We start from the raw sequence: 144,179 nt of genomic DNA on the forward strand, positions 1-144,179 counted from the left end.
CTAAGTGTCTAATAATATAGCAAAATGCATTATTAATTAGAAGCAGCAAGATGAGCTGTAATCCTGTCAAGCAGTCAAATTGCCAAGTAGATTTTCCCACCTCTTTCTTTACACGATTCCTTTTAAAGTATAAATTTCAAACTAAGTATGTTTCTAGATCTGGCATATTCCTTTCTTGTATTGAAAAGTTTCCTTTCCTCATTAAGAATGAAAGTTCTCTAATGAAGGATGTTTATCATTAAAAACGTTGCTTATTTACCATCACAACACTCTGCATTGTGCTTATTTGTTCATTTATCTCCTCTCTTTTCTAATGTCTAAGCACATTGAGGGTTTGGACCATATTTTATTTGCCTACTGCATATTGCCTGCAACTAGCCCAATACATCATACCTATTAAGTATTTAATGAAATGCTAAGGAAGCAATGAATAAATTTGAGCTTAATAAATTGAGACACACTGGATCCGTGAATACTGTTTGACATCTAAGGCTGATACTCCTTTCTGCCTACTTTACTGCATATTTCAATACGTCTCTTGTATCCTAACGATTGTTTTCATCCATTTTGGTTCTTACAAGCCATTACTTTCTAAAATGTGCTCTTTTTTAATAACCATCTTTTTAGGATGACAATTATCTACCAGGTAATGTGGTCTGGGGATGCATGTCCATCAGCTTCCTGGATTGAGGCAGCACTCCTGCAGGGCAGGTTCTGTTTTCACCCTGTTAACAGATTTTTGTTTGTGTGCTTGAATCTTGCCACTCAGCCACTGGTCCATATAAATCAAAGGTCCTACTCATTAGGTTTCATTACTCTCCTCCTCTATACATCAGGGATAAAAATGCCTTCCTACTAGGACTGTTTTGAGGCTCAAGTTAAATAATGTATACCAATATTCTTCATGAACTATGAAGACTTCATTGATTTGGGGAGGCACTTTGTCCTTAAACCGTTAAAATTTGAAAATGACCCTGGGCCAGTCTTTTTATAAACATATTTGTTTATACTTAGATAAATTATGTAAGCCCGAAGTGGCTAGTTCTTCATTTTAAGCAAGATCATAGGACAAGGCAACAGTGATAGGTGCCAGATACTGGGTAGTGTCTTCAGAAATTGGCAAATGCTGCTGCCTCTGTGGCTGGCAGATAAAAATGACATCAGATGAGTAAGATGCTGCTTGTTAAAATTAAATAAAATGAGCTCATGATTTTCTACTTTATTTTCTCTAAATTCTTTGGCCATACATCCCAGATCCTTTCAGTATTTTTTTTCTTTCACTTTTGGTGTTTCTAATGGCATTTCTTGCTATTTGCTCACATCCGTTCATCCTCAAACTGAAGGTGAAGAAGCCAGTTGGTACTGACTGTTCACAGCCCTGACCCTGGATCGCCTCTGCTTACTTATTATCCAAGACAAAAGTGACATGCTGGGATGCTGCATGGTTTGGACCATGGCCTCCAACCTCTTGACAGCGGGTAGTTTGGCTCCTTTACCTTTGCCTCTTCTCCCTTTAATAAATATATAACTCACTACCCAATATGTGCTTTTCACTTCCTGGCTTAAGCAACCTATTTGCTAATTAAAGAGAAAGTGTTCCATTTTAGTACTGGAACTTGGGCATCATCACATCAGTTCCCAGGTAAATCTTCTGAGACCTAAGGATCAATGATGTTTTGAACTAATTTGTATAAGTTTATTAGCAGCAGTAACTAGAGAGAGGTGTAATAACAAACATCCATATTAAATTAGTTTGTATAGGTAATGGCATTTTAAATTTGAACACAGTTATTTATATTAGATCATTATACATTTATTTTCCATTTAGTGTGTTTGTGGAAGGCAGTACTTAATATAAGGGATTGGAATTATGAAAACTGTAGTTCTAGCTGAGAGTCATTAAAGAAGCTATTTATTCAAGTCCTTAGTTCATTTCCAAATCAGGCTATTAGTTTTTTTTTGCTGTTGAGTTGTAGTATATATATCTATATATATCTATATATGATATTGAGTTGTAGGATATATATATATATATATATTCAATCCCTTATGAGATATATGGTTTGTAAATATTTTCTCTCATTCTCTTGGTTATCTTTTCACTCTGTTGATTATTTTCTTTGCTTTGCAGAGATTTGTAGTTTTTTTAGTTGAATTATAAATATTATTAGGAGCTTACAATGGGAATTTAAGAGTCATTAATATGTTATGTTCTCTCCTAAGAGAACATAATTGGATCCTTTGAGTTTCCACTTTCTATTGTGCACAGTTTCCTGATAAGATCTTATCTATTTTGGCTTTTGCTGCCTGTGCTTTTGGTGTCATATCCATAAAATAATTGTCAGGACCAATGTCAAGAAGCTTTTCCCTTATGTTTTCTTCTTAGGTTTTTATAGTTTTAAGTCTTCTGTTTAAGTCTTTAATCCATTTTGAGTTGATTTTTGTGTATGGTATAATATTAGAATCCAATTTCATTATTTTGCATGTGGATATTCACCATTTGTTGAAGGGATCATTCTTTCTCCATTGTGTGTCCTTGACACCTTTGTCAAAGATCAGTTGACCATATATACATTGATTTCTTTCTAGGCTCTGTATTCTGTTCCATTGTTCTAGATGTCTGTCTTTATTCCAGTATGATACTCTGAAGAAAACATGCAAATGAACAACACGTATATGGAAAGATGCTCAGTGTTACTAATCATCAAGGAAATACAAATCAAGGCCGCAATAAAATCACCTCACACATGTTAGGATGGCTAATATATACATGAACAAGACAAGTGTTGTTGGGGATGTGAATAAATTGGAACCCTTGTGTGTGTATACTGTTGGTGGGAATGCTTATACATGTTTACTGTTGGTGGGAACGCTTGTACGTGTATACTGTTGGTCCTACTGCTATGGAAAAGAGTATGGAAGTTCCTTAAAAATTAAAAACAGAACTATCATATGATCCAGCAATCCTACTTCTGGACATTTATCCAAAAGAATTGAAATCAGGATCTCAAAGAGATATTAGCATTCCCACATTTTTGCAGCACTATTTACAAGAGCTAAGATGTAGAAACAACCTAAATGTCTATGTGGATAAATGGATAAAGGAAATGTGGTGTACACATACCATGGAATATTATTCATCCTTAATAAAAAAGAAAGTGGCTGGGCATGGTGGCTCATGCCTGTAATCCCAGCACTTTGGGAGGCCGAGGTGGGTGGTTCACTTGAGCTCAGGCATTTGAGACCAGCCTGGGCAAAATGGTGAAACCCCATCTCTACAAAGAGTACAAAAATTAGCTGGGCACGGTGGTGCCTGCCTGTAGTCCCAGCAACCTGGGAGGCTGATGTGGGTGGGAGGATCGCTTGAGCCAGTGAGGTTGAGGCTGCAGTGAGCAGAGACTTCACCACTTCACTCCAGCCTGGGTGACAGAGTGAGTCTCTGTCTCAAAAACAAGAAGAATAAGTCCTATAATATTTGACAACAAGGGTGAATCTTGAGGACATTATGCTAAGTGAAATAAACCAGTTACAGAAGAAGAAGAAATACTGCATGATTCTACTTATATGCTGTATCTAAAATAGTCAAACTTGTAGAAGCAAAGAATAGCAGAGTGGCTTCCAAAGGCTGTGGGGAGAAGGAAATGGGGAGTAGCTAATCAATAGGTATAAAATTTCAATTATGCAAAAAGAATAATTTCCAAAGAACTACCATACAACATCGTACCTATAGTTAACAATACTGTATTGTACACATAAAAAATCTGTTAAGAGAGTAGTGCTCATGTTAAGTACACACACACACACACACACACACACACACACACACACACACACATTATTTAACTTCTCAAAGCATCAGATTCCTCATTCTTGATCAGGGCTGTCAAGAGGAGAGGAGGATATGAACTACATAGAGAGGGCCCCCTAACTTCTTTCTCTGGTGAGTTCTCACACCTGCCACTCTCTACTGTTTTATTTTATTTTCATTCTTTACAGCACTTATCATAATTGATGTGATTTTCTTTAGTTGACTACCCTTTTTGTTACATAAAGGCAATTTAAGCTCCAAGAGGGCAAACATGTGTTTTGCTTGGCTTGTTGGTGAATCCCCATCTCTGATAACCATGTTGTTGTACAGCAGATGCTCAATAACTACTTGTTGAATGAATGAATGCTGTATCAACACTTAGCTCAATACCTTTTACAGGGTAAAATGTCATAAATGATCTTTATAACTATAAATATCATGAAGAGTTTATGGTGAGAATTGAGGAGTCATTAATCTATTATATTCTTTCATAAGCTTTGATTGAGTCCTTTGGATTTTCACTTTCTGTTCTGCAGTTTCCTTGTAAGATCTCATCTGGCCAGTGCCTTGATCATGCCAACAGTTCCCAGTTCTGCATTTCTGGTCTTTACCTCTCTCTGGAATCCCACTTATGGCATGGCAGCACCTCACATGCAACATGCCCTCTGAATCCTGCTCATCCCTCTGATCTCCTTCGCTCAGTTAATAGCACCAGTTCTTACCCTGCTGCTTAAACTAGAAACTTTGGATCAACCTTGATCTCTCCCTTCTTGCTGAGCTTATAATTTCTCTTTCAAATTGTTTCTCTTTTCCTCATTTTCCTAGCTCAGACTATCATTGTCTCTCATCTGGGATTTGTGATAACTCATAATACAGTTAAATTATATTGAACACAGAGTCAAGACTTTATATGCACTTTTTATATAAAGAAGCCCATGAGGTAACAGCAATTAATGCTATTTTTATATATTATTTTACTGATGAAGAAAAAACAAAGTTCAGTGAGATTAAGCAGTTTTCTTAAATTCTCATAGCTGTTAAGTGTTAAAGCCAGGCTTTGAACTTAGATCTATCTGATTTCAAAGCCTCTACCCTCTTTGAAATATTTCGAATTGTTACAAGATTCTCCCTTTCCAGCTCTGGTTCCAATTCACACTGCTTTCCCCTTTCTCTGAGTGATCTCTTAATTATTCTTCAAGATTCATCTCAAACATAACCTCTTCTCTTTCCAAATTCCACTGGGTAGAGGTAGATGCTTCTGCTGAGATTCCACAGCAGTCTTTACACAGGTCTACTTGACTACTATTATTTTGTATTTTAATTATCAGCTTACATGCCCTTGAGAACAGAAACACCACCTAATTAATGTTTGTGTGTACAATGTCTATACTCAGTAGGAGCTGGGTAGATTGTTATAAGGAATGCTTCTATAAATACTACTTAATGAGGAATGTAATACTTGCTCTTTTATTTTTATAGAAATCTTATTTTATTCTACTACAATGTATAATTATTAATTTAGAACACCTGACTGTTTAAACTAAGCCCTGTTTTGGTTTTCCATAAGCATCTTAGGGAGATTTTTATAAGCAACCCCTTTCCATTTGTTCCCCAAGTCCTATTCAGTACCTGATAACCTCTAGTTTCCCTACTATCTTTGTTCACTGAGCCTACATATTTTCCTGTGCTCCCTATATTCCTGCATTCTATTTTTCCAGGTTTTGCTTTCTGCTAGGCAACGGCTAAAGTGTTAGCACTAGTGTTTCACTTCTCATGATGCGGATTTTGATGCAATTTTTCACCTATGACAAGAGGTGAAAGTTGCAGCCCTACATGGGGTGAAAATATTTTTGGGCAGTGAGGTGAAGAAAATAATAATTTTCTTCAAATTGCAATGTTGTATGTGTCTGAAGAAAGCTTTATATATCTTTTTCACAGTAAATTCTTCTAAAATTCATAAAAAGTTCTTTGCAATTGATGAAATCATGGTGTGACTGATGAATTATAAATAGGGAAGTGTTCATATCTGGCAAGATGCTTGAATTCTGAATTGTACAAATCTCTATCACTATCTTATTTTGGAGAAGGTAAGATTTTATTTCTACACAGGGACAATGGAGGCTTATCTTGCACATTTCCAGAGTCTGGAAGTATATATCAAAAATTTTTTTAAAATCATAAATATATTCAGGTTCTGATCTTGGAAGTCAAAGAATATGATTTTAACTCAAAAATATTAAAGTACTAAGGATAAAACAAATATGTCAAAATGCATTAATATGAATATAGGCGTGTAGCCATTTGATAACTATCATTTAAAATTGTTTTAATGAAATAAAATATTTAATAATTTAAAAAAATCCCCTTAGAAAAATTAGCAATATTTAGAATATTATTAAGTTAAAATAATCTGAAATTATTTTAACTATTTGTAAAAAGAAACACATACTTCCATACAGTATTCTTGGACAGACAGCACTTACGTGCAGATACAATTTAAGTTTAACTTCTCTGTTTCTAAGTCAAACACTTCAGAAGAACTCTTATAATTAGGGGTAAATGCAAAATATAATAAATAGATCATTATTAAACTCCTCATGAAAACTTCAATTTTTGGAGAAATTACTCTTGAAAATGAGTCCAAGTTACAGAAAAGAAAATGATGAACACATTAGTAATGGGATGTAACAAAACATGGATAGCATGTGGCTTACTCAATCATCTCATCCTACTTTATTTTATAGATGAGGAAGCTGAAGCCTACTGGTCCTAAAGGTACAAGAACATCAGGTGAATGAACAGATGCTAATCTAATTGCTTTGTACCTCAATCCAAAGCTTTTTGTTTCATGACACCACATGGCATCTTCTTTGTTCACCATGATGTGGAGGTGCTGAGGGAGCAGGACAGAAAGCCTGTATTTAGGAGGTAAAATCAGAATATTAAGCAAAACTGAAAACTCTAGACTTACTCTGTTTTGGAGTACAAATATCCATGTATTCAAGGGGAAAAATAAGTAGTAAAGAATGCTAATGATTCTGATGTCATTTACTAGTTATGTCCATATTAGGCTGATTTTGTATAATTTGAATGAGAAAGACCCATGGTGTTCTGAAAGTGCTTGAAGCATGTGTATTGTGGCCATGCATGTTGTATTAGTTAGTTTTCATGCTGCTTATAAAGACATATCTGAGACTGGGCAATTTACAAAAGAAATAGGTTTATTGGACTTACAGTTCCACGTGGCTGGGGAGGCTTTACAATCATGGTGGAAGGTGAAAGTCACGTCTCACATGGTGGCAGCAAGAGAGAGAATGAGAGCCAAGCGAAACAGGTTTCCCTTTATCAAACCATCAGATCTCATGAGACTTACTCACTACTATGAGAACAGTATGGGGGAATCCGCCCCCATGATTCACTTATCTCCCACCAGGCACCTCCCACAACATATGAGAATTATGGGAGTACAATTCAAGATGAGATTTGGGTGGGGACACAGAGCCAAACCATATGTGTAACATTTCCTACTTGCCCATATATTTGTGTGTGTGTGTGTGTGCGTGTGTATAGATAGATAGATAGATACTCATTCACTGATGGAGTGAGATGAGGAGAATCTGAAATGTGGAAATACTTTTTTTTCTGCCGATAGTGGCTAGAAATCATCAAGTTTAGATATCTAGGACTTCAACTTGTATTTTATACTGGTATTTTAAAGAGAAAATAAATAAAATCAAGTGGCTTAGGTAAAATTAGACTACTGTGGTAACACCTTCCACAACTAACAACAGTTCACCTCAATCAATCATATACTTTTTAATGAAAATATTCTCTTTTACAGCTAATTCTCTATCTTGGAAATGAATCTCCCAATATTTATTGTGTGGAATATCACAAATAAAATTTCTCATATTTAGATCAATAATAATGGTAGTTTACTTTCAATATGGACAATTTGCCTATAATAATCCTGTTGCTTCTTAGTAGGAATTCTAGTTAATACTCATTTTCATATCATGTAGTTTGTAAGCATTTCAAATTAGTAATGACATTTCAGTTGAATTTGAGAGCCAAGAAACATTTTTCATAGTAGAACTAAATACCTTCAACAAAAATTTTCTATATTTAATTCTTTGGAAAAATAATCTTAAGTATTTTAGGTATTTTATTTTTCATCAAAAGTATAGAATATTTATCCATTTGTACAGAACATTTATCCTGTGCTATGTGCTGAATAAAGAAAATGAAAAGGATGTGAGTTTTTTCCTCTAAAATAGTCTGACAAGTGCTAAGAATCTGCTATGATAGTGATGTGAAAAGCTGTCTTTCTGTAATTGATAGAAATATTAAATGGAAGTCAATTAAAATTTAGAAGTTCAGCTTTTAGAAATTATTTTGAAAGAAAATTTGATAAGCACATTTATTCACATATTCATTCAACTCACCTTCCTGACTTAGGTAAAGAAAACCAAGAACTTTTTTGGTTGGAAAAGGAATTAGAAATTGTTAAAAAAAAAACAAGGAAAATTTAATATATTTGTTAATAATGAAAACAACCGGAATTATCACTGCTTTATTGATGAGATAACCGAGCATTGCTTTAAAGCCTGCTCTCCCTTCAATTAGCGCACCATACTCACTAACGTATATATTTTCCTGTCCCTATTTGGCTTGCATTGTCTCACTCTTTCCGATATCAACAATATTTAGTAGAACTGATCTTTTGTTTGTCCAGTCTTTCTATGCATTGGATAGAAGATTTGCTCAGTTGTTAAAATTCAGATCATAATGCTCTATTTTTATACATGTATTATCCTGAAATTTTACATTTTTTGAGCAATCCAGGAATTGCTTTTTAAAAGTTGGCAGTGCTGAGTTACAGAGTAAAGGAGATCTGACACCAGATTTATTCATTTCTCATTGATGATGAATTGACTGATTCATTTATTTACTCATTCACTCATTCATTTATCTATTTTTTTGAGTGTCATACTTTCGATGTCCTCTACCTAGCAGTGAGGATATGATGCAAAATAAGATATGGCTGTAGTCTTAAGAAATTTATATTCTTCTGTTACCTTCTGGCCTCCACAGCAGTGAACAGTATTACTCAGTGCTCCAAGAATCTTAATGATACCCTATTTTCTCCCATCCATTATAAATCATACAGGTTCTAACACTTTATACATATTATCACTAAAGTTTAAATACAGTAAAGATACAAATACAAAGTTTAAATACAGTGAAGTTTAAATACTGTAAAGAGTATTAATATTGCCCTGGCTTCCAAGACGGCCAAATCAGAACCGCTCCGGTCTACAGCTCCCAGTGAGATCGACACAGAAGATGGGTGATTTCTGCATTTCCAACTGAGGTACCTGGTTCATCTCATTGGGACTGTCTGGACAGTGGGTGCAGCCCATGGAGGGTGAGCTGAAGCAGGGTGGGTTGTCACCTCACCTGGGAAGTGCAAGGGGTTGGGGGATTTCCCTTTCCTAGCCAGGGGAAGCTGTGAGTAACTGTACTGGAGGAATGGTACACTCCTTCCCAAATACTGTGCTTTTCCCATGGTCTTAGCAACTGGCAGACCAGGAGATTCCCTCCCGTGCCTGGCTTGGCAGGTCCCATGCTCACGGAGCCTTGCTTGCTGCTAATGCAGCGGTCTGAGATCAACCTGGGACTCTGGAGCTTGGCAGGGGGTGGAGCATCCACCATTGCTGAGGCTTGAGTAGACAGTTATATGCTCACAGTGTAAACAAAGCGGCAGGGAAGCTTGAACTGGGTGGATCCCACTGCAGCTCAGCAAGGCTTACTGCCTCTATAGATTCCACCTCTGGGGGCAGGGCATAGCTGAACAAAAGGCAGTAGACAGCTTCTGCAGACTTAAACATCCTGCCTGACAGCTCTGAAGAGAGAAGTGGCTCTCCCAGCATGGCGTTCAAGCTCTGATAATGGACAGACTGCCTCCTCAAGTGGGTCCCTGCCTTCCATGTAGCCTGACTGGGAGACACCGCCCAGTAGGTGCTGACAGACACCTCATACAGGCAGGTGCCCCTTTGGGACGAAGCTTCCAGAGGTAGGATCAGGCAGCAATATTTGCTGTTCTGCAGCCTCCGCTGGTGATACCCAAGGCTAACAGGGTCTGCAGTGGACCTGCAGCAAACTCCAACAGACCTGCAGCTGAGGGGCCTGTCAGAAGGAAAACTAAAAAACAGAAAAGAATAGCATCAACATTAACAAAAAGGACATCCACACCAAAACCATCCATAGGTTACCAACATCGAAGACCAAAAGTAGATAAAACCACAAAGATGGGGAGAAACCAGAGCAGAAAGGCTGAAAGTTCCAAAAACCAGAAAGCCTCTTCTCCTCCAAAGGAACCCAACTCCTCGGCAGCAAGGAACAAAACTGGATGGAGAATGAGTTTGACGAGTTGACATAACTAAGCTTCAGAAGGTTAGTAATAACAAACTTCACCGAGCTAAAGAAGCATGTTCTAACCCATCGCAAGGAAGCTAAAAACCTTGATAAAAGGTTAGATGAATGGCTAACTAGAATAAACAGTGTAGAGAAGAGCTTAAATGACCTGATGGAGCTGAAAACCACAGTATGAGAACTTCATGAAACATACATAAGCTTCAATAGCTTATTCAATCAAGTGGAAGAAAGGATATCAGTGATTGAAGATCAAATTAATAAAGTGAGAAGACAAGATTAGAGAAAAAAGAGTGAAAAGAAACAAAGTGTGCAAGAAATATGGACTATGTGAAAAGACCAAATCTACATTTGATTGGTGGATCTGAAAGTGATGGGGAGAATGGAACCAAGTTAGATAACACTCTTCAGTATATAATCCAGGAGAACCTCCCCAACCTAGCAAGGCAGGCCAACATTCAAATTCAGGAAATACAGAGAACACCACAAAGATACTCCTCCAGAAGAGCAACCCCAAGACACATAATTGTCAGATTCACCAAGGTTGAAATGAAGGAAAAAATATTAAGGGCAGCCAGAGAGAAAGGTTGGGTTACTCACAAAGGGAAGCCCATCAGACTAACAGTGGATCTCTTGGCAGAAACTTTACAAGCCAGAAGAGAGTGGGGGCCAATATTCAACATTCTCATGGAAAATAATTTTCAACCAGAATTTTATATCCAGCCAAACTAAGCTTCATAAGTGAAGGAGAAATAAAATCCTTTACAGACAAGCAAATGCTGAGAGTTTTTGTCACCACCAGGCCTGCCTTACAAGAACTCCTGAAGGAAGCATTAAACATGGAAAGGAACAACCAGTACCAGCCACTGCAAAAATATGCCAAATTGTAAAGATCATCGACACTATGAAGAAACTGCATCAATTAACAGGCAAAATAACCAGCTAGGATCATAATGACAGGATCAAATTCACACGTAACAATATTAACCTTAAATGTTAATGGGCTAAATGCCCCAATTAAAAGACACAGACTGGCAAATTGGATAAAGAGTCAGAACCCATTGGTGTGCTGTATTCAGGAGACCCATCTCACATGCAAAGATGACATAGGCTCAAAATAAAGGGATGGAGGAAGATCTATCAAGCAGATGGAAAGCAAAAAAAGCAGGGGTTGCAATCCTGGTCTCTGATAAAACAGACTTTAAACCAACAAAGATCAAAAGAGACAAAGAAGGCCATTACATAATGGTAAAGGGATCAATTCAAGAAGAGCTAACTGTCCTAAATATATATGCACCCAATATAGGAGCACCCAGATTCATAAAGCAAGCCCTTAGAGACCTACAAAGAGACTTATTCTCCCACACAATAATAATGGGAGACTTTAACACCCCACTGTCGATATTAGATCAACAAGACAGAAAATTAACAAGGATATCCAGGACTTGAACTCAGCTCTGCACCAAGTGGACCTAATAGTCATCTACAGAACTCTCCACCCCAAATCAACAGACTATACATTCTTCTCAGCACCACATCACACTTATTCTAAAATTGACCACATAGTTGGAAGTAAAACACTCCTCAGCAAATATAAAAGAACAGAAATCACAGCAAACTGTCTCTCAGACCACAGTGCAATCAAACTAGAACTCAGGATTAAAAAACTCACTCAAAACCAACCACCTACATGGAAACTGAACAACCTGCTCCTGAATGACTACTGGGTAAATAAAGAAATGAAGGCAGAAATAAATATGTTCTTTGAAAGCAATATGAGAACAAAGACACAGCATACCAGAATCTCTGGGACACATTTAAAACAGTGTGTGGAGGGAAATTTGTAGCACTAAATGCCCGCAAGAGAAAGCAGGAAAGATCTAAAATCGACACCGTAACATCACAATTAAAAGAACTAGAGAAGCAAGAGCAAACAAATTCAAAAGCTAGCAGAAGACAAGAAATAACCAAGATCAGAGCAGAACTGAAGGAGATAGAGACATAAAAAACCCTTCAAAACATCAGTGAATCCAGAAGCTGGTTTTTTGAAAAGATCAACAAAATAGACCACTAGCAAGACTAATAAGAAAAGAGAGAAGAATCAAATAGATGTAATAAAAAATGATAAAGGGGACATCACCAACAATCCCATAGAAATACAAACTACCATCAGAGAATACTATAAACACCTCTACGCAAATGAACTAGAAAATCTAGAAGAAATGGATAAATTCCTGGACACATACACCTTCCCAAGACTAAACCAGGAAGAAGTTGAATCTCTGAATAGACCGATAACAGGTTCTGAAATTGAGGCGATAATTAATAGCCTGCCAACCAAAATAAGTCCATGACCAGATGGATTCACAGCCAAATTCTACCAGAGGTACAAGGAGGAGCTGGTACCATTCCTTCTGAAACTATTCCAATCAATAGAAAAAGAGGGAATCCTCCCTAATTCATTTTATGAGGCCAGCATCATCCTGATACCAAAGCCTGGCAGAGACACAACAAAAAAGAATTTTAGGCCAATATCCCTGATGAACATTGATGTAAAAATCCCCAATAAAATACTGGCAAACCGAATCCAGCAGCTCATCAAAAAGCTTATCCAGCATGATCAAGTTGGCTTCATCCCTGGGATGCAAGGCTGGTTCAACATATGCAAATCAATAAACGTAATCTATCACATAAACAGAATGAACAACAAAAACCACATGATTATCTCAATAGATGCAGTAAAGACCTTTGACACAATTCAACAGCCTTTCATGCTAAAAACTCTCAATGAACTAGGTATTGATGGAACGTATCTCAAAATAATAAGAGCTATTTGTGACAAACCCATAGCCAATATCATACTTAATGGGAAAAAACTGGAAACATTCCCTTTGAAAACCAGCACAAGACAAGGATGCCTTCTCTCCCCACTCCTATTTAACATAGTGTTGGAAGTTCTGGCCATGGCAATCAGGCAAGAGAAAGAAATACAGGATATTCAATTAGGAAAAGAGGAAGTCAAATTGTCTCTGTTTGCAGATGACATGATTGTATATTTAGAAAACCCAATCGTCTCAGCCCAAAATCTCCTTAAGCTGATAAGTAACTTCAACAAAGTCTCGGGATACAAAATCAATGTGCCAAAATCACAAGCATTCCTATACACCAATAACAGACAAACAGAGAGCCAAATCATGAGTGAACTCCCATTCACAATTACTAAAAAGAGAATAAAATACCTAGGAATCCAACTTACAAGGGATATGAAGGACCTCTTCAAGGAGAACTACAAACCACTGCTCAACGAAATAAAACAGGACACAAACAAATGGAAGAACATTCCATGCTCATGGGTAGGAAGAATCAATATCACTAAAATGGCCATACTGCCCAAGGTAATTTATAGATTCAGTGCTATCCCCATCAAGCTTCCACTGACTTTCTTCACAGAATTGGAAAAAAACTCCTTTAAATTTCATATGGAACCAAAAAAGAGCCCACATAGCCAAGACAATCCTAAGCCAAAAGAACAAAGCTGGAGGCATCATGCTACCTGACTTCAAACTATACTACAAGGCCACAGTAATCAAAACAGCATAGTACTGGTACCAAAACAGAGATATAGAGCAATGGAACAGAACAGAGGCCTCATAAATAACACCATACATCTACAACCATCTGAGCTTTGACAAACCTTACAAAAACAAGCAATGTGGAAAGGATTCCCTATTTAACAAATGGTGCTGGGAAAACTGGGTAGCCATACATAGAAAGCTGAAACTGGATCCCTTGCTTACACCATATACAAAAATTAACTCAAGATGGATTAAAGACTTAAATGTAAGACCTAAAACCATAAAAACCTTAGAAGAAAACCTTGGCAATACACTTCAGGACATAGTCATGGGCAAAGACTTCATGACTAAAACACCAAAAGCAATGGCAACAAAAGTCAAAATAGACAAATGGGATCTAATTAAACTAAAGAGCTTCTGCACAGCAAAAGAAACTATCAGCAGAGTGAACAGTCAACCTACAGAATGGGAGAAAATTTTTGCAATCTATCCATCTGACAAAGGGGCTAATATCCAGAATCTACGAAGAACTTAAACAAATTTACAAGAAAAAACAAACAACCCCACCTAAAAGTGGGCAAAGGATATGAACAGACACCTCTCAAAAGAAGACATTTATGCAGCCGACAGACATATTAAAAAAATGCTCATCATCACTGGTCATCAGAGAAATGCAAATCAAAACCACAATTAGATACCATCTCATGCCAGTTAGAATGGTGATCATTGAAAGTCAGGAAACAACAGATGCTGGAGAGGATGTGGAGAAATAGGAATGCTTTTACACTGTTGGTGGGAGTGTAAATTAGTTCAACCATTGTGGAAGACAGTGTGGCGATTCCTCAAGGATCTAGAACTAGAAATACCGTTTGACCCAGCAATCCCATTACTGGGTATATACCCAAAGGATTACAAATCATGCTGCTATAAAGACACATGCACACATATATTTATTATGGCACTATTCACAATAGCAAAGACTTGGAACCAAGCCAAATGTCCATCAATAATAGACTGGATAAAGAAAATGTGGCACATATATACCATGGAATACTATGCAGCCATAAAAAGGATGAGTTCATGTCCTTTGCAGGGACATGGATGAAGATGGAAACTATCATTCTCAGCAAAATATCACAAGGACAGAAAACCAAAAACCACATGTTCTCACTCATAAGTGGGAATTGATCAATGAGAACACATGGTCACATGGAGGGGAATATCACACACCAGGGCCTGTTGGGGGGTGGAGCCTGGGGGGAGGGATAGCATTAGGAGAAATACCTAATGTAAATGATGAGTTGATGGGTGCAGCAAACCAACATGGCACATATATACCTATGTAACAAACCTGCACATTGTGCACATGTACCCTAGAACTTAAAGTATAATAATAAAAAAAATTTTATTCTCATGAAACTTTTACATCTTATAATGATAGGATAGTCTATGAAGGCTTCTTTCAACAGCTTTTGAGATATTGATATATAAAAATCGTGTATATTTAAGATGTACAAGTTGCTGTTTTGATATATGTATATATAGGGAAATGACCATCATAATTTAATTAACATATCTATCCCTCCACATAGTTACCATTTGTGTGTGTGCATGTGTGTGTTGAGAAGATTTAAAATCTCTTCTCTTAGCAAATTTCAAGTATATAATACAGTATTGTTGACTATTGTCACCATGCTGTACGTTAGATCTCCAAAACCCATTCATCGTGCGTTACTAAAACTTTGTACCCCTTGACCAATATATCTTCATTTCCCTCTCCCTCCAGCCCTTGGCAACTGCCATCCTACTCTGCTTCCATGAGTTTGCCTCCTTAGATCCCACATAAAATTCAGATCATGGTGTTTTTTTTTTTTTTTTTTTTTGAGACGGAGTCTTGCTCTGTCGCCCAGGCTGGAGTGCAATGGTGTGATCTCAGCTTGCTACAACCTCCGCCTCTCAGGTTCAAGTGATTCTCCTGCCCCAGCCTCCTGAGTAGCTGGGACTACAGGCACCCACCACCACGCCTGGCTAATTTTTGTATTTTTGATAGAGACGGGGTTTCACCATATTGGCCATGCTGGTCTCAAACTCCAGACCTTGTGATCTGCCCGCCTTGGCCTTCCAAAGTGCTGGGATTACAGGTGTGAGCCACCACGCCTGGCCCAGATCATGGTGTCTTTTGTGTCTTGCTTACTTGGCTTAGCAAAATGTCTTCCAGCTCCATCCATAGTAGCACAAATGGCAGAATTTCCTTCTTTTTAAGGCTGAATAATAATCCATTGAGTATGTGTGTATAACTTTTTCTTCATCCACTCATTTGCTGAAGGACATGTAGTTTGTGTCTAGTTCTTGGCTGTTATGAATAATGCTGCAGTGAATATGGGGGTATAGATATCTTTTTGAGATCTTGTTTTCAATTCCTTTGAATAAATATGAAAAAATGGGATTACTGGATCATATGGAAGTTTGATTTTTTGAGGAACCTCCATACTGGTTTCTACAATCTCTGAGGGCTTTTCTTGGAGCTAGAACACCAGCTTCAGCAGTGAAGGGTGTGGGAAGGCCTAAGTTAAGGGAGCAAGTGGGAAGGCCAGAGATAGTTCCTGATTTACAAACATCTGAAGACATGATCTTAGAAGAGTGTTTTTGTGGCAAAATTCTGTTTTGAATATGTGGCATTGTATTACATTTATGAAATCAGAGGAAAGGCAATGGAATATCACACAAAACCCTTCAGATAATGAAGAACTCAGTAATTTAAAAGTACTTTCTGGCCGGGTGCGGTGGCTCACGCCTGTAATCCCAGCACTTTGGGAGGCTGAGGTGGGCAGATCATGAGGTCAAGAGATTGAGACCATCCTGGCCAACATAGTGAAACCCTGTCTCTACTAAAAATAGGAAAATTAGCTGGGCATGGTGGCACGCACCCATAGTCCCAGGTACTTGGGAGGCTGAGGCAGGAGAATCGCTTGAACCTGGGAGGCAGAGGTTGCAGTGAGCCGAGATCATGCCACTGCACTCCAGTTTGGTGACAGAGCAAAAGTCTGTCTCAAAAAAAAAAAAAAAAAAAAAAAGGAAGAAAAAAAAGTACTGACGGTAGTCAGGATTTTGAAGCTGGAAAGGAACGAAGGTATTATCTATTTTAATCACCTCATTTTAAAGGTGAGAAAACTGAGGAGCAGGGAGAATAAGTAATTTGTATAATTTTCTATAGCTTACCTAGACCTAAAGAAATTTATATAGTTAACCTGGGAAATCTAGAACTGAAACCCAACTTTCTTAACAATGAATTCAGTATTGTTTCCACTGTGCAGAACTAAAGTGTATTTAAATCATATCAGCAATGCTTCTTTGTTTATTCACTTTAAAAAAAATTTTTTTTTTTTTTTTTTACTAGGCTTTTTTGGTTTCAGAGCTGGAGGCAAGGTGGTTTAGTGACTTAGCGCTTCTTAGCACCTATGCTATGATTGGCTGTGTAGTTACTCACATTGCTCATCTTTTAAAAGTGGACAGTGCTACGGAAAAACGCCTGTGATTTCATGAACTACAGAAGCATCTGACTCTAATTAAATTTACACTTCTTGGTAACAATAAAATGTAATGACTCATGGAATAAATAATTCAGTAGTAAACCAATTAGTGAATCACTAGAAAGACAGAAAAACTTTGCATCTGCAGAAGGGTAAAATAAGTCTATTTTAAGCCACTTTTCAAAACTAAGAGAAAATATGCATACTTTAAAATAATTCCAAGAGGGAAAAATCATTTTTGAATGTTTTCTTCCTTCAGGAATACAAGACTTGAAATTTCTAGTTTGTTCCCTTTTAATTACAAAATGGAACAGATCAACTTTCACACTTGTAAATATTACGATGAGCTTCTGATTATGGATGTTGAATCTGGATTCTTTTAATATTTTGAAATGATAGGAAGGTAATATCCAATGAATGTGTTAAATTGTCTACACTTTCCAGGAAAACTATGGAAAATAAAAATATTATATATTCTCACTGTATACCAACTTTAGCCCTTTTGAAATTTGTACTGGAAAATATATTTATTTTGTCTTTGAGAAAGATAATGTAAGTCTTTAGTTGATATTTGACTTTATTGATTTTCAAGATCACGATGAGTTCACATTGTAAGGAAAAAACATCTCAAAATATAGAAACCACATTTTATATCCTTATAGCAATGTAGATGCAAGAGCACATGAAGAAATTCATATATTTTTTGTTAAAAAATCATCAGAAATGTTTTACATGTAGAAGATACATGTGATAAAGAAGTTTGTTAATGAACATAATAGTAGGAAAATTTTATAGATAAAATGTCTTTGAAGAACATCTTTTTGATTTTCTCATGGTATAATACAATTGATTGTACTGTGAGTAGCATTTGTCTATAAATTCAAGTTATTTAGAGTAGTCTATAGAACATTCATGCTAGAAACACAATTCATATAACAACAATTTTTAAAGAACTAATTTGTAAATTATGACACAAAATTTTATTAACAAGGAAATATCCATTAATTGACTACTACAGTAAAAACTTTATAATGCTTGTATCATGAAGAAAGACCTTCCTTTTCCTTATATATTAATTGAACTACATAGGTATGCTGTACATTTTGTTATTCATGTTATAAGAATTCTAGATTCCATTGCTTTTGAAATATGTTTCTTTTTAGGAACTAAAAGTCAACTTATAGTTTGATTTCTGTTTTATTTGTACTGTGTTCCTGATTTTGTGGGTTTCTAAATAAAAAGATCAAACCCACCACTTTCAATATACTGTTTTCTATTTAAACTTTTGAATTGTAGTCAGAAACTGTTGTTGGACTGCATAGTTTTCAACAGTTTTTGGTACATTTCTGACTTTAGAAATCTGGGATAGGAATCCCTTTCCATATGCATATAGACTATTTTCTGAGCTTCTTCAAAACATGTTTCAGTGGGTTCCTGAATGTTCCTGATGATAGTCTCTCTTGTCGAACTGTCAATGTTAATCTGAAAAGTGAAATTACATGTACAGCATAAGTAAGCATAGTTAAGAAAAAGGCACCTATAGTAGAAAGGTTTAATTTATTCCCTGCTCTCCTTTTCAGTGGAATAGGGTAATTTTCTTTGTAGTTTTATAGGCATCTAAGAAGATATATAAAAAATAAACATTTTGCTTTTTTAAAAGTAAATATCCAACTCCACATCCAAGAGGAACAAAAAAGAAAAATATGAGGCTCAAGGCCAGGGAAGTTTCCGAAATCATGGCTTACTCAGGAAGATGCAGTGGTTTCTTAGTAGCAGTCTACAAATCAGGAAGTTTGTAAGACAAACGTCTTTTTAAAGAAAAGAGAAATTGGTGCTTTTTAAAAATTTATCTTCCTTAATAGTCACAAATGTTGATTTAACTGAATATGCTCTGAAATGGGAAGAAAATGAAGAGAAGTGGATAAATAGAGGGGAGAAGTGGCTATTTCAATAAACCAAGTATGTTCCAGATAAGAGTTCTGGAATATGTCCACAATGTAGGCTTGCCCTGTACGATAGAAATCTCATATACTGTCCTCTCTCTTTATTCCCTTAACAGACTTTTTATTTCTCATTGCCCAACAACACAGGATTCTCAAATGTCTCTTCATGGTATTTATAGTTCCTGCTGGGAAGGCCAATGCTTTCGCCACAGATTCCTTTTTTTCTTTTTAAGTTTCCTAGAAATTAAGATAATTTAATGGGGAGAAGCTTTGGAGCCAGATAGATTTAATTTTGAATCTTAACTTTACCACTTAATGGCTGTGTGACACTGGACAAGTTCTCAGAGTCTCAGGTTTCTTATCTGTAAAATAAGGTTAGCAATACTGAATTTATAGCATTTTAGGAGATACTGGATGTAAAGTGCCTGGCACTTATGGATGCTTGACAGATATTAATGCCCTTGCAGGGATGAACTGATTTCCATTCCTGTCATTGTCAGGTAGTTACCTCTCTAGGGGACTGTGGCTGGATGTAAATCTTATAAAGCTTCTTTGCCCTAGAAATTCTGCTCCACCGTGAGGCAATTTTCTTATAGGTTTCACATGCCATCCAGAATTGAATATTCTCGTCACTGTGCTCCATTTTTAAATATGCTGCATAGACTACTGGACCATCTAAAAGTAGAGGAGAAATCAGTTTATTTTCATGGGTCAAAATCACCAAAAAATCTAAGCAATACAGTTTAAAAAAAGCCTGATTAAAAACTCACAAATTATTTAACAAGTAAATATTTTATATCTATCTCTATATATCAATTTTCATGTCTATCACACACTTAGAGCTAACATCTGAAGCGTGCTTTGACAATGCTGATCACTGGTGATGTCATCCATTTATTCTGAGTCACTCAGAGCAAAATGCCCACCAGTGTGGATGAGTCTAGGACAGATAGGACAAGAGACATCACAGAGCCCAGGAAAAGGACTTAAGCTGCTCAGGAGGACGGGGCTCTAATCATGAAGCTGACACGAAAAATCTAAGACCTCATGCCAAACTGTAGGGTAAGAGCAGGGTTTTGAATGTAAACTTGTAGGTCAAGGTCAGGAGAAAAATATCCAAGCCATGTAAGAGTGATACTCTAATTAGTTTGTACACCCTGGAGTGTTTCTCAATGTCCAATCAGAGCAGAACACAGATAGATGAAGAATTCAACTTCATATTCATGGTTTATGGTTCAAGCCAGAAATAAGGGACCAGACAAGGAATGAAAAATCAGATGCGATGCTGGAAACTATCTCAGAATCTAGTACAGGACAGGGATTATGTGCAGCGTAACCATCACATAACACTTGATGCCAGAGATTCTTATCTTCAACTCTGATCTTAAACTGCCTTTCTGGAGTGCTTAGATAAGGATAAGCCAAGGAGGAGCTTTTCCAATTGAGACATTACTTTGTAGGTAGTAATATTTGAAAAAGAGGATTAGGTGAGCTCTCACAAATCTAACATATTAATTGGAATCTTTGGGAGGACCAAGTATTCTCAAGGTTCAAGATATTAATTTTTTTTGACTAGACTAGACTAGAAATTCTCTTCGCATATCCAAGGAATTGGATTGCTAAATGATAAAACAACAATGTAACTTTCAATTGGTGTTAAAAGAAATGTTTGTGTAGGCACACTGAGTAATAACCACCTAGAGACTATTAGGATATTTTGTTTACAAAAAGATGTACATAATTTAATACAACTTGATGAATTTGGAGATAAGTATACACCCAAGAAACCATCACCACAATCAATGCCATAAACATATCTATCACCTCCAAAAGCATAGGATTTTGATTAACACTATCTTGGTCAATATCATTTACTATTATGAGAAATAATGGTAGCCAGATGGAATGGAAATGATGAGTAAGATCATATTTTCCTGGATCTTCATCTAAGAGATCAGATCAAGTTTTCCAGCACTAGAAAGCCAGGCTCCTTGATAGCTTGGCTTTGTTAGCAGTGATATAGGAACTAAGATAACGAAGTATTTTGTCGTCAAGCAAAACAACTCAAATAGAAGTAGATCTCTTCTAAGGAGGCATTGGAGTTGGGGAAAGCTGAATATAAATATTGCATCCTAGGAATACTCAAAATTGAAACATGGACTATTATTATCACGTGAGCAAATGCAGCCTTCAGGACACTGCATGGGATACGGTTCAACAAGGACATAACATGAGATGAGTTAAGAGGACAGTTGAGATAGAGGCATTATATAAATGTAACATAGAAAATGATATAGATTAGATATTCCTATCCAATGTGAGGGGGATATATTTTAACTTAGATTTCAAACAAGAAGTTGATTTTCACACCGACGTGACTCTAAGTTGTGTCTTGTCTCACCATTGGCACAGAAAGGTTGGAACAGAGAACACAGATGCAGGAATTGGTACTCCAGTTCCTAAAGAGACAGCTGAATGGTGGCAAAACAAAAAACAAACAAACAAATAAACAAATAAAAAAAACAGAATGTTAAGCTGTTTCTGGCTTAACAAGTAAAGTTGGAAGCCAATATTTATATGGTTTGTACTTAGCTATGGAACAGAAAGAAAATGAGATAGCAGATAAAAATCTGTGGCTCATGGAATGAGAGTCCGTCACACAGGCTACTTGGATGGGTTGAGTGGATGAGTAGGTAGGGGTAGGAAAATGATCTGGAAACTAATATTAGATTCTAAGCTAGTATTCTGAATTTGTGTTTATGTTTAGCTTAATTATGTAGTAAAATGTTTATAGGTTATCATTTTAGAACCAACTGTATCTGTATCTGGCTTCTTTAACTTTCTTCCTGATGGATTGGAAGAAGTATCCCTGTTTCTTTTTTGGGCTGGCCAAATGGTTCTACAATTCTTGTCATACCAAAGTCCTTTGCTCATGAAGCCATATATACATTGCCTTATCTATTTGTCTATCTATCTGTCTGTCTATCTATCATCTATCTTTTTTTCTGTCTTCACGATCTGTTTCCTCTATCTATCTATCTCTCCACACATAAATACACATATTATAGATCCAGTTGTATTATTCTATATATATTGCATGGATATATGGTATTCTATATATACTGCATAGATATACAGTATTCTATATATACTATTAAAAATATGGTATATTTCAGATACTTGATGTGGCAGATTGTAGTATTGTTCCTCAGTTATTTCCTGACCTTTGTGTAGGGGGATTATACTTCCATGTCCTGTTTATGTCAGCATTGGCCATTGAACTTGTGTTAGTCAATGAAATACATGCAAAAGTGCCATGGACACGTTCAAGCAGAGGGTTTAAGAACCATCATGTGGTTCTATTTCCTATGTCTCACAGCCACCACAAGAAGAGCATATTCTAGAAAAGAGCTGCTCCTTTAGCCCGAAGGCTGGAATGAAGACATGGAATAGAGTTGGAGCTGACCCTAGCTGTTGTGTATCATGAAAAAGAAGTGAACCTTTATTAATGTAAATCACTAGGATTTTATGTCACTTGTTACCATGTGATGACTAGCGAAAGCTGAACTGGATTTCGCTATATATTTCAGATATAATTCTAGCATGCAGAATGAGTGGACTCATGTGATTGGCATACTTTACAGAATTCTGTCTGCATCAGGCTAACTTTTGTCTGAATATGCTGCAAGTTACTCAAGCTAGCGGCTGAAAATGTATTTGTGTAAAAGTGTTCCAGGAATCTTAGTAATTATTAAAGTCAGAACTGAATTGCTCTCTTTAGAATTTCGATTGATTCATACAACAAGTGAATTACAAGGTGGAAAAGCCTTTTCTAAATCAGGCAATGTAGGCAGTTCTGAAGTTTTAAATGATACTCATTCCTGAACATTATGCTCAGAAGACTGCGATTCTGCTTGAACAGAGTGAATAAGATGATAAACATCAGAATTGCTCATTTAAATTGGGAGGATGGAAGAAATGGCTTATGTCATACATAGTGTATACTTTTCCCTTAAAAAGTGAGAGTGGTGCCTTTGGGAATCTCTAGCCTGTTCTTTTAAAACTAGTCACTAAAATTAGTATTTCTATGACACACAAGGTGACACATGCCAGTGTTCTTGATGCAGAAGGGAAATGTGGGCTTTCTCATGGCTGAGTCAGAACAGTGGCCCATCTATTCCAGAATTATTTTTTCTGTAAGACTGCAAGGCTTACACCAGGCAGGAAATCCCAAGGGTGCACTATGTTGCAGTACCATTAGAAATGCCTCTAAACCAATTTAAAATCCATTTTATTTTCAATCTGTACCACTGGGGATAATGTACTTCATAATTCTACCATAGTATGTGTGGAGTTTTACAGTGAAGCTTCAGTTTTATTAAAATTCTCTGTTGTGGCTTCTATGCTGTTAATAATTTCTGATTTTTCTTCTACCTTTGTTGTTAATATTAATATTACTAATATTATAAACACAGCTTAAAGAGTTGTGGGTCTTTTTTTTTTTCAAATTTATGGTCCTTTATTTTAATGTATTTTTTAAATTTTCTATTTAAATTAATATTTGTTATTTATGGCTAAAAATAAAATGTGTAAATATATTGTTGTCTTCAGAGGAAAATATTCCATAATGGCATACAGTCAGCCCTCTGAATCCTTGAGTTCCATATCCATGGAATCAGTCCTCTGTGGATCAATAATTTTTTTTAAATTATACTTTAAGTTCTAGAGTACATGTGCACAACGTGCAGGTTTGTTACATATGTATACATGCGCCATGTTGGTGTGCTGCACCCATTAACTCGTCATTTACATTAGGTATATCTCCTAATGCTATCCCTCACCGCTCCCCCAACCCCATGACAGGCCCCGGTGTGTGATGTTCCCCTTCCTGTGTCCAAGTGTTCTCGTTCAATTCTGTGGGTCGTTTTTAATGCAGAAAACTTCTAGTAAATTAATAACTACTGTTAACAATTTGATATATTTCCTTTTATTCTTTTAATCCTTTGTTCATGAACAATTGCCTACCTAACTAGAATTCATTCATCTACACAAACACAGATACACACTGGAATGATCCTATGGGCATTATAATATGAAAGCAATTTTGTATCATTCTTATTCTTTCATAGTTAATAGCACATAGCGAACACTTTCTCTTTTTCATTTTTAATGATCATATAATAGTCTGTTGATGGGGTAGGCCATAACATATTTAGCCACTCTATTATTATTGTTTTAGATTGTTTCCCCTTTTCTTGGTTATAAGTTATCCTACATTGAATATTTTGGCTTATAAACTTTTTCACCTCTATTTTCTTAGGGAAAATAATTGATTTAAAATAGAATTTTTAGATTGAAGATGTAATATTTTTGGAGACTCTTGATACATATTGTAAAATTGCTTTCAGAAGGATTTCATTATTTTTCATTCCCAATGGCAGTGTCAGTGTTGACTTACTCCACCCTCTGCAATCTAATGGGGTGAAGTCAGTAACTTGTAATTGTTTAAATATGTATTTTTAAAATATAATGCTTAAACAGTTTTGCATTTTTACTGACCATTTCTTTTTTTCCTGTGAATTCCAAATCTTTTGTCTGTTTTTTCTTTGCATTGCTAGTGTTTTCTTAAATTTTTCAGATCTCTTTATATACTGAAGACACTATCTCTGTTACATTTATTGCGTTCTGTTCTCTTTTACGTATTATTTTTGTTTATGAATTTTGAGGTATATTTGTAAACCATTGAATCTGAAGAAGCCTCAATTCATCTATCTGATCCTGCTTTCAATTTCCTCTGTACTTTTATTAGAGAAAAATCTTTAAAGCAAAAATCTATTATTTATCCCCCTCAACATTTCCCATTGCCCAGGTGACAAGGCCACCCCTCTTTGCGTGGTTTCCTTCCATTATCCTCCCATTCACCTGAGAACCCTTGGAGAATCAGGACTGCAGCTTATTCATCTTCATGTACCCCATGCCTCAACACTGCCTGCTATATAGCAGGCACTGAATAAACACATGTCAATTTGGGCTTTTGGATCCCTCATGTTTCTGTTTTAAAATGACTCTCTATGGCTCTTGAAAAGTGAAGAAGCAGACCTTAGTTATTGAAAATCTAGGAAGCACTAAAGACCACAGGTTTATATCTGAAATGCTATTGCTTTTTGGTTTTCTGAAAGCAATACCAAAAAAAAATGTACTAATTGGACAGTGATGTCTATTCTAGGCGAGGTTTTTTTTCCCCTTTGCAAGGTGAAGAAGTGCATGAGAAGTTAAAAAAGACAAAAAGTGCTAAGTGGAAAGGGTAGAGGCAAGGCAGTGCAGGTAATATAAGGGTTGATGAAGGGAACCATGGCAACAGCAGTAGTTAGCAGAGATTAGAATAAGTGATAGTGTAGGAAACTGCCAATCACACTGTGCAGCAAAGGAGCTTGCACAGATGAAAAAAGCTGAGAGAATGACTCTGTCTTTGGGATCAGGATGTACAAAAGGGAGCAACAATAACCATCAGTAACTTCTACTGCCTGCTTTGTGCCATGATGCTGATGAAGATGCACCAGCCCACACAGATGGTTCATGATATGGAGCGGCCTTCATTGCCTTCAGCAGTATGACAATCCCACACTGTTTAACTGGCATTTCTAAGGTGGTCTGCATGGGATTGTGGTAATTTAGAAAGGGTGGAAAATAGTACATTCAAAGATGATTTGATCAAAAGATTGAAGCAAACTCTGTGATTCAGAGCACTTGCTTATCCGGAATGGCTTAATATCTGCTCTGCGTGTGTGCTGGGGCAACCTGAACAAGCCAGAGAAAAATATACAACTGTGGTCTCGCATTTGAAATCATAACTTCAGATTTTAAACAGACACTCAACACTGCCCAGTCAACCAATGAGCCTTCCATAGTATCATGGTTCTCTAAATCTGCAGAAACTATTTTATACCTCCTCCGTTGTTATGTTAAAACATACTAAAACATCCTCTCCTAAGCAATCTACTGGCGACCTTCCCTCAAACTTCACTGAGAGCACAGATTAATCAGATGGATATTCACCGTCTTCTCTCCAGAAATAACCAGAGTACTTCCATCTGTACTCCTCCTTTATAACTTCTCTCCTGAGAGGCAAGTGTCCCTGTTCCTTTTTGGGATGGCCAAACAATTATTTTTCTGGTTCCCTCCTACTTTTGCTTTTTCCTACTTTGCATTCCTACTTTGCATTCCTCTATTGTTCTTATAAGTATCTCCACTCTCTTCTGTGTCATCAGTTTCTTCCCCATGAATGGTTGCCATCACCCTACAAATATATTGCTGTATTTCCCAAATATAACTAGTAACAACTATTGACTCAAACTTTCGGTATTGACCTCATTCCCACTTCCAGTCTCTGCTTTTTTCTCTGCAGAACTCCACAGCAAAACTTATGTCAGTGATTCCTTATGCTGTGTATCGCTTCCTCTGGTTTTACCTGTCTCCACCATACCCATGAAACTGCTCTTGTTGAGGCACTGTTGACTTCCATATTGCCATGTCTAGTGGTCACTGTTCCTTCCTCACCTCAGCTGACTTCTCAGCAGTCTTTGACAATTCACAGCTTCCTTCCTGAAACACTCTCTTCTTTGGCTTCCACAAGAATGCACTATTTTCGTCATTCTTACCTCACTTTGTGCTCCTTTTCCATCCACTTTGCTGACCTCTCTGGTTACCTGGACTTGGAAGTAGCACACACCTAAGTTTCATCTCTGGGTGTGTTTTCCTCTATCTGAACTCTCCCTCTCAGTGGTCTCATAGCCCTATGGTTTTGTTAGCATTTATATGCAAATTACCCCCAGCCTTGTCTTCCCCACTGAGTTCCAATTTTACCTGAATTATTGTAGCAGCCTTCTAGCTAGTCTCTCTACTTTAGTTCTATTTGGTTACATTATGTTTCATATAAATAACAAGAAAATCTTTGATATTTAAATATATAAATAAAAAATCTTTCATATTTAAAAAATTATTTGCAAATAATGTAGCATTAAATAGCATTATCTAAAAGGTATCTAAGTTGCTAACATTCTTAATTTCTAATTAACTTGTGGATTTTGCCATAGTTCTGTTCTCAAACTGATGGTTTTCTTGGATCCCCTTTTCCCACTGAGATGTTGAATTTAATTGTATTTTGATGACTATGACTTAATGGCTCCCTAAAACGTCTCTAAACCAATTTCGGTTCATCTATTGAGACCCAGGCTGATATATTTCTTTTTCATGTGTATGTCTGAGCTACTGTCCTTAGAAATAATGTTTTAATCTATGTAAAATATGCATCTGCATATCTCAGCTACAGCATGCATGTGACTAATGTCCTTGGTTAATGTAAACACATTTTTATTCTCTGGCACATTTAATATTTGTATTTTTCGTTTTGTCTTACTGGTGGATCATCCATAGAATGATTCGTTTTATTACTTATTATGTGATTGTTGAATTTTTACGTGAACTTCATAGTAATATGATTTCTGGAAAGGCTCTTACCCTATTTTTGCTGGCTTTTATAAAGAGCAGTATGATGTTTTCCTATTCTCATCTTTGCTAGAGCCTTTGCTTATTCTCATGACACTAGAATTCTAAATTGCTGATTCTAGCAAGGCAGATGACCACTTGAAATCCTTGCCAAATAATTAAGCCTATTCATTTTGTTTATAAGGCTTCCAGGACTGGCACAAAAACTTACATAATATAGCTTGGTGTTTTGAACTTTTCTCACTAATATTTTTCTTGTGTTTATTCATGGAACATTTATTGCATGCTCATTGGGTACAAAGCACATTTTCAGTCTCTCAGGGGTTTGAAAGGTAAATGAGAGGCAAGCTGTGCTCTTAAGGAATTTATAATCTAGGGAGAAAGCCACTATATAAAAAACCCAATACACAAACTAGCTACAATTAAAAGCAGAATAAATGTTAATACTAACAAAATAGAAGATAAAGGAGAAATTACTCAGCAGTTTTCTGGAGAAAGTGGCACTTGAATTTGACTTTCAAACATGAGCAGAGTAACTAGAGATGAAAAGGACTTTGAACAAAAGCCTGGAGCAGAAGAATCATAGATGTACAAGTAGAAAATGAAGTGACCCACACTGGTGGAGGGCATGTTATGTGACAGGGCATAGCTAGAGACAAATTTTAGAAAATGTTTTGGGTTAGGGTGTAGAGAGTACTAAATACCAAGATTTTGGACTTGTTGGTAGGCAGCAGAGAAAAAAGAATGATATTCAAAGACATGTACTTTATTACTATTAAAAGAAACTACCAATTATTGTGTGCTTAATCTATATTAGGCATTGAGCTAGATGTTTTGTATCTCACCTGCACAATAAACCTGAAAGGATAAGTGATACTATTCCCATTTTGTAGATGAAGAGTATGAAACTCCAAGAAAGAGATCAATCTAGCAAGGTGGCAAAATGTGTATTACAGAGGATTGGGACAAAAATTTACAATATAGTTAACTGAATATGCACTTTTGTCTCTTCATCCCATTTCAATGTTCTAACATTGACCCAGAAGATATATTTGTTTAAAATTCACATTCATGCTGGCAAATTGGATTATAAACTATGAGGAATACCTGAAAAGTGAAAGGCAGTGGCGATTGCATCAAAGAAAGAAACTATGGCCCCAAATGCCCATTGGAAAGGCATGCTACAAAAGATGAGAGCTCAGGTGGTGACCCAATCCTGTAGAGGTAGATCCAGCCCTAGGGATGAGGCAGAAGTGAGTGCCAGAATGGTTGATTAACGTGTTTCAGCAGGAGTAGCCAAGTGTCTACACCTACTGCCATTACCCTCTGGGCTGGGCAGTGACAACCGAGTCCATACTAAAGAGGGTCTTGAGTCAGAAAGAGCAGGTAGTGCCTCAGGAGTATGGCAACCCCCATGAGGAACAGGAGGTACCTTGCCCAGAATAGCCACTGGTATACCCCACTAGTTAAAGCATGTAAGTAGCACAGCCAACTCTCCTTCATAGTCCATAGCTCTAAACAGATAAAACATTCACAGAGAGGCTAAAATGGGATCTTAAATAAAAAGATGGGTCTATAGGCAAAAATTAACAAGCATTGAGGGGAACCAACTCCATTTAAAAAAAACTACCAAATTCAACAGGAGAATTTTCTGTGTCTACACCCTACATTTTTTTTCTGTACCAGTCTTCTGGTTTTATCATTTTCTACAACGGACCAGCTTTTCTGACCCCAAACGCAATTGACTATTCTTTTGAATGCACGTCCTCCTTTATTTTTCCTGCATTGAGCCCCATGACTTTGTCTCTGTCACATCCATTGCTGGTATCTCTTATTTGTACCATGTTAATGTCGATACTTACCTACAACTATATTCAGACCCATGTATAGTCCCACTTAAATCAGACACTGAAAAAGTTGAAACAAACTTTGGGGAGGAGTTTTAGAACAGCAAGACTCAAATTTATTCTTACTTTTGAAGGCAGCAAGAACAGCGAGTTAAGTGTTTTTGTTTAATACTAACTTTAGAAGGCTATGGTATGCGTTACTACTTAAGCATATTTTCCAAGGGATTTTGTGCATATACTTGTGAAGAATATTCACAGTGACTAATCTTGTTTTAATTAACACCAGAGAAAATAATAGTGGTTGACATAACAAACTATTTTCAGGTTTTCTTTTTTTAACTGTGTCAGTTGCCAGTTAGAAGGCTGTGAGAAGAATAGCATACATTCATCATCTGGCACCCCCACCTTTACCTCTAAGAATGGAACTCGCTAGTTATTCAAAGATGACAGATACGCAATACTCACATTTTGTAGCCATTAAATTTTCAAAAGACTGGGCCCACTGTAATACTTCCTCCAAAGTAAGGCTTTGAAAAGAAACAAAAAGCACTGATTGGGCTAAATATTCTCAAGGTTTTTGTTGAACTAAGTAAAATTATATTATCTTGAAAATGACACCAAAATATATTTACATTCCATTTGTGTGTGGTTTTGGTTGGAAAGTTATTTTCCTGTGATATTTTACATTTTATTTTTACTATTTAAATTTTTTAAATTATAAAAATTGTGCAAATAGTGTAGACTTGAAAATATAATTTAATAAATATTATTCAGAACCATAGTCCTATAATCTCCCTATTAATAAATTACCACTATTAGTATTTTGATGTAGTTTTTTAAAGTCTTTTTGTTATGTTTGTATTTGTGTGTTTTTAATCAAGAAGTAATCACACTATGTGTGTGTATACTTTATGCATTTTATGTCATCATAATTGTATTAATCATTTGTAGTGTTATAATTTATAATTACAAATGTATAATCATTGATAGTCATATTGTTTATGGTGATGGTGAAATATGCTACAAGGGGGGCATGCCATAGTTTACATAATTATTGTCAAACAGCATATTGATTTTCTCTCATTTTTCACCATAAAATCTCAAATGTAGCCCAGCTGTGTTTAAGGCTTGCCATGGCCACATGATTAGAGTAATTCCAGGGCACTAGCAGTAGAATCAAAGTTGGTTAAAAGAGGCAGATTTTTAAGGTTTTTGGTACAGATTGCCAAATTGCTTTTAAAAGGGTTATGCACTGTTTGCCGCTGCCACCAGCCAAGTGTTTACCTATTTATCTATTAGAATCTTAGAGTTAATCCACAAAACCTATTTGCATGCACTCACATAATACAGTTAGTAACCCTAAAGCTAGTATTTTCTCAGTCTCCTATTTGCTAGAATTTTTTTTGTATCAGTTTTAATTTTTATTAAGGTGTATTATGTCAAGTTACATTTTACCTAAACAGTATAAACAAAGCCATTTACCATTTAGAAAATAGTTGTGAAAGATTCCAGAACTCTGTTCATTTTGGTGAGCTTCATGAGGTGAATTGGCAAATGACTGTATTCTCAAATACAAGTAACTTTATACACCATGGAATACTATGCAGCCATAAAAAGAAACAATATCATGTCCTTTGCAGGGACATGAATGGAGCTGGAAGCCCGTATCCTCAGCAAACTAATGCAGGAACAGAAAACCAAATACTGCCTGTTCTCACTTATAAGTGGGAACTGAATGATGAGAACATATGGACACATAGGGGAGAACAACACACACTGGGGCCTGTTGTAGGGTGGGGGCGTGGGAGGAGGGAGAGCATCAGGAATAATAGCTATTGGATGCTGGCCTTACTACCTAGGTGATAGGATGATCTGTGCAGCAAACCATCATGGCAGACATTTACCTATGTAACAAACCTGCACATCCTGCACACGTACCCATGAACTTACAATAAAAGTTGGAAATAAAACAGAAATAGGCAATGTGTTTATTGCCATTCAGTTTATGGTGCATTCTTAATTGTTCTGCTTTCAACAACTAGATAATTGAAGATGGCTATAGACACGCAAGCACTGTCCATTGGCTATACCTAAAATTAGCAGCCTAAAAGTTAGTGCTGCAGGAACAGCCATCAGCATTAGCAGGTTCTTAACACAATGAAGGAGGATTAGTTAAAGAGATTAAAAAATATCCGAGAACATGGAAAAATATTGGGAGTCCTTAAAAGGTCAGATATCTTTTGTTTTCTAAAAATTCAGACGGATCTTGCCAGTTTTGGATGGACTGCTTGCATCAGTACTGAGGCTTAACAGTGTACTGTGTTAAGATTGCTTTCAAAAAACATTTCCATGAAATAGTATCTGAGTCATTGTTCTTTTCTCTTGTTAAAACTTTAGAAAAAGTAACCTAAAATAACCTTTTCAATCTGGTGAAATGGAAAGAGCTAGGCAAGGTTTATTGAATGCCTGTCCGTTCTAATCATTCCCATTATATAGGGAAGAATAAAATCTACAACACGAGTGAAGAGTCATCAATGTGTTGGGTTAGCTTAAAATTAAGTGTCGATAATTGTTGGTAAGAGAGTTCTTTTGTCTCTAAGACTCATGAGATTTATGGGGAGAGATGATTGGAGTAATTATGGTTGGGGGTAAAAATGGGAAATACAATTTGTTTTTAATTGAACCCCATTTTTGCTTATAATTTTTTTGGAGGTTCTCACAAGTTTAATGCTGGCCCATGGCTATCCAGGTGCCTTTATTAGGATTATTTGAAATACCTTTTTTCCTGATACAAGTTCTCCCTTGTGTCCTCTCCATTCTTCTGGGCGGATGGGCAGTGGATACCAAACAGATATGAAAGCATTTTAAGATACCATGATGTTGTAGACAAAGGAATGAAGAATGTTTGGAGTCTCTGACAGTCCTAGGTTCTAATCCCAGTGCTATACTTAATTGTCCTTGGTCTTACTTAAAATCTTCAAACCCCAATTTTATTGTCTATATAATAGGGATAATAACGTCTATCGCACAATGTTATAATGAAAATTAAATTAGGTCATGAATGCCAAGTACCTATTAAATAACTGTTATCTGGCAGCTTTCCATGAATGTGATTTTTAATTTTTCTGGTCTTCCCCTTTTCTCATGGTGAATCTGTAAGGCAGATAGAAGAAATGCGGGCTCTGGCAGTGATCCTCTATGGGAATCATTCAAAGAAAGGAGAGCTGTCCCTTAATTAGCAGATTATACCTTTGTCCTTGGATGCACCTGTGCAGTGCAGTAGCATTCACTGTCATTTAAAATGCTGAGCTTTGGGTCTTACTCTCTCCTCTGACCACCATTGCAGCATCCTTCTCCTTGCCACACAGTAGCTTGTAAGCCTTTTTGGACATTTTGGTATTTTAGTGAAAGAGCATTCATGCCAGGGGCTCTGACCATACAAAAAGGTGTGGCCAGAACTGAGGGCTGGACATGGACTATGTTAGGCACTCATGGTTAATCTAACAGGGGTTCTCAACTTTTGGGAATTCTTTCAGGTGAGGAAATCCAATGCAATGGTCTGTTACTTTTCTCAGGCATTATTCTTTTCACTGTTCTCATCCAAATGGCAACATTTTGAGTTATAGAAAAGTGTGGAGGAAGAGACTTGGGAGCTTGGTTAACATTTGATTCCTCCTCCAGTCTCACCTTCTTTATCTAGGGATGAAGCTTTCTGGCACTTCGTATGTGGAGGGTTGGAACCAAGAAAATATTTTGGATTGAAGAATCTCATTTTAACACAAACAATATTCTTTGTTTTTTAAAAAGAACAGAGACTATTCATAATAGATTCTAAAGCATTTAACTTGCTGAATTCTCAAGTGTAAACCATGAATAATGAAAACAAGAATCTTAGTAACATATGACTGCTCTTCTGGTGAAATGACTCATGTGTAAATGCAAATTTTACTTTCTGAACAAAATATGTTACAATAGCAGTTTAATAAATATGTACCTATTTATCATCTGATAAATATACTTTACAGTTACCATAGAAACTTAAGTGCTACTTACTTTGAAGGGGGCCTCTTAGATTCATCTCTGCACATCTTACAAATCCAACAATTCCGCCTGCTCATTTTTCTAAGGAAATACAGTATATATTTGTATAATTTAGTCATTTAAAATAATTGTATGTTAGAGTCAGTTTCTAAGGAACATACAATATTATAAATCATAAAAAAAGATGGGCTCTTGAAGTTAATGGAATACAGTCACTGGGGGAGTTGGGAGGAGAGAGGAGAATAAAATGACTCATCTCTCATAAATATTTTATAAAAATATATGTGCTTAGATTTGTAAATGACTTTACTCAACTGGCCTATTTATTAAACAATGAGGTTTAAAAAATACCAATCTCTGAAAAAGATCTTTTCATTTAGAACTTACCGATAATGAATTTACCAACCCCAAGGCTTCCCTTTTGGGACAATTATTATTATTATTTTTATTTTTTTGAGACAGGGTCTCACCCTGTCACCCAGCCTGGAGTGCAGTGGCATGATCATGGCTCACTGCAGCCTCGACATCCCCAGTCTTAGGTGACCCTCCCACCTAAACCTCTGGAGTAGCTGGGACTACAGGCATGCGCCACCAGGACTGGCTAATTTTTGTGTATTTTTGGTAGAGAAGGGGTTTCACCACATTGCCCAGGTTGGTCTCAAACTCCTGGGCCCAAACAACCTGCCCACCTCAGCTTCCCGAACTGCTGGGATTGTAGGCATGAGCCACTGTGCCCAGCCACAATTCTTGTGTTTAGAAAGCTCTCTCAATGTATTAAAAAAGAGCCTTATTTTAACTGGACAAGTAAAGTAGTGTAAATAGCCAAATAAAAAATAAAGCACCTTCTGAGTGAATTTTAAGGGTGCTGCTTATCTGGTTTTATCTACTCTGGGCACAGTAACTTTGACTTTAAAATTCAGTTAGAGTTTATTCATCTCAGGCACCTTTACATAACAATACATATCATAGAAGGTTTTTAACTCAGGACTTTAAAAAAACAACTAACAAATTTGTTAAGAGTTATTAAATCCACATTTTAAAGCTGGAAATGGTTTTTTAAACATATATACATACATATATAATGAATTATTAAGGATAAACTGAATTTTTATATCAGTCTTTACGATTCATTCAAAAGTCTGTGGAATACTTGTTATGTGCCAAGTTCTGGCTGCCTGTGATCAATATACATCTTGTCTGTCCTCTTCTGTCCTCACTGACAAGCAATTAAAATACATGTGATGGGCCAGGCACAGTGGCTGATACCTGTAATCTCAGCAATTTGGGAGGCTGAAGTGGGGAGGATTGCTTGAGCCCAGGAGTTCTAGACTAGCCTGGGCAACACGGTAAGATTCTGTCTCTACAAAAAGTAAAAAAAATTAGCTGGTCATGTTGACTCATGCCTGTAGTCCCAACTACTTGGGATGCTGTAGTGGGACAATCACTTGAGCCCAGGAGATGGAGGCTGTAGCAAGCTGTGATTGTACCACTGTGCTGTAGCCGGGGCGACAGAGTGAGACCCTATCTCAAAAACAAAAAACAAAAACAAAAAATCCCGAAATGTGTTGGGGACTTGGATACAGGAAGTACAGGGGTTGTGAATACACCTAGGAGGAGAACCTAACTAGACTTGAGGGGTTAGTGAAGGCAGCCCAGTTAAGTAACATCTGAGCTGGAACCAGCAGGATATCCACGAGTGTGCTGAGTGAAGGAGGGGCAACTTGAGCAAAGATTAAGAGGCAATGAGTTATGTCCCATTGAGGAAATAAAAGGAATTTAGGCTCAGCACTGTGGCTCAGGCCTGTAATCCCAACACTTTGCAAGACTGAGGCAGGAGGCTCTCTTGAGCCCAGGAGTTTGAGACCAACCTGGGCAGCATAGAGAGACCCTGTCTCTCCAACAAAAAGAAAAAAAAAAATTAGCTGGGCATAGTGGTGTGCACTTGTAGTCCCAGCTACTCAGGAGGCTGAGGTGGGAGTATCACTTGAGCCCAGGGGGTTGAGGCTGCAGTGTGCCGTGATCACACCATTGCACTCCAGTCTGGGTGACAAAGAAAGACCTTATCTCAAAAAAAAAAAAAAAAAAAGGAATTATGTTCCACATGAATTTAGAGTATGGCAGACAGAATGAGACAGTGAGCTGAGAGGCTTACAGAGTTAAGATTGAACCAATAATCATGTTTAAAAATGTTCACTGCAGCAAGAAAGTGGTGGGAGAATTTGTAATGCTAGGCAGAGGCCGAGCACGTTGAGCCACACAGGCCGTGGATTTCACAGTAAGAAGCTGGGAAATCATTGCAGGATTTAAAATTCAGAATAGACATGTTAAGATTTCAAATGGGTTTGTGAGTAGAATGAATTGCAGTGTGGCAAGAGTGTCATCAGGGAGACCAGTTAGGGTGTGACTGCAGGAGTTCAGGTGAGGGATGATTAGGAAGGTGGCAGTGGAGATGGAGGGAAGGAGAGAGATTGTAGACATTTTAGAGGAAGAACTATTAGAACTTGTTGACCCGTTGGATATGTAAGGTGAGACAGAAGAGAGCAAGTTGAGGTGAGAGATTTGGCTTCAGGATAAAGGTGGGCTGTTTTCATAACACACATAAGAGGAGCCCCCTCTAACAAAAAAAATGACGAGATGGTCCAGGAAGACGGTGTGAACTGTAAAAAGCAGACAGCCCAATATGAGTTTCTGAACACAAATATTTAAGAGAAAGGCTGTGTAAAAGGAGCTTGCATCAGAATAACACAGTATCACAGAAACCAAGGAATGAGTTTATCAAAAAGGAAAGAGTGGCCAATGGAGTGTTAAAAGCTGGGAAGTGATTAAGAGAGCAAAGGATCAAAAAATGTCAGATTTGTTCACAAGATGCTCATTAATGACCTTGCTGAGAGTGGTTTCAGTGGAGCAGGGAGGACAGAAACAAGGAGGAAAGCAAGAGAAAATGAGGCCCAGGACAAATGAAAGGCTGCTTGTAATTTCTGTTTGCCCTCCTTCCCTCTCCTCCTTCCTCCCTGCTTTCCTCTTTCCCTTCCTCCCTCCCTTTTCCCCTCTCTCTCTTTCTTTCTCTCCTTCCTTCCTCCCTCCTTTCTTTCTTTTCTTTCTTTCTTTCTTTTTCTTTCTTTCTTTCTTTCTTTCCTTCCTTCCTTCCTTCTTTTTCTTTCTTTCTTTCTTTCTATCTTTCTTTCCTTCCTTCTTTTTCTTTTCTTTCTTTCTTTTCTTTCTTTCTCTCTCTCTTTCTTTCCTCTTTCTTTCCTTCCTTCCATCTTTCCTTCTTTCTCTCTTTCTCTCTCTTTTTCTCTTTCTTCCTTGAAAGCTGTTGATAGAAAGACGTAATAATGACAGAGAGACAGATTCTTGTCATTTGACGATTCTGGCCTGCATGTCTCTCTAGGAGGCATCGTTACAATAAAGTCAAGTTACAATGTGAGTGACATACTCTAAAGTTGGCAAAAGGTACATAGACAGAGTTTGAAAACACAGAAGAAAGAAGGAAAACCAATAGAATTTCAGGTTCCTGAAGAAGAAGGAGGGGCTAGAATTCAGAATGTAGGAGTTGAGACATTGGAGAAGTGAAAATACAGGAAATAGTTACTATTCTCTTGTAACTAGTGAAAATATAGGTATAGATTCAAGTTCATTTGCAGGTTTGGAGATAAGAACATATGAGAAATGTGGTCTGATCAACTTCATTTTCTATGTAAGTCTCTACTATAAGTGAGGAGGACCAAGAAGCAATAAAGTTATTTGTATCTATAGGAAGGAAGAAAATGGAAGGGGAATAGATTAATTCACCTATTAGGACTCTTCCGATTGCAAATAGAGATTCACAATACTTAAGCAAAAGGGAGAGTTTATTAAAGGGATATGTTTGTGTGCATAGTTAGGTTCTAGATGACCTTAAATACCAGACTGAAGATGTTAGACTTTATTTTGTTAGTAGAAGTAATCCACTGAGGTCTTTAAACAGCAGTGTGATGAAAATAAAAACCTTTTTCGAGAAAGAAAAATCTGACTGAAAATGAACACTGAAATTAATTGAGACTAAAAAACTGTTACATTGACTGTCAATAGCTGGTCCTGTGTGTAATTGGACCTTGAACTGCATTAGTTCAAATTTCAAGCTACTTAGTTCGAGTTTCAAGATTCCTCATCTCTGTGATCACCTATAAAATGTAGTTACACAATGACTCGCAGCTTATCTTCTAAGTAGGAGGATAGGAAAAAATTTACTTCCTTCACGTGTCTTCTCTGTGAGTATTATTAGTCATCCCTATCTTGTACTGAGACTTGACTTCTCCCCTACCCTCTATTTTTAGCAATAGTTTTTCTGTCCCACTGTCTTCTCACTTGATCTATTGGAGCTATGTGTACACATTTTCAGACCTTTTATTGTGGTGATTTCTGTAACTCAAATGTATGTCTATTAATGGGTTATCATATTTTCTTTTATAAATTTAAAGAAATTGGCAAAAGCAGAATGGTCTTAGTATGCAACACCCACTAAGGTCTGAAGTATAGTGAAGGTAAAGTAATTTCTGGATGCACTAGAATTTAGGGGCTTCCCACAGCTCCTGTAAGTTGACAGAGTATATTCAAATAGTTCTGGGGCCTGAAGCCAGACAGACATATGCTCGAGGTCAGGCTCTTATTAGCTGTGTGACCTTGCGCATATTAATTAAACCTCGGATTCTCATTTCCTTTTCCTTTTCTCTAAAATGGAACTGTAAAGATTAGAAAAATGAAATAGTTCCTAAGTTCTTTTGTATGTACCAGGAAACATATATTCTGTTAGACCGCATTTCTTCCTCTTTTAAAATTTCATCTCAGATCTCACAAGTTTTCCCCATTAACTTTATTCATTCTTCAACATGTCAATATATAATCTGCAAATCCTCCTTCTCTTCATTTTTGTTGTTCCCATGTTTCTATATTTCGATTGTTCACACATTATATTAATCACTGAGTCCCAGCTTTAGAATTAGTTGGGTCTACAACAGAGATTTACAGACATCTGGGTGTGTGTATCACACTGATGGGTTGGGGCTGCCAGAAGAGCTCAGGCATGGTTGAGTGTTACAGAAAAAAGGGACAAGAGGACAGCCCAGCCACAGCTTCCCTTTAAATGCAATTATTCAGGTTGTTCTCTCTATGGAGATGCCTCGTCCAAAAGGAGAGACAAGGCTGAGATCCAACCACACTCCCCTTGCCAGGTGTGAAGCCAAGTGGGGCTTCATCCATGTGGTGAAAAGGCTACTTTTTAATAATTCCAGCAAAGACTCTGTGTACACTAATAGTAGCCCTGTGCTCAGCTACATGACTGATTCAGTGAGGGTTCTTTGGTCCAAGCAACTTATTAGTTAGGTGACATTGAAAAAGAAGCAATATATATAGATATAATGTTATTTATATTTCTGATTTATCTACTCCTACTAGACTTTAAGTTTCCTAAATTGTTACATTCGAATATTATTTGATGATTACATATAAGTAGTTGTTTATATGTTGGTTAGCATTCTAAGTCAAACATTTACAGATTTATTAAATTATGGAATACAAATAGAATATAATGTCATAAAAGCATCAATGATTAAATTGCAGAAAATATTCAGTGACAGAATTGTGTATGACATGTGTTATGCATAGAATAAATAGACCCTAAGAGTTGTTATGCATAGAATAAATAGACTATAAGAAGTTCTCTGGTATTCCTGTCCTTTAGGAAATGGGACTGGAGACTGGACGCTGTTCCAGTGACTAGAGTTCTGCTCCTGTGCCTGGAGCCTGCTGCCTTCCCACCTGTATTCTAAGATTTCTGGGACTGAAAGTCCATCCACATGTTTGTGTTTCTCTCTATTGATTACTACTGGATTCACACGTACCATGTACCACTATTTTGTTGGAATATCACAGAACCCCCCACCCGCATCCTTATAACACTCTCTACATTGAAACAAAGAGATAAATTCAAAAATACTTAACCCAGCTTCAGGTACAAAAGGTCAGATTGACCACCTGAGTTTATTATCTCTTCCAACACAAACACTAATAATATTATAGTGAAGGAACATGTACGGCTTAAACTGAAGGAAAAAGGAGATTAAACAAGGGGAAAAATAATGACAAAATATTCCAAAGTAATTTTGGAAGATGGAAGGCAGATGCTCAGAAGTAGAAATTAAAATTCTCATACCTCTAAAATGAGAAGAGAAAAGGCAGCCTTAGAATATCATCTGATAAAATAAGAAAATATAATTCACAGTCTGAGGACAAAGAATTTGCAAAATAACCAGTGGTTTAAAAAGAAGTATCTACAATCCTACATTCAACAATATTTATCATTAAATAATACATCTCAATCGACAGTTTAATAGCACCAATATAGAGTGGCAGAATGAAATCCTCTCACATTTACAATTGAGAACTTCTAAGAAATATTCTTGGTAATTCCATAAAGGGAATGTTCTAATTTTTTACAAAAGTAAACTTCTTTAGGATAAGGATTTGATTAAAACATCCTATTGATAAATTTATTTTGTTAGTTAAATCCAACCAAGGGCATCTTTAGTTGTACCCTTAAAATTAGAGTTCAAGTAGTCAATACTGATAAAAATAAAAAATAACTTTAAATATTTTATAGAACTACAAATCTACTTTGGCAAAAAGAGAATTCCCAGTGAAAGAGTGATCTAAATTGGCGTGACGTAGAACTGATTTAAATTGTGGATAAACTCACCAAGCTTCAAATAAACAACGATCATTTTTTTCTCATGTTGGTGGTATAACATGTGGAAACATTCCATTGACCTAAAAATAAAATAATAACAAAACCAAACAAAAACAAAAAGATTATTGTGTGTTTCCTGGAGAATGCATATTTGGCAAAGATTACTGTAAATGCTCTTAAGTTTTAAGTAAATACTTTTTCCACCTCGGAAATGCTGGATTATGGTTATTCCCATTTTTATTTATTAACTCTTTATCTAAAATTGTGTTAATATCATGGCTTATTATAAAAATTTCTTTACTGTTTTAATTTGTAATTTTCCATTACTTTTTATTTAAATAATCTATATTTTTCTTAATATTGTGTATTAATTTGCTTTCCTTTTTTGTTTTTCAATACCCTCTTGGTAAAACTAGTGTGTACTTTTACAATCGAAACATAGAGTGTTTAGAACAAGTTTAGGTCTCCACGATGATTTTGCCTCCACTGTTTTATCCTGATAATTATTTGAAAGAAATACATTTCACTGATAGAATCTAATTCTCAGAGTGATTATAAATGCATTGGTAATGGATTGAGTTGTATTAGTAGTATGCCAGAATTAGATTTGTTTCCTCCATTATTTAAATGAAATCTTAAAGTAATGGATTGAGTTGTATTAGTAGTATGCCAGAATTAGATTTGTTTCCTCCATTATTTAAATGAAATCTTAAAGTATTATGAAAATAAATAAATTTTCTTAAAGCAATTCTGTCTGTTTACATATATCTGCATTTAAATATGTTTCTTTATTTTATGATATAGCATGTTACATAAAATTTAGTAAAATTTGGAGCAATTTATATTTTAGTGAGCTTTTGTTGACCACAGCACACAAATTTCTTGTCCTTTAAAAAATTCAAGAAATTTGTGCATAGTTGTGCTTAAGCATAACATAAAAGAATAAAAAAATTCTACAAAATCAAGATTAACAATGTTTCAGATAAACCTTATAATAATCCACACCTGGCTTCAGTACAGTTAACAAAGTGATGGAACTAATAATTTGGTAATGCATGATTTTTGAAACAAATAATTCAGCTATGTCTGATTTTATAATATGTTTTTATCTAAACATATAAAATGAAATACATTTAAAATGAAAATATATACAAAAACATAAAATGAAATAATATACTTTAAAACTGTAGCATTTCCTCTGTTGCCCAACTTAGAATATTTATTTATATAAGGAGTGACTCTAAGTTTTGTTTTAAATATAGAAAGCCAGGCAAAAGAATATGTGTTTGTTAGTTTGTCTTTTTTTCTTAGAAAAACCTCTGTTAACACTCCCAGAAGTTCTACCATTGAAATCAGCATCTGCTAGTCATTTATAGCAAGCCAATAGTCTTGTATTTATCAACTATTTTATAGAATCTCATACTTACAAATATATCCTGTCGAGCAGTCCACCATGCTAAATTTGATCTCCTCTTTGTTATGATCCGTTTGAAATCAGGTTCTGAAATTTTGTGAGACACCCAGCATTTTATTTTTCCCAGAGTAAAAGGATTTTACTGTCTCTATAATTACCTTCGATGGCACTCTGGCCTCAGTATGAATGTTCTGTTTTTACACACACGTATCTATGCAAAGAGAGGTTTTGTTGAATATGGAAAGTAGTGCTGTAGGACTCCAGTGCATTACTGATAAAGAGGTTTTATCTAACATTATCAGACCATCTGAAGTGATCAGATGATTGGAAGCAGCAGCTTCATGAAATCTTCAAAGTAATACTCAAATCTTTTTCTCCAAAATAATTTTTCTAGTTTTAGAAAATGTATAGTCTAAAGTAAAATTCCCTTTTAAAAAAGACAGAGAACTAAGTACAAACACATAGGACATCACTGCAAACACATGTTAGCAAATGGTTGAGAACTATTAAAATCAATGTTTGTAATAGATTACTAGGGACTTTTAACAACTGAAGGATCTAAAAAAGTATCTTTTCTAGTTATACCTCTCTAGTTCCTTCAACTGGTCCTCTACAGCAGTTCTGGACTCCGTTGTTCTACAGTTTGTTAACATGCCTTCAAAATCTGAATTGAACACAGTGCTTAAGATAAGGTCTAATGAATACAGAATATGGTAAGATTGTGAATGCCCTTGTCTTGGATTTACTCCAATTGTGTGTGTGTGTGGGAGGGGGGAGTGGGGGGCGTTGGGGGGAGAGAGAGAGAGAGAAACAGAGAGGTAGGAGTAAAGAAATGCTAGAATAAAACAGCAGTAAAGAAGATCAAAATGTGGTTGATGGAGTGTTTCTTAAAATATTTAGGGGCCCAATGAGATAGAAGATTAACCTTACTTGTCTTTTATAATTTTGAGATTCAAACCCAAGAAAATTGAATTTCTCAAACCTGAGAGATAAGTTTGGGACTAGAAAAGGAAAGTAAACTTTGGAAAGTCAGAAGCTGCGTAGATGTAGCAATAATGTAGGAAGTGAAGGGCAGGTTAGCCTCAGCTTGGGAGGATCTGGGTTGTTTGTGGATAGCACTCATTTTCTCTGGGTGCTAGTTGTGCGATTTCCTCCCCACTCAGGACATTTTGGATGCTGGATCTCTTCAGGAAATCTTCAGTGTCATAGTCAAGACTTTTCCTCACCCCAAATAATTCATTTTTTTGGGATTTGGAATGTTTGCTCTTTCTCATGGTGTGGATGCAAGGAGCTGGCAGGAAGATTCTGGAAGTAACACCCTGTGCGAGTGTCAGTTTCAAAGCTTGCTTAATGGAGTCAAACATGAGAATCTCCCTACAGAGTAAAACTTAAGTATCGACAGGGACTGAAAAACAAATAAATCATAGAGTGAAGAGTAACAGCACGAGTAGGTGGAAATTCCTGGAGGAATTCAAGAGCAATGTGTAGATATTTGTGGCAGATTTCTAAACATGGTTTTGTTTCTCTGAAAAAGTGTAGTTCAAGTTCAGTTTATGAAATCATAGCAATATAATGCTTTGTACGGCACATAGGTGGATCAGACTAATTCAGAGCTGTGAGGTTAGGGCAGGTAACAGGATTATGCTTTCGTTGGTGCAGCTTGGGAATGCCCTTTCCATTGAAAGGCTGTCCTTCTGATGAACTGATCTGCTTACTCTAGAGCACTTTTACTATATTTCAATTTCAGCCAATGTAAGTCCAAAGTAACACAAGTTCAAATGTGCACAATTAAAAATATTTAATATTTTTATGTTGAAAGTTCAAAATGAACTTTACAAGAGGAGAAAAATGAAGTATTAGAAATTATAAATTCAGAATTTGCCGTTTATGTCTTCTACAAAAAGTGGAGAAATATAATTACTGGTTAATGTTCGTGATGACAGCTTAAGAAATAAGCCTACTATTTTCAGTGCATCCTATTTATACTATATAGTGTTTGCCATTTGTTCAGAGGGTGGCTCTTTTCAATATATTCTAGAAGCAAGATAAACTCTTGGACACTGGGGTGAATTGTCTGGTGAAATGTATCCAGTAGGCAGTGGTTTGTGCCAGTGTTTGGAAGAAGACTGGCTTCTGCTCCTGCTTTCCATGGACGCTGATCTGTCCCTCTTAGCCTGCCTGAAGGTCTGTCCTCTCTGCCTTCATTTTCTTCCAAGCTTCTTTGCAGCGCATTCTCAGTCTGTCTTCATACACTCATTGTCCGCATCTTGGAGTGGACGACTCAGAGACTTGACCAGTCTCCCGTCCCCTCTGGTTTGCTGCCAATTAGAAACAATCTAACTTTGGTTTCTGACTTGTGTGAACCCAAAATATACCGACAACAAAAATTAGGAAGAGATTACTGAGCATTCAACACTTTTGTTAGCATAAAATAAACCTCAGTAGCAATTAGTTACCAATTCTGTGTGCATTTATTCAGATGATTTGCTTTAAAGATGTCTTTAATTATAATCATGGTCCTGTTATGCTATAAAGTTTAGTCACTAACTCCCAATCATTCTTAGTTCCCTTTTGGTAGCTGCTTTAAATCCATTCTCTTGGCCCTTCCAGAAAGTCGGCAGTGCTCTCAGGTTTCAGATCTCCAGCATGTAATTGAAAAAACCAGTGGTCCTACTCGGTTTCTATTTTCTTCTGAGCACTTGGTGGATTGTCTTGTCCTTCCTGACTAAATTCTGGGGAATTCATTCAAATCTTATTGTTTCCACCCGTGTATTTGGGGTAACATTAACATAGGAAAGTGTTCTTTTCCCGGAAAAAAAAAAAGGAGACACTCCACAGTTGTTTAATTTGCACTGAGATGAGTCTATTAGCTCTTTTGTACTTTCACATTGTTTGATCTGTGAAATTCTCTAAGGATGGGGTTAAGGGCACGTCCCTTTGAAGAGGATTTGCACTGGCTCTGTCAGGCAGCCCAGGCACTTCTCTAACACAAGACTGCTTTGTTATTTTCTTAGCTTGGGTCTCCTGGACCACACAGGTAGGGTAAATTTAAATTACAGACCTGGTTTTATGCTGAAATAGACATGTTCCTGTCATCAGTTTTTGTAGGTGACTTGTTTTTTTTCTGTCTGCTGTTTCACTGAAGGTATAGCAGTTCAAGAGCCCCCGGCTCATATTAGGACAGCCTTTGATTTTGTTTCCTGGCTTGCAACAAATCTTAAAAGCCAGATCTCTAGGTTACTGAGATTAGCAAATGCTGAACTCAGCTAAACTTTAAATGCCAGTTTATCACTCTGATTTAGGATTCCCTCTGTTTTTTTCTTGATTTCTCTTAGTTTTTGCAAGCTTGCCTATGCATTTAAATGGGGTTGTTACATATTTTTTTCTAGCATTTCTGGATGTCTGGTAGAGAGAAGATTTTCAAGATATGTCTCGTCTACCATGCTTTCCTTTTATATAAGATAATGTTATATACTCATTTTAGATAAAAGTAAATGCAATAAAATGTCAAGGAAATTGGAACTTTAGCATTTCCTTGTTATCACAGATGGAAAGCATCGTTTGCTTCTTTAGATGCGGAATGCTTTGAACATACAAGGCCCACTGATGTGCAGTTGCAAAGCTGAAGCCTGTTTCCAATCACCTAATCAACTCACTATCCCTTATTCTTTAGATAAGGCTGTCCTGTTCTGCCATGTGCAAAGTATATAAATTTTCTACTATAGAAGTACAGAACAAACATACTTGTGCCACATTTCTGGTTTTTTTTTCTTATCACAGAAATTAAAATGGTTTTTCTGTAGATCACCATTGAAATACTTTTTGTCTTATTCTTGAAACGAATCTATCCTCAGGACTTACGTGGTGTCTGGTGATTGAGGGCAGTAGATGGCTAGGTAGTGAATCAGAGGCAGGGAACATTTTAAAAGAAATAGGTACCTCAGTCAGCTGATAGGAGAGACTAAAAGAGCGCAGAGCTCAGAATTAGCCTGCATTCCTTCTCCCTGCTTTACCAAAGGAGTCTCCCACTTTTCTCATTCATGCTTCAAATGCATATGTGGACATAGCATTTAGACTGATGTAGTAGATGCTCAATAAATATTCAAAGAATAGATGGATATAGTTTTTTTTTTCCCAACAGGATTTATCCAAGCTAAAAACTACCCTAATGTTCATTTTAACCAATTTTCACTTAGATAAAAATTATAGGGTGAAGTTTGGGAAGGATTATATTGTACAAGCTTCCCATATCTCATACTTTCCTAAGAAGTAGTTCTGCCTCTCTGACTGTAACCTTTTTGTAACCTATAATTTGTGTAGTGGTTAATGAGATATATCTGGAGATGCTTTGTAAGTATAATTTACACAAATATATATTTTTATGAGGCATGCAAATTTAAACAATGGTGTCCTTGTGACTTAGTCAAACAAGGAACTAGAATAAAATACAAGGCAAATGTTTTTCTTTAGGATTATGACACTATATCTTAAAACTTCTGAAAGATATGATAATGCAAATAAGATTAGATAAAACAAGTTTAGTTTTGTAGAAAAGGCAAAGAATTTTAAAAATTGCAATCCCAGAAGCTTCAGAAATCTACTTTGGTATGCTTTCCTCCATACAAAAAGTGTTGTTTAATTCCCCCTCAAGTTTGAATATTTGAGGAGTTGCTTTAAGAACTGTAAAACTAGTGCATCAACTACATGCTTTTTGCAGATATGGAAAATATTTTCTTAAAACATTTTTACACAAAGGAAAAATAATTTTGCCCAAAGAAAATAACATCCAAAGGAAAATGAAGAGTGATTGGTGTTATAAGAAATATAATCCTGGAGGCCTGGAACTACATAAGGCATCCTGAATGTACAGCGTGGGGCCAATAGAGATTACACAAATGATTTTTACAGATGAAGCTGAGCAAAGGGGCAGAATGGGAAGAAGAACAATGGGGACCGAGACACAAGAAGGATGACTTGTTTGAAAAAGAAAATGTTCAGGGCATTAAAAACACATGCCATTTTTTTACCCCATAACATTTTCAAACACTACAGAAAATAATATCTAATAAACCATGAAGCTTGTTTTAACTCTTTTAAAAACTTCCAAACAAAGGAACTTAGGAAAAATGGCATTCTAGTTATATTTTCCCCCAGATCAGTGGGAATTTATTCCATCTTATTGCTTTTCCAAGTGAGTAGGCAGAAAGTAAATAGAAATGTGAAATTTGTATCGATTGTTTGCTTTCCTTATAACCTTTGCCAAAGAGCTTTGTGAAGGCAACTTTTCTAATAAGGAAGGTATTTTTATATTTAAATGTTGGTTGTCTGTGTAGGAAGTGGAAGAGCTTGTTTCAGAGACTGCTTCTCCAACCCCATTTTAAAGCAGAAGTTCCATCACGGACATTTAGAGGTTAAAGGAAATTTAGATAATCTAGTTCAAAGCTTTCATGTAATGAAGAAAGAAATTGATCTCTTGTGCATTGCCCTGAGCCACACAGTAGCTGAGATATAGCTGAGTCAAAAACTCAGGCTGCCTAACTCCTGCGTTCTGTGTACTTTAAGGTCCTCATTCCCTTTCTGGCTTACTTCTGGTTGAAAATCAGATAATTGTGTGTATCTTACATTCTTATCTCAGTTTAGGTAACAGCCTAAAGTTTTTAGGCCCATGTGTCTTTGTATCTATCTCCTCTTCTTCTTTCTCTACTAGAAAAACATGTGACAAGATGCTGTGGTTACACGAATTCTCCCCTACTCTTGCTTTATTTTATTCACTGTAATTTATTCCATGTTGAGACTCTGGTCTTTTCTCTTAAGTGTTATTAACATGGTTTCTATTTGAGTTGAGTAAATGGAATATTATGCTTCTGAATCTAATTTTTCTGCCTCAAATGATGCAATTTGAGCATCATTCTTTAAAGACACATGATATATGCTGCCTTCTTATAATGAAATATCTGAAAGAAAATATAGATTAAAGAATGATTATTATCATTGAAAATGATTTATTTTACAAAAGAATTCTATAAGAATTCCATTAGTTAATTCTTCTAGTTTAAATGTCTGAAATTCAGTTTATGCCCAGTATTCAAGTACATGACATAAAGCAAAATACATTGGCTTTATACATTTTATGAATTTGCTTTATGAATTTTATGCATATTGAATTTGATGATAATTAAAAAAACACCCAAGCTTTTCTAAACAAAGAACTCCAGCAGCTCAAAAACACTTGTTTTATCTGATAACATAAATAATAATGTACTTAATAATATATTTCTTATTTTATTTTCACTTTCTGCCAAGGCCCGGGGAAACATTTAAATTGCTTATGTGCATGTTTAGAAATACACTGGAAAATCAAACATGCCTAAGAAAAAGGGGTCAAAAAAGTATTGTGAAACAGTGGTAACTAAGGAATATTCCACTTAGATCTGTTCCAAGTCAAGCAGTGTTTCAAAGGGACCAAAGGGACCATGTGGCTTTATTTTTAGGCTGCAGTTCATTGACTCAGGCTGTCACTTCTGCTAATTGGCGTAGCTGCTCTTAGCCTACAGATGTTTTATAGGGCCTAGATAATGGGAAATTAAACATTTTATCTGTCATTCTGGAAAAAATAAACTGATTACTCTGTCAAGAAGACCTTGCCCAGGGTCAAGCTTTATTCTAAGGTGGACCACAAGCAAAATTATTTGAAGATACTGAGATTCACACAGTCCACACACACAGGGATTCCCTTGGCCAATAGGTGATGCATTAGTCAATAAAAATGCAACAGAGATTTTGGAGGCCATACTTGAAATGGGAATGTGAGGATTAGAAGACCTTCCAGGTACAATCAGTCTAGTGAATTAATTAGTAGGTAGCTTGGTCTCTGAGAGGTTGAGACATGAGACTATCAAATGGCAACAGCCCATGATATAAACCAATGGAGCCAAAGGATTGGCAAAAAATCACTGGAGGTTGCTGTGGGGAGAGAGGAAACACTTCATGATTGATGAAGACACCATGGTACACATGTTTAGAAGGGTTTAGAACTCAGGAATAAGAGAGACTGGTCTAGCTTCATGTGCATGTGACATGTCCCATGGTAACACAGGGCCAGAATTTGGTTTTAGGGCTCTGTTGTCACTGTCTTAATATTCTTGATTTTGAAACAAAGGACCTTTCATTTTCATTTTGCATTGGGCATCACAAATTATTTAGCTAGTTTTGCTGGAAGGGGACATAAAGCTAAGGGATAGATACCAGAAGACAAATTTTGTGTACATTTTAATTTGGGTTGTGGAAAATTGTATTCTCTATTAAAGGGTTTAGAGGAATGCATTCAAATAATACTCCTAACAGTTGGATAAACTGTCACGAGGGCATTTGGCTGTGAAGTTGCAATGAGTGGAGAGGCATTGACATTGTTGCTGATGGTGACGTTCCTGGGTGAATAAAGGACACTGTTGAGATTCACAAGGCAGGAGTAATGAGGTGGTGGTGAGGGAGGCAGAGTCAGGGCTGGGGTCTCAGAAGCCTACTGCACAGCAGTAGCAGCTGGGTGAGAAATCTCTAACAAGGGTCATTGAAGTTGCTTGGGCAATTGCAGTTGATCTAATTAGGAGGCTTGATGAATAAATAGAATTTAGAGAGTTGCACTGTCCTTGTTCACTGGCACTGAAGACAAAGTCACTTGGCTGTCAGTGTTCCAGATTAGTTATCAGAATGATTTTCCATACTAGCTTTCCTCTAACAACAAACAGCTTTAATGTGATAGTATCTGTCAAGTGCTCTCTGGGTCCCTGAGAGATAGGCTCTTTATCAGTTGCTACAGTAGCCTATTCTTTCAACAGAAATAAGTCAATTTGGAGTCCTGTAGAGTTGCCTAGGAAGATATGGTTTGGAGTTTAGGAGTTCAGGTGTTCTAGTTTGTAGTTCTCTAGAGAAATAAATATAGTAGCTCCTCCTCCCCAGAAAAGCTCTAGTATATTATCTAGTTATATTTATTTCCTGACAAAATTAAGGATGGATTCAGACACAAGACATTAAGTCTCTCAGATATTGCAGATGGGCACTGTTTAATCTAGAGGATTCACAAAAATGATATTTTGTAAGCTCTGGGAGCATTGCAAACAATTTAGGTTGACTCCTTAAATTTTCAAATGACAAAATCGAAAGAGAGAAGGGTTGTGCATGGCCCAGGTTTCACAGCCGAGTATGTAGAGTCATATCTAGTGACCGTGTCAGCTGCTGGGTCAGGGTTTTTGTCTGCTATCATATAGGTTTGTTATGGCTATACTTAAAGAGTTTTGTTTCATTTTGTGTTTATAGATGCACCCAACACTATTATGAAGTATTTATTAGTCAAAGTAATAATAACAATAACTACCGTTTACATAGAGCATGAAATGGGCACAATGAGCTAGGAACTTTACCTAATCTTTTTAACATCCTTGAGAGGCAGATTCTATTATCTTCATTTTTCAGAAGAGGAAATTGAGACTTAATGTCATATGGCCCTTAATTAGATAAACTTTAGGAAGTCTTCAACCTTCCAGTAGTTTTTGGCAACTATTCATCTCTGAACAGACTCCAGAACATTAGTGAATGCTGTCCCATTTTATCCTCACTGAGCAAAATCTAGGGCACTAATTACAAAGATATTTATCTTACAACATTAAGATTTTGTTGTAAGGAACCATTATGAACCCAATCATAGCTATATTGGGTCCTATATTGGCACATTAGAGATAATTTATAATTATTTATATATATATATGTATGCTACAGCTGTGAATAAGCAGAGGAAAATCAGTGAACTAAAGTGAGAAATTTTTTGTATTATTTAAATTAATTAATGATATTTAATTTTATCTTTTTTTCCAGTTGATGACATAGAAGACTTAATTTCCTCCTCATGATTAATCTCTCAGTTGGAGAGTATACACACTCTTACACAGAATCCAGGTGAGAGGAATGGGGAATTAATAAGAGCTAGGAGGGTACCATTTTTATAGAAATATAATAGTGACATATATATCTGCTAACTATCTGGGAGACATACCCAAGCAAAATATTTTGATTATAAGAAAGGACAATATTTGAAATCAACTTAAGCAGAGCTGACTAGAAATGGAAGGACACCTAAGGGAAATAAAAGGTTTTTCTAGGTTACAACTTGCCCAAGTCATGTAGCATTCAGGCTAAAGGCAAGCAAAAGTCAGAACATATACATTCACCCCTCTGCTGGGAGCAGAGAAGAGCAGAGTGGAAGTCCAAGGAGTGTGGTGGATGCCAGTCAGGGGAAGTTGCTGTAGCCTGGTGTCACCTTTATCCTGCAGCTCTTTGCCAACCCTCTTCAGAGACATAGAGCCTATCCCCTGAAATGAACTCAGGGCCCTACTGTCAACTGCTGTCATTTACGTTAAGCAGCAAAGCCATTAGACTTAATTTACCTAAACTCTTCCCCTATAGCATTCTTCCTCTATAACATTCATGGTCTGCTAAGGTTGCTATAAGCAAAGCAAAGTATAAAATAGCACACAAGTTCCTGTTTGACAAGTGAAATACCAGTTTCTTATCTCTCCCCAGGGACCTCTTATAACGAGAAATTGGCCTTGTGAGTTTTGAAACTTTTCCATTCACAACCCTGTATGTCTTTTATTATTTTGTCTTTTAAAATTAGCATGCTATTTTAAAAAATACAGAAACCAGGCTTTAGAAGCACAACAAGGGCATCTGCTTTGCAGAAACTACTTATTAGTCCCTGTCTCTTCACACTGAATTTTCAGTTGCTGCCAAAGTAGAAAAATATGCAAATGCATGACCTGTGTATTGAGCATGTTTTTATCTTGAGGCTTTCCTATATATCTAAAGGAAAAATATTTGTTTGTAGATTTGATTGCTGTTTCTCTACAAGAGTGTGCTTGTGGATTCTAGAATGTGGTATAGCCTAGAAGGCATGATAATTCTGTAAGGTGATTATATGGTAGCTGGTACCTTGCATTGTTCCTTCATCACTGAATCATCCAATAGATTTTATTGTTAATAATGACCACAGTTTGTATATACTGAGTTTTTGAATTTAGGTGGCAATTTGAAATTATTGGAATAATGAGTCTTCTGATTTTAGAGGTGCTCCTCATTTGTACCCTAAAGACACTCTTGTCTTTATTTTTGCATTACTGTGCTTATCACCAGGTACAATATTTGCATGCTGAATTGTCTGTCTCCTTCACTGGACTCTAAGCAATTTGAGAATAGGCCTTGTGTCTGTCTTGTTCATTATTGGGTCCTTGGAACAAATTAGTGCATGGCCTTCAGTGGGTACTTAATAAATATTTGTTTAATTGAATCAATACTTTTAATCTAACTTTTTAAAGTACCTTTAATATGACAGGCACTGTAAAGAGTGCCTTAAACACATTTTCTCACGTGATCTTCACAACAACCATATAAAGTTGTTATTTCAGTCTTTATATTGGAGAAAAGGAACCTAAACTTCAGATGGGGTAAGCAGCATACTTAGGTCTTTCACCTGAGTTGTGTAATTTGGGATTAGGACTATGTGACTTCAAAGCACATATCTTATTTCCTATACCACACTGCTTTGTGTATCAGAAGGTAGAGTCATATAAAAGTCACCACAGATACTGATGGGAACTTGCAAAACATGAGAGATGGGGAAGTTTGTAGATATATTGGCAAAGGAGTATTGGCAGAGAGAGTTAGCCCCTTCAAAATTTTCACAGAGAAATTCTTTTCATTGACTACAAATATTTCTTGCTCCTTAAATAAACCAGAAAAATATTGTTTGTTCATTATTTCTGCAGTTTGAATTGATACGATATACTTCAATGTTGTAGTTACAAATAAGGATGGCATAACCATTACTATCTGATTTAATTGACATTATCAAGCAAGTACTTTCTGAGAATGATTTTGAGTGGGATTGAGGATTGGGGCAGAACAGTGAACGCAGGTAGTATCATATATCTCTTATTTTCACAAGCTTACAGTAAAATTGGTAATAAGAGTAATCAAATTACTAGAAAGAGAACATAATAAATGTAATCAAAGTTGTACAATCTATAGAGGATATAAAAGGAATAAGAAATTAGATTTGTTTGTGGATATCAGAAGTATATTACTGCCAAGGTAGCATTGCAAAGGTCCTTGGAAAATGGGCAGCATTTAACAGTTTTATGTGCTGTCTATTTGAAGATGTATAAAGACATGGTCTCTTTCCATAAGAAAGCCAAGATTCTTTACAATTTGGCATGTTTTTGCAGTGGCTGGTACCGGCTGTTCCTTTCCATGTTTAGTGCTTCCTTCAGGAGCCCTTGTAGGGCAGGCCTGGTGATGCTAGGAAGAAACTGCATCAACTAATGAGCAAAATAACCAGCTAACATCATAGTGACAGGATCAAATTCACACACAACAATATTAACCTTAAATCTCAATGGGCTAAATGCTCCAATTAAAAGACACAGACTGGCAAATTGGATAAAGAGTCAAGATCCATCAGTGTGCTGTATTCAGGAGACCCATCTCACTTGCAGAGACACACATAGGCTCAAAATAAAGGGATGGAGGAAGATCTACCAAGCAAATGGAAAACAAAAAAAAGGCAGAGGTTGCAATCCTAGTCTCTGACAAAACAGACTTTAAACCAACAAAGATCAAAAGAGACAAAGAAGGCCATTACATAATGATAAAGGGATCAATTCAACAACAAGAGCTAACTATCCTAAATATATTTGCACCCAATACAGGAGCATCCAGATTCATAAAGCAAGTCCTTAGACACCTACAAAGAGACTTAGACTCCCACAAAATAATAATGGGAGACTTTAACACCCCGTGTGTCAACATTAGACACATCAACAAGACAGAAAGTTAAAAAGGATATCCAGGAATTCAACTCAGCTCTGCACCAAGGACCTAATAGACATCTACAGAACTCTCCACCCCAAATCAATAGTATATACATTCTTCTCAGTGCCACATCACACTTATTCCAAAATTGACCACATAGTTGGAAGTAAAGCACTCCTCAGCAAATGTAAAAGAAGAGAAATTATAACAAACTCTCTCTCAGACCACAGTGCAATCAAACTAGAACTCAGGATTAAGAAACTCACTCAAAACCGCACAACTACAGGGAAACTGAACAACTTGCTCCGGAATGACTACTGGGTACATAATGAAATGAAGGCAGAAATAAAGATGTTCTTTGAAAACAATGAGAACAAAGACACAACATACCGGAATCTCTGGGACACATTTAAAGCAGTGTGTAGAGGGAAATTTATAGCACCAAATGCCCACAAGAGAAAACAGGAAAGATAAAAAATTGACACCCTAACATCACAATTAAAAGAACTAGAGAAACAAGAGCAAACACATTCAAAAGCTAGCAGAAGGCAAGAAATAACTAAGATCAGAGCAGAACTGAAGGAGATAGAGACACAAAGAAACCCTTCAAAAAATCAGTGAATCCAGGAGCTCATTTTTTGAAAAGATCAACAAAATTGATAGACCGCTAGCGAGACTAATAAAGAAGAAAAGAGAGAAGAATCAAATAGATGCAATAAAAAATGATAAAGGGGATATCACCACTGATCCCACAGAAATACAAACTGCCATCAGAGAATACTATAAACACCTCTATGCAAATAAACTACAAAATCTAGAAGAAATGGATAAATTCCTGGACACATACACCCTCCCAAGACTAAACCAGGAAGAAGTTGAATCCCTGAATAGACCAATAACAGGCTCTGAAATTGAGGCAATAATTAATAGCCTACCAACCAAAAAAGTCCAGGACCAGATGGATTCACAGCCGAATTCTACAGGAGGTACAAGGAGGAGCTGGTACCATTCCTTCTCAAACTATTCCAATCAATAGAAAAGAGGTAATCCTCCCTAACTCATTTTATGAGGCCAGCATGATCCTGATACCAAAGCATGGCAGAGACACAACAAAAAAAGAGAATTTTAGGTCAATATCCCTGATGAACATCATTGCAAAAATCCACAATAAAATACTGGCAAACCGAATCCAGCAGCATATCAAAAAGCTTATCCATCATGATCAAGTGGGCTTCATCCCTGGGATCCTGGGATGCAGGGCTGGTTCAACATACACAAATCAATAAACACAATCCATCATATAAACAGAACTAAAGACATAAACCACCTGATTGTCTCAATAGATGCAGAAAAGGCCTTTGGCAAAATTCAACAGCCCTTCCTGCTAAAAACTTTCAATAAATTAGGTATTGATGGAACGTATCTCAAAATAATAAGAGTTTATTATGACAAACCCACAGCCAATATAATACTGAATGGACAAAAACTGGAAGCATTCCCTTTGAAAACTGGCACAAGACAGGGATGCCATCTCTTACCACTCCTATTCAACATAGTGTTGGAAGTTCTGGCCAGGGCAATCAGGCAAGAGAAAGAAATACAGGATATTCAATTAGGAAAAGAGGAAATCACATTGTCCCTGTTTGCAGATAACATGATTGTATATTTAGAAAACCCCATCGTCTCAGCCCAAAATCTCCTTAAGTTGATAAGCAAATTCAGCAGTCTCAGGATACAAAATCAATGTGCAAAAATCACAAGCATTCTTATACACCAACAACAGACAAACAGAAAGCCAAATCATGAGTGAACTCCCATTCACAATGGCTTCAAAGAGAATAAAATACCTAGGAATCCCACTTACAAGGGATGTGAAGGACCTCTTCAAGGAGAACTACAAACCACTGCTCAACGAAATAAAACAGGACAAAAACAAATGGAAGAACATTCCATGCTCATGGATAGGAAGATTCAATATTGTGAAAATGGCCACACTGCCCAAGGTAATTTATAGATTCAATGCCATCCCCATCAAGCTACCAATGACTTCTTCACAGAATTGGAAAAAATTACTTTAAAGTTCATATGGAACGAAAAAAGAGCCCACATTTCCAAGACAATCTTAAGCCAAAAGAACAAAGCTGGAGGCATCACACTACCCAACTTCAAACTATACTACAAGGCTACAGTAACCAAAACAGCATGGTAATGGTACCAAAACAGAGATACAGACCAATGAAACGGAACAGAGCCCTCAGATATAGTACCACACATCTCCAACCATCTGATCTTTGACAAACCTGACAAAAACAAGCAATGGGGAAAGGATTCCCTATTTAATAAATGGTGCTGGGAAAACTGGCTAGCCATAAGTAGAAAGCTGAAACTGGATCCCTTCCTTACACCTTATACAAAAATTAATTCAAGATGGATTAAAGACTTAGATGTTAGACCTAAAACCATAATAACCCTAGAAAAAAACCTAGGCAATACCATTCAGGACATAGGCATGGGCAAGGACTTCATGTCTAAAACACCAAAAGCAATGGCAACAAAAGCCAAAATTGACAAATGGGATCTAATTAAACTAAAGAGCTTCTGCACAGAAAAGAAACTACCATCAGCGTGAACAGGCAATCTACAGAGTGGGAGAAAATTTTTGCGATTTACTCATCTGACAAAGGGCTAATATCCAACATCTGCAAAGAACTCAAACAAATTTACAAGAAGAAAACAACCCCATCAAAAAGTGGGCAAAGGATATGAACAGACACTTCTCAAAACAAGACATTTATGCAACCAACAGACACATGAAAAAATGCTCATCATCACTGGCTGTGAGAGAAATGCAAATCAAAATCACAATGAGATACCGTCTCACATCAGTTAGAATGGCGATCATTAAAAAGTCAGGAAACAACAGGTGCTGGAGAGGATGTGGAGAAATAGGAACACTTTTACACTGTTGTTGGGATTGTAAACTAGTTCAACCATTGTGGAAGAGAGTGTGGCAATTCCTCAAGGATCTAGAACTAGAAATACCATTTGACCCAGCCATCCCATTACTTGGTATATACCCAAAGGATTATAAATCATGCTGCTATAAAGACACATGCACACGTATGTTTATTGAGGCACTATTCACAATAGCAAAGACTTGGAACCAGCCCAAATGTCCAGCAATGATAGACTGGATTAAGAAAATGTGGCACATATACACTATGGAATACTATGCAGCCATAGAAAAGGATGAGTTCATGTCCTTTGTAGGGACATGGATGAAGCTGGAAACCATCGTTCTCAGTAAACTATCGCAAGGACAAAAAACCAAACACAGCATGTTGTCACTCATAGGTGGGAACTGAACAATGAGAACACTTGGACACAGGAAGGGGAACATCACACACCAGGGCCTGTCGTGGAGTGGAGGGAGAGGGGAGGGATAGCATTAGGAGATATTCCTAATATAAATGATTAGTTAATGGGTGCAGCACACCAACATGGCACATGTATACCTATGTAATAAACCTGCACATTGTGCACATGTACCCTAGAACTTAAAGTATAATAAAAAAATTTTGCAAGATAATATTGAGAAGGTCACATAGGACTTTGCGTTTTGCTAGAGGAGTAGCAAAAACTTCAAATATAGGTGGCCAGCAGTCCATGAGCCTGGGGATTTAAAGTGTGTTTATCTGGTCCCATAAATGGGTTAAAAGTTTGTTCCAAGAAAGGATCCAAAAGGGCTTGCAAGGATTCATAGGAAACTGCCCCAACTAATTTAAGTTTCTGTTCAGTTGATGTAGTTTTCTTGGGGAGTCAGAATGCTTTGAGTATGGACTCCATGAGGTTTGGAAAGGGAAAGCATTCTCCCCTGAAAAGTGGAGGGGATTGTTGTAATACACACCAAAATTGGCAAAGAAAAATCAGCCAGCATTTGTGTTGGGTTATATTGAAATCATGTCAGAGACTGTGAATAATTAAAACCACTCTCAAGGGAAGTTTGTTTTTCCTTCTTGCAACGCACATATGACTCTGGCACAGAAAATGTTTTACCAGTTAATTTTGCTTCATTTCCCATTTAAGATTTGTCACAGTAAATAATCCTTTCTCAAGTGGCAATATCCTGAACATAAAAGACAGTGAATGCTGTCTGGATATTAGGCAATCAGTCCCATAGTGGGATCAATCAGTTTTTCCTTAGATGAAAACTATAAAACACAATAAAGTAACACACATAATTAAAGAGTAGGAATGTTTCTATGGTGAGGATGTCCAGAGATGGTTTTGCTAATAGAAAAAAAATGGGATGTTAAAGATGTTAATTAGCTGTGCTATGGCAACAGCTTTTTCCACAGTGCTAAGCTTCTCTATTTGCCTTACATGTTTACAGCTTCATGATGTTGGCTATGAAAATACAAATAGTATCAATATATATTTTAATGAAAAATTATCAATAAGTCATTTTAATAGCTTTCATGAGGAGTTATTTACATACCATAAAATCATTCATCCTTCTTGTAGAAATTGAGATTTTATGTGTAAATATATAGTATTTGTGCAACCACCGCCACAATCCAATTTTAGAACATATCCATCACTCCTGTAAGATCCCACATATCCACTTCCACTCTCCACCCTCCCTGAGTCCCAGGCAACCATTAGTCTATTTTCTGTCTCTATAGATTTGCCTTCAACATACAAATATAGGATGGAGGGCATAATTCAACCCATAATATATTATAATAACAACAATTATAATAAATACTCATTTGCCATAGAATATACTAAGCACTGATCTGTAAGCCTTACAAATAATTTAATTAATTCTCATAACAAATCTATAAAATAGATACTGTGATTATCCCTGCATTATAGATGTTTCAAAGTTGGGGCATAAAAAGGTCATACAGCTAGCAAATAGTGGATTGTGGATTGGGCGTTAGAATCCAGGCCATCTTGCTTCAATGTGTACACTCTTATACCCCAAAGTATACTGTACCACTCCCTAGGCTTCACAATCTGCCCAAATAGCCTTTACATTATAATGAAATGGAAAAACTCTTTGATGATGGACAGTTGACAACCCTAGTCTCTTAGGATGGCATTATGAAGGAAATTATATTCCTCCTTAACATGGAAATAAAGATTGAGAATGGTCCTTGATTTCTGCTGAAGAGAGAATACATTATGTGAGATGAACTGACTCATAACATAACACTTTTATTAGGTTGAACCATATGAAATTGTGTTTTTATAAGGTAAAAATGGTAGCATATGGATAACTTTATGTGCTTCAAGCTAATATCTTTACTCCTGTTTAAGCCAACTTTTATTGGCTTCCACGACTTGTCTTTTCTTGGTAGATCAAGTAGGCAAATCACTTTATTTCTCTAAAAATTTCTTTACCTTTCCACACTCTACCACTCCCACCTATCCCAACATCTGGGCAGCCAGACCTGCAGCTTCCACTGCTTCAGGGAAGGATGATACACAGCGTGCAGGTGATACACAACTACAACAACAAAATAGGATTACTGGGCTTTCAAAGTTCAAATGCCTAAATCAGAATATCAAATATAAATTTTGGGGGCAAGTAGAAATTTTTCCACCTCTGTTCCCAGGTTAAATAAAGAGTTTTAGTATCAGAGAAGGGAAAAAAAGTCTGAGTAGCAGCAAGAAGCTTCTTTCCTGAGAAGATGAGAGCCAGTTACTAAGCAATGGAATGTATTAGTTATTACTAATCCTTATAATAATTTTCCTCAGGAAACTAATATTTGTTACTTAGTTATAACACAGGGTGGCTATACCTTCCTGTCCCAGGCCAATCCTGGAAGTGGAGGAGGGTGAGGGATGACAGAAATGTGTCCTATTTTTTGGTTATTGCCATGGATCACATCAAGATGCCACAGTCCTCCCGGAACTACATGGCTTAAGTTACATTGTGGTTTATTTCATAGCAAGTCTAAACTTACCGACAGAACATATGTCCACTTTAAAAAAATAAAGATTTTTGCACACTTAAATTTGTTAAATTTCACACACTTATTTTTTTATTATATATATATTTTTAAATTATACTTTAAGTTTTAGGGTACATGTGCACAACGTGCAGGTTAGTTACATATGTATACATGTGCCATGTTGGTGTGCTGCACCCATTAACTCGTCATTTAACACTAGGTATATCTCCTAATGCTATCCCTCCCGCCTCCCCCCACCCCACAACAGGCCCCAGTGAAATTTCACACATTTATTACTTGACAGATTATGGTTTTAAATTTTTAAATCTTAAAATTCAGCTGTTCTCTTTTTTTTTACATAAAATAAATGTTCCAGGTTTTTATAGACATAGTGCTAAGGACTGAGGTTTCAATATTTATAAGAAAGATTATATTTATAATATATTTTATTGTAAGCTATAAGGTACTTTATGAAGCACTTAAATATTTACAATATTAGGAATTAAAGTATTTTCAGATCACTTTGACTTTATGTATTAAAAAGTCATGTACTATGTGAAACAGTAGATTATACAGATAAATAAGACACAGTCTGTATGCTTAATTGCATTTTGCATATTTTTTATGACTTTAATCTCTATTTGCAACAATTTAGGCAGGTTTACAGATTAAATAAGTTCTGCATATACATGCTGATAGACGTGAATATAGCGAACAAGACAAAGATAGAGAGTTTTACTTGGGCAAGCTTGAGTTAAAGAGTTGCTAGATAAACAAATCCCAAATAAGCAACATGAATCATGGTCAATTATGACATATGGAAGCCCTTGATGTAGAGATAACCAATTTTGGTGTTAGAAAGAGAAGGATCTATATTCCCAACTGAGTCATCAAACTATGTGCATGATTATGAACAAGTTACTTTATATTATAAATGTTAGTTTTCTGAGGAAAATTATTATAAGGATTAGTAATAACTAATACATCTCAAGTGCTTAATAATTGATAAATTCTATTAATATTATTTTGTTGCTGATAATATTTTCCCATGATAATGCCAATTCACTATATATACCTTTAAAAGATTAGTGATCATGGCCATTATTTGAGAACAGTGTTTTCACTTATAATGGAAAGCAGTATTTTATCTGTAGTTACTCCTAGCTTATGTACACTGTTGCTATCAACTCAAGGAGATTGTAAATGAATGGGAAAGAAGGTGACTATTTTTATTTCCAGCAATGTTTTGAACCAACCAAGTAACTGAAAATGCTTCCATTACAAAACAAAGAGATTTTCTGGCTAAAATAGTTTTAAAATTATTTTAAATTCATGGTTGCTCTTACTAGTAAGAAAGGAAAATTCTCAATTTCCTATACAAAGTGGGAATTGAAAATCATAATGGTAGGATGGAAAACTGGAATTGTGACTCAGCCTGACAAATAATCTTTTTTGTTTCTTTCCTGGTTAAGGAAAAAGAAGGAAGCTAGCACCTGGGGTATGATGCCTGTACATGTGGGAAGTTTGTATTGAGATCCACCAACCCTCTAATCTGTGTTTTTCAGAGGGATAACCATCAGAAATAGGTTGAACTAGAAAATATCTTTCCAGTGGCATAGGAGACAACAAGAAAGCTTAGCTCTCTTGGCCCTGGGCTGCAGATGAAAAAAATGAAGCCTTCTGTGATAATTTGTAATCATGGTAATGGGATTTAAATTTACCCTATCCATGAGCTCCTAAAATTCTCAAGTGAGGAATCAATGTAAAAAGTAGTTTGGGCTGGTAATATCCTTGGGGCACCTAGCAGAAAGCAGACAATATATCCCTGGAATGACATCTGTAAACACAGGCCACACAAGACTCCTATGGATAAATCTATGCTGAAGATGAGCTTAATATCCAAAATTTACAAACACACAAGCAAACAAACCCTCATGAAAACATACCAGATTAAAAAAGAAGTGAGATTAGATTCCTAAGACCTTCAGCTAATAGAATTGCTGAATAGAAACTATAAAACAAAAATATTTAAACTGAATAATCTATTTTAAAAAAAGATTCTCAATTTTGAAAACAATAAAACCTTATTTCAAAAGATTAAGCAGATGTGAAAACAAAACAGATGACTTTTGGAGGTAAGAAATATAATCACTAAAAAACAAACTAGTGGACAGATTAAGCAACAGATTGGCTAAAGGAAGAATTTGTGAACTAATAGATGAACCTAAGAACATTATTCAAAAAATAGCATGATGATATAATAAGATTAAGTATGTAAGGTAATTTGGTGAGAATTTTCATATCTAATAAAAGATTAATAAGATTCACTATGTTTAAATCCTGAGCAGAAATCTATCTATCTATCTATCTGTCTATCTATCTATCTATCTATCCATCCATCCGTTTATCTATCTATACATCTATCTTTATATCAGTACCTCCACATGTTGATACAGCATGATAAAATTGTAGAATTTTGCCAAAGTAAAAGAGAAAAAATTAATAGTAATTAGACTTAAATAAAAGATTGCTTTGAAATAATAATTGCAGATACCTCAGCAGCAAAAACAGAAACAAGAAAATAATGGAAAATTTTATTCAAATATTAAGAGAAAACAACTACACATTCTGTATATATTTAAAGTTCTATACGTACTATTTGATTCTCAATGAAAGATTCAAATGCATATACTAAAGAAAGAAAAAAATTAGAGCTACAGGGAGATTGAGATGCAAAAAAGAAATGGTGAACAGAGAAAATGGTACACGTGGAGTTTTACATACACAACTATTGTTTGTATGAACAATAATAATAATTTCAGTGATATGAAAAAAGTGGAACTAAAATGCTGCTAACAATAATGAGAAGGTTAAGAGGGGCTTCATGAGAGTTAAAGTGTCCTGGCATCCTTGTAGTGGGAATAAAGTAGGTATTTTAAAAATAAACTTTATACTTTGCTATGTGTATATTCATGCCATAGTTTTGTGGGTTTTAAGGGTAAGGAAATCCCGCCACTCAATAACACAAAAACCCAATTAAAAAGAATTGTATAGACATATTTTCAAAGAAGACATAAAAACATGTAACAGGTATATGAAAAGCTACTCAGTGTCACTAATCATCAGGGAAATGCAAGTCAAAACCACAATGAGATGTCATCTCACACCTGTTAAGAGGCTACTGTCAAAGAACCAAAGACTAGTGTTGGTGAGGATGTAGAAGAATCAGAACCCTTGTACACTGTTGATGGGAATGCCAAATGATGTAGCAACTATGGAAAACAGTAAGGAGTTTCCTCAAAAAATTAAAAAAAACTACCATGAGATCTAGCAAATTTGGTATTTAACCAAAAAAATTGAAATCAGGATTTTAAAGAGATATTAGCATTTCCATGTTCATTTCAGCATTATTCACAATAGCCTATATATAAAAATAACCTAAAGAGCTGAGAAAATGGATAAAGCAAATGTGGTATATACATACAATGGAATGTTATTTAGCCTTAAAAAAGAAGGAAATCCTGCAACATGCAACAAAATGGATGAATCTTAAGGAAATTATGTTAAGGGGAGTAAGCCAGTCACAGGACAAACACTGCATGATTCCACTTCTATGAGAAATAATCTATCTAAAAGAGTCAAACTTCTAAAGGCAGAGAATGGTGTGATGGTTTTCAGAGAGTGAGAGAAGTAAGAAATGGGGAGTTGCTAATCAATGGATATAAAGTTTCGGTTATGCAAGATAAAGAAATTCAGAGATCTGCTGTACAACATTGTGCCTATAGCTAACAGTACACTGTATTGTATTGTACTGTACACTTAAAAATCTGTTAAGAGGGTGGATTTCATGTTAAGTGTTTACACCACAATAAAATGTAAAAAATAGAATTTAATCTTCAAAAGATGTCTTAAAAATTCCTCATGCATTTAGAAACTAAAACAAAATAAAACAAAAACACACTAAATAATGAATGGATCAAACAGGGAATCAAAATAGGAACTGGAAAATGTGAATAAAAGATAATAAACATGTCGTGTATCAGAATTTGTGGGAGAATGCTTAAGTGATTTTTTTTTTTTTTTAAAGAGACAGGCTGCAGCATAGTGGTGTTATCATAGATCACTGTAACCTTGAACTCCTGGGCTCAAGCAATCCCCCCACCTCAGCCTCCAGAGTAGCTAGGGCATGTACCACATGACTTTTTTTTTTTTTTTTGCCGGAGGCTCGCTCTGTCGCCCAGGCTGGAGTGCAGTGGCCCGATCTCGGCTCACTGCAAGCTCCGCCTCCCGGGTTCATGCCATTCTCCTGCCTCAGCCTCCCAACTAGCTGGGACTACAGGCGCCTGCCACCACACCCTGCTAATTTTTTCTATTTTTGATAGAGACAGGGTTTCACCGTGTTAGCCAGGATAGTCTCAATCTCCTGACTTCGTGATCCGCCTGCCTTGGCCTCCCAAAGTGCTGGGATTACAGGTGTGAGCCACCGGGCCCGGCCCACCATGACTATTTTTTTTTTTAAAGTTTTGTACAGATATCGTCTGGCTATGTTGCGCAGGCTGGTCTCGTCCTCCTGGCCTCAAGCAATCCCCCCAGCTTGGCCTCCTAAAGTGCTAGGATTACAGGCATTAATGACTGTGCCAGGCCTAAAATGATTTTTTTAAGGATAATTTATATGACATTAAATGCTTATATATATATATATATATATATATATATATATATATATATATTTTTTTTTTTTTTTTTTTTTTTTTTTGAGACGGAGTCTCGCTCAGTTGCCCAGGCTGGAGTGCAGTGGCGCGATCTCGGCTCACTGCAAGCTCCGCCTCCCGGGTTCACGCCATTCTCCTGCCTCAGCCTCCCGAGTAGCTGGGACTACAGGCGCCCGCTACCACGCCCGGCTAATTTTTTGTATTTTTAGTAGAGACGGGGTTTCACCGTGTTAGCCAGGATGGTCTCGATCTCCTGACCTCGTGATCCGCCCGCCTCGGCCTCCCAAAGTTAAATGCTTATATTTTAAAAAGAAAGAAAACTGCAAAATAATGAGCTATGCGATCAACAAAGAAGATAGGGAAACAGTACCAAAAAAACATATAAATCAGAGGGAAAGGAATAGTACACAGGTAAAAGCACAAATTAATGAAATAAAAACAACTGTCATAATTTAATAGAAAAGGAATACAAAAAGGGTTAAGAAACAAATTTGTTTCTACGTAAAAATAAGGAAGTCTTTCTGACAAAAGTGATATAGTAGAAATAGAGAGATGACCTTTAACAATATTAGGGATAAGAAAAGGTCATGGCTACAGATCTACAGTTCTAATAGATATGAAACAGAATCACAGGAGAATACTATGACCAAAAAATAAATGGTCATATTTCTACAAAAATGTCACTTAGCTGACAAAAAATAATTAGAAAATCTGAATAGATCTTTAACTATTATGGGAATTAAATGAAAATTTGAATATTTTCATCTCCTAGTGCATCAGCACACCTCCTCCTATGCCCCTATCTCCATCCACACTCACAAAACCACAAATCCCGCTCCAGCTAATTTTAGAGGAACCTTAATCAACTATGCAAAGAACAGGAAATCCAAATATGACATAAAGTTTCCAAAGAATAGAAAGTGCGTGTATCTCTAAACACATTTTATGAAACTAGTAAAACCTCTATATCAAAACTGAAGAAAGACAACATGAGAAAGGAAAATTATAGGCTCATCTTTAATATGCAAAAGAATACATTAGAACTAAATTGGGCTTGTTTTAGAATGCAAAGAAGTTTTACTATTATAAAATATTTTAGTGTATTTCATCGCATTAATAGATAAAAGCCATGTGATTATCCCAGTAAGTGCAGAAAAAGTATTTGATAAATATGCAATACTGATTTACAATAAAGAAGACTAGGAATAAAGGAGAAATCCCTGAATCCTGTGAAGAGTTTCTACCAAAAACTTACAGCAAATGTCATATTAAGAATAAAACCTTTGAAGTATTGTCCTATTACTGTCATTGTTTCTATTAAATGTTTGCTGGAGGCCACACCTAGTGCAAAGTGCAAACAAGTATAACTATTAGCAGTGAAGAGACAAAATTATTATTGTCATAGGGAAGGCCTATCAGCTTAGTAAGAAAATCTAAAAAGAACATATAGGCAAATTACTTGACACTAAAGAAAGTTTAATTACGCTGTTGAAATACAAGATTAACACGTAAAAATAATCTGCTTTTCTTTATATAGCATAAGCAAAGATAAAATATAGCTTAAACCATAGCATTTAAAATTGTGATAAAATTATATGGAACCTAGGAATAAATTTAACAAGAGATGTGCAAGAGTTTCTAGAGAAAACTTAGTAGTTTCATGAAACAGAGAACCTAAATAAATAAGGAGCTATATTATGTTCATGGAGGAAAATATTATAAATATAACTGTCTTCATTAACCTATACATTCAATGTAATTCCAAGCAAAATTACAGTAGAGCAATTTCCTTTGACTTTGACAAGTTCTTGCTATAATTCATACCTCAAAAAAGAGTAAAAAATGATTAAGACACTTTCCAAAATGGTGGAGAGAACCGATATCCAGGTTTACTCTAAAATTGTAGAAATTAAAATGGTATAATATCTGTGCAAGTAAAGACAAATAGAAAAATGTACAGCACAGAACAGCCCTACTCATATGGAAAAATAAAATACTACAGAGGAGAAAATCAGAGCACAATATGGATTATTCAATAGATTGATGCTGGGATGACTGATTATCTATATAGAAAAAAAAGCCCATGACCTTAGATACCAGCCTTACATTATACCCAAAACAATGGGTTAAAGGCAAAAATATTAAAGATTTAATTAAAAAATTAGTACAGAACCTGTTATGACCCTGAGCTACAGAAAGATTTCTTAAAGAAAAACTAAGGTATAAAACTTAAAGAAAAAGATTGGTAAATTTTACTACATTGAAATTAACAACTTCTGTACAAACAAATTGCAGAAGAATATTTACTTATATAAACATTTATATAATGTTTTAAAACATGTAAACCCGTACATGTATTGCTCCTGGTTATATGTAATAAAAATATAAAGACATGCAGGTGGATTATAAACTCTAAATATAGATAGTGATTTCTGATAGAGATGGAGGCAGGGGATAGGTATATGGGGTCTTAATTGTCTGTGCAGTATTCCATTTTTACTAAATAAAATATGACAAAATGTTAAGATTACAAAAATAAGTGATAGATCCATGGGTGTTTTACATATTGACTTACAATTTTTTCTATGCTTGAAATATTTAATAATCAACTTTTTTTAAAAAAAGAAAAAAATGAAAACTGAAATATAAGAAGAGAAAGATGGCAAGACAAAGATAGTAAGAATTTACGTGTGTGTGTGTGTGTGTGTGTGTTTGTTGGGGGTGCCTAGTGCGGAGAGGGAGGGATAACTATAAAATGAGTTCAAACATTCAAACTATCAGGACTAGAGCTCTTCAGATGTAGACAGTGGAAGTCTGTGAGAAGACTTAATAGAATTATGCAAAATTATAAATTTCTAGAATAAAGTGAAAAATATATGCTTATTAAATATTAAGGAAAGATGCTAGTGGTTCCTTTTTCATTTTAGTGAAGCAACTTGAGGAAACATTCAAAATTAATATCATTTTGTTCAATAGCTAATGAAATTACCAAACATTTCAAGATTGGGACTATAAATGAATTAAATATTAAGTACATATTATGAATTTATGATCTAAAAGAAAATATATGTGTCAGAAAAGCTGATATATATTAAACCTTGAATTCAGAATGGAGCATTTCATATTCTGTTGTGTTAGGAACAGGTGCCTAGATGAGGAAGGCCATGTGACTGATAGCAATTTGTAGAGTCTCACATAAGAAGTTGCTCAAAAGGCCTGTAAATTCTGACCTTCTCATGTTACTAATTATAGAATTGAGGCACAGAGAGATTGCACAATTTGCTCAAGGACACAACTAATTTGAGGCACAATCAGGACTATAAATCTATGATTTCCATCCCAGGAATTTCATGTTAAGTGATTCTGCCTTACATTTTTATAAATTTAGAGGGTTAACTGATTACAATGCCTACATTCACTTTGAACTTGCATAATGTTATTTTCTTCCTTTTTAACTATGATTGATAGCTAATATATTATCTGAAGATGTAAGTACAATTTTTAAAAAGTGGTCTTTCTTAATTACAGTTAACTTTTTTCAGAGTTTCTTTGTGACAGGAAAGAGAAATTTGATATATTTATTTTACTTTAAAAATGTGCCAAAATCCACAAAAGGAAACATTATCACTGTATTTATTTTAAAAAAATTAAAAATCATTTATATTGGTCAAATTGGGGATTTCAAAATATGCCCATTAGCCACTAGGTGTCATCATAGGCCATTGTAATTAAAAGCCAGTATGTAATTTCCTTGAAAAGTTAATAGCAAAATTTTTGCCGAAATATTGACCCTTTTATAGATCTAGATACATAACTCTATATTAATATATTTAATAAATATACTAGGGATAAAAAATATATTTAAATAAATATAAATCAAATGTTTTTATATTTGTATTGAATATAGTAATATTCTATATTTAAGCACTAGGTGGAAAGATTAATCAGAAATAGATTTCACATAGTTATTATCATAGCCCATGAATAAGATCTTATGATTATAGTACTGACGATTTTAGTGACGTAAACACTATGTTTAATCAATGTTAACTAAAATGACAACATTTGTCTTACCTTGGGATTCCACTTGCATGTTGCTTTGTCACGAAAGAGAAGGTTGCGGGTAGACACAAGATCAGCCGCTATTGGTTCTGTTTCAGGGTGGTGGAGGAACATCAGAGGCAATAGTTCTGCAGGCTTGAAGGACATTATTGGGCCTGGCTGACTGGAAGCAAATCAGGCATCTATTTACCCCTGTATGCCAGTTTGTGATACTATGCTTCCAACTTATACAAAGGTTTGTTTTCTTCAAGTAAGATGTGAACTTGCTGGTTCTTGGCTGAACATGAAGGTGTTAGTGAGTTTTTAGAATGGATCTGTCATATTCCCCATGGACTTTGAGTATTTAGTCACTTGTTTCAGAAAAGGAAACAAGGACAGAAAAAGAGGTTTTGGGTTCTCTTCATCTCTACCATGGCATTTTTTGGTTCCTGTTTGTCATTCAATTTGATTTCTCAGTACCGAAACTTCTTGAAGAATCCCCTACCTTATAATATGGAGCCCATCTCCCATTACATAAATAAAAAATTACAAATGTTTCAGCCTTTCTTTTAGCTATGACATGGGCACATGCCATAGTACCTGCCAATCAGATGTGTCTGTGGCAGGATGTGAATCGAAAGTTAGTTACATGAAAAAGAGGAACTGCAGAATGCTGCCGGCGAGAGCGGTGAGGAGGTGACAGCTACAACCCACGTCAGTGCTGTGGGATCCAGTAGCAGCAGATGGTGCTTGGTGTCTGGGGTTTTGGCCCTGAAAGCAGCAGTGTGTGTGCCCAGCGGTGGTGGTGATGCCAATTTGTGGGACAGTTTCGCAGCAGGATTTGGGAGGAGGTTTCCAACTTCTGGGCCTCCTAGAGATGATGAGAACTATCCAATAGTCTTCTAATACATAAATTCCTTTCATGCTTAATTACATTTTTGTCTTGCATTATTTTTGCTGTAATATTAAAGAATTCCTAACTTATATACTTCCCATTTCCAAAGCAGAAAAACACGATGCCTACATTGTGATAAAATAAGGCCTATCATTCTTTCTTACTTTCCAAATTATCCATAAATTTCCCTCTTTTCTGCCTATGATGAGCTGGATAAAATGGCGGTGGCAGTTGTGGTGGAGGCGGAGGTGGTGGTGGTGGTGGTGTGTGCAATGTATGGTTTATGAGAGTGTGTACATTTGACAACAGGGAAGATTTCTGCCATTAGGGAGATGTCAAAGACCCAGGTGCTGCCCTTGATATTTATTTTGGGTTTGTTTAAGTGTCGTGTCTTTTCTTCATCCCTTAGAGCAGCATACACAAGTTATAGCACCAGTAGCCAGGGAATGTCACAAGTTTTATGTAGAACAGTGGATGAACACAAATAAGGGCTCTGAGTACTTGCCCATCAGCAGTAATAGGTTGCAAATGCCAGCAGATCTGTTGGAGACCTACTCTGTACATTAAAAGCACCTGAACCTCAGACCTTGAATTCAAATATCTCATTATATGTATATTTTTACTGTGATGTACATACCCATTGTCTTATTGTTGGAAATGGGGTGGTTTTTTTTTTTTTTTTTTTTAGAGCATTTTGGTTAGGAGCATTGGGACCTGATAGAAATGAGTTAAATTCCAGTGTTGGCATTTAGTTGCTGGGTGACTTCCAGCATGAGTTACTTAAACTTATGTAAAAATGAATTTTTAATTACACAAATAAAACACAAAACTATTTTCTTTATGAAATGTAAACAATTGCAGATAAGGCTAAATAAAGCTTGTGACACTTCTTTAGCACCCCAGTGCCTGACGTTCCCCAGAGGCAAACACTATCTCCCTTTTCCTCATCTGCAAAATAACTATAATGATACCTATAATACCTACTTGACAGGCTTGTGGTGCGGCTCCCTGACTCAGCAAACCAAATTAGAATGCCTTCCCTGATCTTCCAGATGAGCTCAGATAGCCTTGCTTTATAATCCCATGACAGACACTCTGTACTTCTTGATAGCAAATTTACAACAGTTATTTATGTTTTTAATTACAGTAGAGTCTTATTTACCTAGCACATTCAGGATTTGGTGTATACATGATTGATGATATATCCAGAGTTTAGATAACCTTAATCCCAAAGCACAGAAGAATAGGGAATAAAAAGGATGTTTTGGCCTGCAATGTATGTATTCCATGCCAAATGTATGTTTGTGTGAGTGTGTGTGTGTGTGTATACATATATATATTTGCATTATTGTTGCCCTCAACAGTTGAGGAAATATGAATATCAATTCAATAACCTATGTATCTAAAAAATTAAAATTTCTCATCTCCTCTTACTTAATTTCAAAACCTGGTTGTTCTGGGGTTTCCACATAACTGTGGTATTAAGGCAGGAAGAGATCACCTGGTTGCCATCCTCTGTTTATGCTGGAGTCCCTCCACACCACCTTCTTGTTCTGTTGGTTGAGCTACTCTGATGGCCTTGTCATCTCTGATCCTGTAGAGTCTTCAGTTGCTGGCCCAGTTGGGTCATTGCTGAATGCTCCTTGTCTCTGACGAAAACCCTTTTGAGTCCAGTCCTCTAGCAATTTCCATGCTGTTCCATGGCTCGAGCAGTGGCGCCTTCTACAGCTTCCCAAGTCCAGCTGTCTAGAGACCCCGTGTAGTTCTTTCTCTGCTATGCCTGCATTGTGATGGGGTGGAGAATCTCTGCCAAATATGCTGCTTTTTCAGCTCTACCCAGAACTTTCTTATTTATTTATTTATTTTGAGGCAGGATCTCTCTTTGTCACCCAGGCTGGAGTGCAGTGGCACGATCTTGTCTCATTACAGCCTTGACCTCCTGGGCTCAAGCAATCCTCCCCCTTCAGCCTCCCAGAGAGCTGGAACTACAGGTGTGCGCCACCATACCTGGATAATTTTTTGTGTTTTTTGTAGAGACAGAGTTTTGCCATGTTGCCAAGTACCCAGCACTTTCTGTCAGCACCTGGATTCTTAGAACTACCTGGCTGTTTTGTAATATTCCTCCCCTGGGATAAATCCCATTTGGCAGGTTGGGCAATTTGTACTTGTTTTCCATTCTCCTTGAAATGCTCTTCTCATAAAAACACAAAGCTCACCTCTCCAGTTCCTTCAGGTTCCAGCATTGTCTCATCACAGGGACTTTCCCTGAACACACTTATGTAAACCTTCTCCATGTCCATATTCTCTATGCCTTTAACCCCTATTATTTTTATTTTAGTATTTATTGCTGATTGATTTCTATTTCTTTTTTCCTCACTTTCTCTCTATTTTTATTATTATCACTATTATTATCTGTTTCCCCAAGATAATACAAATAATTAAGTTGCTGAAGTTCATAGGATTTGAATGTAGCTCTGTTTGTCTTCAAGTAGATGCTCTATCTGGGACAATGTACTGCATGTGTTAAACCCTTTGAATACTCTAAAACACTGTCAAAAACTCATAAACCCACAATAGTAATGACTTTTTAACCAATACAACTGACCAAATATTCATGAGTCTTTGTCACATTTTCTTCATTAATACAGTAAGTAACTAAAGTGGCAAAGTACATGCATCCATTAGAGACACAGTCTAGGTAGGAATTCCAGTATGAAAAATACTGGCCTCCCTGCTTGAGACTGAGTCTAGGGTAGGCAGAATGCCCACCACCCAGATAGACAAGCAATACAGAGATCTCCACTAAGAGGCTTCTGGTCCATGCCGGTTTGCAGCTCCTTCCTTCCTTCCTTTCTTCCTTCCTTCCTTCCTTCCTTCCTTCCTTCCTTCCTTCCTTCCCTCCTTCCCTCCTTCCTTCCTTCCCTCCTTCCCTCCTTCCCTCCTTCCTTCCTTCCCTCCTTCCCTCCTTCCCTCCTTCCTTCCTTCCCTCCTTCCTTCCTTCCCTCCTTCCTTCCTTCCCTCCTTCCTTCCTTCCCTCCTTCCCTCCTTCCTTCCTTCCCTCCTTCCTTCCTTCCCTCCTTCCTTCCTTCCCTCCTTCCTTCCTTCCCTCCTTCCTTCCTTCCCTCCTTCCTTCCCTCCTTCCTCCCTTCCCTCCTTCCCTCCTTCCTTCCTTCCCTCCTTCCTTCCTTCCTTCCCTCCTTCCTTCCCTCCTTCCCTCCTTCCTTCCCTCCTTCCTTCCTTCCCTCCTTCTTTCCTTCCCTCCTTCCCTCCTTCCTTCCTTCCCCCCTTCCTTCCTTCCTTCCCTCCTTCCTTCCTTCCCTCCTTCCTTCCTTCCCTCCTTCCTTCCTTCCCTCCTTCCCTCCTTACCTCCTTCCTTCCTTCCCTCCTTCCCTCCTTCCCTCCTTCCCTCCTTCCTTCCTTCCCTCCTTCCTTCCTTCCTTCCCTCCTTCCTTCCTTCCCTCCTTCCTTCCTTCCCTCCTTCCTTCCTTCCTTCCCTCCTTCCCTCCTTCCTTCCCTCCTTCCCTCCTTCCTTCCTTCCCTCCTTCCTTCCTTCCTTCCCTCCTTCCCTCCTTCCCTCCTTTCTTCCCTCCTTCCTTCCTTCCCTCCTTCTTTCCTTCCCTCCTTCCCTCCTTCCTTCCCCCCTTCCTTCCTTCCTTCCCTCCTTCCCTCCTTCCTTCCTTCCTTCCTTCCTCCCTCCTTCTTTTTTCTTTCTTTCTCTCTCTTTCTTTCTCTCTTTCTCTTTCTTTCTCTCTTGCTCTCTTTCTTTCTTTCTTTCTCTCTTTCCTTCCTACTTTCCTTTCTTCCTTCCTTCATTCGTCCCTCCCTCCCTCTTCTTTCTTTCTCTCTATTTCCTTCCTTCCTTCCCTCCCTTTCTTTCTTTCTTTCTTTTTCTTTCTTTCTTTCTTTCTTTCGCTCTCTCTTTCCCCCTCCCTCCTCCTCCCTCCCTCCTCTCTCTTTCTCTCACTCTCTTTCTCTCCCTCCCTCCCTTCCTCCTTCTATCTGTCTCTCTTTCTTTCTGTATTTCATGTAAGATAGGATCTTTCTATATTGCTCAGGCTAGTCTCAAACTCCTGGCCTCAAGTAGTCCTTCTGCCTCAGCATCCTGAGTAGCTGAGATTATAGGCATGCACTGCCATGCCCAGCTATGAATTCCAATAGTAGTATTCAATACTATTGTTTAGTTTTTAGTGTTTTTATTTAAAAATTCAATTAAAGTTGAAAATAATAGCAATGAATTTTCATTCCATAAACTTTCTTTGGAAACACTTTTATTAGATTAATGTTAGGCCAAGAACAGCTGGCTACCCAATTTTTATAACAAAACTTTATAGACTTAAGGAAACAGTGGTCTATGCCTGTCTTGATGTTGTAAGGTGACCTGAGTGTTTTCAAGATTACCAAAGTATTATAGAAAAGCATGTTAAAATGATAAAGAGAAAAACAACAACACACAAAAAAAACACATTGCAATGAAGCACGTCACACACGTCTAGATAAAAATGATGACTCTTTGTGTGGAGTTAGATGTCATTAAAAAGCATAGACCATGATTTAAAATAGTTGCTGTGGTCAGACATGTGATACCACAAAGCGGAAGAAGTCTAATCTTGAGCCACATGTATTTTTTAAAAAATATGCCAGTGCCCATTTATTTATAGAAACAAGCTTGGCCATTCATTAGTAACCAAGGCAGGAAGAAGTCATCTGATATTCATGCACAAATTTAGCTATTTCCATTTGAATGAATATAATCTTGAAAGATTTAGTTTTTAAAGGTTCTATTTATTCATAATAATTAAATTTTATGTAAAACATTACTTGTAAAGCATTTTGATATAAGTTTTTTAACACAATTTTTATAATATGATCTTGAGGAAGACAGGGCATTTATTATTGTTATCTGTATAAGTAAATACAGATAAACTAACTAAATAAATAAACTAAATAAATAAAGTAAATAAACTAAAGAAGTTAAATGACTTGTCCTAGGTCACCTATTTTTTTCTTGGTGGAGCCCAGATTCAATTTAGTCCTCTACTCACAAAGACTATAGACTTGGAATAAAGTTAGAAACCATCAAAAAGCATTATCCAGGTCCATTTCTTTGCATACAATCTATACATTATTGAAATGAAATTTATCTCAAGAATCTATTGTCAGCATGATTTGGTGTTTCCTGGAATTTTACAATTATAAAACTAGATAGATTCTAGAGATCTAGTCTGGCTATCTCCTTTTATTTTGTATTGTAAACATAGTTCCTTTCTGTTAATCCATCAAAAATTTTTTAATAGTTTATATTTTTAATAAAAAATACTAAATATAGTTCGTTGCAGGTTTGGGCATACGATGCTAAATCCTTTTATACTTTTAAAAATGTATAAGAAATTGACAACATCATATATTAGAACAGGCATTGTAACCTCTTGAGAGAGAATATAGCCTAAAGCAGTTCATCCAAAACCTCCCTACATTATATGATTGACATTTGACTCTTTCCAATATGTCTTTAGGTCTTCTTAGCATAGATTCCCTAGAAATACCTCAATAGCAGAATAAAATTTATGTTGGAAGATGATTGAAAGCTTGTGACTAAATTGTTCTACATGGTTGGCATCATGTAAGTGCTCTATCTATCTGTGTATCTATCTCTATCTATTTGGGGTTAAATTTATAGTCCAATACTTTGTAATTTATTTTATAAAAGTCTCACATAACTTTCCTATTTTGAAGTCTCCTGAGTATTAAAATATAATTAATATTTGAATCAAATATATGTTTTGTAACTACCTAGTTGTTAGCAACAATTGCATTATATACCTGAAGTTGAGGGAGTAGAGAAGGATAAAACATTATATAGTGCAGATTTGAGCTATTATATTGTTCAGAGATGATGCACTAGTTAAAAACTAGAATATTCTTGAAGTGGGACTTGAACTGGGATTTGAAGGATCGATTTGGCTTTGGAGAAAAGAGGTATAGCATTCTAAAAATGGAAGACAGCAAACAAAACAAACAAACAAGCAAAATACATGAGAGTAGAATAAACACCTCTGTGGAGTTTACAATGAGGAGGCTGGGTTTGTCTGTTTACAAGATGAGCCAGACTGCAGAACTTCAGGAGCTACAATCAATGGGCTCTGGTCCGGGTCATCTCTAGGACATGGAATCAAGGTCATCTGGAAAGTGAACACATTGGGCAGCATGTGAAACCAGGATGTTTGACTGTTGGAAGAAAGGAAAGTGGGTAATTCTAATCAAGGGGCCAAAACAAGTACAAGCCAGTTGGTAAAAGGCCACCTATCAGTGGAGCTTGAAGCAACAGTCAATAAACAGACAGTCAGGAGGGCAACAAATTAGTGGAGCTCAGTTAGTGAAGGCCTAGTATCAGTGCCTGGCTACTCAGTAAATTAAGTCCGTATGAGATACTAGTAAGAAAAAAAAAAAATGAAAGTTACTCAGTTACAAGGCTGGAATATAAGCAAGCAGCAAGACCAGAGCAACATACTGCCAGTGAAATTATCAACAGAAGAATGTTCATATTCCCCTGTTTCAAGTACAGTGTTGTTCAGAGCCTAGAGACTGGGCTGAACATGTGAATGGGGATACTGAGGCTTCAAAGATAGGGGACATATAGGGATTAGGAGTCAAATGTGCCACTCCTCATGATTTAACTTGAGAGTATATGTTAGATTATGGTGGGGAGTTGAATATGAAAACCTGAGAAAGTGGAAGAAAGTGTTCAGGTTTGATGTGGTTGCTATTCAGCAGGTCCTAGAGCAGAAGAGCAACCACATTAGGTCAGTTCTTAATGCAAATGGTTCTGGCTATAACATGCAAGATAGCTTGAAAAAGAGAGAAACCAGATATACATGAAGTAGATGTGAGTATTTTGTAGCAAATATTAGTGTGAAGTTATGGAGCACTTAACCTCATTTGCCAGGCAGTTTCAGAGAAGATATAAGGATGAGACTTTCAATGCCGTGAGTTGAAAAATGAATACGAAGTGAGTAAATGAAATCAGCAAGGGTAGACTATTGTTTTCAAGAGAGTGTCTGCGTGCAAGGAGAAATAAATAGGAGAGTAGTTAGAAACTCAGGGTATCAATTTTTTTTAAGAGGGAAGATATTGTTTTTATACAAACCCTTTGAAGGAAAACATTTTTTTGCATTTTGGACTAAGGAGAATGGTACTTCTGAGCAATTCTATGTTTTTATGTTAGAAACACTTTTGATTTTGAAATTAATCAGGTTTTTCCATTTTGCCTTGACTGTCTGAAAATGTAAAGTTAACTTTGCTTCGGCTGAAGGAAATTTATAGATCTTCATGCGTTGGATTTTAAACCTCATTCTTGAGTCCATTTTAGGCTTTTGTCTTATTTTTCTCCCATTTGCCAGTTGCTCCTATTTGTATTCCTTTCTTCCTTCCATTTCTTTTTTTTGTAACCTTATAATTCACTTACATTACCTTCTAGAATGAGATGGGAATATAAATAGATTTGTTGTACCCCTATAACAAATGCATGGTAAGATCTTAATTAGTGTTTATTAAATAAATTAAGCCAAGAATATAAAGAAGAATCTTACAACACTTTGTAGAATGACACGACAGGATTTAATAATAGACTGGATAAAGGCAATGAGAACAGGAGTTAGTGAAAGTTTTTGGCTTTAATCGGGAATTCTTATTGGGCTATCTAGAACAAAAGTGGGTATTAAAAAGGTAATGCAGATTTAATGGAAAAATAGCTTAGATTTGAAAAAACTCTTTACTTGGCTATCATCTGTAAAAAAGCTTTAACTTTTCAAAACTATCAGAAGTTGCCACTTGTGTTGATTTGTGTCAGATGATTCATGTCTGTGTCATTACCTTGGGGCTGCTATACATAGAACTGTGCTCACATTCATGCTGGACATAGGGACTATTTTCTCTAAAATTTCAGGTAAATTTTAAAAACTCTGGTTCTGTATTATCAGCATGATCACTTCCTTCAATTCTAGTCCTTTCCAGGGTGTGTATGACACTAACATTGTGGTTAATGTGTGGGAGGGTAGGGGCATCTTGAGAGTGAAATGAGAGTATCAAGAATAAACACTGTTCTTATTAATATGAAATATAAACTGAAAAAGTTAGCAAGAAAAAGTTCAAATCTTATATTTAGTTTCAAACAATGAGGAGAGCATCCTTCAAATAAACTCATGTGAAAGTGAATAGGACCTTAATGCAATATAGTCCAAACAATATTATGTGATTAAATAGGAAAGAGATACAAGCATAAACAGCATTTGTTGGCAGTGAGGTGGGATTAAAGGAGATAACAGTTTCACTGTATTCTGCTGGAGTCCTCTGTTCTCAATCTTTGTAACACCTTGAAGGGGATTTTGACTAAGTCATATTCTGGAGACAATGACTTCATCAGAGCAGGCTCTGGGACCAGTCAGGTCACAAGTGGCCACAAAATATGGGGTTTTTGATTCTGGAAAAGAGATCTGTTAAATATCACATAACATAAAAAGGGTATCACGTGAAAAAATGCTTTGATTTATTCTGCAAATCTCTAGGAAATTTACTTAAACTGTTATGCACTGAATCAAGAAATATTTATTAAGCATCGATTGCTAGGCAGTATGTTAGGTGCTGGAGAAAGAGGGAGGAACAAGACAGGTGCATTCTCTGAGTTGAAGCGTGAGATAATAATACTTAAAAAGACAGACAAATGCTGAGAAGGGAGTTATGTGGGATACTGTGGGTGCATACAGCAACGCAACCAAATGGTAGAAGTTATAGAGGGTCAGATTTCTAAATAATTATTATTTTACATAAATATATACCCAGTATGTAAATGAAGTGAGCTTCCCAACTGCTAGTCCCCATGTCCCATTAAGGAGAGTCTTGTTGCTAGATATTTTCTAGTAGCTGCCAGATGGCTTTTTGTATAGAATTTCATAGAGATTATATTTTGTTCAGGTGAAAGATTGAAGGAGAGACTCTCTTTAGGTATTTTCCAACTCCAAAAATTTGTCTACAATCATAAAATGTTCAGTTATGAATTTTTAATCTCTTGGAGTAATTTAAAGTTTCTTAACACATGAAATAATTAAGCAATCACTAGCCTTAGTTACTTCCTTTTATTCAGTGACTAATCTTATTTATAAAAAGTTTTTTTTTTTTTCCTGTGGGTGGAAGTAAAAATAAGAGTGTTTAAGAAGGAAACATGGGTGATTAACACCCTTAAGAAGCTTATTACCATCTTTGGACTATAAATAAACTTGAGGGAAAAAAATGCATCATTATGTCTCTTTTTTTCCCCAGAAGTTTACTAAGGGTGGGATCCCCTTCTTACCTCTTGAATAACCACAGAAAAAAATGGAAGAGTCATACTGTTTATCGTTATGTCATTTAGTGACAAAATTAATGATTGTCATTTTTGGGTGCTGATTTGTGATCTTACCTCTCAAAGCTGCTCTGACGGTTAGTTATCTTTTCATCTGGATCATCCTGTGATGCTTTCAAAATGCTGTCTGGTCCATTATACACCACTGGAAAAAATCATGAAAATTTCTTTTAGATTATTTTAAACAAAAATTATATTTTAATAATCAAAATATAGAAAAGAGGTAAAAACCTTAAAAGCACCAGACTGCACCCCCAGAGAACTGAACTCTAGTTTCCTTTTGTTTTGGGCAAGCTATGTGGGTTTCAGCAACCTTTATTTTCCAAGGTGTATAATCACAGGGCTTGGAAGGATCACGTCTAAAAGTTTCTCCACATTCTACCACTTAGAGGTGGGTGATGGGCTCTGGACAGGAGGGCTTTCCTTTAATACTGAGTGACAGCAATGATCTTGAGTGGTTTGTATCAATCTCAATAAATTATCTATGAACATTCATTTAAAAATGTAATAAAACCTTGTTTTCAAATTCTGCTAGTTATTAGAAACAATATCAGATATTTGCATTGCATTTTATATCTTTCCCATCCATGTCCCAAACGTTCTTATTTGGTAGACATAACAGAATAATCCATAAATAAAAGTAAATGAAACCAGTTCCATCATATAAAAAGACACAAAAGTTCATCCAGAGTCACTGTGAAGCCCAAGGTTATATGGCTAATGTGAGGTGGAAGCGAATTTCTGATTTCAATTTCTGTACCCCTTTTCAAATGAACAGCTCTATATAAGTGTTATTTATTGTTGCATTGATGTTACCTATGTATAAGAGAGATGCTCTGCCTGACTCTCATCATTATGCTCTGCAGTAGCCTTCAGTAAGAAAAGATCACTTCATCACACATCTGCCTATTTTCTGTTGGAACTTAGCATACGAAATTTGCAGAGAACTGCTAAAGGCAGTTTGAAGGTACTTGGGCAATGCCATTTCCTTACAGATTTGAACATTTTTATTCCGTTCAGGTCCCACAGGACATTGGGCCCTCCTGTTGGGTGGTTCTGTTTACACCCCAGAGAGGCTGCACTCCTGATTCATCCATCTGCAGGAGCACAAGGCCCAGGGGTGATCCATACCCGCCACTCAGCTGTATCACCACAAAACTCTGGGCTGGTTTCTTCTTTTGGTTTATGTGACTATAATTTCCAATCAACCAGCTAGAGAACCAAGTCTTGCATTCAGCATAATTTATCATGGATTAGGCAGGGAAGCCTGGACATCAGAATATAAGATATAAGGGAAGAATTTAGCAATCTGTGGTGTCAAGAAACTCTCAATATCTCCGTGGCCTCTGGAGTCAGACAGAAGAGCTTTAAATCTTGCTTTCCTACTTGGTAGCAGTGTGAACCTGAACAAATTACCTAACCTCGATAAGCCTTAATTAACCCATATGGACAATATTGAAAATAAAAGCATGCATTTTAAAGGGTTGTGGGTGAGGATTAAATGAGAAAGCATAGGCAGAATCTGGCACATGGTAAACCACAAACGGACTGGCCACTCGCTTACAATCCCCTGTGCCTCTCATGTAGTGAGCAGCATCCTGGAGAGAGAAACTGTCTCTGAAAGTCAGAGTACACAGATGGCTGTGAATAGTATGAGTTATCATAGAGGAAAAAGGATTGTCTTTGTAATTTTTACAGAGACAACCTAAGAATTAGCTATTGTTTTGGGAATTGCATTGACCCCTTTGAAAATAATAATCCTAAAGTATGGAGACAAATTATAGGTAGTAGATTATGGTCTATCTCTAAAACTGATGGGTTGTCTTCACATTACCATTAACTACTTACGGCCCTTGAAGAGGTTATTTTGCTTTTCTAAATTTTATAAAATGAGACCTAAATGATCTTCAGTATTTCCTCCTGGTCTAAGAGTCTATGGTTCTTATGAGTCTATATACATCTATTAATGGTACCTATATTTATTTTTTTTTCCTGGAAATTCCCCTTTATAGCGTTTCCATAACATACTGGAGATTTTCTCTTGGAAAAACTAATGGTTTGAGCACATTCTGAAAGTCACAAGAAGGGAAGTGCCTTTGAAGCGGTAACTTTGCTAATGGAATTGTCATCCCAGAGGTTGTGTAGCTTTAAAATGTGAAGTACTGTATCAAATCTAATTACCATTTATTGTTAACTTTCCAAATGCTAGGCATTGAGCTGCTAGGTTTACTCACAGTACTGTATTTGTCACACGATCACACACACCTACACACGCAGGCTGGCAGTCAGTTATTGTTCTCATTTTATATTTGGGAACACTGAGGTTCAGTTATGTGAAGCAACTTGTCCAAAGTCACATAGCTGGTGGTGATGCTAGGCTTTAGGCTTGGGTCTGTCTGACAACTCTGGCCATGTCCTTATCTCCATATTGTCTCTACAAAATGGTTTAAGTAGATAATAGTTAAGAAAGCAAACTAAATGTTCTGGGAAATAAACTGCTAATTTCTGAGTTTGACATAAATCAGGATAATCTTTTTTTTCTCTTTTTTCACTTTTCTATAAATGTGTTATTTATTGTTGCAGTTATATTACCTATATGTAAAAGAGATGATCTGCCTGATTCTCATCATTGGACTCTGCAGTAGCCTTGATCAAGAGAAAATCACTTCATCACCCTTTACCCATTTTCTGTTTGAACTTAGCATATCAGATTTGCAGAGAACTGCTAAAGGCAGCAGCCTTTTAATGATACTTGGGCAATGCCATCCCTAGGCACCTGTGTCAGTCACCAGGTCAGGTAAGCCACAGCACAATTCCATGAGGGGAGGACTTAATGTATGTACCACTGTGCTCCCAAAACTTAGCACAGTGCTGGAACATAGGAGGCATTTAGTCAATAGGTGTTGAGTAACTAATACTCAGGATACAAATTTATTCATTTTTTAAATCCAGCAACCATTTATCGTGTACTTACTGTGAGTAAGGCATTCTAAAATGAAGATGTGTTCTTTGCCTTCTAGGAGATTATAATTTAGGGGGAGAAGGAAGACATGTATTTTAATACTAAATGAAGTAGCATATTTTTCTCCAAGATGATTATTGTTCCATACAATCCTAAGATGTAGGCTGGGTAGTAATCAAATTATCTTTAGCATCTTTTCATATTGCTTGACTTCGTGTTTTAATTGGCTTTTATTTTTCTCAGCTCAAGAATATATTTTTATGTGTCTGTTATCTAAAAAACTTAATGATTACATTATTGTGCTAGGATAACCATCTCTCTCACGTCTGTTCTTGTTAGTATTATGCAAGCCTATTGTCAATAGCATTTGTCCACTGTATCAGTCAGAGCTCTCCAGACAAGCAGAACTAGTAGGACACAAACATTATATAAAATATATGATTATATATGTATGATTACATATATATTTGTTTATGAAATAAATATATTCAAGGAATTAGCTCCTGTGATTGTGTGGGTTTGCAAGTCCGAATCTGTAGGGCAAGCAAGCACACCGTAAACTCTCAGGCAGAAGCTGATGCTGCAGTCTTCGGCCTGAATTTCTTCTTCCTGAGGGTAACCTCAATTTTGCTGTTAAGGACTTTCAACTGATTGGATGAGTAAGCCTCACCCACATTATTGAGGATGATCTCCTTTATTTAAACTGATGGTAGATGTTAGCCACATCTACAAAGTACCTTTTTAAAACAATGCCTAGATTCCTGTTTGGCTGGGTAACTCTGTGCCATAGTCTAGCTAAGCTTACACCTAAAACTAGCCACCGTGATCACCACTTATATTATGAAGAAAGTTTCCAAAATAATAAAATTGACAGTTAAAAATTTTTTTGGCAGACAATAAAGGACTTCTTTTATGAATTGTTATGTTTAACTTCCAGATTAAATTTTGAGGGTCTGAAATATCCAACAGGAATCATAGAGTTCTGAGAGATTTAAAGTGATGCTTTGATTTCCATGAAGTCAAAAATTGTGTTCTATTATGAAAACCACTTCTAGGAAATCTATACTTCATAAGACACAATTAAGAAAGCCACTTTTGTTGAGATTTAATTCCCACTTCTTTCTGCCACTTCACAATCACTCACTGAAGAAAGAGAACAAATGTTCTTGTCGCAAATGGGATTGAAGTCTAGCCTCTGTCATTCATCACTTGAAACAGTTTCTTGTAAACAACCAGAAACATCTTCAACTTTTCTTAGATACATTTTCTAAGTGTCTTTAAAAGTAAGGAAAACACAGATTGGATATCTAAAGTCAAGGAGAGTTCTGAGTTCAGTTTAGTAAAATTTCTATGCATCAATCTATATGTTTCTCTGGAACCATCTTTTAATAATTGTATTTCAGTTCATATTAGAGAATTTGTTCTTAGGAACTATGTGTAATTCATTTCTCTTGAGGCTTTCTTCTTGCTTACATCCTAGGTAAAAATAACCCTGAAACTTCAATTCATAGCCTGTGTAAATAAAAAATCATACCTAGTGTTCTGTGAATTCTGGGAGGAGGGAGAGCTGGAGAGCTTATATTTCATGGTTTCCACTGCTTCTTAAGTTTCTTTTTCCTGTTTCATTAGAAGCTTTGCTTAATCGTTAACACCTTGACTTAGATAAGCTTAGTCTCCTCCTCTCTTAATTAGCAACAATTAAAAAATGTGTTTCCATCCGCACAAAACATTTCTTAGATAAATAAATAGATGTTATGAAGGGAAATATACCCAACTATGTGTATGTGTGTTGGAAATTGGATGAAATGAAGAGCTTTACAGTATAACAAGACAAATAACCTCAAACGAAGCAATAGACATGCGCATGCCCCATCGCTGCACCACCTCCTCCCTCCTCCTCCCTACCCCTCCTCCTCCCTACCTCCTCCTCCTCCCCACCCCTCCTCCTCCCTAACCCCTACTCCTCCCTACCCCTCGTGCTCCCTACCTCCTCCTCCTCCCTACCCCTCCTGCTCCCTACCCCTCCTGCTCCCTACCCCTGTTGAGTTTTCTGGCCCCTTTCTCTCCTTTATTCTTTCTTTCTTTTCTCAATTTGTAGCTATCAGTTTCTTTCAAGAACTGCTATAGCAACTTTGTACCCCTTCTTATGCAGAACATCTTCTCTTTTCCACCCATATTCTTTCTGTCCCCTATGATTCTAATCTGCTCTGAGGAAAAACTCTATTGGATATTCGATAATTATGGTAAGAGAACAATAAGATTAAACACAAAGTCTCATTAAAAGGGCATACATTTATTGCAAATGATGAAAATAATGCAACCCAAAATAAGACTTTCATCCAGAAAAACATATAATACCTGAGTAAAGATTGCAATGTTTTCTATTCCATGGAAAACTGCTACTGAACCAAAGGAGAATGTTTTTTCCCTTTCTCCTCTGTTTTAGCTACCCATAGGGACTGTTCAGTTTTTGTCTTCCTTTCACATTTCCAACCCAAATATTATAGTAAACACTGTTGTTAAAGGTTATTGATGAATTGAGTGATATTATCATTCATTTTGCAAACACGCTTATTTGCCAGGAATGATAGGGAGTTGAGATGCAAAAATGAATATGACATTTTGCCTTCAAAGATATTACAGTCCATTGCAGTATCATTTAAATAAATTATACAAATATATGTTAGCAGTGCTATGATAAGCCTGTGTTTGGGGAGAGCAGGGGCACAAAAGAAGATCTAGACCATTTTTCACTGCAGTGTTTAGGTGTAGGTCCCACAAGTCATTTTGAAAAACAGGTAATGATTAAATGCTCTGAAGGTGGACAATTTAATGCTGTGGAAATGAAAAATGCTTTCCTAATGAATCAAAGTAGGTATTGATTAAGGGTAAGGGCAGGTAGAGAGAAAGGTGAGAAATGATAGAAAAGTAGAATAAAGATGAGGGAAAAGTAAAAGGGAAGAGAAATTTTGCTCAATTCACTTAGTCGATGCAACACATTCAAATTACTGGCAGCAATTTTCTCAGAAATGTCTAGTAGAGTTTCACTTTTTTTCTAGCTTTGAGGATAATAGCTCATCAAATTACACAGATAGACTATGAGATAATTGGAAATATCTAAGTGGTATATCAGTGTATTGGCTATTAGTGACGGTTACGAGGAGTTGGAATAAAGCAATTTACCTGATGCTGGTATGCAGAAGACTCACTAGCTAGATACACAGTGAGGCTCTGTTAGTTATTGTTCAAAAATTCATATAGTGTTATTGACACATTTACCTTGAGAACGTTTGTAAGTCATAGCTTTGCTATGGATGTGTAATTCTGAACACAGTAAACTGTTCTGTTCTAGTGTAGTTAATGAAAACAGGCAACGGTCTGCAGCATTGCATTACTGAAATATTACTAGAGCATTGTATTTCCAAAGTATTACTGAAATAGTTACCATGTTACAATTTTCTGTACTAGTTTTAGTCAGTGCTATGATTTGAATGTGTCTTCCCAAAATCATGTGTTGGAAACTTAATCCCCAAAGCAACAGTTTTGGGAAGTGGGGCCTAATGAGAGGTAATTAGGCCATGAGAGCTGAGTGAATGAATTAATATAGATATTGCAAAAGTAGGTTTGTTATAAAAGGGGGAGTTTGACCCTTCTTTATTTTCTCTCTCCCTTGTCCTTGCCCTCTCTTGGCCTTTCTGCCTTCTGCCATGGGATGATGCAGGACGAAAGCCCTCATCAGATGCTTACATCATGATCTTGGACTTCCCAGCCTCCAGACTGGTAAGAAATAAATTTCTGTTCATTATAAATTACCCAGTCTCAGCTACTCTGTTACAGTTACATAAATGGACCAAGAGAATCAGGGAGACAGCATGGGACAGTTTACGAAACTTTTGCATCTGAGTCAGGCTCCTGTGCTCTGTCTACTCATTTTTATTTTTACCTTTGTGACTTTATTACTAGGGTGTCCTAGAATAAACCATTTAATCTCTTTGCACTGGGGCTTCATAATCTACAAATGGGAAGAGTAGGTTAGACAACTTCTGATCTCCTTTCTAGATATGACATTCTAAGATTCCAGATAGTGGAATACAATAGTGTGGCTTTTTGTTTCCCTCTCCTAGAGTGGATGAGAAATCACTTAGTTGGGCAGAAAGCCCATTTATAATGCTTTCCTGCCTCATATTTCCTCTCAGACACTATTGGAGTAGAACAGATATTTAATAGGTCCTTGTTGACTGAGTAATGTCCTTCCTATGGTCAGGAGCCCTCAGAGACTTTTGTAAATATTCTCAATTTAGACTTCAGAGCATTAAAGGAAGATGCTTCATTTTACCAGTGACTTTTTTTAATGATAGAACTAAAAGCAAGGATTTAGCTTTTGCTTTATGTGAGTAAACAAAGTTGTTAAAGTCAGGCATCGTCCTGGAATAGATGTGAACTGCTGTAATTAGAAACTGTTTCTGTCATAATTACGTTCTAGAGGCTGAGGCGTGGGTTCATTTTAATAAATGGAAAAGGAAAGTAACCCAGGCCAAGGAGATTCATCTTTGGAAAAGAGCCTAGCAGAAATACAACATCATCCTACCTCAGAAACTGGATAAACAAATGCCCAAATGAGAGAAACAGAAACCACAGCTCCTAGAAAAAACTCTTGAACCATAAGAAGACTGTAAAAGAAAGGGGCTGAATTCTGACCACAGGAGGAGTCACGCAAAAATCTCCCTTTATGTGGTTCCCAGTGAGCTTGTCTGAAAGGGAAATGAGTGGTGAAAGGCTTTTAGTTTTAAATTTTTGTCAAAAGGATGATCTATTCTGTTGCATTATGGCCCATGCAGAAAAGAAGGAAAATCAAAGTAATGCTGAGGAGGCCACTTCAAGGGGGGAAAAAGAATAACTTTCAGTTAGTATTTTCATTTGTTTCAAAAATAGACAACATTTGGCATAAGGTCACTTGTATATCACTGAGGATGATAGATGATGTGGAGATATAAAGTATGAAAATGAAAATAGTTATTTAAAAAAGCTTAATAATTTGGGGGACATGTTTAGAAAACTCTAAGTCGGTATCTTCCTACCCTTTTCATATCATGGTTCATATTAAAAAATAAAAAAATAAAATGTGTTCGTATCACTGTGATGCATACTGTCAAGGGTGATAGGCCAGCCCTGGGATTTGGGGTACCTCATGCCCAACCTGACCAGGCCTGGGGGCTGAGGGATTAAATACTTTTGCTCACCTGAAACTTATTTTTGGAACACTTGTGAATCCTATAAGCCATCTAATACTTTTTAGTAGGATATATGGAGAAAGAGACCAGACCTTCCGGGTAATATGGAGGATTATCATTATTATTTCTCAAGTCACTGCAAAATACTGGCAAATATTGTTCTAAACTTATCAAATTGTAATGGACATTATTTTAGTAGAATTCAGTTAGTGTTAGCTGTTCAAGTTCGTCCAGCTATGGTCACAGCTACCAGTCATGCACACCAGAATAACTGATTATCAAACATAGGCTAAAACATTATATTTTTTGGGCTGGAGTCTCACTCTGTTGCCCAGGCTGGAGCGCAGTGGCACAATTTCGGCTCGCTGCTACTTCTGCCTCCCAGATTCAAGCCATATCCTGCCTCAGCCTCCCGAGTAGCTGGGACTATAGGTGTGTGCCACTATGCCTGGCTAATTTTTGTATTTTTAGTAAAGACGGGGTTTTACCATATCGGCCAGGCTGGTCTCAAACTCCTGACCTTGTTCCACCTGCCTCGGCCTCCCAAAGTGCTGGGATTACAGGCATGAACCACTGCACCCGGCCTCATAGGCTAAAACATTCTATTAATTATATGCTTTTCTGGAGTTGCTTTTACTGGAGTAGTAATAGATTTTTAAAACTCAGTCATCAATATAGGTCCTATTGTCTATCTCTTTCTTAAGTTTTCCTTAGTTAATAGCATGTAAGAAATCAACCAGCTTTATTATTATCTGAAAATTTTCAGCCTCATCTTGAGTGTTTTAATGAAAAATTTTTAAATCACCATCTGCCATGTATTCTAATTAAATGATGTTCTGCCTTGTGGCTATTTTCTGCAATTAGTCCCTGAGATACAGGTTGTTTTGTTTTCTAATATGCAGGGAAAACACAATAATAATAAATATGTTACCATGTTAACTAGAGTAAAGGTTGTAGCAAAGAGACTCCAAAGGCAATGGTGAAACATCTCCTGCCAGTAATAGGACAGGTAGACATCCTCTACTTCCCAAGGTCATCCAGGGACCCAGGCTAGAAGGGCAGCTCTGCCCTCCTCTGGGGCACTGGCATCGTCTGCAAGCTTAAAGCTGGGTGAGTGCGTATCTAGGTTCCAGCTGCCAGCCGTATATTGAGTTTAGTGAGATGTCAGACTAAAAATGAAGTTACACACACACACACACACACACACACACACACACACACACACGTGTTTTATAAAGCCCAGGTGGCCTAGGCGCACACAGAGATAGAAAAAAAGCAGAGAAAAGGAAAACAGTTGTCCATATGTGCTGTTTCATTCACCAGGTTGATTTTGTCCATCTTGCCTTTGACTTTTCATGATGGGGCATTTGCTGGACTTTATTCTTTAATCCTTTTTGGTTCTTCGTCTTCTTTTTTTGATTCCCCTGTTTCAGTTCCTATTCCTTCTCCTTCCCTCACTGTCACTTCAGGAACCAGAAGTTTCCCCTCACCTTTGAGATAAGGCAGTTTTAGGATTTGACAACTTTGCCACAAATCTCTGACCAGAAGTTAAAAGGATGCTTCAAGCGCTCTGTTTCTACAGTTTTGCATCTTAGATGGCTCCTCGGTGGCAGCATGCACTTCCCGGCTCATCACTTTCCCCTTTTAGGTATTTCCCATGATCCTGGCCCGGTCTCTGTCTTGCTCATCAGTAATTTTAGCATCCCTTTTGCCTCTTTGCATTGATTCTCCCAGAACTGATCCTTAGCCTATCCACAGATACCCAGCGCAAGTGGATCTCTTCTCGCTGTCAATAATGTCCCACTGGTCAGCTACTTTCTGGTAATTCTCTCTTACCTCAAATCAGCATCAGTTATATTTCTCCTTAGCCTAACTCCAGAATAGACAATCCTCCGGCCATTCTTTTTCTTTCTTTCTTTCTTTTTTCCACTTTGTTTTTATACTCTTTCTTTAATTCTCTTGAGAAGTCAAGTAAACCTTCTCCATTTGATGATTCACCTGCCGCTGCAGGGTCTTCGTCAAAAGCCTAATTTTGCAATTCAATATTTTGGAAAGAGAATTCTGTGCTCTTTATTTTTAGAGTTGATTACTACTAAACAGACATCCTTCCCTGAAGTTGCAGTTTCAAAATTGTGGAAATACTTAGGGAGTGAGTCTGCAAATAACTAAGTCATCATTCTAATCTATGAAGCTTGAAAGATACATTTAGCAAATTGTATCCAGCATAACCCAGGGACATTGAATATTTTGAAAACATTTGAAAAGATAATTAAGGATATCAAGCAAGATGAATCAAATTCTCAAAATGGTTAGCTGGTATAAAACCCATGTCCTTTAGAGGCTTTTCGATGTTCACTGAGATATTATCTCATCTATTTGGATAACTGGTAGCACTCTTACCTCAAATCAGCATCAGTTATATTTCTCCTTAGCCCAACTCCAAATAAATCATCCAAACAAATAATATTTGTCGTAATGGAATAAATAAACAATGGATTTAAGGTAAAAAGTACATTTTCTGCTAGTTGGGTAAATTGCTTTACCTTGCTCAACCTTGATTTACTGTCTATAAAACAGGAATAGTAACACCTCTTTCTATCTAATAGTGCTGTTCTGGAATCAAAGAAAGGATATCTATTACAGTTGTGAATACTGTATGGGCTTTTTCTCTTCTTATGCTCTACTTAGCTGTGCACATGCCATCTCTGGATCAAACAGTAGTCATATTGACTGCAGAATATGTGGCTGACTGATCACAGCACCTAACCCAGTGCCCTTTTTGCAGAATAGCCTGAATAAATACTTTTTATAAATAATGAACAAATCTCCATTTTAGATTATTTTGCCTTATTTAATTAACTCTTTTATTATGTAATATGCTAAGTTTGTAACCTGATAAACTCATGTTTTGGAAGTAGATGCATAATAAATCTTAAATATATGACGTATTCATCAGAGATCTCAAATGATTCTAGCAGAAGCTTTGGAACTGGAATGGCTCTTCAGAACTGACCCAGTTGAGACAAGGGGGCTAGATCTTTGGACTGTGATCTGACTACTCATTGACTACAGGCTGCTATCAAAGAGGAGATGTAAACCTGGTAAGGCAGCGTCCACAAGCCAAAGGCAATTCCTGGAATACAACTAATCGGTGAGATGTTAGCAGTCAAAATTCCCAGATGCTTGGAGGTAGAGCACCTCAGTTCTAAAGGGAGATTGTGTACTGCTGTATACAATACCATCCACTCTTTGTATCTTCTAGATATTATTGCTTTATATAGCGAGTTCAAATCCATCTGGAAACAGCTGTTGTTGGATTCTGGAGGAGCTCTTTTTCTGGGGAAATCTTATGAGAGGTCAGTGGAATGAAGTACTTCACCAACACCCCCGTGTTTAATCTTGAGGCCACAACTGTTACTCATTATCTTTCTCTTCTATTCCCCATTCCAGTTTCCTGTCACACTCAGCCAGGCTCTCTGCCTCCTTCTTCTTCTTAGGAAGAAGCATGATTTTACTTTTCTTCCTCTGCACATGGGAAGCCCCTCAAATGGGAACTCTGCCCCAGTCTAACATTACCTGCCACTGGATAGTGAGTTGGTCTAATTCTACATTAAATGAGCAAGCCCCTTTGACCCTTTCCCAATGCTGTGTTCTTTGACCTACATGTATCAGTAATATTTTGGCTTCCACCTTAATCTTTTAATTTTATTTCTCAAATAATGAGAACCTGGGTAGGAAGAAGGACATTATTCCATGGAAGACCATCCAAGACCACCCTTCTTCCATAAGGAATTAGGCTGCTGTAAATGTTTGCTAATGGTGTTGGTGATATTTAATGAGGCAAACACCTCTTCCAATTCTTCTTTCTAGCTGTAGACTGATCTGATTTTCAATTCAGTGGGCTTGGTTCTATCAGTGTTGAATCCTAACTCCACGTGGGAAGAATGTCTTACCATCTCTTGAATGATACACTGTTCCTGTGTGTTCTGGAAGCTTCACAGAATGTTCAGGGAGTTTGCCCTCTTAGTGTTTGTCATACATTTTATTGCTCTCTCCTCTCCCTCAGACTCTGGACCTTCATCAAAGTACAATATGAGTGTCAGGTATCAGCCATAATTAAAGTAGTATTTCTGCTAGCTCTGTCCAACTGTTTGTATGTCAAATTTGTGCATCACAAAACTTTCTCCTCATAGGATGAATTATTTCATAGGTAGCTATATGGTCCTTTAGGGAAACTGGCTCTGTGAGTTCATGCCTCTATTTTTTCTGGTATGTACTAAATTCACACCTCCTGCCTGAATCCCAGGTAACCACAGGTATGCTTTTTAGAGCTGTACATTATATTTTCTTAGAATTCTGACTAATACTTGATGATTGGCCCATTTTAACCTCAAAGCATTTATGTCTGTATGGGATGTAGCCCTAAATTGAGTCAAAGCAAATGAATGGAAAATACATGTTGTGTGGCCAACTTGATTTCACGAAGTTTTTTTATCCGTTGTAAAATTTTCCATCACTTATTCTTTTCCTGCTTCTTGGCCCTCACCTCCCTTTTTCTTGTTGTTTTTGGCATTTCGTCTCCCAAGCTGTGCCTGAAATAAGCTTTTCACATATTGTTCTCATCTATAGCTTATATCTTCTCTTCCAGTCAGCTCTATCTCAAAGAACATCACAGGGTTAGAGAGATAACCTCTGTCTAATATGGGAACTAAGTAAGACTGCATTGTGACGGAGAAATGGCCCTGTTTTTTTTTTTTTCCCAGGATGGATCCATATCTCTTTAGAGATGAAATAAGGAACGATTTCTTTTTGAAAGAAATTTAAATTTATATCAGTGTCTTTGTATTCATCAGGATAAAATTTCCTAGGGACTCTAACAAATAATTCCCACATCTCAATGGCTTTTATCATCACTCATAAAAATGCCAGTGTGAGATGCATGGCTTTTCTTGGTAATTCCTTCATGTGCCTTTGCAATGTCAAGTTCTTTTGCTTCCAGCAGTGCTCCTTCTAGAAGGAAGAGGGTGGAGAAGAGAGAACAATTAGGATGTCTTATTGCGAGGCCTAGAACTGGTGGCTATCCTTTGTGCTCACATTTCACCAAGTAGAACTCAGTTTTATGGCTTTAATAATTCAAGGTAAAATGTCAAGTTACAATTTGAGATAACGTAGCAAATTTAAGGTAAAAGGGCTAATGGAAAATAAATATCCAGTCAAATATTAACTGTATAGAAACATCCATAGAAGTTTCTATATTTGCCATCTACTTTAACAAGGGCTGGGAAATGTAGTCTTCTTGGTGCCAGGGAGAGGGCCTAAGACTGGTGAACAGGTAGACAGTCTCTACCACATCTCCTAAAACAAACAAAAAGAATAATTTTGGGACAATAACTATAGCTAAAGTAAAAAGATATGGATGTGAGCAAAGTAATATTAGTAATTAGTAGGACTGACTTATTCCAGCTTTTCTGGGCCCCAATAATACCAGAGTTTATATTTATTTGTGAGTTACAGAGAATGCAATTCATCCAATGTTCAAGAAGTTCACAAAATAATTTGGCATACTTTGAATTCAATCCACTGTGTTGTGTACCTCTTACTTCTCTGAAGCCATAAACTTCCTTCAGGACAGAACAAACTACTCTCTCCTCTGAGCTCTCATAACACATTTTTCCTGTTTGTCAAGGGAAGGCTGAGATAAACCCCAAGAATTCCACAGGAGCAGAAGGAGAAGGGGCAGGATGTTCATGGTTCTTCAGCTTTACAGCATCCCATGAGGAGGCAGGTGTAGCTTTCCCTCACTGCTCCCCAGTACCTCCCCTTGTTTTTTTAAATAGGATCTTTGGAAGCAAATAGACAGCACCCAGCTGATTTGGTGACAGCAGAGAGAGGGCTTGCAAGAGGAGAAAAACTTGATGTGACTTGTTGCCCAGGGAGGTTGCATACAGTGCTGATATGCAAAGTGTCTCCCACTATAGGGAGGAAGAGCCACCAGTCCCATTTGACTTTTTCCTAGGGATCTGAAGAGAACCCCTAGGCAGATCATCTATCAGACAATCTTATTTGTCTCTCCTTTATACCTCTTTTATAATGCTTATAGTCTATTTTACTATAATCCATTTGCCTCCTTCTTCCCAAGAGCATAGTGAACTTATTTTTGCTTTATTATTTATCATTTCAGTGGGTCTAGCACCTAGTGAGGCTTATGGCACATAGCAGGTGTCATTACTGATAAATATGTTATCAATTAATAATTAGACTCTTTTCCAGACTACTTTAGCACTTCTTACTACCCCCATAGAAAGTATAAATTGTAATCAATCTAGTCAAAATTATGCCAAAGAAACATTATAGGAAGTATCTTATTTAACTCTTCCTATGGGAACGTGTTCTACGTATTACTTCTTCATAGTGGGTCATTTGTCTCATTAACTGACAGATTTAAGAAAAAAGCACTAGACTTGGAGTACAATCTGTTTTTATAACTAATTCATGCTGAGGGTTACAAGGCAGGGGATAAAAGATGAAACCAGAGCAGAATGTGTTGATCTTACTGACTTAAACCAAGCCTACTGAATTTTTCACTTTCTGGGTTGGACTAGAATAGCAGTACATAGTTTAGGGGGATGGGAGAATATCTGAAATTTACATCATTCTGATTCTTTTTCTTTATGTAAAAATAAAGGATAAAAAATTTTCACTCATTTTGAGGAGTTAAGGCAAAGATGATTGAACTGAAAAATGTGCCAAAAGAGTGACTGTCTACCTTAAGTCTTCAGTCCTATTTTTCTCTCTATTGACAAGAAGTGAGCACTACAATCATCCCATCAGTCAAATAGACCCACCTCCCACAGGAGGAGGGAGAATTCCTGCCCCACTGTTGATTTCAACACAGGCCTCCACGCTGTCTACTGCTGTGGGTCACCATGATGGTTTTGTTTGTGTTTGACAGTTTTGTTGTTGTTGTTGTTGTTGTTTTTGCTCATGTCTTGGCCTGAATCCTAGATTTTGGTTTTGTTTCCTGTCTGTAAAAGGTGCTTTGACCTTACAGCTATTACTTGCTGCAATTCTTTTGAGTTTCTTGATCCTTGTTTTTGTTCTCAGCCTGGATTGTATCTTGCAAGCCTCTGCTTTTGTCTAAGTTAAAAGTGAGCTTTGAGAGAAAACACGTGGAATGTTTCATATATATGGTAATTGGAATAAACCATTGTCTACTGAAAATACTGCATAATTTATTTTGCATGTGGAAACTCTTGAAAGTGTGTGCCTTAATCTTCCTCCAGTGCTACCACATTCTATTTCCAAATTGTTTAATGAGCATTTGTAATGGAAGGACCTCATCGACAGTATGTTAGAGCAGAGGACATTGCTGTAATTTTGGGAGCTCAGCCGAATCACCTCAAATGTATCCTAAATTCTCTCTATTAATTATTCGTCGAAGCAAATTGCTCACCAAGTATTGCCTATTCACCCTGTCCTTCCCATTGCCTTGATTACTGCCCTATTTCAGGCTCAGATTCTCGTTTGCTGGGCTACAAAACCAGCCTCATATTTGGGTTTCCTTCCTCAATTATGTCTTCTTTTGCAAGTGTCTTTCATAGTTAATCTAGAATTACCCTTTTTAAAACACAAATAAATCATCTCCCTTCCATGAAGAATCATGACATAATGGGGAGTCTTTGGAAAGATACAAACCTAGGTTCAAATCTTAGATCTGCCATTCACTAGTTATATGTTGTTAGATACTTTTTTCCACTTGTTTCTGCATTTGTGGATCAATAAAATGAGCCTAACAATACTCACCTCAAAGAAGTTTAAAGTGGATTAAACAGATAACACATGTATCCAGCACAGTGCCTGCCCCATAGTAGACATTCAGAAACAATTAAGACTTTATTCTTTTGCTTAAAACGTCAGTGGTTACCTATCCTGTAAAAGATAAAAATTCACTCTTTTTGGAGTAGACTATATCTTCTCTCTGAATCTTCTCTAAACTACCTTTTTAGCTTTCCCTCTTATACTTTCTCTTTCCCTATATATTCCAGCCAAACTAAATAAATCACTATTGTTGAACACAGTATTTTTTTTCCTGATTTCCAGACTTTTTAAGACTATTCCCTGAATCTGGAATGTTCTCACCTTCTTTCTCCCCTGGTTGGGTTATATTTGTTCTTCAAGATCCACCGTAACATCCCTTCCCTATAAAAAAAGAGGAAGAAAAAAAGGACAAAAGAAACCAGCTACTATTATGACAAGTAAAAGTAAAAATGCAAGTTAAACATAGAACAAAAGCAAATCCAGTACTTTTCCTGGATGAACAAAGCCCATGTCTATTATAATGTATTATTTGAATAGCTTTTTTACTAAAAAAAATCTTCCAGGAAGTCTTAGAGTTTTTATTTGAGAAGTGAGGAAGCTGGTTTTTCTTTCATTCGAGTGACATAGAGAGTGTTCATTTGAAATGCTCCCTAAAATATTTGAAGTGTTCATACTCAGCTAGGTGGCTCCTAGCTGACATCTGACCCTGCTTATGAGTTTGACAGGAGAGGGAGGGAAGAGGATGTAAACATTAAATTCTAAAACATAATAAACATGACCAACAAAGTTTTCTAAATTAAAACAATTTGCTTACAATACACTGTTTCTTCCTATGTAAATAAATCAGCTCCCTAATCCTGCAAGCTTGACTCCTTTCTCAATCATCAAGTGTACCATATGGATCTTCCCTAAATGGGGGCAATATTCCAAATTAAGGCATGGTTCCCATAGGTTTCTAAATTTGGTTCTTTTAGACTTAGATTGACATCCCTGGCCTAATCTATCAGTTATGAAGTTATGGAAGTTTTATAGTAAGTCTATATAGCCAACTCTAAATTACAGCAAAATCCTTTTTGGATTAAAATTTCAATTTGAGAAGGTAAAATATTAAAAGTATGACAGTTCAGTCATTCAGATTATCAAATGAGATACGTTAAGATGCTTCACCAATGCTTTTTCCTTTTCTTTTCTCTTCTCTTCTTCTCCCTCCCTTCCTCCGGTGCTCCCCTCCTCTCTCCCTCCCTCTTCCCATCTCCCTTTTCCTTTCCCTTTCTCCCTCTCTCTTTCTGTCTTTTCTTTTTGTCCTATTTTCATATTCAAAGTAAAGGAGCCACTGAGAAGTATATACCAAGTCAAATATTTACTGCAGAGAAACATCCATAGAAGGTTTTGTATTTTGTCTCTATTTTTTGTAGGAAGGTTTCATTTAGTTTAGGCATGTAGTAAGATATAAAATTTTGCTATTGGGATGATACAGCTTTAGCTTCAAGATACTGTTCTCAACAAAAAGGATAGAGTTATTTCTGTAGCTGACTGTTGATTTTTGTTTTATAGATGTTTTCATCCTAGTCTTGCAAAAATTCTATAGCTATATAAAATAATTTATAATGATGGCATTTTAAACCACCTTTTACTATATTTTTTCCCTCACAAATTTTAGTTTTTTTATTTTCAACAATAGATTGTCAAAGATTCCTACTAGTATAATACAGCCCATGTTTGCACACAGAAACAAAGAAACTTGAACTTCATTCCATGTAAGCTAAATGGGTAAATATGTAATTTTTATGAGACACCATTACCCACATTTTCATCTTCATAGATTCATAGCTTTCTGGGATAGGCATATTTTAAAGTACTGCAAAATAAGCTTGAGAAAAGTAAATTTTAAAAAACATTTTTGGCTTTTAGCCATGCTATTGTTTACTGCCATTGCTTTAGTATTACAAAAGAATATAGCCTGTGAACTGAAAATCAGATTGTCCAGTTGGATCAAATTTTTTAAATAGTAGATATCACTAGCTCTAATTATATTCTGTGAATGATCTGATGAAACAGTCACATCATAACAAAAAGTGACAATAGGCCAGGCGTAGAGGCTAATGCCTGTAATCCCAGCATGTTGGGAGGCAGGTGGATCACTTGAGGTCAGGAGTTTGAGACCAGCCTGACCAACATGGTGAAACCCCATCTCTACTAAAAATACAAAAATTAGCCAGGCGTGGTAGTGGGCGCCTGTAGTCCCAGCTACTTGGGAGGCTGAGACAGGAGAATCACTTGAACCCGGAAGGTGGAGGTTGCAGTGAGCTGAGATCACACCCTTACACTCCAGCCTGGGTGACAGAGTGAGACTCCATCTCCAAAAAAAAAAAAAGTGACAATAAAAATTTATCTTTTCAAGTATTTTACATTATTTTGAATCTATGCAACCAGGATGACTTTTTTTTTTTTTTTTGGTCAAAATGAAGAGGCTGCTTGTTTTGATCTTCTGTCTAAAATCGAATGGTTTTTGGCATTTTGTCAAGAGAAGAACCAGAGCATTTATTGTATGACTGGTGAGTGTGTTAGACAGTTGCACTGCTTGCTCCTCACAGTCTTGAAGGCCTGGACTATAATTAATGTGACAGTCCTTGGAAACTGCTTGGGAAGCTGAGGCAGGGGTATCACTTGAGCCTGGGAGGTTGAGGCTGCAGTGAGCCATGATCACGCCATTGTACTCCAGCCTAGGCAAACTTGTCTCAAAAACCAACACAAAACAAACAAAACCTTGAAGAATTGCTTTAACTTTGAAAACCGGAATGGGTTAGGAAAGGGCATTTTAGAGAGTAGAGCATAACCAAAGGCTGGAGATAGTGAAGGCTTGGAATTATATAAGATAAGGTGAATAATCCAGTGTGACTTCAAGGTAGGAAGGATACCCAGAGTTGAGTAATGAGAGTTATATCATGAAGGTTACACTGGGAGGGTTTTGAAGCCCAGAGGGAGTCATGTATACTTCATTTTATATGTCATGGGAAATGATGTGGCCAAATCTGTGTTTCAGAAGATGATGTTTGTAGCTGTTCAGAGGATAAATTAAAGAAAAGACACTGGGAAGACAAAGAACATGTCATGTGAATTGGCAAACTATGAAAGCCTGTACTAGGATGGAGTAATAAAAAAGAGCAAGCGATGTTCTAACCACAGACACTGATTGTAGAAGAATTATTGGCAGAATTTGGTGATGGAATGAGTTGAGAGAGAGATGACTGATGATGATGATGCTTATTATCATTATTATTATTATCACTGGACTCTCAAGTTTCTCTTACTTAAAGCAGGAATAAAGCATAAAGTAGAACCAATTTAAACTCTGTCCCATGACAACTCAAGAATAATTCTGTTTGTACCTGATCTGCATATTGCCCCTTACCATTGCTGTGTGCCTGATGACTGGACCAGTCCATAGTGAGATTATCCATACATTAACCGTATTTCATTGTGATATGTGAGTGACTGATTATTGAATAAAATATAAAGCACAGGTGCACGGGGAGATAAGAGCTGTACAGGCTATTCAGGAATATGCATCATCTTGATGATTTTTCTTCTCTCTGTAGGTGAGCCCTACTTTGGAGTCTTTTTTCCTGCTTAGGTGACACTTAGGACTGTTGCAGACTTTAGTGATTCAGGAAATGCCTTCTGATCAGTGGGTGGCAGTGTTACATAGAGGAAGGAGAATAGGTTGTAGTAGGAAGACTTCTGGGCAATCCCTGCTAGTATGACTGTCCCTTAATTCCCAGGTTCTGAACTCTGGATTATAAAATCATCTTCAGAATCACTTGGGGCTTTCTTTTAAATATAGATTCCCATATGCTACCCTTTGGAGATTTGGTTCAGTCATTCTGGTATGGGACCCCAAAACAGGGATATGTGTGTGTTTTTTTAACATTCTAGATAATTTTGAGAGTTACCTAAAATTAAGAACTAGTGACTTAATCTTTCTGAGTCTCAGCTTTCATAGGATTGCTATGAATGTTAAATGAGAAAATATGTCTAGATTTTATGAACTTTAACTCACAATAAAATATATGCTGTTAATTAGATTACTTCTTGAAATAAATTTTCTATCCCTTTTTAAAAGACTTCAATTTCTTATTGAACATGAGATCATATTATATTTGTTTGATTTTGTGCCTTGTGATAGCAGAGAGAAAAATTGTGAATTCTGTCCAAACTAATACATAAAATATAGTATTCACTAGATAATAGTTTTAGATGTTAAAAGAGATGGTAGAAAGAAGAATCTTAAATGAATTATTTATTTATTTTTAAAATCTGAGGAATAAATGCAAGTTTTTAGAAGTAGCAAGGACATGTAAACAGAAATTGCTTCTATATATTTTAATACAAAATCCACATTTATTATTAGCACCAATGATTTAACTTACAAATATATTCTGACTCCCTGGTTTTAAGAGCAATAGCTTAAGTTAAATACACCGTTCATCTCTTCCAAAGTCAAAAACAATAAAATAAAATAACACCGACAAGCAATAGTAGCAATCGCAATTTGAAAACATATACTTTAAGTTAATGGGACTTCAATAGCTCAGTACAAACTATATAATAATATGTAGCATAGATGTCAGTTGACCTTGATTCTTACAGTCTGTCGTAATCAGTTTCATAGACTTTAGTCACAGTTTCTGTGTAACTAGAGTTACCTGGCCTTCCCAGTTCTGAGGGGCTTTCTAATACAGAGCTCCACTGTTTTTTATGACAGTACCACAGTATCTTCCTCCTTCTGCGGTCTCTCTGTTTTTGTCTTGCTTATGCTTCTTCAACTCTGCGCCTGGATAACTTTCATGTTAATCCATTCTGAGTCATTTGTTCTTCTTGGCCTGTCAAGACACCCAAAAAAGGCCAAGCTGTTCACCCAGGGAGCCATACTGGCACATTCCTTCTGCGCTTGATACTATCTGTTAATTCCCTTCAGGGACCAGTCACTTTAGGCTATTAGCCTGCAGGTCATTTAGAAGATTTAAGTAAATATCTGATTTGAGGAACCTGGGATAAGAGTCCTTTTCCATAAGAGTATATATGACTTTTTGTGCTTCATCAAAACACGTGGGGGTTGGTGCTTTAATCTTCTTGGCTGTAGATTCTCGAGTGCGGAAGTCAATATTGATCTAAAAAAGAAAACCTTGTTAGCTAATATATACTTTTATTTACTGCAAATTTTATGATGTTACTGTTTTTTGAAACACCTCAGAAAGTAATTTTAAGGCCTCATTTAAATCAATTCAAATATCTCTTAAATGCCTTTGTAAAATCAGGTCTATACTAGGTGCGAAGGAGATAAGAAATATTACAAAAATGTCTTTGTTCCAAATTTCCTCATAGTATAGTTGGGAGAGGCAAAAGAAGCAGACATGAAAAATTTAAGTATCCACATAAGATGATCCATGTATCACAAAGAGTGATGTAGGCATTTAAGATTTACAGGAGAAGAAGGCTCTTTTTGTTGATATTTTCTGCTTGGACCAAGAATATTTATCTGGTAATACTGTTAATTGGAAATACTTTTGCTGCTGCAATTGTATACATTATGCTAATCTGCATTTTCTTATCCAAAACAAGAGCACTCATTAAGGACTCCCTGACGTGCAGTTCTGGTCAGTAACAATACCCTTAACTCTTCCCTCACCCTCATCATGGCAGCTGGTTTTGTAAAATCAGTCTCTTCATTCTACTGTGCTGAAACCCTCACCAATATAGAAAATTAGATTCTCATTGCACTGAACTATATTTATATGCCTAAGTATGTAGAAGTAAAATTATATACCCCAAAAGGATTTTATCTTGTTTTATATATTAAATGTTATTTCTGCATATAGGGTCTTTTATGGAGAAACTGATGATGATAAGCTTAATACTCACTTGTTTAGCAGCATCTGAATGCACAAATGCTTTATATATCTCTTCTGCTTTACAGGGCAAAAGATCAGACTCTGTTTTCTTATAGTCTTCACAAGCCAGCCAGAACTCAATATTCTCCTCACTGAATTCAGACTTTAGGAAACTTCCAAAGACATTTTGACCAGCTAAAAAGAAACGAGGGGTGGGTGGGGAGATAATTAAATTAAATGAACCAACAAATGAATAATTTGAAGAAGAAATTTGTAAGAAAAATACAATTGCTTCCTATTCATACAAAGGTAAGAGACAGCTACTGCTGAAATAGCTGTGTTATAGATTGTAGAGATGAGAAGTCATTTGAAATTTCTTCATTCATAGAAGAGGAATCTGGGGCCAGACAAACTCATTCACAGTCACATTGCTACTTGATGGTGGCTACCAAACTGTTTTGCTTCTATCCGCTGTTCGAATTGAAATTCTGCTCCACCGAATATAAAACCATCTTTTATATATGCCAAATCTTAGCCAGAGTAGAGAGTATTTTAGGGAAGCAAACACTGACAAAAGGCATTAACATCACAATAATTAGTAAATATAATTTCCCCATCTAATTTATATTAGCCAGAAAATGTTAGGCCTATATATGATCTGTAGGCCTGATGTACTAATTATGTTTGCTAGCATTCACTGAGACTTTTATATGGCACCATTTATGGTCCATATCTATACCATTTATTTGTTTAGCTGAATTATAAACAAAGTCAGCTGAGCTAGAGTGAACAATGTGATTCCCAAGTAAAGCTCCTTAGAGTGTCTGTGGGGAGAAAAGAATAATCTCACTCTTTAGAGACAGAGACCACACTGCTCATCTACACCTCTGAAAAAGGTCCTAATCTCAGTAGAATTGTAATGCCCAAGACAAGGGGATGGCAAGCTGATTTCATTCTTTACCTTCTCTCATCAGAAAATCTCCACAAGACTATATGTGCTTAAAAATCCTTCTATCATATTTATGTCATAAAAACTATCATGTTATAATAATGCAATTATTTATGTTATGTATCTCAACCACCTTCAAGGCAGTAAGAGACTGTCTTTGATTTTGAATCCTTGGTACCTCTACAATGTCCTCTACATAAGGGTGAGATGAATGATGAATGTATGAAAGATAATTTAATTAATTGGATGAATGAATCATACTTGTTGCATCCAAGTGTAGAAAAATACATTCTTTAGGCAGATTTCAAAATGGCAATGTACATATTAAAATATTTGGCTTACTTTTAAAATTTTTACATATCAGAATCCCAGCACAATGTTTAATTTTATCTCCATAATGATCTATGAAAACACCTAATTGTCTTGGCAAATTTGTCTAAAAGGAGTTGGCAGAATTGAGTGCTAAGTCAGCATTATTAAGAGGCATACTATGCTGAAGTTATCAGTAACTACAGACAAACTAGAATACAACCTTTTGCATACTATCCTACCCAGAATACTATATTTAGTGAAGCCATTCAATTTTTTAGAGTATTTAGCTGAACCCAGAAACATTCAATAGTTATACTTACTTTGGTTGGCAAGAAGTTTTTCCAGAGATTGAGACCATTGCATTACTTCAGCAGCAGAAAGTCTGCAGGGGACAAAATGTACATACATTAGTCAATTTTTAAAATGTAAGCACAAATGAAATAAGAATGGCTGTTACACTTTGATAACTTCACAAACTGAAACTGTAGTTCTAATAAATATGTTAAAATTTATTCACAAAATGCAAAACTTCCCTTAGAGTTACTATAGTTATGAAAAAAAAACCTGCCAATAAAATTTGAAAAAACCCAAATAGATAAAGTCCAATATGTGTGTGTACACATTTGTATTCAATTTACATTGGTACTGATAGTCTAATTTTATTTGGCATGTTACTTAAAAGAAATGAAGTCTACTGTGCGCAGTATTTATCCCTTGCTGGGATATAGAGATAATGCATAGGCTTCTCTTGTAAATGATAATGATAGTTTAGTGTATTAGTGTACTTACACATCCTTGGACTTGGAAGATTTCATTCCAGATTCCAGATGTGGGATCATAGATCTCAGGTATGCTTTCATATCCATTCCACTACAAAAGACATAAAAGTGAATATTCATATTTCTTCAGAATTCATTTTATTTGTAAAAAGACATAGAATAAATTTCTCTAAGGAATAAGGCAATACTAAAAATGGTTGATACAACATTTTGCTATCTTCGGATAGAACCCATTTTTATGAGCCCGTGTAGAGAAAAACTCCTACCCAATTTAATGCCATATCAAGATTTATTTTTTAATGCAGCTGAATATTACTTATTACTCACAACAGGCAATTAACTCCTCTGATCTGGCTAAACTAAATGCTCACACTCTCTTCCATTCATTCTCAATCCTTCTGCCATTAAAGATAACTTGTTAAAATTCACAAAGTGAGACTCTGAACAAACTTACAAAGTCTTTGGCCTCCTTTTTTGCATTTTGTCGTCTAGAAGTGAATGAGTGGTTCCTTTCAATTCCTTTGGGTTAGCAGAGAAGAACATTCCTGGCATTTTGTCTAACTTTGGAGTGGAGATGGCTGCTGCGCGCATGGTGCTCTTAGCAAATATGCGCTAGTCAACGTCTCTGCTGCTTTATATAGTAGAATGCAGACAGGCACTTGCTGTTTAAAGGAGTCTGTTTATCAAGTGATGTTACCACAGACACTGGAAGTTCCCCCTTTCTTGGTGTGCTGTGACGTGTATCTTGAAAAAAAAAAAAGCATACAGTGGTGTCTTGTGGTTGAAACTTAACCAAATGAGAACAGGTCACTTGATTAGAAAGAAAGAAAATTAAACATACAGAGGTACACACACATATGTCACATGTCTAAAGCATTAACAGCATCAGTCTTTGGTTCTGGAGGATGTTTGTTTATTTTTAAAAAGTTGCATGTTTCAATAAACTGTTTCATTTGGCGTATTAATTTATCATATAGAAACTCACATAGAAATTCATCACATAGAGTTGTATCTTACTCCATGCTTTGGATAGTCCTTGACTATAAAATTCATCTGATCAAAATATTTTAAGAGTTCTCTTCTTTTCTGCAGGAAGCAGTGCAAAGTAAACAAATAATTTTTGTTTAATTATTTTGCACATATCTGATAGGAGGGAAAGTTATAAGAGGCTATCTTCACATTTTCCCACTCCAATTCTCATCCCTTATTTCCATGGCAGGAAATTTCCATGTTAATATTTTCCAAGGTGTGTGCTAGACATCGACTGGCAATACATAGGATGATTTTAAGGGGTGCATGGTTTTTAATATTATTTTCATATTTATTAAGAATATAACTAGTATATCAAACTTTGATTTTTGCATATTTTGCATATTAGGAAAAAATAAAGTTTAATTAAAACCAATCATAAATAAAGAAATGTTTAATTGTATACAAATATGACATAATTTGTAAACATATTGATACCAAGGTCATAGTATCACAGGAAAAACTGCTCAAGGTAAAATAAAAGTCTATTTGGATAGACCAATAATGTGTACTTCTTAGGTAATGATCTTTCACATTTTGGCAGTATCTCTGGAGAGATAACAGTTTTAGCTTTAATTGAGATTAAAGTTTAAAACACAAACAAAACTCAAGGAACTAGATGAGTAATCATTTATAAGGATAGAGAAGTTAGTAAAATATAAGCTTTCAACAGTTTATATAACAAGTGTGGCTTATTTATAGAGTACCCAGTTTAACTTAAGCCTCCTTGGATTTTACCCCTGAAAGGACAATACTTTCCTTTAAAAGGACAAAAAAGCATTTACTTATTGAAGCTTCTGATGGTATTAGGTAAAGCTGATAAAAGGGAGGGGAGTATTAATTTTTCTGTTCTGGTTCTATCGTCAGGATAAAGAATATTTGAAGAAAACACATTTACAATATTATAAAATTCACTTATACACAGTCATTAACTTCACTATAATGAGCTCATTATATTGTATGTAACAAGCATCATTTTATGTTGGGAAGATAACATAAGGCATTAAGAAAGATAACTGGTGAGATGAGCTGGCCACTTTGGAAGTGACCCTAATGAAACCGATGAAGCTCAAAGACAGATGACATAAAGGCATTTGGTTGTATACTTCCTGTGGTTCAGTCCATACTTAATTTCCTGTTAAAATCTTCAACATTGCTCATGTTTGTTGATCTAGTATCCTCTCACTCCTCTAGATAATTGTGAGTAAGTTATGTTAGAGTAAAATGATTTAAAAATTATTTTTAACAGCCCACTAGTATTATCATCCAAATATACTGACAGTTTCCAAAGAACAAGAGCAGCAGCAAAAGTTATGGGGCCAAGTAAGTTTGGGAAATGTTGGGCTCCTAACTTGTTAAATAACTAAACCCTCTTTAGATAGGGAAAATAGTTTTTTGAAATAATGTGTTTTTTTGATACTATGTTAAGAAACTCTGGTCTGATATCAAAATAAGTTTTTGCCTGTAGTGTATTTAGGAACTGCTCTGATGCTCCCAACATTTTGCTACCCCTATCCCAATATACATTTTGAAGTGCAAGTATTTACAACTGCATGCTTCCACACTTGAATAGAAATATAAACTCTTGAAAGAGGGAGTCCTTTCAAAATTCCTGTATCACAATTGGCTGATGAGGTCACCTTAGTCATGCAATAAAGCAGCTGCTCTCTCAGAGGCTGTTTGCTCATCCACCCAAAGTCTGTGTGTTCCAGAACAAGGCAAATTTGGTCAAGTTGTATCAGCAAGTGCTGACAAGTGCATGGCAGGGCATTGAAAGTTCCCTATTAATTTTAAAGAGAGTGCCACTATCTGGCCCCTCTTTGTAAACTTCACTAAGAAAAGATAAACTGTCAAATTGTAACTTTATTGAATCAATGACTTTAGTTGAAATAGTAGAGGATTTCAAAAACGTCAGTAGAAAAAACAGTGGGTCTCACGATCTGGGTTTCAGTTTTCCCTCTTTGAAACTGTGCTAAAACATCTAGGTTCGAGTTTCTAGGAAAAGGAATACTTCATGTAGTCTTAGTGTTATCTTTTTTTTTAAAGAAAAATTAATGGACTTCATTTTTAGGGAAGTTTTAGGTTTACAGTAAAATTGAGTGGAAAGTACAGAGTTCCCACAACTCCCCACCTTTCACCTTGCCTCCAGCTCCACCTCCAGCACCATCCCTCGTTAGTGTGAAATATTTGTTACAATTGATGAACCTACAGTGACACAGCATTATCATCTAAAATCTATAGTTTACATTAGAGTTCACTCTTGGTGCTGTACATTCCATGAGTTTGACAAATGTATCATGATATGTATCCATCATTATAGTACCATACAGAATACTTTTCCTTCCCTAAAAATCCCAGTGTTATATTTTAAAATACCTAGGAGATTGGTTCAGTAAGACATTTCAGATTATGGCTGTTGATATTGATAGGAAAAATAAGGAAAATTTTAATCTTTGCTGAACTGATTTGAATGGAAACATTTGGTTTCAATTACTCCAATTACTGGAATACTAATAGGGAGTGCTTTCCTTAAACCTGATGTTGTTTGAACTTTTAAAATGTTGCTAAAATCTTATTGTGGATATTAGAATTGTGAGACAAGGGGTAATGATGAGTATAATATTCTATTTTAAAATAAAAATGTATCCATACTGGAAAAGTCAGTGACGTGGAAAGATAGCTTGATCCATTGAAACAAAATGTTTCGATTCAACAAAGTTTAATTGCATCCCTACAGTGTATCACACATAAAGTACTGCAGATACAAAGATGAATGAATCTCTGTCTTAAGGGGTTCACTGTGTAGTGGGGCTGACAGATGTTTGTGAGAGGTGCCATCAGAGAGGAATGCACAGAGAAAAGAACACAGAGGAGTAATTACCTCTGGAAGTATGAGAAAGGAAGCAAAGTACTGCTGTCTTTACTGTAAAATCAACATGTATCTATTCTTTGCTTGTTTCTGCATTTGTGTTTAGCATCCCTTGGAAAGTTCAAATGGCTGCAATGGAGAAACTGGTCTCTAGCGAGAGACCAGTTTTATGTTGAAGGATCATGGAAAAATGGATCCCATATGTACTCACAAAGCTTTGCAAACTTTCAAAAGTACTCTGAATGACTTTGTTGAATTAGCATAACCACTCAGAGCTTCCTTGGTCTTCAAGGTTTATAGATAAGGCTACTAAAAGTGTTTCAGCTAAATTTCATAGAGTTTATTTGAAAATTTGAAAAAGCTGCAACAAAAGTGAGTTTAGAAGGATTTTTCTCTGTATGTGTATAGAGGGTTGGTGAAAACTTTATATCGTGTGAATGAAAAGATTAAACATTTTAGACTTGCTTATGATTTTGTTGTGAAGAAATATGATGGGTTTTAATAAGAGCAAATATATGCAACACACTAAACTTCAATGATCTCAGTAAGTGCAACTGAGCAAGATAAGAATCTAGTTTCTTTTTCTCACTCTGCTCTAATCTTTCAGTCAACACTGACTGCCTCCTTTCTATAATTTGAGAATTTACAAGAAAATAGTATGTGGGACCTTCAGTGAACTGAGCTTATGTGATTCAATAAGCCTCATTCACCCTAAATCTAATTTTACCAGTTAAGTTCTTGATAATAGGCCCGTGTTCCAAGACATTCTTGAAAGCACTGAGGAAATCTTTTAATAATATTATCTCTGGTATACTTATTCCATATTGGATTTATTTTCATTTAATGTCACACTATCACTTATAATCCTTTCAACAAGAGAGAGTAGTTATGTCTGACTCTAGACTGTGCTTTGCAAATAAAATTTCATAAGTATGGAAGGAGGTGCCTTATTCCCAAACCCAAATAAATGGAGAGCTATGCTAAATGAACACTGACACATTATTTGGAGTTGGGATAGAATGTTCTGTTACATAACAATGACATAAATGCAAAAATGATGGAGGTGCTCAAATATCTGCATGTAGAGGATTTGGAAAGGAAGGTGATATAGTTTGGATTTGTGTTCTCTCTAAATTTCATGTTGAATTGTAATTCCCAATGTTTGAGATGGGGCCTGGTGGGAGGTGATTGGATCATAGGGGAGAATCCCTCATAGCTTGGTGCTGTCTTCACAATGGTGAGTAAGTTCTCTCAAGACCTGATTGTTTAAAAGAGTGTGGCCCCTGTCCCCTACAACTATCTCTCTTGCTCCTGCCATGTGAGACACCTGTTCCCCCTTCATCTTCTGCCATGATTGGAAGCTTCCTGAGACCTCCCCAGAAGCAGATGCCAGCTCTATGCTTCTTGTGCAAGCTACAGAACCGTGAGCCAATGAAACCACTTTTCTTTAAATAAGTTACTTAGTCTTAGGTATTTCTTTATAGCAATACAAGAATGGCCTAGTACAGAAGATTGGTACTGAGGAGGGGGGAACTGTTATAAAGTTACTTGAAATGTGGAAGCAGCTTTGGAACTGGGTAACAAGCAGAGGTTGGAAGAGTTTGGAGGGCTCAGAAAAAGACGAGAAGATGATGGAAAATTTAGAATTTATTAGAGACTGGTTAAATGCTCATGATCAAAATGCTGATAGTGATATGGACAATGAAGTCCAGGCTGAGGAGGTCTCAGATGGCAATGAGGATCTTACCGGAAACTGGAGCAAAGGTCATGCATGTTATGCCTTAGCAAGGAGCCTGGCTGCACTGTGCCCCTGCCCTAGGGACCTGTGGTAGTTTGAATTTCAGAGTGATGATTTAGAGTATCTGGCAGAAGAAATTTCTAAGCAGCAAAGTGTTCAAGATGGGGCCTGGCTGCTTCTGACAACCTACACTTATATGTAAAAGCAAAGAAATGACTTAAAGTTGGAAGTTCTATTTAAAAGGGAAGCAGAGAAAAAAAGTTTGGAAAATTTCCAGCCTAGCCATGTGATAGGGAATGAAAAAGCTTTTGTGGGAGAGGAATTCAAGCAAGCTGTGGAGCAACCATTTACTAGAGATACTTGGAAAAGGGAGCCAAGTGCTAATATCCCAGACAATGGGGGAAAGGCCTCAAAGGCATTTCGAGGCCTTCAGGGCAATCCCTCCCATCACAGGCCTAGAGGCCTAGGAGAATGGTTTTGTGGGCTTGGCCAAGGGCTCCACTGCTAGGTGCAGCCTCAGGACACTGCTGTCTGCATCCTGGTAGCTCTGGCTCCAGACTCAGCTCAAAGGGTCTTAGATACAGCTAGGGCTGCTGCCTCAGAAGATACAAGCTATAAAACTTGGCAGCTTCCATGTGTGGTTAACCTTGTAGGCACAGAGAGTGCAAGAGTGAATGAGGCTTGGCAGCCTCCACCTAGATTTCAGAGGGTGTGCAAGAAAGCCTGGGTAGCCAGGCAGAAGCCTGCTTCAGGGGCAGAGTCCTCACAGAGAACCTCTACTAGGGCAATGTGGAGAGAAAATGTGGCTTTGGAGCCCCCACACAGAGTCCCCACTGGGGCACTGATGGGTGGAGCTGTGAGGAGGGGCCCACCATCCTCCAGATCCCAGAATGGTAGAGCCACTGGCAGCTTGAACACTGTGCCTGGAAAAGCCACAGGCTCTCAGTTCCAACCTGTGAGAGCAGCTACTTGGGCTGCACCCTAAACATCCACAGGGCATTGGGAGTCTACCCCTTGCTCCATTGTGCCTTCCATGTGGGACATGGAGTCAAAGGATATAATTTTGGAGCTTTAAGATTTAAAGACTGCCCTGCTGGGTTCTGGACTTTCATGGAGCATGTAGCCCCCTTTTTTGGCTGATTTTTCCCTTTTGGAATGAGAATGTTTACCTAATGCTTGTACCCCCATTGTGTCTTAGAAGTAAGTAACTTGTTTTTTATTTTATAGGCTCATAAGGGGAAGGGACTTGCCTTGTCTCAGATGAGACTTTGGACTTTGAATTTCTGAGTTAATGCTGAAATGTGTTAAGACTTTGGGGGACTGTTGGGAAGGGGCACTTGTATTTTGCAATGTGAGAAGAAACTGAGGCTTGAGGGCAAGGGGCAGAATTGATATAGTTTGGATATGTGTCCCCTCTAAATCTCTTGTTGAATTGTAATCTCCAGTGTTGGAGGTGGGACCTGGTAGGAGGTGATTGGCTCATGGGGGAGGATCTTCATGATGGTGAGTGAGTTCTCTCAAGATCTGGTTGTTTAAAAGAGTGTGGCACCTCCCTCCCCACAACCCTCTCTCTCTTGCTCCTGCTGGCACCATGTGAGACTCTTGCTCCCCTGTCACCTCCTGCCATGATTGGAAGCTTCCTGAGGCCTATCCAGAAGCAGATGCCGGTGCTATGCTTCCTGTATAGCCTGCAGAACCATGAGCCAATTAAATTTCTTTTTAAAAAAAATAAATTACTTAGTACCAGGTATTTCTTTATAGCAATGCAAGAATGGCCTAATACAGAGGTATGTTTTAAATATTAGAGAGCAACTTCAATAAATGACTGTTAACTTTCCAAGTTTCTAATAACACTATTCCAGTGATTTCATTTGCTTTTGCTCTTACTAAACATCGAGGTGGCTAACAATAGAGACTTATTTGCTTTGCTTTTCCTCATTAATTATATAATTTTCTTAGAAAAATTTCTCAAGGTTTCCTGACATGTTCTGTTCTTTCCAAAACCATGCCAGTTATTGCTGACAAACACATTAACTCCACTTTCTTCATGTCCTTTCTAATGCTTTGCTTTTATGTCTATTTACATATATCTCTATATATAAAGTGTATACATTTATATAATATGTGTATATAATATATATACCTATATATTTTATTATTATTATTTTACTAAATATTGGTGTCAGACTTACCGGACATTTGTTTGTAGTAATAATCTTCCTACTTGAGAAAGTAGCTCTAAGTCAACAGATAGTGTCCATGCTTAGCAGTATACTACTATTATTGTGAGTACAAGTGGTCTGTGGTGTTCCACTGTTTTCTGTGTCTGTTCTGGTTTTTTTTTTTTTTTATTAAGCCTTGTCTGCCATCTTATTTGTATTCTATTTTAAAAAATAAATGAAAGGCTTTGATTCTGTTGAATCCCAGTGACATGTTCATCTTGCTGCTTTGAAATCTCACATTTCAAAAGACTGTGAGTCAATTCTCACAGCTATACCTTTTCCTGCTGTGTGAGTTTGATCAAATCAGCTAACTTCTTTTCAGTTTTCTTTGTTTAGAAGTCAAAGGCGATCATCAGCAACTTGCAGCTATGGTAGTGGCATGGGAAGATCTCCTTTTGAAATTCTATACCAATCAAAACTAGCCCCAGAGAAATTAAGATTTAGACAGAATTTACCATAGCTAGGATGTTTTCCATTTTTCTTATGATGTTAGAGTTCTTTGCCTAGACTTCTTCCTAAAATTTAGTAAATTTGGCAATCCACCTGTTCCAAATGCAGGGCCACTCTTACCACTGCAACTCTGCATTCACTGGGCCAATCTTCCAGATTGCTTCTTTCCCTATCAATATTTACTTGTCTTGGATTTGCTTTTTTATTTAGTTAGTTGATTTCTGTAAATTAATATGTTAATCAAATGTATAAATGTATGTTCAGATGTTAATGTCACAGACTATTCCTTCCAACTTCAATTTAATTTTCCTGCTTTTCCTTAGATACTTATAGCTGGATATTGATCCCTCCCAACTGTAGATCTTATCCAGCTCCCTCCTGTTGTGGAGGAATATTGAGTTGTCTGTTGTTTCAGATAGGATTTTCATAGCTGCAAGTGTCAGCAGCCCCATATTGACTGTTAATTAGCTTAGGTAAATAGGAAGATAACTGGAATACCCTCGGGTACTTTAAGTAATAAAAGGAAATGTTGAACAACTAACCCCTCAAAGATCAGCTAAGACTGAACTAGGGGGTAGGGGACTTAGAATGCTTGTAAATTGTGAATTTGCTATAGACCAGAGTCAGCTACAAATTGGGGAAACATGACTGTCAGCAACTTGTGAAGCTTATATTTTGCACTTCTAAAGGCAGCAGAATCCTGAAGTGTAAACAATCTCTTCTTACCCATGTTTTTTCCTCCTGTGTGTTTTGTCTTGCCTATTTTTTTTATTGTGTTATGAAAACAGAAAACCAGGGCAATATATTTGGTAGGAACTCAAAGATAGAACAAACTCATAATCTTGTTTTATGTTTTGTTTCAGATGCTATGGAAGATCAGAAAATATAAATTTATGAACTGCTATAAACTGTTATTTTCTTCGTGAAGATCAGGTAACTTTTGTCTTCTCTTTGTAGTCACTGCAACGTTTTAAGTTCTGTTTCATCTGAAGTTGATGTTTTATTTGTGACTTTGTGGCTTATCCCCATATTGGTTCTCTTAAGACCAGGCTCTTAGTTGCAACAGGAAGATCTTAACATACCAAAAACAGTGTATAGAAATATTAAGAGGCCTATTTTGTGTGGGAGTTTGTTCCATTTTTCTAGCCTGGGGTTTCTTTTCTCACATTTTGCTTAGGCAAGGTTGAGGCATCTCTGTTGCCCCATGTGAAAGAGTGAGCAATACAGACAAAGTGTGGCAATTAGTAATGCTTGCACTAAATGAGGGCAGGAGGTTGATATGTGCATGAAAGCGGGGAAGTGAGGCCAGAATGGGATAAGGATTGGAAATGTCATGGTGGGGCTGAGAACGTCCGGACAATCTCTGAAATTGATCTGTCCCTCTCCTGACTTCATTGTTCACTGTAGAACAACTGTTGATTGATTCTCAACAAGACTGAAACCACTGCAGAATACAGCACTTGTATCAGGAATTATGTGACCCTCTTCAATCCTGGAAATCACATTCTTTAACCTTGTAGATGGTCACATTTCATAATTTATCTTTCATATTTTTAGATGAATCATTATACACCATTCATGGAAAATTAAAAGCTGCTGAGAAGACCTAAAAATTATCAGTCCATTAGGATTTTCCCCCTTTATACAGAATTTCCCCGATTTGGGGCAGTTTCCAAGACAGTAGAATAATACCATAGAAAATGTCACAATTTCACTTCTCTTTTATGAGAAAATTTGTGTGTTTTACACAAAAGATCACTTCGGAAGTAATCATGAAATAGATTTGAAACATTGAGGCTTTCTCTCTCTTTGTCTCTCTCTCTCTGCTTCTTTCTCTCTCTCTTCTTTCTGGCAGAAACCATACCCAACTTTCAAATCAAATATCAGTTGGTCTAGAGAAGGAAGGCCTGGGAAGCTGTGGATAGCTCTAAAACCATTTGATTGCACAACTGCTATGAGATGAGGGTATGACAAAGGTGTTTGTAATCTCATAGAAAGTTGAATAAAAGTACCTATGATTACATCAAATTAAAGTCTATTTTAGCCATGCCTAATCCAATATAACACTTGATATTAACCAATGGTTAACCAATAATTAACCAATGATTAAAACTATGCCCAGCACTATGTAGTAAGAAGGACATTATCCAGGCTTTTTTCTTTCTCAGAAACACTGTTCAGTCTCCTCTTTCTACTTCTTTAATATGCCTTTTCTGCCAAAACCCTTGTATTTTTGTACCTGAACTATTTTTCTTCTTTCCCCTTCCTTCCTTCCCTCCCCCCACCCTTCCTTCCTTCCTTCCTTCCTTCCTCCCTCTCCACCTCCTCTTTCTTCCTTCCTTCTGCCACTCTCCCTCCCTCTCTTTCTTTCCTTTCCTAGACAATTTCACTGTGAAACCTTTACCTTTGTTAACAGTTTACCTTTGTGAAATTAGAAGAAAAAAATAGATCACCTCAATGAGTAGTTAAACTCTTGGGGCTTTTGAGGACTGTCTCCCATGGTCAAGTACAATCTATAGTCTTTCAGTCATGATCTACAAACAAAGCAAAATTTTTCTGAACAAATGTTTCACATTATTTTAACAGATCAGAATGAGGAATGACTTAGTTGAGATGTATTTAGGGGAAATTGAAACTAAGGTTAGTTTTTATATGCTAGGAGTTAGAGTTCAGTAGGAAAAAAACTAAGGTGTTTTCAAAACATTTTTAAAGTATATTTTTGAGCAGGGGTCATTTTTGGATATAAATTCAATACCCCAACAGGAGAGGCCTCTCCAAACCGGTTCCAGATGCTAATATCATTGTCTCTTTATTAAGTTAATAGACTATGAAAAAAATACCTATTTTTAAACATGTGTTTTTGGAAGACCTCTCAATTTTACCCAAAGTAAAAAATCAAAATTCCTATAATGGTCTGTGGGGCCTGACATTATTTAATTCCTGACTCCTCTGGACTGAACATCATTTACTCTTCTCTCCCCTCATTCACCTCCAGCCTCACTGGCCCCCTGGCTGCTTCTCAACCTGTCAGGCTCATTCTTGCCTTTGGGCTCTTGCACTGGCTATTCCTTTTGCCTGGAATATCCCCAGATATCTACTTGGCCAGTTCCTTCACTTCCTTCACGTTTTTGGTCAGATGCTGTCTTGTCAATGAGGCCTTCTGCAACCACTGTAATTAGAATTGCAATTGGCCCTCTCCTTATCCTGTTACCATCTATCTTCATCTGCTTTCCCCCTCATTCTACTTAATAACTTCTAACCCACTATTTAATTCAATATATTATGTTTATGTTAGTTTTCTGCCTCTTCCCCATTACAATGAAGAATCTATGAGGACAAGGATCTTTCTCTGTTTTGCTCAAATGTCTGAAATAGTACCTGGCCCATAGAAGGTACTAAAAAATCTTGTTGAATAAAGGGGTTAAGGGCTGGGGCTTACATTAATTTGTTCAATGGTTTAACAAACATTTAGTAAATGCTTATTTTCTGCTAGTCACTCTGCTAGATAAAAGAATCCAGAGGTGAGTCTTATTTTGGAGAGAGAAAAATGAATGGAAAAAAACCAAAACAACAACAACAAAAAACATGTATTATGTACAATTCTGGGCATTCTGGGAGGACATAAGGTGGTGCGTAACCCAGTATAGGCAGGGTCATAAAGGATTCATTAATTTTATTTACTCAACAAATAATACTTCCTATGTGCTAATTATGCTTCCAGGCACTTTAAAAGAGGGCAGGTCCAACCAGCTTGTGTTCTTTGCCCTTTGCCCTTTCCCCTACATCCCTCTGTCTGAGCAGCCATCTCACCTACCATGTGGTTTCAAAAGGGCAAATGCCAGAGGCCAAGGGTAGCTGAACAGAAATATAGAAAGATTTGAGTTCCTGATGAAATCATGAAGCCATAGTTCCAGCTTGATTGGCCGATCTCCAGATTTCTTGTACGTGAGAAAAGAAAGGATCAAACTTTTACCACTATGACTTGACTTACCATCTTTGAGATGTATTGTTTGGCACCCAGCAATAAAAGGGAAGGAAATCAGCATGCCTTAAATTATCTCCACTCTTCTCTGTCCAGTTTTAGTTAGTTGGAGCATCATTTCTATATGATTGGAATATGAAGGGTTGAGGCAATGAAAAGCCTGCCCAGGTCTTTTTCTAATTGCTTCCTCCAGCAACTGTGCATGTAGGCTTCTTTCCACAAAGTCAGCAAAGGGCAGCCGAGTGGAGTGACGGAGATTTCATTCAGCTTTTTAAGGCAAGGCCTCTACCCTCCTGTGCAGCAAAAGCACAAAGCAGTTATCCTACATAGAAAGCTCTCTGTGTGTTCGGAACTATTTTGTTTTATTTTATTTTTAGAGACAGGATCTGGCCCTGTCACTCAGGCTGGAGTGCACTGGCATGAACACAGCTGACTATAGCCTTGAACTGGGCTCAAGGGATCCTCCTGCCTCAGCCTTCTGAGTAGCTAGGATTACAGGCACATGCCACCATTCCTTGTTATTTTTTTTTTTAGACTTACATTGATATGGTTTTGATTGTTGCCCAGGCTGGTCTTGAACTCCTGGCCACAAGTGATCCTCCTGCTTCCTTCATCTCCCAAAGTTCTGGGAATACAGGCATGAGCAACCACACCAAGGTAGGACTAGTCTAGATTCTAATACAACATCAACCCATGTGCCCCACGAAGGCTCTGCTGATATCTATTTTCCCTTGTAGAGTTTTATCGGCATAGTCTGAAACCCCACTTTCTGCCTGTGCCTGCATGTGGCTAATGTTTCCAGAAAAGAAAATGTCAGTGATCTAAGCCCACCAATGAAGGGATCTTCCCTTTTTGAATTTTAATTCATCTAATTTTCTTTGCTTCTCTAGCTGTCTGATGTCCTCAACAATATGACATTTTCGTAATTAGTTTGTTTTAATTTTCCAAGTCCTACCACTTCCTCTTACATCCTTCTCAGAAATAGTATTCTGAACTCATAGATTTAGTGAAAGTTTGGATATGTTCTGGGATTCTAAACTGAAGTGATTTTCTCTTGAGCCCCTGGAAGAAGGATATGCAGGCAGCGCTCTGTTGTAGCTCTGACAGGCAATAGTGCCTTTACTATTGTACTGTTATTTTGAAAAAGCACTGCTTACTGTTTTCATATTACTTGCAGTGTTTTTTAAAAAATGTGGAAACAATACAGTCATGCTTAAATAGAACAAATGTAAAAAAGAAGGCAAGCAAAGTCAGCCTGAGTGTCATGTTGAGCTTACCTTTCCATCCACATGCTAAGGACCCAAGTCACATGTGTCTGGCTATTACAATTCACTTTTTTCTTATACACCCCTACCAGATCCAGAGAAAATGGATCATATTGAGCAGTCTGACTAGGAAGACGATAAAACTTCATTTTTAGAGCAATCTTATGAGGTATGCACAATTACTCATATCTTAGATAAGGAAATGGAGGCTCAAAGGGATAAGGAAACTTACTTAAGATCGCATAGCAAATATATGGTGGTTAATAGATAACAGAGAATTTTCCTCACCCATGATCAGGCTCTGCCTGCTTTTGTTTCTCTGAACCGCAGTATAACCCTGTCTTGAGAAACTGTCTTTCTTCCCTTTGCTAGTGGTCTAATCCATTGTGTCTGCTCCTAGCTCTGACTTCATCCCTCCAACTCTCTGGAGGCCTGGTTGTGCCTTCCCTCCTGCAAGGCCTTATTGGAGGAAAAAGTCTCCATTTCCCTTAGTTCCACTTTCATTTGTACCCTTTTCCCCTTTAAAGGAAAACAAAACAAGCAAGTAGAAAACAATCACCATTAACATTTCAAGAATAAAATAAACCCAAATCTCCTATCTAAAGCACCTCAAGTCATTCAAAACAGAAAGATGGATATCTCTAATAGGAACTATATTGATTAGAGTGCTATGATATCCTGGGCTTGTAACGTAATCAAAAATGAGCCTTGATTCACTCTATAAAATTGGGAAAATATTACCTGACTTTTTTTTCCCTCAGTGATAAAATTAGGAGAAATGGTATCTATGTGGAATTCAACTTTTAAGAGAAACATTTTATGAAAATAGCCTAAGTTGCTAGAATGTGCTATTTATGCATATGCTTATTAAATATATATTTATAAAATGATTATATATATTATTTATGTTTCAGCTTCTTTTAAAAAATAAAACCAAAACTTTCCAGAATTAGATACACTAGTCCTTGTACATTAGTTCTGTTTTTCCTCCAACTGTGCAAAAACTTTTCATATTGCTTCATATTGAAGAAGATAAAGAGAAATGCTGCAATGTGGGTTGACCAGAAGCCAATTCAGGGAAAGAGATTTGTGTGCAGGAAGTTTACTGGGCATGCATTTTGGGTTCAATACCTGTGGAGGATGAAGGTCAGTGAAATAGGGCAGAGAGAGAGATTGGGCTGAGCTGCAGTCACAACGAGGGCCTCAGTCAATCCTGCAGTCATCATCGAACCTAGGCCTGCCCTCAGACTTTATCCAGCTTGAATCAAGGCGACTGTGCCTTTAAATCATTCGCTGACTAGTTATGGGATGCAAGCTGCCCCAACAAAGTTGCTGGGACCTTAGGGGAAGTAGGTCCCTTCAGCTATGCTTAGCTAAGAGGTGTTGGTTGGCAACACTTTCAGCAACTGGGGAATGAATGCTACAGTCCTGAAGTGGGGGAATCTGGGTGGCACAGCAGAGCAATCACTATGATTAAGACATTAATCAACAGTGCAGATTGCATTCTTCATTATGTTTATATTTATATCTATTAGATGACTCATGAAATTGCCTTTTTAATTTTTATTAATTTTTATTTATTTATTTTTTTTGAGGTAGAGTCTCGCTCTGTCACCCAGGCTGGAGTGCAATGCCACGATCTCGGCTCACTGCAACCTCCGCCTCCTGGCTTCAAGCGATTCTCCTGTTTCAGCCTCCTGAGTAGCTGGGATTACAGGCACGCTATTACGCCTGGCTAATATTCTTTTGTTTTTTTAGTAGAGATGGGGTTTCACCATGTTGATCAGGCTGGTCTCAAACTCCTGACATTGTCATCCGCCTGCCTTGGGCTCCCAAAGTGCTGGGATTACAGGCGTGAGCCACTGCGCCCGGCCGGAATTGCCAGTTTTATACTAAAAATTTGTTGAATATTGACAATTTATGTGGTACACAATCTAATTATGTAATTTATTTTCAGGAGTTTGTGTGAAAGCATACAGCAATAGAAAAATAATTAGTGAGTAGAGAGTGTAGGAGCAGATAGAATAGTTGGTTTTACTAGTTTATATTGATGCTATTACAGAGCAGTCCATATTTCCAAAAACAAATTTTATCTTTTTAAAGAAGCTTTCAGTTTTCTTGATTTTCTATTTCCTATTTTATTGAGTTCTGGTCTGATTCTTATTTCATTTTTTCTGCTAAGTTTAGGTTTTATGTGCTTTTCTTTTTCTGCTTTCTTGAGGTGAAAGCTGAGATAATTGAATTAAGACATTTCTTGTTTTCTAACATAGATGTTTAGTGCTATGAATTCCCTTTAAGTACTACTTAAGCAGCATCCCATAAATTTTGATGTGTTTTCATTTTTACTTACTTCAAAATACACCTTAACTTCCTTTTTGATTTCTTTGACCCATAGATTACTTAGTAATGTGTTAGTTAGTTTCCATATACTTGGAGATTTTTTCAAAGATCTTTTTGTTTCTGAGTTTCAATTTAATCCTATTAAGATACAGAGAACATACTCTGTATGGCTTGGATCTCAATACGTTTAAAACGTTTGATACACTTTATGGCCCAAAATATGTTCTATTTTCATAAATGATCTATGTGCACTTGGAAGGGGTGTGCAGGCCTATCTTCTCTAATTGCACTTCACTTTATTCCACTTCATAGATAGTGTAGATTTACAAACTGAAGGTTTGTGGCAACCCTGTGTTAAACAAATCTATCTGCACCTTTTTCGAACTGCATGTGTTTACTTCATGTCTCTGTGTTCTGTTTTGGTAATGCTCAAAATATTTTAACATTTCATTATTATTATATCTGTTATGGTGATCTGTGACCAGTGATGTTTGATTTTACCATCATCATTGTTTTGGAATGCTACTAACCTCACCCATATCAGTGAACTTAATTGATAAATGTTGTTTGTGTTCTGGCTGCTGTACTGCTGGCCATTCCCCATCTCTCTCTCTCTCTTCAGGCCTTCCTATTTCCTGACACACAACAATGTTAAAATTAGTCCAGTTAATAACCCCAAAATGGCCGCTAAATGTTCAACCGAAAGGAAGAGTCACTTGAGTCTCACCTTAAATTAAAAGTTAGAAATGACTGGGCTTAGTGAGGAAGGAATCATGAGATGCAGCAATTCAGTCATATTTTCAGGCTCCAATTCTATTTCTAGTTCTCCTGCTATTTGCACCACATCCGCAGTGACTCAACTTCTTCCAAACGCCTGTTATTACTGATCTTTTGACCTCCTCTCATGAATCACAAATGTTCTCAATGGTATCTGGAATAGTGAATCCTTTCCACAAGGTTTTCAATTTACTTTGCCCGGATCCACCAGAGGAATCACTGTCTAGCTGAGATCCAGAGGAGTCACTTTCAGCTGAGATAAGCTGAAAGCTAGGCCTCTTGCACCAGTGAGCTAAGTTATAAATGCAAAGGAAAAGTTCTTGAAGGAAATTAAAAGTGCTACTCCAGTGAACACACAAATGATAAGAAGGCAAACCAGCCTCACTGCTGATGTGGAGAAAGTTTTAGTGGTCTGGAGAGAAGATCAAAGTAGCCACAACATTTCTTTAAACCAAACCCTAATCCAGAGCAAGGCCGTAACTCTTCAAATCTATGAAGCCGAGAGGTGCAGCTACAGAGGAAAAGTTGGAACCTAGCAGAGGTTGGTTCATGACATTTAAGGAAAGAAGCCATCTCTATAACATAAAAGTGCAAGGTGAAGCAGCAATTGCTGGTGTAAAAGCTTCAGCAAGTTATCCAGAGCATCTACTGAAGATCATTTAAGAGAATGGCTACACTAAATAATAGATATTCAGTGTAGACAGAACAGCCTTATATTGGAAGAAGATGCCATCTAGGACTTTCCTACTTAGAGAGGGTAAGTCAATGCCTGGCTTCAAAGCTTCAAAGGACAGGCTGAGTCTTTTGTGAGGGACTAATGCAGATGGTGACTTTAAGTTAAAGCCAATGCTCATTTACCATTTTGAAAACCCTAGGGCTCTTAAGAATTATACTAAATGTACTCTCACTGTGCTCTGGAAATGGAAAAACAAAGCCTGGATGACAGTTCATCTGTTTACAGCATGGCTTACTGAATAATTTAAGCCAACCATTGAGACCTAGTGCTTAGAAAAAAGATTTTTATCAAAATATTACTGCTCCTTCACAATGTACCTAGTCACCGAAGAGCTCTGTTGGAGATGTACAAGGAGATTAATGCTGTTTACATGACTGCTAATACAACATTTATTCTACACCCCATGGACCAAGTAGTAATTCCAATTTTCAAGTCTTATTATTTAAGAAATATATTTCACAGGACTATAGCTGCCAGAGATAGTGATTCCTCTGGTGGATCTGGACAAAGTAAATTGAAAACATTGTGGGAAGGATTCACCATTCTAGATGCCATTGAGAACATCTGTGATTCATAAGAGGAGGTTAAAATATCAGTAATAACAGGATTTTGGAAGAAGTTGAGTCACTGCAGAAGTGGTGGAAATTCCAAGAGAACTAGAATTAGAATTGGAGCCTGAAGATGTGACTGAATTGCTCCATCTCATGATAAAACTTGAATGAACAAGGAGTTGCTTCTTATGGATGAGCAAAGAAAGTGGCTTCTTGAGGTAGAATCTACTCCTAGTGAAGATGTTGTGAACGCCGCTGAAATAACAACAAAGGATTTAGAATATAACTTAAGCTTAGTTGATAAAGCAGGAGCAGGATTTGAGATGATTGACTTGTAAAAGAAGTTCTACAGTGATAAAATGCTATCACGTGCTACAAGGAAATCTTTCATGAAAGGAAGAGTCAATCAATGCAGCGAACTTCACTTTTGTCTTAAGAAATTGCTGCAGCCACCTCAATCTTTAGTAACCACCACCCTGGTCAGCCAGCAGCCATCAGCGTCAAGGCAGGACCCTCCACCAGCAAAAAGATGATGACTCACTGACGGCTCAAATGATTGCTAGCATTTTTTAGCAATAAAGTCTTTAAATCAGAGTATGTACATTGCTTTTTAGACATAATGCCATCACACGGTTAATAGGCTCCAATATAGTATAAACTTAACTTTTGCAATGCACTGGAAAACAACAAATTTCGTGAGACTCTTTTTATTGTGATACAGTCTTTATTGTGATATTCTGGTACTGAACCTGCAATATCTCCGAGGCATGCATGTATAGTCTACTGTTGTTATATGGAATGTTCTATAAATGACAACTCCAGTTGGTTGATAATGTTAAGTCTTTTATATTTTACTAATTAACTATTTAATTAGTCATCCAATTACTTAGAGAAGATATTGAAATTTCCAACTATAATTGTAAATTTGTATCTTACAGTTTTATCAGTTTTTGCCTCCTTTATCTTGAAGCTCTCTTATTAGTGGTATACATATTTTAATTTTAGCCCCTTTGGATCAAATCATCTCTATCATTATGAAATGACCTTCTTCATCCCTGTAATATTCTCTGCTCTGAAATCTGCTTTGTCTGATGTTAATATAGCCAGAACTGTTTTCTTTAGGTTGGTATTAACATGATATTTTTCCTGTATCATCTTATTTTTACCCATTTTATGTATTTATTTTTAAAATGTGTTTCTTGAAGGCCTTATGTAGTTGGACCTAGCTTTTCAGTACAATCTGATGAGCTCTGCTTTTTATTTGGGGTGCTTAGATTATTTATATTTAATTCAGTTATTAATATGGTTGTAGTTAAATCTACCATTTTGCTATTTGTTTTCTATTTGTCTCATCTATTTTTTGTTCTCTTTTTCTGGCTTATTTTGGATTAATTCTGCCTTTTTTATGATTTCAACATCACTTCTTTTGTTGGCTGCTTAGCTGTAATTCTTTTTTAAAAAAAATCAGTGTTGACTTTAGGGTTTATAGTTAACATCCTTAACATATGAGTGTCTGCCTTCAAGTGATATTATATCACTTTATGGTCTTATACTTTTAATCAAATTTACAATTTTTTTTACCAATTATTTCTTCAAATATTCTTCCTGTTGCCTCCCCCCTTCTCTCCTTTAGAGACTTCAATCACATATATATTTGGTTGCTTAAATTTACTCCACAGATCACTGCTAGTTGGTTTTTTCAAAAATTTTCTTTGTCTTTCCCTCCCTCCTTTCCTCTTTCTTTCTTTCTTTCTTTCTTTCTTTCTTTCTTTCTTTCTTTCTCTCTTTCTTTCTTTTTTTGAGTGATTTTTCCCTCTGTGTTCCATTTGGGTGGTTTCTTTTGCTGTGTCTTCAAGTTCTGTAACATTTTCTTCTGCAGTGTCCAATATGACATTTATCTTATCCAGTGCATTTTTAATTTTAGACATCGTAGTTTTCATCTTTAGAAGTTTGATTGTGTCTTTTTATATCTTCCATTACTTTACTTACCATGCTCAATCTTTTTTTCTAACTTCTTGAGCATATGAGATGTAGTTATAATAACTGTTTTAATATTCTTGTCTACTAATTATATTATCTGTATTATTTCTTCAGAAGTTTCAGTTGATTGATTATCCTCTTCATTATAGGTTGTATGTTCTAGGCTTCTTTGCATGCCTGACAATTTTTTTTGGCAGAAATTGTGTATTTTATTTTTTCAAATACTAGGTACTTCGCATTCCTATAAATATTCTTGTCCTTATTTCTGAGATAAGGTTCAGTTACTAGAAAATATTTTTATTTTTTCAAATCAAGTTTTGTGAAGTGGGATCAATGCAATATTTTGTCAAAGGTTAATTTTCCCAGTAGTGAGGCAAAGCCCTTCTTAGTACTCTCCCTAATACTTTTTAAATTTTAGGTTTTTCACTCTGGCTTTTGGGATTAATCCCATCCCTGTGTGATGTCTAAGCATTGTTCCTTCTGATTCTTTCTAGTCATTTTTTTCCTTGGCCCCTGGTAGTTTTATCACAAACAAATGCTAATCAGTATTCAACTGAATACTGAAGTGGAACCCTCTACAAACTCTACAGTCATTTATCTCTGTGCATGTTCTTTTCTTGAATTTTTTCCTGCAGATTCTATCTGCTTTAGTTTCCTTGAAGTCCCAGCTTTTGCCTCTTCAACTTACAGAGACTGCTGGACTCTCCCTGGGTTTCTTTACCCAACACAGTAGGCTAGACACTCTTCCCAGGCAGTAAATTGTGTAATCATAGGCTCACTTTGGTTGTTTCCTATCTCACAGGGATCACTATTCTTTATTATCTAAAATCTTGTGAGTCCTGGAAAGTAAGTCTTTGAAAAGAGAAATCTTCAGCTTGGTGACAGCCTACATTCAGTGACCATAATTTTTGTGTCATTTTTATGTTGATATAATTCTTTTCTAGCCATAAGTTTTTCCTGCTTTGATATTACATGTTGACAGCTCATTCATATCAAAATTTATTCTTCATTTATATGTTTATTTGACTATAAATTGACTTGCAGAGCACTAGTATGCTGATCTTATTGCATTTCTTCATGAATATAATATAATGATTATATAGATTATCAAATAACTTTGATTTGTAGTTTTAAAGTTACACTATTAGACTTTGTCTTTAGAGTGATGGCATTTGAGGCTGAAAAGAAGTAATTGAAATAAACGGATTGGCTCATAGCTGGTCAACCGTCTAGTCTAGCGTCAACCAATGCGTCACTGTCAGAGCAAGAGACAGCTCTTGGGAGCATGACTTCCAACCACTTGTCCTAACCTCTAGACCACACTTTCCATTATTCAAAACCCTAAAAATGATTAAGGAAGTACTACTTGCTTTGTTAGCATACTTATGTCAAATGATAACTTTCAAGTTTGGTTGTGTCACAGACAGATCTAGAAATTCATTAATATTGTTAACATATACCAATTTCCCCTTCTTACATGGTTGGAAATAACACATTATGTATTGCAGTGGTTTGACCAATTAAAAAGAAAAGAATCTTACTGTAGTACAGGCATCTGAAAATAAAAATAACTTTCAAGAGACTGATTTAATATAGTGACCCTTCGAGGGGTAATCTAGGAGGAATAAACTAGGGGAAGTAAAGTGATCTAGAACAGGCTGATTATCAGGAGACTTCCTGCTATGCTCATGCAGGCACAACTCTCTGTGCCAGTTTTTCATTTGTCATACATGCCAGCGATTAAAATCACCCTTGGAAGCACTTATGGCCAATGTTTTCTTTCAGACTTGGTGTAGAAGCATTTTTTTTTTTTTTTTTTTTGAGATGGAGTCTCACTTTGTTGCCCAGGCTGGAGTGCAGTGGCACGATCTTGGCTCACTGCAACCTCTGCCTCCCAGGTTCAAGCCATTCTCCTGCCTCAGCCTCCCGAGTAGCTGAGACTACAGGTGCGCACCACCACACCCAGCTATTTATTTATTTATTTTTTGTATTTTTAGGAGAGATGGGGTTTCACCATGTTGGTCAAGTTGGTCTCCATCTCCTGACCTTGTGATCTGCCCACCTTGGCCTCCCAAAGTGCTGGGATTACAGGCGTGAGCCATCGTGCCCGGTCCTGGTGTAGAAGCATTTTTACACTACTGATAAAGGTGATAATCATAGCTAATAATAAATACGCTAAGATAACAAATATAAAACCATCTTAGATGTTTTAGATTACTTGGTCTAATCTTTACCGTAATCCTTTGAGACAAATTTCACTATCCCCATTTAACAAATTTGACAACTGAGTTTAAAAGAGATAAACTTTTCTAACTAGAAGTGTCAAAACTTGGAATAGAACTTAAGCCCGACTTCAAATTCATGCTTGTTTCATTGTTTTAAGCTGCTTCTCAAAGTTGCTGCTTCATATGACTAAAGCTATCATTACTTCAAGGTGCCATTTCCTCTAAGTGTATTGAGCATGTTGCACCTAGAAGAACTCCTTTCCACACAGAGAGAATCTTTCTCATTCAAATCAAGTTATTCCCCTATTTTGGTAGTCACAAGTGTTACCCTTGTGGCTTCTTTTTTTGCATTTATGTCTTTCCCAAGTTGAAATCTGATTTGGAACTTCTCTCACGTTTATGGAGCCCATAGCTCATAATCAAAGGTCTTTCCTGGTAAATTATCTTCCAGGGCTATACATTTTTTGTTTGTTTTGTTTCATTATTTCTCCTTCCATCAACTTAATCAATTGCTTTCTTTCCCTAGGCTGTTCTTCTCACAGCAATTTTTATCAGTGTATGAAGACTGTAGCTTTTAACAGCATATTAAGGCATTTATCTCATTTTCAAGTATGATTCAGAAGGTAGCCTTTTCAGTTCGAAATTAGAATGACAGTGTATCATCCTATGAGATTTTTGGGACTTGGCTTGTGAGTTGAATGCCTCATTGAATATCCCTGTTTAAAAATAACTCTAATTTTTGGATTTCAAAGTCATCTATTATATGATTATTTCAAGTGCATTTTGTAAATTTTGGTGTAGAGAATTGGGTAATAGTTTACAGAACTATTTAAGGGTTTTTCAAGTTAAAATGTTTCAAGATCACTTCGTAGTACAACATTTTGTGCCAAAGTGAAAAATGTGAAAAGAGACTTTGAAGGCAGTAAGCTGGGTAAGAAGTTATGTGACTGACTTTAATAATATAATTCCAATGCAGTTTATAAGAACCCTGCATACCATGGGGGTTTCCATTAGAAAAATACTAAAATTTACTTCTGTGAAATCTAGGGGCTTTTCGATGTTCAGCTGTCACATATGTGGACTGAAAAATTAAATCTTGTTTCATAAGCATCCTGTGTCAGTTTCTTTGCAGTGCAGGAAATAGGTTCAGAAAAGATAAGAAAGATATACAAAATAGCTGTGCAGGATGCCCTGCATACCAGTTCGTACCAATGTGGCCATTTCCAGGAATCAATGGTTGATTATTTTTCACGTGATATACTTAAAACACAGTGATGGGAGGATATCCACATTCAGTCAAGTTCTCAAGCATGTTTGCCGATATCGTCATATGTTCTTGTATTTATTATTAATGCTGACAGGTGGGCCCAGGCAACTGTATGGTATCTATGCTTTCTCTCTGTTTCTCTTTTCATATGTCATTTAGAAAACAGCTTAAAATGATCAACTTCATCTACATTTCACTCTTGACATATGATGCTTCTCCTCAAGAATATCAAAATATCTTTACTAGACAGGTACATAGGTTCAAACATGTATATTATAATATGTGTATCACAGATCCTTAGAAAATACACATTTTTTACGTGTCAATTCTCGTTAATACAACACTATGAGATGGGTATTATTAATTTAGAATGAAATGTCTAGCCTCAGAGATTTTTAAAAACTTAAGTTCACAAATCTAATAAGAGATACATATATTAAGAATTCACTATGTGCTATCTTTTCTGTGTATTCATCCATCCTCACAATGACCACAGGAGGAAGGAACTGCTTAATTAACTCCATTTGACAGATGAGGCAACTACAGGTTTGAAAGGTTAAGTAATTTGCCTGAGTTTACACAATTAGCAGGTTTTAGGGCTAGGATTTTTAGCCCTGGTTGTCTGATTTGATCCCCAGTGACTGTCCAGTTTACCTATTTTCTTTCCCTGGTCATTGGCTCCGTCATGACAGAACCACAGAACATACCCAGGGCTTCCAATGGGGTATCCATTCTAAGATGTGCTAAAAATTTATAAGTATCAGAATTTAATTTATATAAAATAATCGACAAATTGATGGCTAGGGATAGCAATAATTTCCACAACTATAATTCTTTTTTCACTTTATTTATTTATTTATTTATTTATTTATTTATTTCCCATGAGAGTAAAACCATAGAAACATCTGCCCCTACAATATATCCTTGAGTAAAAGTGATAGAAAATGTTTTATTTTATTATTTATTTATTTATTTTGAGACGGAGCCTTGCTCTGTTGCCCCAGGCTGGAGTGCAATGGCGTGATCTCGGCTCACTGCAACCTCGGCCTCCTGGGTTCAAGCAATTCTCCTGTCTCAGCTTCCCAAGCAGCTGGGATTACCAGCGCCTGCCACTGCACCCAGCTAATTTTTGTATTTTTAGTAGAGACGGGGTTTCACCATGCTGGCCAGACTGGTCTCAAACTCCCAACCTCAGGCGAGCTGCCCACCTTGCCCTCCCAAAGTGCTAGGATTACAGGCGTGAGCCACCGTGCCCAGCCTAGAAAATGTTTTAGTAACTTGGCACAGCAACTAATGTGTGGAAGAACCTCTTATCAGTTAAAAGGGTGCCCCCAAGAGTGATCAGTTGTTACTAAAAGTATTAACCATAAATAATATAAAACCTCTGTAGGGTATTTCCCTTAACTATTTGAAACATCAACCTTACGTGCATGGCAAAGCCTTAGTTTTGAGTCAACCAAAAAAACCCTGCTGGAGAAGTGGTGGTGAGTTTTTCTGGAGTACTACCCCCTGGCCTTCCTGTCCTGTAAACTGAGGTAAATTCCCCTGCAGTGAACTTCAGAGCTGTGCTTATGAGCAAATGTGCATAGTAACCAACTGCTTTGTCCTCAGAGGTCAATTCTTCTCTTGAACTTCCCCAAGTGACATCTGATATGGGGGAAGTCTTCCAGTTTCTCAAGTTCTCTTTCAGAGCGGTGGTGACTTTTAGCACCCTTTCTCTTTGTTGAAATAAATGGCTGTAAAACTTTGAAAAATGCTGGCAGGAAAGCTAGTAACCACAATTAGTCATAAACTGCATTGATACAGACAGATCCTTGCTCTTTTACTTCCATTGGAGCATTGACTACTCAGAGTAGAAGCCTTAGCTCAATGCTCAAACAGCCTCAAGTCAAGGCTCACGCAGTTCTTGAAAATGACACTGTGGCTGCAGACACAAGGCTGCATCCTAAGTGTATGATTAATGCTTGGAAGTTATGTCTTTCTACCAGGGAGGAAATGCTACTGCAAACCTTAACCTTGAAAATTCAGACTGAAAAATTCCAACATAAGTCATAGATACAATTATTAATTAAATGAAAATTGATGTGTAAATCCCCTGCATCTCTCTGGATGACCTTTTTCTAGCGCTCTTGACTACACTGTCTCCAGCGAACCTCCTGGGTAGTTGCATGATTATAACATGTATTCCCTGTGTATTTTAATCAGTTACTGGGATGGTTAAAGGGAGATACTTTAGGGCACAGTTATCACTTCTAAGCTGTATTAGCCCCTTATAATGCTTACTCTAAACAGTTGCTAATGTTTTGACCTTTGCAGCTCATCTGAAAAGCAGATTTGGCCGGATATGTTGGCTCATGCCTGTAATCCTAAAACTTTCGGAGGCTGAGGTGGGAGGATCATTTGAGGCTATGAGTTTGAGATCAGCATAAGCAACATAGTGAGATCCCTGTCTCTACAAATAACAATAATAATAACTTTTAAAAAAACTATAAAATTTTGAAAAGTGATTTACTTGGCTGTTTGTTATTAAAGTGAGTTCAAATTGAGAATTTAAGTGGAAGCTAAATTAGCATATGAATTTGATAAGTACTGATTAAAGGCTACTGGAGGAAGAATAAAGAATGAGGAGAAAGTACAATTGGTTAAAGCTCTGTAGGCGAGTGCAATTTCTCAGTTCTGGAAATGGCACTGGCATGGGTGTCCATGCTTAAAGCTCAAGAAAAAAACACAACTTACTCTCAGAGGGCTCTCTGCCTGTCCTCACAGCAGCTTTCTGTTGGCTTAAAAGAGGCTCACGATTTCTAAGTAACTGTAAGTAGGGCAGCAACAGAAGCGGGTTAGAGGTTTTTTTTTTTTCTTCTTCTTCTTTCTTTCTTTCTTTTTTCCTTTTAGTTAAAACCTTTAGTTACTAAGAAGCAACCATGAAGACTTCTGAGGAATAATGTGGGGAAAGACAAAATTTTATGTAAAGACCAGTTCAAGTGAAAGGAAGAATCTATTACTTTAACTTCTCTAGTAAATTCTTAAGGGTTGGAATGTAACTTTCATCATCTATTCAATTTAGGGCATTTGATTAGTACATTATGCACACTATTGAAAGCAATGCAGAATTATTATTGTTTTTACTATTTACCTAGTAGAGAAAGTGCTGCATGCTAATTGTACAATTATGTTTAAGACACAGTGGAATAAAATTGGTGCTATTAGACCAGTACAGAAAAGTGATATAACATTGAAAAGATGCAGAACTCACAATAGCGGTGTCAAGTTTAATTCCCAGAGGCTACCTTGCTTCCAGTATTCACCGACACAAAATTGTCTGGTGGGCCTTTCATTATAGATGGAATTAAATGAGAGTAGTATTAGTACATTCTTTCATCTACTATTGTAGTTTAAATAAAAACGCTTTCAGTTAGCATATAAAAAACTGTCCTTTGGAAAGCCTGAAGTAGTATACCTGTAATCTGTAGGAGGAAATGAAATTCAAGTTCAATTAGGGGGTGACTTTTAAAAACTTTCTATTTTGATATAATTTTAGACTTACGGAAACCTTGAAAGGATAGTACAGAACTTTTGAATAACTTTCACTCACTCCCCTTAATTTTGACATCTTCTATAATGATTTTTATAATTAGTGAAATAGGAAATTAACATTAGTTAATACTATTAACTGAACTACAGACTTTACTCAAACTTCCTCAGTTTTTCTACTAGGGTTCTTTTCTGGCTTACCCTTCAGATTGGCAAAATACTGAAGATATCTGATAGACCAAATGTTGATAAGGATGTCCAATTGGAATGCTCACACATTGGTATCAACACTAAGGCAAATAATTTAGTAATATTTAGAACTACACTGTTCAATAGGGTAGACACTAGCCACATGTGGCTATTGAGCACTTGAAATGTGTTGAACTATGAGCTGGGCATGGTGGCTCACACCTGTAATCCCAGCGCTTTGGGAGGCTGAGGCGGGTGGATTGCCTGAGGTTAGGAGTTCGAGACCAGCCTGGCCAACATAGTGAGACCCTGTCTCTACTAAAAATACAAAAAATTAGCTGGGTATGTTGCAGGCATCTGTAATCCCAGCTACTACTACTAGGGAGGCTGAGGCAGGAGAATCACTTGAAGCCAGGAGGCGGAGGTTGCAGCGAGCCAAGATCATGCCATTGCACTCCAGCCTGGGCAACAAGAGCAAAACTCTGTCTCAACAAACAACAACAACAACAACAACAACAACAAAGAAATGTATTGAACTAAGCTGGGCTATAAGTATAAAATACACATTAATTTTCAAAGAATTAATACAAAAATGTAAGCTATCAAATTGATAATTTTTATTTTGGTTATATTTTGAAATAATATTTTGAAATAATATTTTGAATATATTGTATTAAATAAAATTTATTAAACGTGTATAATATATTTTTTTAACATGGGAACTAGAGAATTTAAAATTATATTTGGAGATCACATTATATTTCTATTAGACAGCACTGGCTGTCTTGAATGTAGAAAGAATATTTACCCTGAGACTCAGATACATTATGTTAGATGCACCCTGGAGAAATTCTCATACTTTTGCATGAGGAAACATATGCAAGACTTTCATTTTATTCATTTTTCTAATAATAAGAAATTAGAGACAACTGACATGTTTATCAATAGAGGAATGCATTATAATCCATTTATAGAATTAAAAAACTAGTAGTAAAAACTAGTATAAATTTAATGATCAATTTAGGTAATCACTGCAAACAAAATAATTAAGAAAGTCAAACTGCACAAGGTTAAGAAAACATATCATTTTAATGTGAATCTTAACAATTAAAAATATCATTAATTATTATAGATATAGACATAAAGGATTAATATAAAAACATGAATGGGAGTTGAAGTTGATTGCATTTTTGGCCCTAATTTTTTACCCCCTACTGTATTCATCCCCTTTGACTTGTAACTTATATGCCCTCTCATTACATGTGGGCTGCCTCTTTCCCCCTCTTGACTTGGGATTTGGCCATGTGACTTGCTTTGGCCAAAAGCATGAGATGGAAGTGGTAGTGTGACAGTTTTGAGCCTAGGCCTCAATAGACTGGTATTTCTCCTTGCTTTTTTGTGCCTCTGCGTTGTTAGGAAAAAAGAACATACCTAGGCTAGTCGTAAGGGAAGATACATGGAACAGAGTGAAATGGCCCCAGCCAAGCCAAAACTTAACTGGCTGTCTTCCAACTAGCCCTCATATGCATGAATGGGCTCTGATGAGATCTGCAGATCTTTCGTTCAGATCCATGAAAATAAAAGATTGTAGTTTTAAACCACTGAGTTATGGGTAGTTTGTTATACAGCATGTTTCATAGCAATAGCTGATAGGTGAGATGGTATAATATTTCTGTCTGGGATGGAGGAAAGTAGATGTTGTATATCCAAATATTTTTTATTTTAAAATTGTCATATAAATATGAAAAAAATGAACATTTATTGAATTTGGATAATAAATATTATTTTGTTATAATTCAAGTTTTTTTATGTTTGAAAATGCAGTTTTTAAAAGATAAAATATTTTAAAAAGTAAAACTAGAGTTCTAATTGCCCACTTTTCTATTTATTTCATTTATGATTTCATGCCAATATTAATTTTCTGATTTTTTGGTTCATGTTCATTACTGGCTTGCTTAAGATAACTGTGGTTCATGCTTTATGTACAATCACCTCTTCTAGTTTAGCTTATGTCCCATAGTTTTTTTTTAAATAAAATACTCATTAATGTTTGCATTAAAATAAAATGGAATGGATTTGGTGAACCTTTAATTTGTATTTCCAGTTTCTGTCATGATCTTATCTATTATAGTGTGAATCACATAGCAGTAAACAGACTTCTAATTTCAACACCTGGTTAAATCTGATAAGTGATGAGTGATAACTCGGCTCTCTTTTTCCTATGTTTTTTAGAAGTAATGAGACATACACAGCTAGAGACGGCTCAATTCTCTTCTTGTGGATAAGAGGAGCATTTGAAGCTTTTTGTCCCAACTAGTGTCTTTTTTCACCAGCCATTTGTGCTGTGCTTATGGTGGTATTGTGATATGTGAGATAAAAAGAGCTGAACAAACTTATGTTGGTGGAGTCATGGGGAAATGTGGGAAATGAAAAGTCAATTGCACACGAAGCATTGCCAGGAAATAGAAATTGGGCACTCCTGCCAAAGAATGTGTAGAAGGCAATCTGAATATTCTTGCAAAATATTTTTTAAAATTTATCATACACCGTTATTATATATCTATTCGTTTATTTTTTTTTAATTTGGCAACAAAAGCCTTTCCACAGCAATAAGCTAAAAAAGTTTACGTTTAATTAAAAATAAAGTACATATTTCTGTTACTCAAGGAAATTGATGATAGGCATGAATTTGCACAGAACATTTCTCAACATTTTCCATCCACTATGGGGTGTGTAGTACTGTCACTGACCACATGAAAAAGAGAAGACACAAATGTACCAAAGAAGTACCAGCATCTACTTTAAAAGTGAGTCATTATTTTATGAAGACTGCAGAGATTAGGTACATCAGTATTTCATGCATTAATGAAAGTCTCTGTGATATTAGTTAAATGGAGCCTGGAAACCATAAACTGCTAAGACCCATTAGAAGCCACCTTAACATGTTGAAATCATGTTTCGTACTTACTGGTGGGTGGTTTCAAGTTCCCTAATGCATGCAGTTACCCAGTATTCTGAGTCCTCAGGCAATCCTCACACACAGGTCCTTCCTCAGCCTGCATCTGCTCCTTCCTGCCTTGGATACCATCTCAGCTCATGATTTTGATGCAAACCTCAGATATGACTTTCAATAGGGATTTCATCCAGAAAGGCATTCAGCTTATTCCATCTTCTATGCCCTCTTATTTTTGACTATCGTACAATATTTTTGTGCATTTATGCTTTCTTCAGATCGCCTTTACTTTAAAAAAAGGAAGTAGTAAGAGTGAAGTTGTTAGTATTCTCAGTGAAATATTCTTTAAAAGTGGGGATAATCCCATCAGCTATTTTAGCTAAATTTCTTGGAATAGCCAATATTGGGATTATAATGGTAATTATTTGGAAAAATAGTATTAAGTTTTGTAATACTATTTTTCCAAATAATTACCATTATAATCCCAATATTGTAGCCAAAAATATTAATGTCCCTCAAAGAATTCACATATTTTGATACAGATTCTGTTTTTTAATGTTTGTGCTATTTCTATGAGGTTACAAGTTGAAAAAAATTACCATTTTATTTTAAAGGTGGAGAAATTTTCCAAGCTTCTCTAGGAGTGAATGCAGTGGAGATTAAATGAGACTACTCATTCACAATCTATAGCTCTTGATTCCAGGTTGTTTGCATTTTTCATTCACAGTCTATAGCTCCTGATTCCAAGCTGTTTGCACTTCCTCATTAGAAATGATTAGGAATGATGAGAAAAATGGTAATAAGTTTACTGTTGCTGGAAATTTTCAAGTTGTCCATGGAGGTACTTTCTTTTTAGGAAAGAACATACAGTGTATCACAGTTCTTGCATGAACCCCTTTAGAGGAAAAAAAAGTTCAAAGGGGATGTCCAGAGGCGATCGCTCTGGGACTACAGTGAATTGATACTTAGTCAACAGGGGAATTTCTCAAGCTTTCTTAAAGCTTAACCCACAACCACACCTGTCAGCAGTTTCTTCCAAGTGAGAAACATTTACAAGTATATTACGCTTAAAATGTGAAGAATCTTCGAGTCCCTCTTAAACAACTGTTTTTATCCCTTCAAGAGAACTGAATCTAAATAATGGGACTCTGCATGTTTGGCAAATTACTCATTTCCTGAAAATGCAAAACCTAAGTAACAGAAATAAGGATAGCAACACGCTGTGCAGTATAAGTGTGTTTCAAAGGATTCAAGCTCCTCTGAAATATTTCTGTTTAATCGAAGGCCAAAGAGAGTAGATCTCTTACAGTCTTTCTCTACGCCAGGCAATTTCTCTTTTAAAGCATCAGTTGGAATTTCCTTTTTTCATCAATTGACAAAAGCAATTCTTTTTTTTTTTTTTTTTTTTTGAGATGAAGTCTTGCTCTGTCACCCAGGCTGGAGTGCAGTGGTGCGATTTAGGCTCACTGCACCCTCTGCCTCCCGGGTTCAAGCGATTCTCCTGCCTCAGCCTCCCGAGTAGCTGGGATTACAGGCACCTGCCATCATGCCCAGCTAATTTTTGCATTTTTATAGAGATGGGGTTTCACCATGTTGGCCAGGCTGGTCTTGAACACCTGACCTCAGGTGATCCACCCACCTCTGCCTTCCAAAGTGATGGGATTACAGGTGTGAGCCACTGTGCCCAGCCAAAGAACGATTCTATTAATGTTAGTTTATTTTGTAGTTTATAGTTCCTACACTAAATTGTAGTTTCTGCAGATGAATTTTGGAGTCATGTTGTTTATTAGTGTTTACTTTGAAACTATATGTGGACTAGAAAGTTCTAATATTTATGGGATTGGTTCATAATACTGAGTAGTACTTGAAGTATTTAGTCTGTCAGACTTTAGGTAAAATCACAGGTTAAATATTCTGGAGAGAGAACACTATCTCTCCATTAAAAGATATATAGAAAATGTGGTTTCATAATAAATCATTATGATATTTAATGATCTATATTGTTTAAAATGAACCAATGTTAAATTTTTATAGAAATAAAAAATTATTCTTATACTCTAATTGGCTATCAGTTGACCTACAAAAGTTGAAGAAAAACAACAGAAAGAATAAGTCTCTCTTGTCTAAGATAAAGCCAGACATTACAGCAGTGAAAACAGATTTTCTTCAGAAACTACTGACAACAGGAGAAAGAACTGATCCCAGTGCTTTAGGAGGCCGAGGCAGGAGGATTGCTTGAGGCTGGGAGTTTGAGCTCAACCTGGGCAACATAGCAAGATCCTGTCTCTAAAAAAGTTAAAAAAAAAAAAAAAGAAGAAGAAAGAGCTGAACTCCATTCTGATTTGTGCAGAAGTGACTGAGTGTTTTAAAGGGAAAATGAGGGAGTAGGGACAGGGAGCGAGTGAAGTCGTAGGAGCTGCATATATATCTCCAAAGGGAAAGAGACAGGATTCACAATTATAATCCTTTTTTAATAAGTGCACTGAAAAGGAAATATCAGGGGCCTATCATCAGGTATTAGCCAGAACAAACAGGAAATGCTTTTGACACCCATGAGCTTTTTAAGGCAGAAATTCATGAGATGGTTGGGTCATACCAGGGGCGTGAACTTAGGCTGCTTAGAAACCATACTAGCTACTGTGGGTCAGGTCTCTCAGTGCAGGGATTGAAATTAAGTTGTTATATGCTGAGACTTCTTTTTCTCTCTTTTCTCTCCTCTCCTTCCCTTTGTTCCCTCTTATTTTGTCAGGATGCACTAATGGAAACAGAAATTACCACTATAGGTATTTTAAGCAAGAAGGATTTTAAAAATACGGGACATGATGTACTTAAACAATTATTGAAATGTTAAAGGAGAGGATAGTAGGCTGGGTGTTCAGGACTGACCCCAGATTGACTCCACTAGGAAGCTACCGCCTCTGAGGTCTTCACTAAAGCTGTAAGTTTAGGAACAATTCCTGGAGCTGCTATGCAGGCGTCAGAATGCTGGAATTAAGAAGTGGGGCACTGCTACCATTGCAACTGCCTTCCAACACTAATAACACCCGAAAGTGGATTCTCATAGCTACAAGCTAGGTATTGACTCTTGACACCCAAGAACCTGTGGAATAGATGCCGACAGTTTACTCTAGAAACACCGTATGTTTCCACAACTTTACATGCAAACAGAAATAAGAAGATAGCTTTGACCTTGCCGCTTGCTTCCAAATCTTCTAATAAACAGAAACTAACTTGCATCAGAATACTAGCTACTCAAGTATCTTCATGTCTTTCCATTTTCCTCCCCTCCTTTTCTCCTCTTCATCTTTTAAATGTATGAATACATGCTTGTTCCATGAAAAGTGCTAAACATTGCTGAGCTTTAAAAATTATACATGAAATAGGTGAACTCCATGCTTTTATGTAGTCACAGTCTACACAGGGGAAAAAAGAGGATTTACTTGTTGTAAATAAATAAAGTTAAGTGCTGTACTAAAACTGCGCATGCAGGGTTTTGGAAGCATGAAAGAATTTATCTCTAGATGGAATCAGAAAAGTGGTCATAAAAATGGCCCTTATATTGTCTATGAAAAGATGAATATGAGGTTGTCCAATAAGGAGTGTGTTGGGGGCATCCTCTTAGATAGAGGACACAGTCTATTTGAAAATACAGGTTTAAGAAAGTTTGGTGGGCTATGACTGGGTGCAGTGGCTCACTCCTGTAATCCCAGTGCCTTGGGAGGCTGAGACAGGAGGATCTCATGAAGCCAGGAGTTCAAGACCAACCTGCTCAATGTAGCAAGACCCTACTTCTAAAACAATTTTTTAAAAATTAGCTGGGCATGGTGGCATGCACCTATAATCCTAGCTACTTGGGAAGCTGAGGCGGGAGGATTGCTTGGGCCCAGGAGTTCCAGGTTACAGTGAACCCTATGCCACCGCACTGCAGTAGCCTGGACAAATAGAGTGAGACCCTATCACAAGAAAAATAAAAAATAAAGAATAAAAAAAAGTTTGGTGAGCTAAAGGAATAGCAAAATGTTCAATACAGTTCTATTATAAGGATAAGTAGCTCCAATTCTAGAAAATAGTGGAATATAAGAACTTACCTCTAAGTATAAGGCCGTGACCCCTGAAAGAACAATAATAGCTAAATAAATTGCTACTTTGTCTTTCTCCAACATTGCTTTATAGTTTGCTATAGGAATTAGATCTAGGCCAATGAGAGTCAATATCTGCTTTCTTGATAAACATTTTCCCTCTAAGCTTCCAACTCCATATTTATTTATTAAGCTTAAAGTAACACAGAATATCTTCATTATTATGCAAATAAATATTTCATTTTTGGATTTATTTAACAAATATCACGTGCCAGTTTTGTCCTGGGAATAGTACTTAGTACAGAAGAAAAGCTGATGACTGTGTCTATGACAAGGAATCTTTAGTGAGGAAACAGACATGCAGACAACTTCAATATAAATCAGATAACTGGTTTGAAGGAGTAATGTACAGAATGCTATAGGAACTCAGAAAACAGCTTTCCTATGTCACCTAGAGACAGCAGGGGCCTCATGGAGAAAGCAGCATTTAAGCTGAGAAGCAAAGGCTGAGTAGGAATATTCTAGACAGTTTAATATGTGAGAGTGGAAGGATATTCTAGGAAAAGGAAATAACATTTCATATAACAACTGTTCTCAGTGAGGAGAACATGGGAACGAGATTAGACAGGAACATAGGACCAGTTGGCCACTGACCTCAAAGGGATTTGCAGGTATGAGATCTGTGTGGTAGAAACTACAGGTACTGCAAGAAGTCGGAGAAGGGAGGTTTCTTGAGGTACAGAGATGCCAGCTCTGTGCAGGGAGTAGAATTTGACTAGGACTTGTACTTGGAAAGACTGAAGGGAACATTGCTCCAGGTTTGGTGAGCAATGTGGACCACTGTCCAGAGGTTGTATCAGTGTGTCCCCCTGTTGGAAAGTGAAATGTATAAACCTGTTTTTAGCAGAGGCACATTTTTGAGATGGTAAAATTAAAGCCGGACATGTTACTGGGACATGTTATCAAAAGCTAAAAATTCTGGGGGGCACTTAAGGCAGTAAGACAGAAAAGTGTAGCAGAAAATGCTGTAGCTGGGAGTCAGTGGATTCAAGAACTGGTGGGGTGTATCGTTGGTTCTGTAATGTTGGAAATATCACCCAGTCCTCAAGCTTCTGGAGCTATAATATATAAAATGAGGATTGTTAAACCTCATACTCTGTAAGGCCACTCCACTTCTAAGTTGCCACATGTGTTTAATAAATAGGGACCTGTTGAAATTTTTAGTGGGTTTTATTGTGGTGCTGTTGTTATTTGGCCTTAAGAAGGCAGTATTAAGTTTAGGGAACTGGGATTTAGATTCAAGGGTTTTGAGTTCAAGTTTTGTTTCTGTCTCTTGCTAGCTTCATGACACTGATTAAGAAAGTCATTTAGTCTTCTTGAGACCATTTTCTTATCTGTGAAGCTGGGATGATGTTTGCTTTGCTTAAAACATAGGTTGTTTGAGGATCAAATGTGATGAATATACAAAATATTGTGTGTTCTATAAGGTGCTACAGGAAATATTTTAAAAGACATAAAGTGGTAGACTATTATGGTAATCTTACGCGAGGAGATATAATTTGGAGATAAGTAGTACCTATGAGAATAGAGAGCTACAAACATATAAGACATTTTGAATGAAATATAGATAGAAAATAGTGACTTATCTTACAGGTTGATGAAAATGAGAGATGGAGAGAGTGAAGATGGCAACAGTGACTAAGGAGTGTCGACCACATTTATTTAAAATCTCTGTGCTGGACACTGTAGAAATTCTATTTTAATGTGAATGGATAGTGTAATAAAGTAAGTTTTTGTGGTCTGGTTCAAAAGTAGGGAAAATGAAAATTTTACTTGCAAATTTCAAGAAGCAAATGGAAAGAGAACCAGGCCTTAGAAAAATATTTGCGTTTCTGTATTGCCCACTAATATTTTTGTATAACACATTTTAAGTAATAAAAATCTGATAATTTATTTGTCTACCCTGGAAAGGAAAAAAAGATAAGCTATAAAGCAGTCTAATTTTATCAAACCATTTTTTGATACCTTATAAGTAAAGTCAGAAAACTAGAAGTGAAAAGGGAATGCTTCTAGAAACTGTAGTGAGGTCTGCATCAAATCCTAAGACATGTTTTTGCTCCAGGTTTCCTGCAATTGCTACCATAAAGGGAGCATTTCAGACCCAGTGCTCTGTAATGTGGTTTCTCTCCTCTGGAATTCCTCCAATCCTTCATGAATAGCTGGAGGAATGCAGACCTCTGGAGGCTGTATTTTACAGGTTGCTATGGAACTGTCTAAATATTATGAACAGTGCAGTGGTATATGACATATGACAGCCCAATGCCATGAAATTAGGGCAGCTAGAAATCATTTCCATAACCTTGAAATGTAAGCTTCTAGTTTAAAAGAATGGCATGAATGTTTTTCATAAATAAATTATCCTTTATCACACTAAGTTAGATCCTGGGTGGAGATATGAAGTCTGGGACTTCAAAAGAGCTTTAGTTCAGAGAGAGGCCTGTAGACCCTAAGAAGCAAATACACAAGCAGGCCAGGGGAGGCCTAGTGAGGGGAAGGAGGAATATAAAACTTGGTAGTTTTCGGGATATAGATTGTAATGTTGATGTTACAAAGAGAACTGCTTTAAAAATCTCACTCCAAAGGTGTGCTTGGAGGTAAACAAGCTAACATAACTTCGGGATCACGCAAGTCACTTAGAGCAAAAACGGGGCTTCCTCTTTCAACACCCTTTTTTTTTGTGCTGTGAGACCCCCAAACTCTCAGCTACTCAGGGTTTGATGCTTGACTTTTTCTCAGATTCCAATAATTGTTTATGAAACCTGATTCAAATTTTAAGTCAGAAGTTACCCACCATAAAACACACCTCCCCCTCCTCCCTGGTTCTACTTAAGTTTCATTTAAATAAGAAATATAGCTCTCTGGGTACAATTTTTTGAATAACAGTTCTGTGAATGCTATTTGCTTCTGCAGGTTATGCCAAAGGCAGTTTCCTCTCTGAATGAATGTTTTTAATGTGCAAATTCAAAATACAGCAAGCCTACGTCATAAGCTGCACTAAGTGAACAGAAACTAAGTGCAGCTGGGCTTTGTGGCTTTTCTTGTTTTCTTTCCTTTTTTCTCCCCTTCTTCAGACAGTTGCTATTGAATAGTTTTTTTTTTTTTTTTAATGAAAGAGGGTAAAACATTTCTCACAGATCCTTTTGCCTGCACCAAGAAATTCAAATTAAGCAATTGAAAATGTAAAAGGAACAAATAAGTTTTGCTTTGCAAGATGTAGGGGAGCCCATCTGTCTTGAGTATCTGGTTCAGTTTCATTAAGAGTTGCAAGTATCCACTTCATGTTGCCTCTCTATTTTCTTATCTACCCTGCCTGGGAGGAGAGGAAAATCGTCTTCCCATTTTTCTTTTTTGGTTTCTTATTTAAGTAGCATAAAATATATTTTAAAAATACATTTTTGTTTATGTAAGGTTTTTTAGATATGCCACCACCTGAGTATCCCTGTGTAGAAAAAAAGGATAAACTCCCACTAACAGTGGAAAAGCATCCCTATTTCTCCACATCCTCTCCAGCACCTGTTGTTTCCTGACTTTTTAATGATCACCGTTCTAACTGGCATGAGATGGTATCTCATTGTGGTTTTGATTTTTCTAATGACCAGTGATGATGAGCATTTTTTCATATGTCTATTGGCTGCATAAATGTCTTCTTTTGAGAAGTGTCTGTTCATATCCTTTACCCACTTTTTGATGGGGTTGTTTTTTTTCTTGTAAATTTGTTTAAGTTCTTTGTAGATTCTGGATATTAGCCCTTTGTCAGATGGATAGATTGTAAAACTTTTCTCCCAATCTGTAGGTTGCCTGTTCACTCTGTTGATAGTTTCTTTTGATATGCAGAAACTCTTTAGTTTAATTAGATCTCATTTGTCAATTTTGGCTTTTGTTGCCATTGATTTTGGTGTTTTAGATGTGAAGTCTTTGCCCATGCCTATGTCCTGAATGGTATTGCCCAGGTTTTCTTCTAGGATTTTTATGGTACTAGATCTTACGTTTAAGTCTTTGATCTATCTTCAGTTGATTTTTGTATAAGGTGTAAGGAATGGGTCCAGTTTCAGTTTTCTGCATATGGCTAGCCGGTTTTTCCAACACCATTTGTTAAATAGAGAATCCTTTCCCCATTGCTTGTTTTTGTCAGGTTTGTCAAAGATCAGGTGGTTGTAGATGTGTGGTGTTATTTCTGAGGCCTTTGTTTTGTTCCATTGGTCTATACATCTGTTTTGGTACAGGTACCATGCTGTTTTGGTTACTGTAGCCTTGTAGTATAGTTTGAAGTCAGGTAGTGTGATGCCTCCAGCTTTGTTCTTCTTGCCGAGGATTGTCTTGGCTATGCGGGCTCTTTTTTGGAAGGATCTAGAACTAGAAATACCATTTGACCCAACTATTGCATTACTGGATATATACCCAAATGATTATAAATCATTCTACTATAAAGACACATGTACATGTATGTTTATTGCAGAACTATTCAGAATAGCAAAGAGTTGGAACTAACCCAAATTTCCACCAATAATAGACTAGATAAAGAAAATGTGGCACATATACACCATGGAATACTATGCAGCCATAAAAAAGGGTGAGTTCATGTCCTTTGCAGGGACATGGATGAAGCTGGAAACCATCATTCTCAACAAACTTGTGATAACAAGAACAGAAAACCAAACACTGCCTGTTCTCACTCATAAGTGGGAGTTGAACAATGAGAACACACGGATGTAGGGCAGGGAACATGACACACTGGGGCCTGTCAAGGGGTGGGGGCTAGTGGAGGAATAACATTAGGAGAAATACCTAATGTAGGTGATGGACTGATGGGAGCAGCAAATCACCATGGCATGTGTATACCTTTGTAACAAAACTGTACATTCTGCACATGTACCCCAGAACTTAAAGTATAATAATAAAAATAAATAAATAAATTGAGGTGGGCAAAGTGAACAAAAAAAGAAAAAAAGTAGAATAAGTAGGGGAAGTTTAAAAATATCTGTTAAATGTCTCAGGTTTTACATCATAAAACCTTCCAATTTTCCTTTCTTTGTGAGGCTCTTGGTGTACAGTGGAAGAAAGTCAGCAAGACAGGATTAAAGTTCAAATACAATCAAGAGTAAACATAGTAAACTCATAGAACAAATCAAATTCTGTGACTTCCTTGGTATTATCTTTTATATATTTTTTGAAATAAGTGGCTCATTCATCTAGTCTTGAAAGTAAGTTTTGCTATTGAGTTTCTCTTCATATATTCCACATAAGAAATGCTTTATATGCATGAAGCCTGTGCGACTGAGTTTTTCTTCAAGCATCAAGCAAGAGATGGGAGTGTAATGGACCAATATGAAAAAATGCCTGGTTTTGTTTATGTTCCATTCAGAAGTTTCTAACCGTTGCTTTTCCCCTTTGAAATGGAAATCTACACAATCAACATATAACTTTAAAAAATGCCTGACATGAAAGATAATTGTATTAAAAGATACTAGTATTAGAAGTGCGCACAAAGGTAAAAGCCGTTATCTGTAAACAGATTAAAAACCAACAGAGTTCTCCAGTACCGATCTGTAATCTTTCTGCCCGTTGCCCAGCTTAATGAGACACAGACTCTACTGAGTGGACAAAAATCACCTGATACTTGCTGTTGTTGAATTTCTGAAGGAAATTGATTAGTCAACTGTGTCATCTATGAGTAGCATGAATATGACACAGAGGTAACTAATATTTTCTATGCTTCATCAAATGATAGTGTAGATGGTTTCATTTAATAATTTTGGGGAAATATGATGTCTTGCATTATCTGTTTGGCAAAACTCTGTTGTCTTCCTTTGGTTGAAGACTTCAAATGGTTGCTTGAGATGATTGAATAATAAAATATATTATGAAAATGAATTTAATTCTCTCTTACATTCTGTAAAGTAATAGATTCTTTATGAATGGTTCTCAACTAGGGCACCCCCAGGGGATATGTCACAACTTCAGAAGACACTGTTTATTTTAATGACTCAGGGTGGTGAGGTAGGAAAGTGCTATTGGCATCTAGTGGTTAGAGACCAGGGATAATGATAAACATGCCACAGTGCACTGGATAGCCTCCCACAACAAAAACTCATACAGCCTCAATGTCAACAGCACTGGGGTTGAAAAACTCTATTTTATATGAATAATCAGAATAAATAAATTACCTCATATGTATGTGATATAATTCTAAAGTGTTTTATTTCTTTAAAGATTAGAAAACTAAATGCTTTCTTCATTTTTTTAAAAAAAGAAGTTTATTAAAAAACAAAAAAAAATAGTCATGTTATACCTGGTTTGAAACTATAGGACATACTTGCATATTTAAAGACATGAAAAGGAGACATAATTCTTCTGTTTGTGTGTGAGGATCAATTTACCTTTCTCCACCCATTCATAAACCCCCAAAGAGAGGTCATCTTCAAACTCGAGAATAAGTTGAAAGCAAATTATAGGAAAAAAAGTTCTAGTTCACATTTAAGTTGTAAGCACTGTGTACATTATTATAACTCATATTATGCTGAGTTATTAACTAGTAACATGTCTGGGTTTTCATCTTCTTCTTGGAGTATGAGAGTGGGGTGAGGTATATAATGTCATTACGTGGTTAGGTATCACTGTACTTCTAATTATCATAAGCAATGGAAATCTGTATTCGTTTTGAATTTTAATCACAAAAACTCTTTTCCTATCGATCTCTCTCATTGTGACAGATGGCAGGAAAAAGAGGACCTGGCAGAAGACTGGAAAGAATATAGAAAGCAGTTCACTCAGCTTAGAGAAATAGACTGGACTATATTACTTGGCCTTAGCCAATGGGCCATATTGAAAGAAACCTAGTTTCAAAGAAAACAGCTGACAAATATCTCGGTGCCTAACTAGAACTAGTATACATGTGTACATCCAGCTGTTACCAAACTGAGGGTAAAAATGGCATCATACATCAGTAAACTAAATTACAGTAACCCTGACCCTCTATCACGCTACAACTTTCCAAGGAAGTAATTACTGAATAGCAATCCTCTCCTTGCAAAACATTTCCAAGTTTATTTCTTGGCTCTTCAGAGGGTGCCTCACATGCATTCACCATGGGGCCCCTCATTCCCTACTCTTTCCTATACTGCTCCAGCTGGCTGGTGTTTACTACCTCATGCACCTTGAAGGCACCTCTCCTCGGCCTCTTGGTTGACTGGTTGACCAGGATCCTGCTAAGGAAGCACTCTCTGCCAGATTCTCTCAGAGCTGCCACTGTCAGATACGCTGGCATTGTGGATCAGGTTCTGAACAGAGCCAGGAAAAACATTCTTCTCT

The 144,179-nt window shown here is 36.6% G+C and overlaps 2 protein-coding genes across 7 annotated transcripts; both read right to left on the reverse strand.

The window, feature by feature from the left end:
• Positions 1–17,907: 17,907 nt before the first annotated feature.
• Positions 17,908–69,135, reverse strand: RGS13 (regulator of G protein signaling 13). 6 transcript variants are annotated; one of them, XM_063794347.1, is made up of 8 exons: positions 68,431–69,071; positions 41,836–41,909; positions 40,418–40,488; positions 39,875–39,914; positions 33,697–33,765; positions 30,109–30,170; positions 19,800–19,966; positions 17,908–18,830 (listed from the first exon to the last, which is right to left on the reverse strand). In XM_063794347.1, exons 5-8 carry the CDS (start codon positions 33,759–33,761, stop codon positions 18,645–18,647), a joined length of 480 nt encoding a protein of 159 aa, XP_063650417.1. In that variant the 5' UTR covers positions 33,762–33,765; positions 39,875–39,914; positions 40,418–40,488; positions 41,836–41,909; positions 68,431–69,071; the 3' UTR covers positions 17,908–18,644. The 6 variants fall into 6 exon arrangements, with proteins under 6 accessions (XP_063650417.1, XP_063650419.1, XP_063650413.1 ...); XM_063794349.1 differs by lacking the exon at positions 41,836–41,909 and having other exon boundaries at positions 68,431–69,135; XM_063794343.1 differs by lacking the exon at positions 39,875–39,914.
• Positions 69,136–98,984: 29,849 nt separating this feature from the next.
• RGS1 (regulator of G protein signaling 1) lies at positions 98,985–105,228 on the reverse strand. The gene is made up of 5 exons (XM_514068.8): positions 103,083–105,228; positions 102,639–102,719; positions 102,170–102,231; positions 100,620–100,783; positions 98,985–99,868 (listed from the first exon to the last, which is right to left on the reverse strand). The coding sequence occupies exons 1-5, from the start codon at positions 103,217–103,219 to the stop codon at positions 99,683–99,685; spliced, it is 630 nt and encodes a 209-aa protein (XP_514068.2). The 5' UTR covers positions 103,220–105,228; the 3' UTR covers positions 98,985–99,682.
• Between the last annotated feature and the right edge of the window lie 38,951 nt (positions 105,229–144,179).

Source organism: Pan troglodytes, chromosome 1, assembly GCF_028858775.2.
Source record: "Pan troglodytes isolate AG18354 chromosome 1, NHGRI_mPanTro3-v2.0_pri, whole genome shotgun sequence".
NCBI classification, from domain to species: Eukaryota; Metazoa; Chordata; class Mammalia; order Primates; family Hominidae; genus Pan; species Pan troglodytes.

Bases quoted from the DNA above. Each gene is read 5' to 3' on its own strand.
- RGS13 (XM_063794349.1), bottom strand. From the start codon at position 33,761: ATGAGCAGGCGGAATTGTTGGATTTGTAAGATGTGCAGAGATGAATCT. The intron at 19,967-30,108 runs GTGAGTATTGCG...CTCTACTTTTAG, and splicing joins AAATTTAATGGCTACAAAAT to ATGGTCCAGTAGTCTATGCA. The intron at 18,831-19,799 runs GTAACTACCTGA...TTCACTTTTCAG, and splicing joins AGCCACAGTCCCCTAGAGAG to ATTAACATTGACAGTTCGAC.
- RGS1 (XM_514068.8), bottom strand. From the start codon at position 103,219: ATGCGCGCAGCAGCCATCTCCACTCCAAAGTTAGACAAAATGCCAGGA. The intron at 102,232-102,638 runs GTAAGTACACTA...TGTCCCCTGCAG, and splicing joins TCTTCCAAGTCCAAGGATGT to ACTTTCTGCTGCTGAAGTAA. The intron at 100,784-102,169 runs GTAAGTATAACT...GTTTCTTTTTAG, and splicing joins AAAACTTCTTGCCAACCAAA to CTGGTCAAAATGTCTTTGGA.